This window comes from Suncus etruscus, chromosome 7 (assembly GCF_024139225.1).
Source record: "Suncus etruscus isolate mSunEtr1 chromosome 7, mSunEtr1.pri.cur, whole genome shotgun sequence".
NCBI classification, from domain to species: Eukaryota; Metazoa; Chordata; class Mammalia; order Eulipotyphla; family Soricidae; genus Suncus; species Suncus etruscus.
The window spans coordinates 95,578,534-95,722,712 of NC_064854.1; the positions used below are offsets into that span (position 1 = coordinate 95,578,534).

The 144,179-nt window shown below is 39.8% G+C and overlaps 2 protein-coding genes and 1 non-coding gene across 3 annotated transcripts; 2 read left to right on the forward strand and 1 right to left on the reverse strand.

Moving 5' to 3' along the window:
• The first annotated feature begins 24,358 nt into the window (after positions 1 to 24,358).
• Positions 24,359 to 120,503, forward strand: ULK2 (unc-51 like autophagy activating kinase 2). Its single transcript, XM_049776826.1, is given in 28 exon segments — positions 24,359 to 24,457; positions 25,781 to 25,873; positions 26,493 to 26,534; positions 33,447 to 33,479; positions 34,394 to 34,430; positions 41,602 to 41,775; positions 42,758 to 42,831; positions 48,961 to 49,062; positions 50,269 to 50,327; positions 54,421 to 54,503; positions 59,955 to 60,002; positions 60,330 to 60,418; positions 67,528 to 67,699; positions 82,297 to 82,357; positions 88,354 to 88,491; positions 90,140 to 90,285; positions 91,798 to 91,878; positions 96,908 to 97,194; positions 98,370 to 98,557; positions 99,158 to 99,258; positions 102,791 to 102,940; positions 105,067 to 105,272; positions 111,602 to 111,780; positions 112,645 to 112,729; positions 112,731 to 112,764; positions 114,184 to 114,341; positions 117,623 to 117,758; positions 118,850 to 120,503. Coding segments are annotated over 28 exon segments (3,108 nt in total). The 5' UTR covers positions 24,359 to 24,367; the 3' UTR covers positions 118,912 to 120,503.
• On the reverse strand, positions 58,081 to 58,610 carry LOC126013793 (NADH dehydrogenase [ubiquinone] 1 subunit C2-like). Its single transcript, XM_049776995.1, has one exon. The coding sequence runs from the start codon at positions 58,588 to 58,590 to the stop codon at positions 58,228 to 58,230; it is 363 nt and encodes a 120-aa protein (XP_049632952.1). The 5' UTR covers positions 58,591 to 58,610; the 3' UTR covers positions 58,081 to 58,227.
• LOC126014903 (U2 spliceosomal RNA) lies at positions 107,096 to 107,286 on the forward strand. Its single transcript, XR_007497852.1, has one exon. It is a non-coding gene; the product is annotated as a U2 spliceosomal RNA (small nuclear RNA).
• Positions 120,504 to 144,179: the final 23,676 nt, after the last annotated feature.

The window sequence follows — 144,179 nt, forward strand, 5'->3', positions numbered from 1 at the left end:
GTGAGAGACTTATACCACAAAAACTTCAAAAACACTTAAGACATTTAAGAGAACCTTAGAAAATGGAAACATTCCATGCTCACACATTGGAAGAATCAATATTGCCAAAATAACCACCCTACCTGTACTACTATGAAGATTCAATGTAATCCACATCCAAACTCATAAAACATTCTTTATGTATTTAGAACAGTCAATTATAAAATTTTTATTGAATCATATAAGACCACTGAAGAGCCAAAAGCATTCCGAAAAATGAAAATATTAGAAGCATCTCATTACCTAACTCGAAGCTGTACTACAAAGCCATAGTGATCAAAACATCATAGTATTGGAATAAAACTCGATCTATATTTGGTCAACTAATTTTGTTTTTTGGGTAACACCCAGCAGTGCTAGGGGTTACTCCTGGCTCTGCGCTCAGAAATCGCTCCTGGCTGGCTTGGGGGACCATATGGGATGCCGGGATTCCCGGGTGTCCTGGGTCAGCTGTGTGCAAGGCAAACATCCTACCACTGTGCTCTCTCCCCGGATCCTGGTCAGCTAAGTTTTGACAAAGGAGCTGACAGCATGAAATTGAATAAAGACAGCCTCTTCAACAGATCATTTGAAAATTGGATAGAGGGCCCGAAGAGATAGCACAGCGGCGTTTGCCTTGCAAGCAGCCGATCCAGGACCAAAGGCGGTTGGTTCGAATCCCGGTGTCCCATATGGTCCCCCGTGCCTGCCAGGAGCTATTTCTGAGCAGACAGCCAGGAGTAACCCCTGAGCACTGCCGGGTGTGGGCCCAAAAACAAAAAAAAAAAAAAAAAAAAAAAAAGAAAAAGAAAAAGAAAATTGGATAGCCAGGTGTAAAAAATTAAAAGTAGATCCATATCTCATACCTTATACAAAAATCAACTCAAAGTGGATCAAAAGACCTGAGTCTATAAAGTACACTGAGAAAAATATTAACAGAATGCTCTAAGACCTAACTCTTAAATGAGTTTCCAATGATGCAATGCCACTGGCAAAGGCTACAGAATCAAATCTAAATGAATGAAGGGGTAGGAGTTGTATTCCTTTGGGTAGGGCAGTTACCTTGCACTTGGCCAACCTGAGTTCAATACTGGCATCCTATATGGGTCCCTTGTATCCAGTCAGGAGTGATTCCTGAACTTAGAGGCAGAAGTAATCTCTGAGCACTTCTGGATGCTGCCCAAACACAAATAACAACAACAATAACAACAGGGCCCGGAGAGATAGCACAGCGGCGTTTGCCTTGCAAGCAGCCGATCCAGGACCAAAGGTGGTTGGTTCGAATCCCCGTGTCCCATATGGTCCCCCGTGCCTGCCAGGAGCTATTTCTGAGCAGACAGCCAGGAGGAACCCCTGAGCACTGCCGGGTGTGGCCCAAAAACCAAAACCAAAAAACAACAACAACAATAACAAAACTAAACAAATAGGACTACATTGAACTAAAAAAAAACTTCTGTATGGCAAAAATAAGAACAACAACAACAAAAATAAACATGGGCTAAAACTAAAAGACAGCTAACTGAAGTGAGAAGATATTTGTACTCAACACATCAGATAAGATAAAGTGTTGATATTCAAGATATATAAAGTACTCACAGAGATTAACCCTCCAAAATTTTAGAAACCTTATCAAATATGGGGAGAGGAAATGAATAGTTCATTCTCTGAGGATGACCAGTGAATGACTAACCCTAAAACACATGAAAAAGTACTCACCATCATTGGGGTCGGAGAGATAGCATGGAGGTAAGGCATTTGCCTTTCATGCAGAAGGTCATGGTTTCGAATCCTAGCACCCACTTATCATTAGGGAAATCTAAAGCAAGACAACAATGAAATTGGTTACATATAAAAAATTATGCTAGTGAGATTAGTACATATAAAAATACTGGGAACAATCTGTGTTGGCAAGGATGTGTTGGAAAGGAATTCTCATCTACTGCTGGTGGGAATGTTGACTGGTCCAACCCTATGTAAAAACAATATGGAGATTTCTCAGTAAATAATTGAACTGCCAGCAATTCCACTTTTGGGCATCTATATCCAGGGACAGAAAAAACATTCATTTAAAAAGAAAAAAGTACACTCATCAATTGCAGCACTCAGTATAATAGCTAATATTTGGAATCAACCTAAATGTTCAACCATAAATGATATAAACTATATAAATAATATATAAATGATATATAAACTATATCACAAAGATGTGGTATATATAATGGAATATTACATCGCTATGAGGAGTGATACTATTATGCAATTTTCTGCAACCGGATGAAGCTAGAAGATATCATGTTAAATGAAGTAATCCAGAAGAAGGAAAAACACAGGATCATATCACTTATTGTGGTATTTAGAGTAACATGATGAGTGAATGCGAGAGAAATGCCTAAATCACCCTGGCCTCAGAGTATATAGACTAGAAAGAAAGAAATAGAGTGAGGAGAGAAAGACAGATTTAGAGATAGTGAGGGAGGGGACCAAGAGCATTCAGGCACATTTTTGGTGTTGAGAAGACAGAACTAAATATCTACACCAGAGTCAACAACACTAAAACAATAAGACACAAACTATAAAAAACAAACTCAAAAAGGTACCTATCAAAATGCCAGGCTGGAAAGCAGAGTTAGGGAGGGAACTTGGAAACATTGATGGAAAGAAGTTGATGCTGATGGTGGGATTAGGACTGAATATATGTATTATTAAATTCAACTATAAATAACTTTGTAAGTCATAGTGCTTTAATTAAAATTAAAAATACTCTAGCATTCCAATTAAAAAAATTACTCCCCATTTTAAACCAAAGGTTTTTCCTTTCTATTTTCCCCAACTTGTGCTGTGCCTACGCAAAAAACTGCAACCTCATTTTTTTTTTATCTTTTAGATAGTGGCTCCCGCCTTTGTCATAGAACCTTGGGACATGAAATACTTTGTTTCACCACATATTTATGGATTTTTCTATAAAATTAAGAAAGAAAAAGAAAGTGGGGGCCAGGGGCCAAGTGATCAGGTGCTTTGGCAGAGAAATAAAACGGACAGAACTAAATATCCAAGCCAAAGTCAACAATAGAATCAAGAGACCTAAACTATAACAACCTAAAATGGACCTGTTATACTGGCAAGCCAGGGTTTCCATATATACTGGCAACCCTTTGGGTTCATTGGTGGTGGGAATGGTCCTGACTCACTGTGTATCTGAAATTCAATTATGATGGACTTTGTAGCTGACAATGATTTAAAAAAAAAAGTTAGTGAGGCCAGAGCCATAGTACAGCTGGTAGAACACTTGCCTTGCATTGGGGCTGACCCAGGTTCAATCTCTGGCATCCCATATAATTCTCCCTTCCCAACCCTCCAGGAGTGATTCCTGAATGTAGAGCCACGGAGTAACCCCTAAGCACGGTTGGGTGTGGCCTCCAAAAACAAAACAAAACAAAACAAAGTTAGTATTTCTCAGGACAGAGCAATAGGCACAGCAATAGACATGCAATAGGCACAAAATAGGACTTTTGCCTTGTACACTACAGACCTGAATTTAATCCTCAGCATCCTATATGGTTTCCCAAACCTTCCAGAAGTAATTTCTGAGTGGAGAGTCAGGAGTAACTCCTTACTACCACTAGATGAAGCCCCAAAGCAAAAAAATTAAAAAAATAAAAAGTTAATACTTCTTGGGCCCGGAGAGATAGCACAGCAGTGTTTGCCCTGCAAGCAGCCAATCCAGGACCAAAAGTGGTTGGTTCGAATCCCGGTGTTCCATATGGTCCCCCGTGCCTGCCAGGAGCTATTTCTGAGCAGACAGCCAGAAGTAACCCCTGACCGCCGGGTGTGGCCCAAAAACAAAAAAAAAAAAGTTAATACTTCTTGATTTATTGTTTCCTTAACCAATAATTATTTGCCATTCCTGTCGCTGTCTTCTCTTTCTTTCTTCTTTCTTTCTTTCTTTTCTTTCTTTCTTTCTTTTCTTCTTTCTTTCTTTCTTTCTTCTTTCTTTCTTTCTTTCTTTCTTCTTCTTTCTTTCTTTCTTTTCTTTTTTTTTCTTTTTTTTTCTTTTCTTTCTTTCTTCTTTCTTTCTTCTTTCTTTCTCTTTCTTTTCTTTTCTCTTTCTTTCTTTTCTTTCTTTTTTCTCTCTTTCTCTTTTCTTTCTTTCTTTCTCTTTTCTTTCTTTCTTTCTTTCTTTCTCTTTCTTTCTTTCTTTCTTCTTCTTCTTCCTTTCTCTTTCTTTTCTCTCTTTCTCTTTTCTTTCTTTCTTTCTTTCTTTCTTTTTCTTCTCTTCTTTCTTTCTTTCTTTCTTTTTTCTTTCTTTCTTCTCTTTCCTTTCTTTCTCTTTTTTTTTTTTTTTTTTTTTTTTTTTTTTTTTTTTTTTTTTTTTTTTTTTTTTTTTTTTTTTTCTTTCTTTCTTTTTTTTTTTTTTTTTTTTTTTTTTTTTTTTTTTTTTTTTTTTTTTTTTTTTTTTTTTTTTTTTTTTTTTTTTTTTTTTTTTTTTTTCTTTTTTTTTTTTTTTTTTTTTTTTTTTTTTTTTTTTTTTTTTTTTTCTTTTTTTTTCTTTTTTTTTTCTTTTCTTTCTCTTTCTTTCTTTCTTTCTTTCTTTCTTTCTTTCTTTCTTCCTTCATTCCTTCCTTCCTTCCTTCCTTCCTTCCTTCCTTCCTTCCTTCCTTCCTCCTTCCTTCCTTCCTTCCTTCCTTCCTTCCTTCCTTCCTTTCTTTCTTTCTTTCTTTCTTTCTTTCTTTCTTTCTTTTTCTTTCTTTTTTCTTTCTTTCTTTCTTTTTCTTTTTTTAAGTTTGAATCACACCCAGGATTGATCACACACACCCTGTCCTTAAGAACTATGCCTAGCTGAGCTCAGGAGAGCATATGGGATATCTGAGATTGATTCTGGGTTGGCCGAGTGCCAAGGCAAGTCCCCTAACTTGTACTATCTCACTGGCCCCATGTCTTGTTTTCTTAACTCTTCATGGTTACCTGATTTAACCCCTGTTCACTAGTGGCTGGTTTCTGGCAAGTTTGAGCAAACAGTTGCCAGGAGACTATGAGTCTTGGAGCCACAGCTCATGCTTCAGAAGGGAATAGGGAAAAGACATTCCATTTTCCTAAGTGCAGAAAGTAAATTACAATCTTATCTCTTTTCTTTTTATTTCTTTTTTTGTTTGTTTTGTTTTTGTTTTAGGGCCATACTCGGGGTTCACCCAGGAATCACTCCTGGCAGTACTCAGGGGACTATATAGGATGCCTGGGTTGGCCTTGTGCATAGCAAGTGCCTTATCTGATATACTATCTCTGAGCCTCACCAATATTTAAGGAGTGGAATTAGAACTGTCTTGTCACTGAACAGATTGTCTGCCAAATAAGACACTGCTGAGAATGCTGCTAGACATCTCCTACTTGACTGCTTACATTATCACTAGCTCCAGTCACTTGGAAACATTTTGTTTGTACCTGACACTTGCTGCTGCTGCTGACTATGCCTCACTGTCCTCTCACCAGTAATTTTGTTGCTAGGTGCAAACCAAAGAGAAATGTGTAATGTGTTCTCATCATAATTGAAGGCAACAAACCAGTTGGCCTGCACATACATAATGTGAAGCCAGATGCATGAAACAAATATAAATTGTGTGTCTATACTTTAAAAAACTAATACAAAGTTTAAAGTCCAGAGCCAGGATATGATTCAATTAGTGGAGTGCATGGCTAGTATGCACAAGGCCTTGAGCTTAACCCAGCATCACATGCCCCCAATATTGAAGGCTATAACTCTGATGACCCTGAGCACTAATGTGCTGAGCCTTGAATCATCCAGCCAGTAACCACCATTCTAAACATTGCCAGGTTTTATTATATGACACCATATAGTATATATAGATATTATATATATATAGTATACTAACACATACATATATATATGTATGTATAATATGATACCATATATATATAGCCAAAAAGGGGCTGGAGCGATAGCAAAGCAGTAAGGGGTGTTTGCTTGCATTCGGCCAACACAGGATGGACCCAGGGTTCGAATCCCGTCATCCCATATGGTTTCTCGTAGCCTGCCCAGGAGTGACTTCTGAGGCAAGAGGCAGGATTAACTCCTGAGTGCCGCTGGGTGTGACCCAAAAAAACAAAACAACAAAACAAGCCAAAAAATAATCTATAGGTACATTTGGTAGGGTGCTTGTTTTGCATGCATCAGACCTGGTTCAATCCCCAGCACCCTCTGAGCCTACCAGAAGTGAACCCTGAATATAGAGCTAGGAGTAGAGTCCTGAAAACATAATCTCTCTCTCATTTCATCTCTCTCTCACTCTCTCTCTCTCTCTCATCTCTCACTCTCCTCTCTCATCTCTCTCCTCCTCTATCTCCTCCTCTTCTCTCCTCTCTCTCTCTCTCTCTCTCCTCTCTCTCTCTCTCTTTCACACACACACACAAAGAAATCTTGAGATGGTATCATTTGGGGGGGGTAGGTTATCGGATAAGAGGAGGAGGTGCTCTGAGAAAATCCAGCGTAGATGCCTCACATAAAGCAACGAGGCTCCTCTTGAAACTGTCTTTCAAATAAGTTGCATCAATACAGCTGATATCATGTGGGAGCTGTATCTGGTTCCTATCTGAATTCATTTCCTTTTTATTTTATATTTTGGGTCACATCCAGGACAACTCCAAGTTATACTGAGGGGACCATAGATAAATCTAGGACTATCCACATGCAGGGCAAATACTCTACCACTGAGGAACAGTCTCAGACCAACCCAAATTCTTAATTACAGGAGAGTGAATTATTTTTTAAAATACCTTTGTACTGGAGGCCAGCGAGAATATTATAGTAGATTAGGCAGTTGCCTTGCACATAGCTAACCTGGGTTTGATCTTTGGCATCCCATATGGTACCCCCAAATACTATCAGGAATGATGCCTGAGTGCAGAACCAGGAGAAACTCCTGAGCACTGCAAGGTATGACCCAAAACAAAAACAAAAAGGCAAACTGTTGTCCCTAGTTTTTTCTCCTTTGCCCTTTTAGTTATTACTGTTATGAGTTGGGGGGTTGCTTGCGCTGGGCAAACTCTGGTGCAGGAGTCAGACAAAAGACAGACAGTACCATGGCAGAGTGCCTGGGATCTCCACAGCCTTGTTCCAGCAAGCTCTACCGAGGAACTATCCAGTCACCCCCTCCCACAACCAAATAATATTTAAAAATACTCAATGTTATACTACAGTACTAGATTACTAAAACTATCTTTGGGGAGCGGGGCCACACCCGGCAGCACTCAGGGGTTACTCCTGGCTCTGTGCTCTGAAATCACTCCTGGCTGGCATAGGGGACCATGGGATTCGAACCATGGGATTCAACACCATCGGTCTTGGGTCAGCCGCTTGCAAGGCAAACACTCTACCACTGTGATATCTTTCCCGGTCCCTACTAAAACTATTTTTTATCCTTGAGGGTAGGCACCAAATCTGTTTTGTATGCATGATGATGTTACACAAAGAACAGTGAAACTATGTCCAGCAATTGCAGTCACCATGTCTGCATTGGACCAGTTCCATAGATTCACTTTATTCTCAATAGAAATGAAAAAATTATGGTACATTGACCACATACCTGAAAATGGCAATCTCGGGAGGAAAGGGGAGGGCCAAGTCCCACCCTACCAAAGCCATACCACTTACACTCACCACCCACAACTGCTGCTTTGACAATAACCCAACTTAACCACAACCACTGCTTCAACAATGGAGCTCTGCAGACACTAAACAGACCAAAACTCTAGGTATAGCTGATATTTGGCTGACATCTCCAGGACTATTTTTTTTTTTTTTTTTTGGTTTTTGGGTCTCACCCGGCAGTGCTCAGGGGTTACTCCTGGCTCCAGGCTCAGAAGTCGCTCCTGGCAAGCATGGGGGACCATATGGGCCGCCGGGATTCGAACCGATGACCTTCTGCATGAGAGGCAAACGCCTTACCTCCATGCTATCTCTCCGGCCCCATCTCCAGGACTATTTTAGAGAAAGTGTGGGACCCTCCCCCTGTCTGCTCTTACTTTTGGATCTCCTGGTAATCAAAACCATGCCCCACAAAAGCCCCAATTGCACTGACAGAGCTTGGAAATTCCTGAATTGTGTGATTGCATATGTAGTCTTATGACAACTTCAATATATTTCAATTCTGTCATCCCCGTAGGAACACACCAATTTTAGACAACAACATGGAGTCAAAGCCACAGAATGTTCAGAAACAAAACAATAATAGAAAAAACAACCTAGCAATAAATATATCTTAGCACATCTCAAAAATTTCATTGTGAGATACATTAATTTTTCACAAAATTTTCTTTTCTTTTCTTTTTTTTTTTTTTTTGGCTACACCTCTTTGACGCTCAGGGTTACTCCTGGCTATGCACTTGGCAAGCCTTACCTCTAGCACCTCTCCGCCCCACAATTTTTTTTATTACTTTACTTTAAAAATAATTTTATTTCCACTTACCTGTAAACAAGCAATATAAAACATATTATTTTCAGGCCTGCCAATGGTTACTATAGTTTGGCTCTCATTCTTTCAATTTTGTTTGTTTCCTGTGGTTCAGGTATGTAGAGATGTGGTTTATATATATGAACCTTTATTCTTTTTTTAAACATCATCCTCAGATGTATAGTGGTGTGTATATATGGTATATATATGTGAAACCTTGTCATTTTATTAATTTGCCTTATTTAAAGACCATGTATTACATAGTTATACATAGTAAACATAGCATTACATAGTTATAATACATCTGTTCCAAGTCCAATCCCACTACCAATGTAAATTCTTTCTACCATTGTCCCGAGATTTCCACCCATTCTCAAACTATGAAAAATCATGGGTATATCTGCTACACAGCTAAAAGCTGGAAATCTCAGGAGGAAATGGTGGGCAAAGTTCCCCACTCTGCCTAAGTATCCATCACCCACAGTCACTACTTCAACAATGGCCCTGTGCCACCACTCCTCAATCGCTCTCTGCAGAGACACAAATCTGACCTATGCTCCAAGTATGCTTTATATGGGGCTTGATATCACCAGGACTTTTTGGAGTGAGTGTAGGGCACCCTCACCCCTCACCCTCCTCCTTCTTGTACTTCTGGAAGACCTGGGCAGCCTAAACAGACATCCTCACAAGAGCTGCAATATCAGCAATAGTGCTTAGAATGCCTGGACCATGCAGCCGTGTTGGACAACTCCATTGTTGTTTAATACTGTCATCCCTATAGGAAACACAGCAATTTAGAAGCCAATGTGTATCTGGTCAGAAACAAATGAAGTAGCAAAATGGTCAACGAAGAAACAAGAGTCTTACTAAATCTTCCTGACAATGACTTAATGACCTCACTGGAGATACAATAATTATCACAAATTTGCTAGTTGCTGTACTCTTTCTTTTCTCTTCCTTCTTTTCCCCTTGACTTTCTTTTAAAAATTTTTTTTTCTCTCCCAATTACTTAGAAACAAATATATAACGATCAACTATGTCAACTATGTGATAAAGGCTCTTTAAATAAAGTAAATTAAAATTTTAAAAAAGCTCCCAGTTGTGTACTCCATAGAAAGTTTTCTCATTTGTTAGGCAAGATGCTGCCTGGATCATTAATGTTTTTAATGAAGCTTTCTAAATTAATTCTGGAAGATTCAGCTTTTTAAAAACCATTGACTTCATTTTATGTGCTTATTACTATTAAGTTTATGCATGTGTTTAGTTTCCAAATTCTGCGTAGTTATTCACAAGACTCTCAAAGCAACAGTAGCATAAAATAGGAAAAATAGAAAGTGGAGATAGTCCCACCCAGCAGATCTGAGTAGGGCAGGCATCAAAGGGAGTAGACCATTGGAAGAAAAGAAAAAATAATAGAATCGAAATAGAAGCAACAACCATAATGTGACTTGAATAAAGTGATAGATACTTTCCTCACATTTACTTTCATAGGATAAAGTACTTTCATCTCCCTTTTTTTTTTATAGTGATGGGAGGGTATATGTGGGCTTTCTCCTAGCTAAGTAATTGGTGATTGCTCTCTTGGACACAGGGGTTTTACATTTCAGTGGCTGTTGCTGCTATTGAAGAGACAACCTGAAAAAAAAGTTCCTAAGTAAGAGGAGTAAATGAAATAACTATAAAATAAATGTGTTGGGGGCCCGGAGAGATAGCACAGTGGCGTTTTGCCTTGCAAGCAGCCAATCCAGGACCAAAGGTGCTTGGTTCGAATCCCGGTGTCCCATATGGTCCCCTGTGCCTGCCAGGAGCTATTTCTGAGCAGACAGCCAGGCGTAAATCCCTGAGCACTGCCGGGTGTGGCCCAAAAAACCAAAAAAAAAAAAAAAATGTGTTGGAGGGGCTGGAGTGATAGCACATTGGGTAGGGTGTTTTGCCTTGCACATGCTGACCCCAGTTTTGATTCCTGGTAACCCATATGGTCTGAGCCTACCAAAAGTAATTTCTGGGTGCAGAGCCAGGAGTAACCCCTGAGCACTGCCAGGTATGGCCCAAAAACCAAATAAATAAATAAAATGGTGTAGTACCACTAAAAAAATCTAATGAATTCATGTACTAACCTTGCATATGTTCATCAGTGAATCATGTGTATGGTAATCCAGACAGCACTAACCCTGTCAAAAGGGAAAAGAGGCAGACAGAGCTTGGAGATGATGTAAGGGAGTACCTAGGAGATAATTCACGTCATCATCATGATAAGGTTGTTTCTTGTGGCTCTTATCATGATTGAGGTGGGCAGACAATGTAAGGCAGACATCTCCTAGGCTTAGCTCACCTAGGGTATAGGGAAGGCATTCCATGCAGAACTAAGGTGGGGTCTGGTAGTGCAAGGTGTAGTTGCCAGCCTTGAGGTGGACCTCCTGTGTCTAGGGGTTAAAGCCTCTTAGAAACAGTGAACAGGGCTGGACCGATAGTACAGCAAGTAGTTTATTTGTCTTGCACAAGGCCAATGCAGGTTCAATCACAGCACTCCATATGCCCCCATATGTTCCCACCATGAATTTATTTCTGATTATATTACCTAGGAGTAGCCCCTGAGCACAGCAGGGAATGTAACACCCTCACTCTCAGATGAACTGCAGAGATAGCACAGTGGGTGGGGAGTTTTCCAATGCAATACTGCTAGCCACAGATCAAATTTAGGTGTGTGTGGTTACTCCAAGGCACACCCCCAGAGTGATCCGGAGCACAAGAGCCAGAGTAAACCCTGAGTATTGTTGAGTGTGGCTGGAAAAACAAACAAACAAACAACAATAAAAACAAACAAAAACCCACACAGCGAATGTCTCCATAAACTAAAAAGGCTAGTTCAGGTCCCAGTTGGAGAGACAGAGGCAGAATTTTTCGAACCTCTCTTTTTTTGTTTGTTTGGTTTTTTTTTTTGTTTGTTTTTGTTTTTTTTTGGGTCACACCCGGCAGTGCTCAGGGGTTATTTCTGGCTCCAGGCTCAGAAATTGCTCCTGGCAGGCACAGGGGACCATATGGGGTGCCGGGATTCGAACCCATGACCTCCTGCATGAAAGGCAAATGCCTTACCTTCATGCTATCTCTCCGGCCCCTCGAACCTCTCTTGACTGCAAATAGAAGTAGACTCCAAGTTCAAATTTTAGAGTCACTGAGTTTCCACACATTCCCTTTTCCAAAGACCTGTCCTTTTTGGAAGTCCAGGGCAAACTCTTGGGGAAATAGCCATGACCTTTTTGTTCTTTGGTCTGGCACTAACCACATGTGTGGGACCAATATTGCCACCTAGGAGCAGACAGGTTAGGACTATGGTTCCAGCATGAAAAGCAGCTCGGACTTGGCAGGCAGCCCTCATCTTCCATGACCCTCTACCCAGCATGACTCTACCCAGGTGGTTTCTAGCTCAAAGTTCCCAAGAATCAAAGTTAGTTCCCGGGCTTTTGGAGTTTTTTCTGGCACCAGTGATAGGAGAAAGATGGGAGACCAAAGTGATTGAGTTTTACAGGCCTGGTAGGAACTTTAAAATTCTCATCAACTTTCAAGATTTCTAATTAGAACCAAACCCAAATACTAGAGAGACTCACATGGGATACTAGAGAGGATCACATGGGATACTGAAGATTGGATCTGGGTTGGCTGCATGCAAGATTCAAGCCAGAAGGTAGATATTGACAGGTGAAGCATTAAGAGAGAGAGAGAGAGTTACATGCCAATGCAAATACAAAACATACTGAGCTGGCTTGGAGAATTTACATAATTTCGCTGACTAGAGGTCCAGAAGGTGCAGAGCTGATGAGAGATCTTTTGGACAAGGACTCCTTTATGTCGCCATTTGTTCACTCACTCCTACATGGTGCTCTGGCAGTCACTGACTCTTGCTCTATGTTGGGTGCCAATTCGTTGGCAGGATAATCTCTCAGCAAATAAATTCTTTCTTTGAACACAAAAACAAATGATGTGGGACAGGACTGATAGGATAGCCGGTAAGATGCTTATCTTGCATGTAGAAGACATGGTTTTGATACCAGAACCCCATATGATCTCCTGAGCCCATCAGGAGTGATCCGTGAGAGGAAGAGTCAGTCCTAAGTATTGCTAGTGTTACCCCAAAACAAAAACAAAAATAATAAAGAATGATGTGGCTGAGTTGAATTTGAAAACTGGTCTTTGTTTCTCTAGGCCAAGGGGACACAAATACCTGAATGGGACAGTTTGGATCTTTACTCCAAAGGCCATGGTAGAGTTCTGGAAAATGGCACCACTGCACCAGTGTTGGTCACCACTGTTCTGGGGCAGGGCCAGCAGTGACAAAAGGTTAATTATCTGATCTTCTGGAATGAGCAAAGGAATAAAGCAAATTAGGGTTTGACAAATGTTTGATGCTGAAAGGATAAAAAGATGTGTAATATAGAATATTACACAGAAAAAAGCAAAGGCTGAATCTTGCAGTTTGAGCTGTAGAAATAATATGGCAGGTAGGATATTTACTTTGCGCTCAGCTGCCTGGGTTTAATCTCTGGCATGCCAGGGGCAATTACTTAATGTAGATCCGAGAGTAACCCCTAAGCACTGTCAGCTGTTATTCAAAAACAAAAAAAGTTGGAGGAATAAAGACAAACCTGATGATTTCACTTATCTGTGATTTATCTTTATTTTTATTTTATTTTGGGGTTGTATCTAGGAATGGTCAGGAGTTACTCTTGGCTTTACAGTCAAGAATCACTCTAGGGGCCGGGCGGTGGCGCTAAAGGTAAGGTGCCTGCCTTGCCTGCGCTAGCCTTGGACGGACCGCGGTTCGATCCCCCGGTGTCCCATATGGTCCCCCAAGCCAGGAGCAACTTCTGAGCACATAGCCAGGAGTAACCCCTGAGCATTACTGGGTGTGGCCCAAAAATCAAAAAAAAAAAAAAAAGAATCACTCTAGGTGAGTTCAGAGGATCACACGGGATACTGATGATTGGATCTGGATTGACTGCATGCAAGACAAAAGTATCCACTGTGATTTGATTCCAGCTCCTGTGATTTGTAGAAAAAGTAAACAAAAAATAGTGTTGAGTGATGATAAACGCTAGGCTTTTGGTTAAAAGCAAGGATTACCAAACATTTGTTGGGAAGCAGGAGGACTACAGGTGGTATAGGGACAGTGATGGAGAGTCTGGGGAACAATTACTTTGGTGAAAGACCAGTAATTTTGTACCCCAATCAATAAACATCAACATTATTATAAACATATTACCTGAGTAACAATAAAGTAAATGAATTAATTTAATCAGATAAAGATTTGTTAGGATTTCCACACTCCCTACTAAGGTGGAGAGAGTTCAGTGGGCTGAGTAAGGAGGTCCTAAGCATGTCAGAAGTGACATCTTGAACACAGAATCAGAGTGAGCCCTCCTGGGGCCAAAAATAAATAAATAAATAAATAAATAAATAAATAAATAAATAAATAAATAAATAAAGGCAAAAAAATGCTCCTCAAAACAAAACCAAGAACATTTATTAAAAAGAAGGAAATTCGGGGCCGGGCGGTGGCGCTGGAGGTAAGGTGCCTGCCTTACCTGCGCTAGCCTAGGAGACGGACCGCGGTTCGATCCCCCGGCGTCCCATATGGTCCCCCAAGCCAGGAGCGACTTCTGAGCGCATAGCCAGGAGTAACCCCTGAGCGTTACCGGGTGTGGCCCAAAAACCAAAAAAAAAAAAAAAAAAGAAGGAAATTCCAAGTCGGAAGGAATAAAGCTACCAAGATCTTAAATGGTTCCTATTTTCTTTGGCCTGAGGACAGTGGTGGCAAAAGCAACTCTGTTGAAAAGAGCTCCTGGCCCTGACTGTAAGGGCTGTTAAAATATGTTAGCAACTGTCAGGGTCGGTACTGTACTATGGGCACTTGCCTTGCATGTGGCCAAAAGGAGATTGAGACCCTGTACCACATATGGTCCGCTGAACTCTTGGCTCTCTCAGAGTCAGAAGAAATCCCTAAGCACTACCAAACAAAACAAGCAAACTGACTATAATATTAACAAGAGGGACTCAAATTGGGGACAACATCTCATAATGGATGCTAATAAGTCCAGAAATTCCTGCACTAAAATCTGCCCTGACCAAAGGATTTGCATGCCACCAGGGCCAGATTGAACATTGTCACTGTCAAACTGTGACAACCCTGAAACCAAACACCCTTGACTGACTATAAATCACCAATCATGAGATAAAGTAGTCTCCTCTTGGTTTCTCTTGCCCACTCTCTTCTTGAGTACACTTTCCCCGAAAGTCTCTGGCTTTATCAGCCTGCAAGTCTCTGCAGATAAAACTTTTTTCAAGTGTTAGCAAGATTCCATCTTTGGACTATAGGAGGATTACCCCCACAGGGGTCTTAGGCCACAGTTTTCTATTCTTCTTTCATTCCCCATTTTTATTACCCCTGCAAAGTTTCTAGGAAATACATTCTCCAGATTTCTATAAAACCAAAGCATGTCTATAAAACCCTGCATAAATATAAAATGTTTTAAGTGGGGCCTGAGCAATTATACAGTGGGGAGAGTGGTTACCCTGCATGCAGCTAACCTGGGTTTAATCTATTGCCCCAAGCACTCCCAGGAGAGGTACCTTACAGAGCTGGGAGTAAATCCTGAATACCACTCAGTGTGATCACAAAACAAAGCAAAAAAAAATTAAGAGTATGTTTTTTGGGTGCATACCTCGAGGTGCTAAAGGATCACTCCTAGTGGTGCTTGAAGAGGGGCACCAAATCTGGTGTCAGGGATGGAACCAGGGTTGTCTGCATGCAAGACAAGCTTTTTTGTTGTTGTTTTGGTTTTTTTGGTCACACCCAGCAGTGCTCAGGGGTTACTCCTGACTCTACGCTCAGAAATCGCTCCTGGCAGGCTCGGGGGACCATATGGGATGCTGGGATTTGAACCAATGACCTTCTGCATGCAAAGCAAATGCCTTAACTCCATGCTATCTCTCCGACCCCAAGACAATCTTCTTAACTACTGTACTATGACTCTGCCTTTTTGCATTGGTGTAAGTGATTCTTCTATGGAATTGAAAACGAATGGGGACAGAGGAGAGAAGGGAGAAAGATGGCAACTGTCACAAATGAAAAAAAGTGTTGCCTAAAGTCAGTAAATAAAGTCCTTTATTTACCTAACAGATGATTGATGTATCTTTTTTATATATCCATAATGGTTATTATTCTTATTCTTACTACTACTTATTACTACCACTATTGCTACTAAGGCTTTACCAAATGACCTAATTTTTCTATTCTTTATTTTGAAACAATACATTTTGTTACTGACTCAATAGATTGCTTTTTATGTAAACAGGTTTGAGGGATATAGGCTCCATAAATAGACCGCTACAAATCTGAGAGAGTGACAAATCAAGTGCAAATCTCTTGCGGATTCGGCATCATAGGGAAAGTCTTTTTCTTGGGAGATCCTTGGTCTGGCATCAATCTGTTTCAGTCTTATTCCTAATGTTCTTGCTTGACTAAGGCCTCTTATTATGATGATGTCATCTGTAGCACACAACTTCCCCATGTAATGGCTTGGGTTACCCCCCTTGAATTGAGGAGGCTCTTATTACAGCAGTACCAGTCTCCATTCGACCCATTAGGAACTGACCAAGCTTGGATAGTGCCCTTTGCATATGCATTTTGAAGTTGTACCTGACCCTTCTGTTCTGAGAAAGAGCTCCCTGTGGAATTATGCTGTTTTGCTCTTTAGCCTGATGACGCTGAAAATTATTCCATTAGAAATGAGTGCATCTGTATACTTCGATGCTAGAGAGCAGCTTGTATCAATATTGGAAATTTAAAATTGTGTGTTTGTTGTTAACAGGGATATGGTCTGTGAAGGAGCATTTGTTTTCGTGTGTGAGATTCTAAATTTGAAAACCTTGGTACTTTTTCCTGCCCCCTTCTCCACCCAAATGAACGCAAATTGGTCGACTGCCCAATTTCCTTCTGGAAAAATATAAAAGGAGCAGGTTGTTTGGGGATTTCTGGTCAACAACAATAAAGACAATGGTATTTTCATCATTTAAGTATGTTGAGGGTGTGTCTCAATTCTCTATTGACTTAATGTTTTATTAACATGTCGCTAAGTGTTATCAAATTGATCACAACAAATTTGGAAAATAAAGGGACATTATGAAAATCTTTTTTTTTTTTTTTTTTGACCACACCAGCAGTGTTCAGGGCTTACTCCTGATTCTGTGTTCAGGGATCATTTGTAGCAGTGTTTGGGGACAATATGGGTGCCAGGGATTGAACTCGAGTTAGCAGTGCAAATGCCCTGCCTACTGTATCATCTCTTTAGTCCAAAGCTTTGACTTTCTCAAACTTGATTCTCTTTTCACTTGGTTTTGGTTTGAAGTTTCACACCTGACAGTGCTCAGGAGCTGCTCCAGGCTCAATGCTTGGAGGAGTAGGCAGCACTGCAATTGAACCTAAGCGCACAGAACTTGTACTCCAGCTCCTTGAGCCCTTGCCGGCCCCAAGTCGCTTTTCTTTGGACCAGAGAAATATAAATCAGGATTAGCATATGCTTTGCATGCAAGAAACCCAGTCTAGTTCCTAGTGCTTCATGGTTCCCTGAGTACTGCTGGGAGTAATACCCAGCACTGCTGAATATGGTTCAAAAATAATAATAACAACAATCTTGTTTGTGTGAAAACCGAATTAGGCAGTTATAGCTTTGAAACTGATGTTTTGTTTTTGTGTGGTGGCCACAACCAGCAATGCTTAGGTTTTACTCCTGGTTCTGTACTCAGGGATCACTCCTGGAGGGCTTGGGGAACCATTTGGAATCCTGGGGACTGAACCCAGGTTGGCCGTGTACAAAGCAAACTCCCTATTCACTGTACTATTTATTTCTCTGGCTTTAAAACTACAAACAAACACACACAAAAATATGAATAAAAATCCCACTTTAGTTGGCATTTGGAGGCTTCCAAATTTATTGAGGTGTTTTTTTTTTTTTTTTTTTTTTTGGTGAGAGACAGCTTAACAGTTCTAGTGGAAGATCTGGATTTGATCCTGAGCACCCCATGTGGTTCTTCCCCTGCACTATCAGGAGCAACTCCCATGCTGATAGCCAGGTATAGTCCCTGATCACTTTATGGCCAAATACCCCCCCCCCCCACTCCAAAAGCAAAGAGAGAAAATGCAGCTTCTCTCTCTTTCCACACCTACTTTAAGTCTTTGTAGACATATACATATGCATCTCAGTGCTTAAGTCAAGCCTCTGGCACCATCTTTCTCTTGTGATCATTTCTGTGCCTCCTCCCTTATCTCAGAGCAAGGGCAAAATACTTGCTCAAATGGCACCTCCAGGGCAGTCTTTACTTCTCCATTACTCCCCTTCCTTCTAGATCTCAATTTACATAGTCCACTATTGTTGAACTTATCTACTGCCTTTTCAAAGAGCCTTTCCAGAAACCAACTCCAGAGGAATTAAGATCTGTAATAAAAAAAAAAATCAAAACTGGAATACTCTTCTGGACTTGTGCTGTTGAGAATGTAAAGAACATCCCCCTTATATTGTCCTTCCCCTGAAAGCCTACAAGAGGAATAACAGTTCAGTTGACCCCTTAAACAGAAATCTTTCTGGCACTGGCCAGTCTGCAACCTGCCCTTCCTAAAACTAGACTTTCCCGTTCTCTTTCCTGCCTCTTACAGCCTTTCAGGTGAGATGATTTTCAACACTGTGAGCCAGTCATCTTCCAACTAGCTTGCTTGCTGCTAATGAAACTTCTCTGGTTCTGTCATCTTGTTCTGTCATTAACTAACTCCCTTAAATAGCAGGGGAATTGAACCTTCTTGGCTTAATTCTAAATTTATTAAAATCTATACTTTTTTTTTAATTTCCCAGAGGATATGGCTAGTGGTGTGCAAGGGTTATTTCTGGCTTGGTGCCAGTGATTGAATCGGGTTTCCAAATGAAAAATGAAAAAATCTGGGGTTCCCAAATGCAAAAGGTTCCCAAAGCCCAAATGCAAAGCACCTCTAGTGAGCTTCCTGGATTTTCCCTGCATAAAAACAAAACAAAACAGAAAAACCAAAAAATAAAATACTTTGTACATTTCAAATTAAGCCTAGGGGTTGGGGAGAGAATAAAGCCAGTAAGGAGTTTGCCTTGCATATGGCTGATTCAGGTATGACTTTTTAGTATCCCTATGGTCCCCTGAGCTTTGCTAGGAAGGATCCCTGAACAAGAGCCACGAGTAAATGCTAAACACTGGTGGGTGGTGTCCCAAATCAAAATAAATTTAACAAATAAAATTAAATCTATAATGGGTGCAGACAGACACTAGATTTCTTATTTTACTTGAACTAAGGTAAAATTGGGAGCCACAGTCAAAAAGATTCCCTAAAAAAAAAAAAAATTTCCTAAGTAACTGAGGATCACATAGATTGGTTGAAGAGTTTGAAATAGTTGTGTAAATATGCCAACTTTTTTTTTCTGACTAATACAAATAAATTCACATGCTTGTTTGTAGATTCAAGCTCAATAGTGGATGAAACTTGACAGGAAAATCCTGAAAATATTGGGACTGGAGCGATAGCACAGCAGTAGAGCGTTTGCCTTGCATGCGTTCAACCCTGGACTAGACCTTGGTTTGATTCCAGATTTCCTGCATCCCAGATGGTCCCTGGAACCTGCCAGGGGCAATTTCTTTCTTTCCTTTTTTTTTTTTTGGGGGGGGGGGGTCACACCTGGTGTTGTTCAGGGTTACTCCTGGCTCTGCGCTCAGAAATTACTCCTGTTTGGCTCATGGGACCATATGGGGTGCCAGCGTTTGAACTACCATCTGTCCTGTGTTGGTTGTGTGCAAGGCAAAAAGCCCTACCTCTAGGCTACCTCTCAGCCCCCAGGAGCGATTTCTGAGCGCAGAGCCAGGAATAACCTCTGAGCACCGCTGGGTGTGACCCAAACCCCTCCAAAAGAAAATACTGAAAAATATTTAGATAGACAAACTCTTAATTTTTAGTAATTGCTAAGAAACTTGTTGAAAACTTCATTTAATATATTCCTGTGGCTTCTCCTAAACCTCTTGATTAGAAGAAAATTTGTGCATGTACACAAAAGCTTAATAAATCTAGTTATGATTACTATAATTAACTTTTTTTTGTTTTTTTGGGCCACACCCGTTTGATGCTCAGGGGTTACTACTGGCTAAGTGCTCAGAAATTGCCCCTGGCTTGGGGGGGGACCATATGAGATGTGGGGGGATTGAACTGCGGTCCTTCCTTGGCTAGCGCTTGCAAGGCAGACACCTTGCAAGGAGCCACCTCACTGGCTCCAACTTCAAAGTTTTTTGAAGAAAATTCAGGTTTACCTTTTATGTCTGAGAAAGTGACTTGACTGTTACTGAATCTATTTTTAGTAAAAAAAAGAAAAAGAAGTAGAACAGGGCGCTGTGTTGACTTCCAATCTAAAAGATGCAGCATATTAGCTCATTTGCACAGATAAGACACTCAGAAGAAAGGTCTCAAAAATCCATAATTTGGAGGCCAAAGAGATAATAAAATGGGAAGGCACTTGCTTGCATGTGCCCAACCGTGGGTTTGATTCCCTGGCATCCCATATTGTCCCCTGTGCTCCACCAGGAGTGATTCCAGAGTGCAGAGCTAGAAGTAACCATTGAGCATTGCCAGGTGTGCTACCCCCTCCCATGCTTCAAATAATTAATTTTCATTCACACTAAATGAAGATCCATGCAGAGAACCTATGACCCCCTGAAAATGTAAAAGTTAGGATATCGGAAATGTTGTTGATATAAGTTTGATAATTTCAAATGTATGCAGTTCAAAGCAATTTTTCCAAAATCCTAATCCCAGTGATGGAACTTCTGGGAAATATACTGATCTCCCTTATTATTGAAAATAAATATTTGATTATTTTTGTTTGTTTGTTTGGGTCATTCCTGGAAATGCTCCTGGCTCTGCACTCAGAAATCACTCTTGGCAGGCATGGGCCACTATATGGCATGGTGGGATTCAAACCATCTGTCCTGGATTGACTGAGTGCAAGGCAAATGCCCTACCACTGTGCTCTATCTCTGATCCCAAATCTTTGATTTTAATGACACTACAATCATATACTTCCCTGGCCATAAGTTGTCCATAGCTCAAGTTCAAATAGTGGAATTATTTTTCTCTTTTCATTTCTTTTTTTAATATTAGGCACTGTAATTCACAATGCAACTAATGATAACACTTTTTTTTTTATTTTTGGGTCACACCCAGTGGCGCTCAGGGGTTACTCCTGGCTCTGCGCTGAGAAACTGCCCTTGGCAGGCTTGGGGGACCTTGTGGCGAGCCGTGCCGGGAATCATATCATTGTCTGTCCTGGATTGGCTTTGTGCAAGGCAAATACCCTACCGCTGTGATGATAGCACTTTCTTTTATGAAAATTCTTTTTCTTTATTTAAACATGGTACTTTACTAAGTTGCTCATAATATAGTCGTTTCTGGTATTCCATGTTCCAATACCAATCTTACCACCAGTTAACATTCCCTCTACCAATATCCTCAGGTTCCCACCCACACCCAAGTCTGCCCCAAGGGCAGACACAAAATTATTTATTTTATAGTGCTTGTTACAACTAAATGGTAATGGAATTATGAAAAAATAACTTTAGCAAAAGAAATTTTGTGGAAATTGTTATCTCTCACAATACTGGGTTCAGTAACTTGCTTAAATTCCTACGGTTAGAAATTGGTTAAGTCATTAAGTCATTGTCAGAAGATTTACTAAAATGTTAGTTGCTAGTTAAGCATTCAGGTTTTTGTTTGTTTGTTTTGTTTTTTGGTTTTTGGGCCACACCCGGTGACACTCAGGGGTTACTTGTGGCCATGCATATGGTTCCCACCCCCCCCCCCCACCCCCGTGCCAGCCAGGAGTGATTTCTGAGCATGGAACCAGGAGTAATCCCTGAGCACCGATGGGTGGCCCAAAAATAAACAAATAAACAAAAAGAAATTGCTCCTGGCTTGGGGGACCATATAAAACATGGGGGTTGGCGGTCCATCCTAGGTCAGCCAGGGCAAATGCCCTACCGCTGCACCACTGCTTCGTCCCCGAGCATTCAGTTTTATTGGTTTTGTTGACCTTGGGTGACATCTATGCTACTTCGCCATCTAATTTGATGCGTTCCTTTTGGGGTGCTAGTATTGAAAGATTTGGAGGTGTTACAGTGCTACTGTATATGTAGTAGCATACACTCCTGAAATTCCAGGATCTGGGCTGCCAAGATGGTGGCTGTGGGACATTTCTGTGGTTGCCAACACTTTCAAAAGAAGACCCCAGAGTCCTCAGCCCCAAATACTAGCATACCTGAAGTTTTTGGTTGGTTGGGCTCCTCTGCAGAAATTGGGCCACTGGCATGCTGGCAACTGTGATTGTGAATAAAGCTGCTAAGACTTTGGCATGGTAGGCAATTGGCCTGCCAAGTCTTGGCCGGCCCTTACATAGGGTGTCTCTACTACCACCAGGGGTGATTTTTCAACAGAGGCACCAGTAAGCCCTGGAGTACTGCAAGTGTGGCCCAAACAAACAAAAAGTTCCCAGTTTGTGCTCCTTCCTTTAAGGTCTAGAAAGTTCCTTGCTGGCACCAGGGACAAGAATTCAGGAGATATCAGTTGATCAGCAATAATTTCTTAGAAAGATCTTCATCTAAAGAGTAAAAGATCTTTATCAAAATGTGAAAAAAAAAAGGATCAAATCATCTTTAAACGGGACCAACAAGGTCAGGAGAGGTTGCCCACAGTATGTACCACAATCAAAGTTTAGGGCAGCCAACATTACATCTCCTGGTGGGGGTGGGGGTTGGGAAGTGATTAAGCTTTTATTTTTCTTCAGACCTTTGATTGGGGAAGTATATTCCGTTCTCATCATGAGATAGGCACTTTCCCAACTTTGAAGGTGCCAGATTTTCACAAGGTCATTTGGCCTAGATATTTCTCCTCTTTCTTCCATCAATCTCTCTTTTTTCTCTGTCTCTCCCTCCCTTTCTCTCTTCCCCATTCGCTGTACCCCTGGAAATGTACATTTTGTCGAGAGACCCTAGAGCAAACAAATGAAACAACTGCACATATGCAGTTGCAGTACGAGACCTAAGGCATTTTCAAGCACATTCTTTTAAAAAGTCATTTCATAAGACTTTCTTAAGGGTAAGTTCTTTCGTAAGGGTAAGTTGACAACCACCTCCTTATCACTAGAACTTAAGGCACATTAACTCCCTTAAGAAATCCAAAATAGGGCTAGAGAGATAGCATGGAGGTAGGGGTTTGCCTTGCTTGCAGAAGGACAGTGGTTCGAATCCCGGCATCCCATATGGTCCTCAGAGCCTGCCAGGAGCGATTTCGTGTGTGTGTGTGTGTGTGTGTGTGTGTGTGTGTGTGTGTGTGTGTGTGTGTGTGTGGTGTGTGTTTTGGGTCACACCTGGTGGCAGTGCTCAGTGCTCAGGGGTTATTCCTGGCGCCAGGCTCAGAAATTGCTCCTGGCAGGCACGGGGGACCATATGGGACACCGATTAGAACCGATGACCTCCTTTATGAAAGGCAAACACCTTTACCTCCATGCTATCTCTCCGGCCCCCGGGAGAGATTTCTGAGCTTAGAGCCAGGAGTAAATTCCTGAGCGCTGCCGGGTGTGGCCCAAAAACCAACCCCCCTCCAAAAAAAAAAAAAAAAAAAAAAACCCAAACAAACCAAAACAAGAATCCAAAGTAAGTCTCAAGTCAAACTGCCAAAGACCCCAGAGGGGTCTCATGAGAACTCTTGAAAAACATGAACATATGCACAACACAGATGCAAATAGTGTTGCCCTCCTCAACATTTCCCAGGGCAGAGGGCCCGGAGCTGTGCACCAGCTAGCTTCTCGCAAAATCCAAAAAAAAAAAAAAAAAGGACACCTCTTTGGGGGACTGTGGCAGTAAATGCAGAAGGGCGGAGCAGAGTTAGGCTGCCAGATCATGAGTTTTGCAGCCTTTTGCCCTCAGGGTTCCCCTGCCAAGGTGGTCTCTCTAGGTGCAGCCGGAAATCCACGAACGATTCCCACATCAAGTCCTACTTCCTTGAGAGCCCTATCTATCCCGGGGCTGGCCTGGCCTGGGTGTCGCAGTGCCGCATCCACTCAGTCCCCAGCGGCCCGCACCCTCCGCGCCCGGACCAGAGACTCCCCTCCCAATTAGGCCCGAGAAAGCAGGTCGCTGCCAGGTGCAGCTCGCGCACGCGCAGGCGCGCGCACTCTTTTCCGCGGCGGAGGGAGCGCGCGGCGCGGCGCGGCACGCGGCGTCCTACAAGACGCGCTGACGTCCGCGGCGCCGCCAGTCAGTCGGCTCGGAGTGGGCCGGCTGTGCGCGCGTGTGCGCGTGCGTGTGCGTGGGGCGCCGCCGCCGCCGCCGCCGGGCCGGCTCTCGCGCGAGCGAGCCCTCGGCTGTGGTGTGGAGCGTCTTGGGCGGCGGCCGCCGGACGCGCAGCTGGGGCCTGACTGTCTGACTGACGGACGCCCTGGGGATGGGGCGCGTCGGGCCCGGCCCCTCTGCGGAGCGCGCGCGCACCCCGGGGGCTGCTGCTCAGTGACCGCGGCGGCAGCCACCCACCCCCGAGGCCGTTTCGCCGGGGGCCGCGCGCGGGCCATGCCGAGGAGCCGGGGCCGGGCCGGGCCTCGCTGACCCCTGCCGCCCATTTCCTCCCCTTCTCCCCGGGCCCCTCGGGCATGAGCTCCCGGCCGGCTCCGGCTCCGGCTCCGGCCGCGGGGATGCGGCTGCCCCAGCGCGGTGGGCCGCGGGCGCGCTCCGGGCCGCTGGGCCCGCGGTGCTGATCGCGTCGCTGCCGCGGCCGGGGCGCGGCCATGGAGGTGGTGGGCGACTTCGAGTACAACAAGCGGGACCTCGTGGGACACGGGGCCTTCGCCGTGGTCTTCCGGGGGCGGCACCGCCAGGTGAGCCCCGCCGGCGGGGCTCGAGGCCCGGGCTGCGCAGACCTGGGGGCGGCGGGGGCCCTCGCCCCACCCATGGGCAGCTCGACAGCTCTGCACCCCTCTGCGCCCTCTCTCCCTTGCACCGGACTGAGCTCGTTTCTGGAGGGCGCTGGCGTTCCAAAGGGCTGCTTCGGTTTGGGGGTTCGGGGTGTCGCCTTTGCTTGGCCAGCACTGGTTCTTTGCACACCCCGGGAGCCCCCCCTCATCTCATCTTCCTTTTTGTTTCTTTGGTTTTTGGGTCCCACCCGCAGCGCTCTGGGGTTCCTTCTGGCTCTTCTAGGCTCAGAGATCGCTCCTGGCAGGCTTGGGGATTCGAACCACCCGTCCTTCTGCATGCAAAGCAAACTTCTGCATGCAAACGCCCTACCTCCATGCTATCTTTCCGGCCTCTTCTTTTTGTTTTGTTTTGTTTTGTTTTGTTTATGGGCCGCCTCCTCCTCCGAGGAGGACTTTTCCCAGACGGTTCCCCCCGAGCTTGCCAGGAGCGATTTCTGAGCGTGGAGCCGGGAGGAACCCCTGAACGCTGTCGGGTGGGACCCCCTAAATCAAAAACTCAAAACAAATCCAGAGGGGGGGACTCTGTGGGGGTGCTGGGGGGAATCGAACCCCCGGTTGGTTGCGTGCAAAGCGAGTTCCGTACGTGCTGTGCTGTACTGTACGATCGCTGCTTCTTCGGCCACTCCTCCTCCCTTGGCTCGGAAACGGGGTCACCCGAGGTTTTGGAGTCTGAAGAATTTTGGCAGTTTTGGGGAGAGACTGAACGATCAATCGTGAAGGGGTTTTGGTAGTTGGGATTGCTACCCAGGGAAAGGGCGGTGCGCACCGTCTTTGAAACGGGCTACTTCTCTGATCAGATGAAGTAATAAATACGACTTTCCCCCCATTTATTATTAAAATCGCTTAATACTCAAGAAAAAAAAAAGTAAATAAAACATGGCTTAATTCTGCCAAGCCGTCAGATCCTGTTTTCTGTTAATGATACCACCAGCCGGTTTATTATCCACATTTCTTGGTAACATTTTAACCGTTATAAACTTGTTTTTTTCCACTTGGCGCTAGTTACTTTGTGGATCTCATATTTGTTTTCATAATGGTGTTGTGGAATGTAAGCTTGTTACACTGAGATTTATTGAAATCTTCCTGTTTGGAATGGAGAAGTCTCCCATCCTATTAAATTTACTAAAGTTTGTATCTTTATCTTTAAAGATTATTTTCCCGATGAATTATTTCTGTGGAAAACTATATGGGAGTAACACTTTTTTTTAAACATAATTTTCTTTTCAGAAAACGGATTGGGAAGTAGCTATTAAAAGTATTAATAAAAAGAACTTGTCAAAATCACAATTACTGCTTGGGAAGGAAATAAAAATCTTAAAGGTATGTTACGATATGTAATATTTTTATATTCGCTTGGAATATGTTTATTGCATGATGGCATCCCCAATTTTGGTAGTTGGACCAACGTTTGAGATTATTCACCTGTTGCTCTCATTTTTGCATGTTTAATCTTTCAAAACATCGAGCCATGGGAAACTTAAGAACAGATGTTTGTGACTCTTAGCCAACTTGGAAAAGTTTTATAAAAGTGGTTTGGTTAATTAAAGTTGTATTTATCTATTTAAGAAAAGACTTTTCCATATCTGGCAGCTCTCAGGGTTTCTTTCTGACTGCATTCAGGGCTCACTCCTGGCTAGATTTGGGGGTTGATATTATATAGTACTGGGCATTGAATCCAGGTTGGCCTGTGTAAGGCAAGTGCCCCTACCTGCTATACTGTCTTTCTAGTCCCAACTCATCTATAAAAAATTTTAAAAACATGGTAGTTAAAAGATATTTAAGTCCCATGTAAAGTCTGATAAGGCATATTTCTTACTCTTGTTTACTAAATTGTGGAATTATGTGTTTGTGGCTATAAGAATTACTTTATTTGCATATGAATTATATTAAAATTATAAGAACAGATATGAACATTTTATATTCTCAATTTCCTTGACAGGAACTTCAGCATGAAAATATTGTAGCACTCTATGATGTCCAGGTATCTTACTTTGATTTTTTTTTAAAAGTACATGTGTATTAGGGACTAATTGTACAAATTTAAATGAGTCTGATAGAAGTAGGATGTCACCCTTTGAAAAGATATTTCTTAAGTAATATGTTTAAAATAGCACAGTGCAATAGAGTAAAACAATAAAATGTAGTTTGAGTAGCTTGTTAACGATAGGTAACAGGAATAATACAATTTTAGATCTAGTAGATAAACCTTGATATATTTTTGATAAATATAGAAAGGATAAATATTGTGCACTATTAAAATTAGAGCTCTAGTTTTAATTGTAGTGATACTAGATGTGAAGCTAATCAAAACAAAGAAATTGCATATCTATTATTCTTATATGTGATATACCTTGTCATACAGTAGTGTTGTATTTATTTGTGGTGCGTAGAATGGATTCTGAGTAATTTTCTTTCTTTCTTGTTTTGGACCATTGTTTGGTGATGCCTAGGTAGTGCTTAGGGGCTATTTCTGCTCAGTCAGTGGTCATAGGTTGCTCCTAGTGCATTAGGGCCCATGGTGTGTACCTAAGATTGAACCTGGTATTCTGCATTCAGCTCATTGAGCTCTCTCTTCAGCCCTGAGTTATTTTCTCTTTCTCTTAATTTGAAAAATTTCCCCCAAAGTCTTTTCTTTCCTTTGCGATTTCTTTTTTTTTCTTTTTAAAATGCTATTTACTTTTAGGGGCTGGCGAGATAGCATGGAGGTAAGTCTTTTGCCTTCCATGCAGAAGGACGGTGGCTCAAATTCTGGCATCCTGTGTGGTCCCCTGTGCCTGCCGGGGCGATTTCTGAGTGTGGAGCCAGGAGTAACCCCTGAGCACTGCTGGGTGTGATCCAAAAACAAAAACCAAAAAAAAAATATTATTTACTTTTGGGCCATAGCAGACAATGCTCAGGGTTGATTTCTGGCTCTGTGTTCAGGAATCACTCCTGTTCTTGCTTCAGAGACTACATGGGATACTGGGGTTGAAACTTGGTTGGCTTTGCAAGGCAAGTGCCTCCCACTGTACTATTGTTCCCTGTATTTTCTTTGTGTTTTTGTTTTGTTTGTTTTAAGGCCACACCTGGTGGTGCTAAGAAATCACTCCCAGTAGGCCTGGATGCAGGGGATCAATCCTGGGTCAGCTGTGTGCAAGGCATACACCTATCTGATGTACTATCACTCTATGCCTGTGCACCATCTTTTTAAAGATTTACCTGTTGCTTTTATTTTTGCATGCTTGATCTTTCAAGTCATCGAGTCATGGGATACTTAAGGTGTTTGTGACTCTTAGACAACTTGGAAAAGTTATATAAAAGTGATTAATTTTTAAGCTGTGATATTTATTTGAGAAAAGACTTATTTTACATATGGCAGCTCTCAGGGCTTCTTCTTGGCTGCATTCAGGGATCACTCCTGACTAGATTTGGGGGTTCATATGTAGTACTGGGCATCGAACCCACATTAGCCCTGTGTAAGGCAAGAACACACCTGCTATACTGTCTTTCTAGTCCTAACTCATCTGTTAAAAATCTAAAAAACATGGTAGTTAAAAGATATTTAAGCCTCATATGAAGTCTGATGAGGCACATTTATTATTTTTTTTTGTGTGTGTGGTTTTTTGGGTCACACCCGGCAGTGCTCAGGGGTTACTCCTGGCTCCATGCTCAGAAATTGCTCCTGGCAGGCACGGGGGACCATATGGGACGCTGGGATTCAAACTGATGACCTCCTGCATGAAAGGCAAACGCCTTACCTCCATGCTATCTCTCCAGCCCCACATTTATTATTTTTGTATTTTTTTTTGACCACATCTGGTCATATTCAGCGCTTACTCCTGGCTTTGAGCTCAGGGGACCATATGAGGTACTAGGGTTCAAATTCTAGTTAGCTCTGTATAAGACCAATGCCCTCACCTGCTGTACTATATTTTTCCAGCCCCAGAATTTGTATTCTTTGAATAGTCACATTTAGGACTTGGATTTCTGGATTTTTTTTTTTTATAGAGGGTAGACTAATTTATTTATACACAGTGAAAGAAGTTCTTTATTTAGGGTTGGGGGCTACTCAGTTTGCATGCAGATCACACTGGTCACATGCTTGACCATCTGCCTTAACCTACGCACGGTCTTTCCAGCCAGGAGGGTTTCTTTATTATGACATACCTAATGGCACTTATTTATGATTGTTTTTACATAGACCATTCTTACAGATATTGTTTTGATTTACATTTCTCGATAAGTGCATTATTTTTGATGAAGTATCTGTTGAGCTCTTCTAATTCTTTGAATTTATTTTTTAAGTATTTTGAGGTCATACCCAGTGATGTTCAGGGGTTCCTGCTGGTTCTACACTCAGGAATTATGCCTGGCGGTGCTTGGGACCATATGGGTTGCCAGGGATCAAACTTGATTGGCTGCATGCAAGGCAAATGCCCTGCCTGCTGTTCTGTCACTCCATCCCCTTGTTCTTCTTTTTATATATTGGATATTAACTCTGTCAGATGTATGTTGTACAAATACTTCCAAATATTTAGAAGGACATATTTCATTTTAATGTTGCTGTGGAAAGCTGTAGTTAGATAAAATCCCATTTGTTTTTGCTTTTATTGAGGGAGAAGTTTGGGCCAATTCTGGCACTAATTAGGGACTACTACTTGCTCTAGTTGGGGGTTGCTCCCATTGGTGCATCTATTGATTGCTCCCATGTGGTCTCAGGAATTATACCTATACCTGGTCGTCTTCCATTGCTGAGTATGGGCTGCAGCCCACTCTATTTTTCCTCAACATAGAATTTTGCTTCTGTTTTCTTTGCCACTAGAGGAGAAAGTGCCACTGAAGCCAATAACTTGGGATGTTTTGCCTGAATTTCCTTTTATATATTTTATGACATTGGGTCTAACATAAAAAATCTGTAATTTATCTTGATTTAGCTTTTGTGCATGGTATGGGATAGTGACCCAATTCCATTTTTTTTTTGTTTGTTTTATTTTGGGGCCATACTTGGTGGTGCTCAGGGATTACCCGGGCTGGCTCAGATAACCATATTATAACCCATATTAACCATATTATAACCCAGGGATTGAACCTGGGTTGGCTACATGTAAGGAAAATGCCCTCCCCACTGTGCTACCACTCCAGCCCCCCCCCCCTTTTTTTGGTTATTGGTTATTCAGGCCACACCCATTTGATGCTCAGGGGTTACTCCTGGCTAAGTGTTCAGAAATTGCCCCTGGCTTGGGGGGGATCATATGGGATGCCGGGGGATCGAAACCGTGGTCCTTCCTTGGCTAGCGCTTGCAAGGCAGACACCTTACTTCTAGCGCCACCTCGCCGGCCCCCCAATTCCATTTTTTTTGTAAGTATCTCTTTAGTTTTCCTAGTGTCATTTGTTGAGATTTTCCTTTCTCCTTTTTAAGCTTTTTTTTTTTTTTACTTTTCTCCTTCCTCCCTCCATCCATCCCTTCATCCACAGATGTATATAATGGGCTCCACATCAAGACATGCTCTACCATTAAACTATATCTCTCATTTCTACAACTCTTTCTTTGCCCTATGTCTTCTCAAAACTCCCAGTTATTTGTATTTGACTTTGGGGGTTGGAGGAGATCCATCGGTGTTGTTCAGGACTTACTTCTGGCTCTGTGCTCAGGAGTCAATTCTGGAAGTGCTCAGGAGACCATATACAATCATGGTTTTTTTTTTTTTTTTCTGTATTCAACTATATTCATTGGGTAGTTTTGTTTCTTTGTATCATGTTCATGTTTGTTTTAGGTAATAGGGTAATGATTGTTTCGTAAAAAGTGTTTGATGAGGACCTGGAGAGATAGCACAGCAGTTTTTGCCTTGCAAGCAGCCGATCCAGGACCTAAGGTGGTTGGTTCGAATCCCGGTATCCAATATGGTTCCCCGTGCCTGCCAGGAGCTATTTCTGAGCAGACAGCCAGGAGTAACCCCTGAGCACCACCGGGTGTGGCCTAAAAACCAAAATAAATAAATAAATAAAAAAGTGTTTGATGGTTATGGAAGTAGCTCAAAAGGGTAGACCACACACATTTTATGCAGAAAGTCTGAGTTTGATCTCTGGGACTACATGATCTCCTAGGAATTCTGAGGTATAACCCCTGAGTAGTGTTGGGAGTAGCCTTTGAACACTGATGTGTGTGCCCTCAATCCACCACTATTGCAACAACAAAGTGCTTAGAAGTGTTTTGTTTTCTTCTTATTTTTTGAATAGTGTGAATGATAGATAATAATATTTTCTTTAAAAAATCATATATATATTTTAGTGATTCTAGGACTTGAATCCACTAAAACCCTCTCACACAGGCAGGGCAAATGTTCTACTACTGAAACAGACCTCCAGCTCTGAATAGGTCATTTTTGATGGTTTGGTAGTACTCATTAGTAAAACCATCTGAAACTAGGATTTTGTTTGGGATTTTGATATGTCAGTTTCCTATTGATTTTTTTTTTATAAAATATGTTCTGTTCAGGGCTGGAGAGATAGCATGGAGGTAAGGCGTTTGCCTTTCATGCAAGAGGTCATCGGTTCGAATCCCAGCGTCCCATATGGTCCCCCGTGCCTGCCAGGAGCAATTTCTGAGCATGGAGCCAGGAGTAACCCCTGAGCACTGCCGGGTGTGACCCAAAAACCACAAAAAAAAAAAAAAAAAAAAAAAAAAAAAAAAAAAAAAAAAATATGTTCTGTTCTAATTTAATCTGTTTCTAAAAATGCGCTAAATTCTTTAGATTCTCCAACAGTGGTGTAAAGTTGATTTTTTTTTTTTTTACATTTCTGTGGTACATGTTGGACCAGAGGGGTCCTCAAACTTTTTTTTTTTTTTTTTGTAGTTTTTTTTTTTTTGAGTCACACCCGGCAGTGCTCAGGGGTTACTCCTGGCTCCATGCTCAGAAATTGCTCCTGGCAGGCACGGGGGACCATATGGGACGCTGGGATTCGAACCGATGACCTCCTGCATGAAAGGCAAACACCTTACCTCCATGCTATCTCTCCAGCCCCTTCCTCAAACTTTTTAAACAGGGGTCCAGTTCACTGTCCTTCAGACCATTGGAGGGCTGGACTATAGTTTAAAAAAACTATGAACAAATTCCTTTGCACACTGTATATTCCTATGCACACTGCACATAGCTTATTTTGAAATAAAAAACAATGGGGACAAAATACTTAAAATGAAGAACAAATAAACTTGAATCCACACTATCCTAGTATATCAATGGGAACTATGGTCCTGCTTTTGGCCAGCCATACTTTAAGGACTTTTGCCTGACACTGAGAGGAAGAGTTAAGAGACAGAAAAAAGGAGGGGAGTTGGAGAATGCAGAGTACATTCCACATAGCCGCACTGTGACCTGGGCAAGTAAGCTGCTAAGCAGGACAGGCAGCGCTGCAAAAACCTGGCAGACCAGATAAATGTCCTCTGCTTGGCAGGCCACATGGCCCACAGGGTATAGTTGAGGACCCCTGTGATGGACCTTTTCCCCTTTTATTTCTGGTTAGAGAGATAGTGGAGTGGATAGGGCACTTGCCTTGTACAAAGCTGACCTAGGTTTGATTTTCTGGCACCCTATATGGTCCCCTGAGCCTGCCAGGATTGATCCCTGAATGCAGAGCCAGGAGTAAATCCTTAGTGTAGCTGGGTATGATTCAGAAACAACAAAAATATTTTTGGTAAGCTGTGTGAACCGATAACTTTTTTTTAATTTTGGTTTTTGGGTCACACCTGGCAGTACTCAAGGGTTACTCCTTCACCCCTGGCAGGCACGGGGGACCATATGGGATGGGATGCTGGGATTTGAACCACCATCCTTCTGCATGCAAGGCAAACACTCTACCTCCATGCTATCTCTCCGGCCCCAATGAACCGATAACTTTTATTAAATTCAATTCAGTTTTAAATAGTAAAAATGAAATAAAAAATAATCTACAAAAATGTTTAGAGTTTTATTATTGGGTACAGTTGTCATAAAATGTTGCAAAATTGCCTTATACATTTTTAATTTTTACTCTTAATTTCTGTAATTATCTACTTTTGTGCCAGTAGCAAACAGTACATTGACTGGTGCTCTGGTCTTAAAACTCTAATCCGGAATACTGTGCTAGTCATGTTCCCATTCTGTTCTACTGCTCTCCTTTTGCTTATGAAAAACCTTATTCTAAAGCACTTTATTCTGAATTTAAGATGTTGGTATATTTGCTAGAATGTTGCTATTTGCAAGGTATATTTGAAGTAATATTTTAGCAGTAGGCTCAAGTTAAACCAAATGGGACCCCAATTTAAAATTAGCACCAAAAATTTTGTTATTGGCTGGGATCTTAGTTAGTGATAAATAGGCCCCTGATTCAATCTCAAGCTTCCACTAAAAAGTTTTTTTTAAAGAATTTGTTAGTCATTGAATGATTTATTCAAGAATCAGATCTGCTATATAAATCACTGATACTAAAAACATAACTAGGGGAGGGAGAGAGGGAGGAAGAGAGAGAAGAGAGAGAGAAAGAGAGAAAAAGAGAGATTAGGGGTTAAGGCATGTCTTGCACAAGGCTCATCCCAGCTCTTGATCCCTGACACTACCACTTATGGTCGGTCCTCTTGAGTAACAGAAGTGATACCTGAGCACCACTAAGTGTAGCCCAAAAAGTGAAGTGAAAAAAGTGACTATTGTGATACAGTTTTATGTATTTTTGGTCCCAGGTATTGTACATAGGCCCTCATATATGAAAGAATGCACTCTACTATGAGCTATATCCTTGTCTCACTTTATTAGTAATGAAAATATTAATAGAAAATGTGCAGAAAGATAATAAAAGCTAATCATTTAATCTGTAACTATAATTAAAGTTTTGCAAAGAATTTTTCCTGTGATTTAAGTGATATTAAATGCTTCCTTTTAGGAATTACCCAACTCTGTCTTCCTGGTGATGGAGGTAGGTCTGATTATACAAATGTCTTTTATTTCTTGTTTTATTTATATATATATATATATTTTGTTTGTTTGTTTGTTTGTTTGCTTGTTTTTGGGTTATACCTCGTAGTGCTCATATTGACTCTTCACTCAGGAATCACTTATGGTGATGGGGTGTTGGGATCAAACCCAGGTCAGCTGTGTGAAAAGCACTTACTATCTCTCTGGCTTATTTTATTTTTGTTTGTTTTGGGGCCACACTCAGTGAAACTCAGTAGTTAATCCTGGCTCTGTGCTCAGAAGTCACTTCTGGTGATACTTGGGTTCCATGCTGGGGATCAAACATGCTATGGCTATGTGCAAGGAAAGAGCCACACCTGCTGTGCTATCGCTCTGGCCCCTATTTTAATATTTTTATGTTAAGGATAAACCCTAGGCTTCACATGGATGAATTATGTGTTCTTTTACTGAGCTGTAACCCTGGTTTGCAAGTTTCTATTTTATTTAAAATTAACTTTTCATGTGTGTTTTAAAATGGACATACTGTTAATTATAGTTTTGAGTTAATAAAGTTTATTCAGTGATTTCCTTCTTTACAAGAAATAAAATTAAAACTTTTTTTTATTTAATCATGTTTTCCACACTAGATTTACATTATGTGCTTTTTTACAAGTGCTGTTTTATAAATTAACTGATAATGAATTATACTGTTTTTGTTTTTGTTTTGGGGGGAGGGGCATACCTGGTGTTACTCAGGGCTTACTCCTAGCTCTGAACTCAGGGATTACTCCTGGTGGGGATTGGAGGACCTTATAGGAGACTGGGAATTGAACCCAGATCTGCTACATGCAAGACCTGCTGTACTATCTTTCTGCCCGCAAGGTTGGATTAATCTTAATTAATTTCCTTATTATAATTACTTTTTCTTTTCTGTAGTATTGCAATGGTGGAGACCTGGCAGATTATTTGCAAGGTAATGTGCATGTGTGTTTAAGAAAACTAGTACTGTAGATTTTTAAATCATGAGTAACTTCAGAAATGTTACCCTCTGTTCTATACATATATGCTAAAGAAATATTTGTATTTTTATTTAGCCATGGTCACTAGATTGCCTTATATACTTTCAACATTTAAAAAATGAAAAAGTTCCCCCAGCATCCCATATGGTCCCCCGAGCCAGGAGCGATTTTTGAGCGGATAGACAGGAGTAACCCCTGATCGTCACCGGGTATGGCCCAAAAAAACAAAACAAAACAAAACAAAAGTCAAGAATATATTTATGAGCAGGCTTGATTTTTTGTAAATTAATAGAGAGTTTTCAGTCTCTCAACTACCACACTGAAAGTAGCCCCTGAGCACTTTTAGATATGACCCCCCCCAGACCAAAGAGAAAAAGACATCCCCCCAACACAAATAAGCTTTTTTTTGGGATTATAAATAACACAACTTATTTTGAGTCATTGGTAAGATTTTTAATACTATAGTTACTTGAAATTCAGCATCTAAAATGTATACATGTGGGACATAAAGCATTCAAATCAAATCTGTTTAGTCCTTCAAAAAACTTTTTGGTGAGGGTGGGTGTTGGGTCATAACTAGCAATGCTTATGGCTTACTTTTGGCTTTGTGTTCAGGGATCACTTTTGGTGTTATTTGGGGTACCATATGACCTGGGAATAAAACCAGGGTTGGCTGTGTGCAAGGCCTTAATCTCTAGTCAATACCCACCCCAAAGTATTTGAAAAAATGTTAATGAGACTCTAATTTACTTGTCATTACTAAAAAATGTTGAAATGCACAGAAAGATAATGAAGGTTAAAAATTTATGATGTAGATGTTGGCAGTAAAAATACTGGTAAGATATACACATAGTAGAGGCATCTATAGCTTATAGAAGAGAAGCAGAACACAAGTGTTAAATTTCACCTAGTAATCAAGGAATAAAATTTAAAATGAATTATCAAAATCTTAAAACATTGGGACCCTTCCAAGTGAAGGAGTGGTGGTAGAGGGGCCACTGATAGCAATTCTCGATTGCTATTAAATTCTATTAAATTGCTATTGCTATTAAATTTAGTCGAGGACTCTTAAGATGTGGGTCCTGCAGTACTGAATACTGGAGAGCCCATTTCAGTACTGCTTGGGGACCTCTAGGGCTATTTCCAGTGAAGCTTGGTGTAGTAGAGCATATGGTACTGGGAACTGAACCCAAGTCAGATATATCCTTGCCTTGTTACAGTCTTAACACCTGGTCCTTCTTGTTTAAAGAATTCTGTAAAAATAATTCTATTTAGGGGATGGAGCAGTGGTACAGCTCTAGGGCGTTTGCCTTGCACATGGCAGACCTAGGACGGACTGTGGTTCGATCCCCAGCATCCCATATGGTCGGTCCTCCAAGCCACGAGCGATTTCTGAGCACATAGCCAGGAGTAACCCCTGAGCATCTCTGGGTGTGGCCCAAAAACCAAAAAAAAAAAAAAAATTCTGTTTGTTTTTCCCCTTCCTTTTGCTGCTGTTTTGATGACAAGCAGTCATACAAACATGCCTAGATCATTTGATTGTGCTTGTTGGGGATCACACATCTTGCTGTGGTGCCAAGAGCCTCAACTAGCAGAGTTGTTAGGACCATGCTCATTTGTGGTGTAATTTGCTTCTAAATCATTCTGAATCACCCAGGACATCAAGATATCAAAAATATTTACTATGTAAAATAATACTTACATTTAAGAGATATGTAAAAATAATATAATACCTGCTCTCATTTTTAATAAAAATATAGTATAAATACAGTTGAAATTCCCTGTAAGCCTTTCTGAAGTCTCACTCATTCCTTTTCTTTGTTTTTCTGTTTGTGTGTGGTGAGGGAAGAGGGAAAAATACCTACCCATGTCTGTTCTCAGGGCTTAATCCTAGCTCCGTGCTCAGGTATTACTTCTGGCTAGATTGAGGAGCCCCATGTAGTACCAGGGATTGAAATCGTATAGGCCATATGCATGACTTCTACTACTGCCCTACCCAGTATACTATCTTTCTGGCCCCACCACTTCTATTCTTTTTTTGGCGCCACTGAGAGGTTACCCCTAGTTCTGAGCTCAGAAATTACTCTTGGCAGACTCGAGGGACTATATGGGATGTGGGGATCGAATCCAGATCTGTCCCAGGTCAGCCGCATGCAAGGCAAACACCCTACTGCTGTGCTATCACTCCAGCCCCACCACTTCTATTCTTAACAGCTATAATCCTGAATTTGATACTTTAATGAGGTTTTTTTTTTTTTTTTTTTTTTTGCCTTGTTTTATGGCCGCACCTGGTTATGCTTCAGAGCTACTCTTGCCTCTGCATTCAGGTCATTTCTGACTATTTGAGGAAGAATTTGTGGTATCAGTGATGAACTGGGGTGAGCTGTTTTCAAGACCAGGGCCTTAAAACTCTTACACTCTGGCACCCTGAGTTTTTTTTTTTTTGGGGGGGGGGAGGGTTGGACCACACCTGGCAGTGCTCAGGGATTACTCCTGGCTCTGCACTCAGAAATCACTCCTGGTGGGTTTGGGGGACCACATGGAATGCCAGGAATTGAACCACCATCTGTCCTGGGTTGATTGCGTGCAAGGCAAATGCCCTACCACTGTGCTATCTCTCTGCCCCTTGAGTGTTTATGTATTTATTCCCAACTGAGATTTTATTTTTAACACTGAGTATTTGGCAAATATGTAGTATTTATTTAGTTTCAGGTATATAATATAATTCAGTATTTTTATTTATTGTGATATGATCACTACACTCAGTCTAGTTAATATCCAGTCCTGAGATTATTTAGTAGAGGGCACTTTTAAATAGCCATCAGATGACAAAGGGACCATCAGAGCTATAGTAGTGTTCAGGAACCCACGAAGTTCCAAGGATGGAACTCAAGAATTTACACTTGGAAAGTAAGTATTATATTGCTAAACTACATATCAACCCTCTGAATGAGGTTCCTTTAAAAAAACATAGTCTGCTAAGGCTGGGAATAAGTTCAGTGATAGAGCCTTGCAAGTGTGAAGTCTGAGACCTTAGGTTTGATCCTTGCTACCACAGGGATGGAATAAATGATCTTTAACATGCCTTATTCACTGTAGACAGAATGCAGTACTTGTGGAAAGAGTTAAGCTAGAAGACACCCTGCTTCTGCTTTCTTGCCAGTCTCTCTGAATCTTGGGTTTCTTGGCATGCATAGTGATCCAATTAAAACACCCATCCTCTGGGGTCAGATTGAGTGGCACCTTATCACTTTATATCCCTCATTGAGTATCAGTTTCATTTATTAACAGAAGTCTATTTACTTGTTATGGGCACTACTGTTGGTTTCATAACTATAAGTTACAGTCATTTTGTCTATGATGTTGAGCTCTGTATTCTATATTCCAGAACAATAATGTTAGGAAACTAGAATGAGCAGATAAGCTTAAATGTTAGAGGGAGTCAAGAATAGTACAGTTAACAGCGAGTGGCTACTGTTTACATCATTTGCAGTGTGACATTATTTAACTTCTCTCTGGTCCCTGCTCTGCCACAATCCTTAGGGTATGTCTTGTAGTTTGAAAGCTTTTATAAAGAATTTAAGAAAATTAATTTGGTCCTCAAGGATTTGTCTAGCTATTCTACCTAATATGGTAAGTACTGACCATACAATGGAGTTATTAGTTCTTGAAAAGTTAGTTTGACTTGAAATGTGGTAAATAGGGGCCGGGTGGTGGCGCTAGAGGTAAGGTGCCTGCCTTGCCTGCGCTAGCCTAGGACGGACCGTGGTTCGATCCCCCGGCGTCCCATATGGTCCCCCAAGCCAGGAGCGACTTCTGAGCGCATAGCCAGGAGTAACCCCTGAGCGTCAAATGGGTGTGGCCCAAAAACCAAAAAAAAAAAAAAAAAAAGAAATGTGGTAAATAAAAGATATGTATGGCTTTTAAACACTTCATAGGAAGAAATATCTCCTTAAGTTTTTAATGTGATTACAAGTTGAAATGATGGTATTTTAAGTATAATTTCACCTGTGTGTTTTCACTTTTTTTTTTTTGTTTGTTTTTGTTTTTGTTTTGGGGCCACACCCGGCAGTACTCACGGGTTACTCCTGGCTATCTGCTCAGAAATAGCTCCTGGCAGGGATGGGGGACCATATGGGATGCTGGGATTCAAACCAACCACCTTAGGTCCTGGGTCGTATGCTTGCAAGGCAAACGCCGCTATGCTATCTCTCCGGCCCTGTGTTTTCACTTTTTAAAATGTATCTATTAGCAAAGTTAAGTGAATGAGGGAGATAGCTCAAAGGGTAGGAATGCATGCTTTCATGATCGACTCCTAGGTTCAGTCTCCTGCACTGCTTGGTTCCCTCCTGAGCAGCTCCTTTAAACACAGGGCACTTTTAGTTGTCACCCACAAAACAAATGACATAATATATATGGCTCACATAACATTTACATTGGAGAGCCTGATCTATAAAGTATGAAATATTTAAATAATACCAGGGTGATATGGTGCATTTTATAACAGTAGTTGTTTGTTTATTCTTTTATTTGCTTTGATGAATAAAGTACCTTTCACGTTTTAAAAAACAAAACAAATTTCTTCAATTGCAAGTTTAAAATAAATCAAACTCTGAATTATTAAGTTATACTTTGATATATTTTGCAAATTTCTTTATGTGTGACAGCTTGCTATATGGCTAGATCTAGAGAGCATCTTGCTGACTAAGAAGAGAGACTTCATATTGCAGGATATACAGAAATTAGGGGAATAACATGCCCAATGACAACCACCACGAGAACTATTCTTCAGTAGCAAGTATTCCAAAGGCAGGGGGACTCTGGGATGGTAGTGTGCAAGTGGTCATTCTTAATGGGAGGGTATGGCACAGAAATGCGTTATGTATGAAGTACCATTAATAACAGTATTGTAAACCATGGTACCTAAAATTAAAAAAGGCTTACTCTTGGGATGGCTCAAGTTTTTATTCATTCAGAAGATTTTTGATAATTGACAGTACCTTTAAAACATTTTTAACATTGATATTTTCATTTATGGTATTGTGTTGAGAAGTACAAGTGCTTTATTTGTAGAAATTGTGACTATTTACTATAGATTGCACCTCAAATAGCTGAAACTAGACCCCCTCAATATGGGAATTGGGATTTGAACTCAATAAAAATTTTAAGTATATTCAAAGTATGGTATTGGGCAGAGGTACAAGTTAAAAGCAGCTACAATCAATAAACGTTTTTAGCTCTAGAATGAAATACTCATTTAAAATGTTGATGTTGCGGCCCGAGAAATAGCATGGAGATAGGGATTTGCCTTGCATGCAGAAGGACGGTGGTTTGAATCCCAACATCCCATATGGTCTTCCGAGCCTTCCAGGAGTGATTTCTGAGCGTAGAGCCAGGAGTAACCCCTGAGTACTGTTGGGTGTGACCCAAACCCCCCCCCCCAAAATTAATATTTTGGAGCTGGAGAGATAGCACAATGGTAGGGTGTTTGCCTTGCTGCGGCGAATCCAGAACAGATGGTTCGAATCCTGGCATCCCAGGCACCCTGTGCCTGCCAGGAGGGATTTCTGAGTGCAGAGCCAGGAGTGACACCTGAGTGCTGCTGGGTGTGACTCAAAAACCTAAATAAATAAATAAAGTTGATGTTTTTTATTTGTACAGCTTAAGATTCTAAACAGATTCTAGAGCCATATGCAAAAATATGTAAGGGATATAATAGACTCATGGATATTAAATCCCTATTGTAGATTGAAGAAATTACACTTGTAAATTTTAGATCCATTGTAACAAAAAGTACATAATAAAAACTTTCTTTTCCTTTTGGGTCATACTTGGAAGGGCTCAGGGGTTACTCCTGGCTCTACATTCGGGAATTATTCCTGGTGGTGCTTGGGGGACTGTATGGGGATGTGAGGATTCAACCTGCATTGGGCATGTGCAAGCCAAGAGCCTTACACACCGTACTATCACTCTGGTCCCAACTACTTACTCAATTTGGGTACATATTATATATCAGATTTTAAAAATATCCTGCATTGGGTCCAAATGGATATTTATATCTTTCCTGAGCACAGAGCCAGGAGTAACTCCTGATCCTCCTTGGGTATATTCCCTTAATGGATATCCTTTGTTATTAAATTAAAATAATTTTTCATCATTATTAATGTGCTCTCTTATTTGGCCATCATAGCAATCCAATGTGGTTAGTTTTTTTTTAGCTTTGTATAGATGAGTCTCATTCATGGCCCTTATATCATACTTTTGCAGTAGTGAAAACAAGTTAGACATTTCCTTATATAGATACATTTAGTTATGAATGATGCTGTGGTGGGTCAGAGGTATTAGGGACATGGGAGAGATTAAAGTAGAGAAATGTAGTTGGCATATATGCCTGAGAAATAGTGCTAATGTTTAGGGTTCTCCAAAGACTTTAGTTGTTTTTAATTTCTGCTCATGTAATGGTTGAAATTAAGTAATTTACCCCAGATATTTGACTAATATGAAACGGCATTTGTTCAAGATATTATACTTATATCAACTTTTATTTAGTTTGTTGAGGGACCCTTATATTTGTTTAGTATTTTTTTATATTTAGAGTAATCTGAATATCTTTATCAATAAAAGCGGAACACTAATGAAAGCAAAAGGCACAAATACAAATCAGTTTTCTTTGCAGCAGCTTAAAAGTTTTGAGATGTAAGGGGCCAGAAAGCAAGTGAGTAAAGTGCTTGCCTTGCACACAGCTGACCTTAGTTGGATTCCTGACACCCCATGACACTCTTAGCTCTTCAGGAGTAATCGTCAAGAAAAGAGTCAGGAATAATCCTCAAGAAAAGAGCCAGGAGTAAGTGCTGAGTATAGTCAGGTATGAACCCCAAACAAAAAACAAAACAAATAAGATTTATTCTAAAATTTTTGAGATATCTCCCACTTCATAGACTTACTTTATTACTGTGCTCAGAATCCCCCCTCCCTTCCCAGAAATCAAGAATTTAAGTTACTAAAGTAAAATAATGAGGAAAAAGGGGCCAATTCTAGTTCCTATTCTTTCCATGTTGATAAGAGTATATAGATGATATCTTGATCTTGGATGCTAAATATTTATGTGGCTCCTTTTTTAACTAGCTAAAGGAACTCTCAGTGAAGATACTATCAGAGTGTTTCTGCATCAGATCGCAGCTGCCATGCGAATTCTACACAGCAAAGGAATAATCCATAGGGATCTCAAGCCACAGAATATATTGCTATCTTACGCTAATCGCAGAAAGTCAAGTATCAGTGGTATTCGCATCAAAATAGGTAAGTGAGGGGCTGGAATGATAGCACAGTGATAGAGCATTTGTCTTACGTGTGGTGGACCCAGGATGGACCCAGGTTTGATTCCTGCTATCCATGTGATCCCCGGAACCTGCCAGGAATGATTTCTGAGCTCAGAGTCAGGAGTAACCCCTGAGCACTGCCGGTGTGGCCCATTAAAAAAAAAAAAAAAAAAGGTATGATAATGATTTGTTTCAAGAAAATAACTTTTTTAAATTTATTATTTAAAAATTTCAGTTCAACTTTATAAGTATAGTGGATTTTAGTGATACACTTTGAGTTCTGTAAGGTATACTTAGATATATGAGCAGCTCTTTATATATTGACAGCATGTGCTAACTCAGCATTAAAGGAGTCATAAATCCCAATAGCCAAGATTTCATCAGAGATAGGCTGATGTATTATGGTTACTGGCAGCCAACCCTGGTTCCTCATAGATCTAACAGGCTCTAAGAAGCATTGTGTAGTTTTGCCTTTATAGTTGGTAATATTTTAGTGTTCTTATATTTCAGAATTTGAAAAACTTTATAAAGCTTGATTTAAAAAGATTTTCTCATGGTTATTAGAAAAATAATTTTTTAAATCAGCATTTTAAGAGATTCCTGGTACTACATAGATTATACTTGTTATCTGAAAAAGGAAACAACAATGAGTTTATGTACTTGGTATAGATGGCTAGATAATTATATTAATAAATTATGTATTATAATCAGCATGTTTTTGACAAAGGTTGGTGCCCCTTGGTTAGGAAACTAGTAGATTAATGATTTGTACAATCAGAGATCACTCTCTTAGCTTATTAAAATTGTAGTAATTGCTTTTTCTTTGGAGGATAGTCTTATTCAATAAGCTGTTAAGGTCTTATTATTCTTTTGTGACCTCTTGTGTCTTGAGGAATCATATTATCAATGTTAGTGTGAGCAAAGCTATCATTTGTTTTTCTCCTTTTTATTTTTTGAAATAGCGGATTTTGGGTTTGCTCGTTACCTACATAGTAACATGATGGCTGCAACACTCTGTGGGTCCCCGATGTACATGGTGAGTGTTTGTGTTTTTAAAGTGGTTTTAATGCACAAGCCATAAGCATTTGATTTGAAGTACAATGTTGCTGTTTCCAAGTAAGGCATGGTTTTATATAAGTATGACTTGAGAGTTAAATTACTATGTTAATTATTATAAATATATATTAAAAATTCTTTGCTTTAACATACTAGTGGAGTGTAAAAGAAAATTGTTCATTGTGTTTTTCTAAAAAGATTAGTTATTATAGTAGAAATCCCCACTGTAATTGAAAACAGAAACTTATGGTGCCAGAGAGATAGCTCAATGGGCTAAATAAATAAACACATGCTTTATTTTGCAGGAGGCCTGGGTTTGATCCCTGGCATTGCATGGTCCCCCAGCATTGTTAGGAGCTATCCCAAAGCACAGAGTCTGGAGTAGCCCTAACACTGTCTCAGGTGTGGTCCCTCCCAAATAAACAAAAGGCAAATAAAAACAGGCTAAGTACAGTTATTTTATACTTGATGAGCATGTTAGAAATATTTAAAAAAAATTATATGTGGGTACCTCTTTAGCTTTAAGATAAGTTGTCTCTTGAAAAGATACTTTAGTGTAGAAGTTTTTCAATTAGTGTCATACTAAAAATCGAAGAATCTTATATTATTCTTTCCTATGTCATATCTGATAGAGTGAAGTTATGAAATTTCTGCTTTATTTGGTTTGTGATGGTGCCATGCCTATAGTTGTCCTCAGGGACTATTGACTTGTATTCAGGGATCTCTCACAGCAATTTTTGGGAAAGCACATGTCATGCTGGGGATCAAATCTAGATCTCTTGACCCCTCACCCAAGGGAAAAAAAATTTTATCAAGTAGTGTGACTAGAAAATATAGAAGGAATAAGAAAGTGGTATGTTGGGCCCGGAGAGATAGCACAGTGGCGTTTGCCTTGCAAGCAGCCGTCGATCCAGCACCAAAGGTGGTTGGTTCGAATACCGGTGTCCCATATAGTCCCCCGTGCCTGCCAGGAGCTATTTCTGAGCAGACAGCCAGGAGTAACCCCTGAGCACTGCTGGGTGTGGCCCAAAAACCAAAAAAAAAAAAAAAAAAAAAAAAAAAGTGGTATGCCGGGGTCGGAGAGATAGCATGGAGGTAAGGTGTTTGCCTTTCATGCAGGAGGTCATCAGTTCGAATCCCGGAGTCCCATATGGTCCCCCGTGCCTGCCAGGAGCAATTTCTGAGCGTGAAGCCAGGAATAACCCCTGAGCACTGCCGGGTGTGACCCAAAAACACACACACACACACACACACACACACACACACACAAAAAAAAAAAAAAAAAAAAAGAAAGTGGTATGCCTGGAAAATACTGTTCCACAATCTTTAAATTTATCTGACATTTTTATATAATGTTTTTTTTTTTTATTCAGTATATGTGTGTGTATGAGGTGGAGAGATGCATGAGAGAGTGAGAGTATTCTATTGTGTAGATGTACCATAGTTATTTCATTTTAATTTTTTAATTGACTTTATTTAAAGAATGCATTACATAGTTGACTGCAATATGTTTATTTCAGTTTCTTATGTGTAGCTGACCAGTTTTCTCAGTACTTTTGGAAGATTTTTCTTGCTCCATGTCAATTTTTTTTGCTCCTTTAAAAAAAAGGAGTTGGGCCCGGGGAGATAGCACAGTGGCGTTTGCCTTGCAAGCAGCCGCCGATCCAGCACCAAAGGTGGTTGGTTCGAATCCCGGTGTCCCATATGTTCCCCGGTGCCTGCCAGGAGCTATTTCTGAGCAGACAGCCAGGAGTAACCCCTGAGCAACGCCGGGTATGGCCCAAAAACAACAACAACAACAAAAAAAACCCAAAAAAAAAAAAACAAATAAAAAAAAGGAATTAAAAGTTAATTTGTCATATAACTGGGTATCTGTCTCAGGATATTCAATTTAGTTTCACTGATTGGAGAGCCTCTTTTTCCAATCATGCCATTTTAATTACTACCACTTTGTAGTACATTTTAAAGTTGGGAAGGTGATGCCCCATTTTCTTTTTTCCAAGGATTGCTTTAATTATTTGTGGAGGTTTATTGTCACACATGAATTTTAAGGAATGTTTGCTGTATTTCTTTGAAAAACATTATGGATGTTCTTATAGGAACTGCATTAAATCTGTACAATGCTTTGGGGGAATATTGCCATTTTAATGTCAATCCTCCCAATCTATGAGCAAGGGGATGTGTTTCCATTTTCTTATGTTTTCTTTTAATCTCAAAGTAGCATTTTGTAGTTTGTATATATCTTTCACTTCTTTAGTTAAGTTGATTCCTAGGAACTTGATTTTCTGAGGAACAATTGTGAATGGGTTGTTGTCTTTAATCTTTCTTCTCTTTCATTATTTGTATAAAAGAAAGTCATAGACTTTTGTGTGTTAATTTTGTAGGCTGCCACTTTACTGCAAAAATCTTTTCATTTCTAGAAATTTTTTTGAAGAGCTTTTAGGATTTTCTATATATAACATTATTAGATTTTCTAAATATAGTATCAATTTTTAAAATATGGTATCATTTGCTGTATCATCTGCAAATAGTGAGAATTTGACTTCTTCCCTTCTTATCTAGATGCCCTTGATATCTTTTTCTTGCCTAATTGTGATGGCAAGTACTTCCAGTACTATATTGAATAGAACTGATGAGAATATCTTTTGCCTGATCTTAGAGGGAAAGCTTTTAGATTTTATCCACCAAGTATAATTAATGTATGCTATGGGCTTGTGGTAATTGGATTTGACTATTTTGAGCAAAGTTCCTTCTGTTCTCTTTTTTTTTTTTTGGGGGGGGGGCACACCCAGTGGTGCTCAGGGGTTACTCCTGGCTCTGCACTCAGAAATAGCTCCTGGCAGGCTCTGGGGACCATATGGGATGCCGGGAATCAAACCCGGGTCTATCCTGGGTCTGCCATGTGCAAGGGAAATGTGTGGTATTTCTGAATGTCAGTCTGTTTTAGTTGTGGTCATAAAAGATTGCAGTAAGAAAACCTTACTTCCTCTGTCAGTCATCTTTCAATGACTGACTTTTCAGTACTTTTCAGAAACATCTAGCTTGTGATACTCTAGAATGTCTTCTGTAATTCCACCATCAAAATATATTTTTTCAAAAAAATTTTAATGGTGTTAATGGTTGTTAAGGATCTTGAAATAACCTTCTTTGATTCCACAACTCCTCCATCTTGTCTGGCCTTGTACTCATGTGATATCTTCCTCTTTCATTGGCATATGTAACAGTCAAAGTCTTGAAAGTTTTTGGTGTTGGGATTTGTTTTTATGGGGGGATAGTTTGGTGACTCAAGCAGTTCTCTGGAATATAGGGGCCACTCTCAGCAATAGTTACCTGGGATCTCAGGGCTCAGTGCTCAAAAACTTCAGAGCTTCTTGGACTCAGTGGTTGGGGATCACAGTGCCTAGATCATGTAAAACACTTTAACCTATCTTTTTAGCTCTATTAGTTGGATATTTTACTATCACCTAGCCCTTGAGCATTTCCTATTGCCCCAAATAACTCTTTTCATTTGTTGTTTCAAACCTCTGATGAAGAGTAGTAGTTAGGGCTCTTTGGCTGACTCTTAGACATGGTGGAAGGAAAGACTTTATTTTGGAGGGTATGAGGTTGTTATATCCAGAAGTGCTCAAGACTTATTCCTGGGGGCCAGAGAGATAGCACAGTGATAGGGTGGTTTGCCTTGCATGCAGCCAATCCATGACGGATGGTGGTTCAAATCCCGGCATCCCATAGGGTCCCCCCAAACCTGCCAGGAGCACTTTCTGAGCACAGAGCCAGGAGAAACCCTTGAGCACCACCGGGTGTGACCCAAAAAGGGGGGTGGGAGGGAGATGGAGGACATTGGTGATGGGAATGTTGCACTGGTGAAGAAGGTGTTCTTTTTATGACTTAAATCCAACACAATCATGTTTGTAATCATGGTGCTTAAATAAAAATATTATTAAACTCTTAAAAACAAACAAACAAACAAACAAAAAGACTTCTGCTCTGAGCCGGGGTCACCCATGGTGGGGCTGGGGGAGCCCTCTTGAATCCCAAGGATCCAAACTGGGTTGGATGTTGCAAAAGCTAACACTCTACCCGTAGTACTATCACTCCAGCCCCATATAAACTTAAGAAGAAGCTTACCCAACAGCAACTATGGATAGCAAGGTAAAATGCTTTTTGTTTTTCGACTACACTCAGTTATTCTCAGAAATTACTCCTGATAGGGCCTGGGGAACCATATCAGGTGCCACTTTTGAACCCTGGTCAACTGCATGCAAGGCAAGCACCCTGTGTGCTCTATTACATCTCCTGCCTCAAATGCTTTTACTTTTCTTGTCTGTTTTGATTGTTTTTTTTTTTTTTTTTTTTTTTTTTTTTTTTTTTTTTTGGGAGGGCACCGTTGGTGCTCAGGGTTTTGTCTGACTACACTTGGAATTACTCATGGTGAATGCCTTTACTTTTAATACAGCTTTTATTGTTACGCTTTGTGTCAGTCTTTTTTTTTGTTTGTTTGTTTAAATCAGTGGTGGGCAACCTTTTTTTTTTCAACTGAGCCAAATCTCGCCAAAACCACAATTGAAATTTATTTTGAGAGCCACACAGACAGAGGCTAGGAGCAGAGTCCTGACTCCTGGAGCTACAGCCCGGCACACAGAAGAGCTGCATTAAAAAGTGTAAAGAGCCGTATGTGGCTTGCGAGCCACAGCTTGCCAACCACTGATTTAAATAGTTAAATTTTATTATAATTAAAACTTTTTTAAGGGCAGGCATACCTGGCAATGCTCAGGAGTTACTTTTGGTTTTGAACTAAGGAATTATACCTGGCAGTGTTTTCCAGCCCACCTAGGAAGCTGGAAATTGAACCCAGGGTGGGCATGTGCAAGCAAGTGCCTTACTTGGTATACAGTCTCTTTAGCCCCTAAATTAACATTTCTTTTCAAAAAAAATTGTACATAATATTTCACTTCTCAGCAGGGGTTGGGGGAGGAGGAGGGTACTGGTGAAGGGGGGTATTCTTTTTATGACTCAAACCCAACTACACACGTGTTTGTAATCATGGTGCTTAAAGATATTATTTTAAAATTTTCATTTCTCAGTTTCTTATGTGCTAGCATTTTCATTAATATATTTAATCTTCAAGTTAAATAGTCTCATCAAATAAGGCCAAAACATAGAAAGGATAATAAACACCTTGTTTGCATGAGAGTGCAGCTAGCAGACTTGTGACCATGGCATTTACACTTTCTTCAAGATGGACCTTTTAAGTCTTTTTTCCCCCAAACATTTTTGGGGGTGCCCGCAACCAACCTTGCTCATAGGTTACTTCTGGCTCTGTACTGAGGAATTACTCCTGGGCAGACTTGCCACCATAGACCAAATTGGATGCCATGGATCAAACTGGGTCAGCCTCATGAAAGGCAGGCGCCATAAATGCTGTCCTCTCTTTTAAGTTTTAATCCTGAAATGAAGAATCTCAAAAGATTTAAAAAATAACTAAAAGGAACTGCTTGCTTTTTTACTGTAAGTGAAGCACTGGAAAATAAGTCCCAAACAAGAATCTTTCAGTTATTGGACAATGGTAGATGAATCTGGCCTTGCACAGTGAGGGGAAAAGGTACAGGGAGGAAAAAAAAAGTAAAAACAAAGCAAAAGCAAAGATCAATCACTGTACCTAGGTACATGATGACGTGGCAGCACCTTGAAGCAGTCTGAACAGTATGTTCATTATCCACTTAAAAAGAATTACATTCATTTGTTTCTTTAGGGTAGGCCATAGCAAGTGGTTCATGGGAGTTACTACTGGCTCTGTACTTAAGGGTTTGACTGTATGTGCTGGAGATGGAATGTGGACCTTTCAAATACAAAGCATGTGTTTAGGAATTGAACTATTTCTGTGACCCATATGGAAATTTTTAAAATAGTAGCCACCCCAGCTATGCTTAGGCCAGGACAACATCTGGTGGTCATAAGGGTAAATGGTGGCCTTGTACATGTTAGACATATGTTCTACCCCATAACCATCTCTGTGACTCAGAATGTGCAATTTAATAGTTTAGTTAGGAGTATATGTCTATTATGTAAATGGCATATAATAAATGTGTCTTGAATGTTTTGTCCCCAGGCTCCTGAAGTTATTATGTCTCAACATTATGATGCTAAGGCAGATTTATGGAGCATAGGGACAGTAATATATCAATGCCTAGTTGGAAAACCACCCTTTCAGGTATTCTGGCTTTTTTCTTATGTATTCAATATTGACATCTACATTTTCAGTTGTCTTGCACTTACAAAATATTCAATACTTTGAAATCTGTGATTTTGCTTTTCTTTTTTAAATCTACCCTCCTTTTATAATCAAGTGACACAAAGTCTCTATGTTTTCCAGATAGTAGTATTTCACCTTTCAGGGCCAGGGCCCCACAGTTTGGTGGAAATACGTAATGAATAATGGTAACAACTTTTTCCTGCTGAACCTTGGGATTCCTGGAATCTAAGCAAAGAGAAAGGCTAGTCTGGGATGATCAGTGGAACTCTTGCTCAATCTCTCTGTTTTTTTGTTAGACTGGATTAGAGTCAATTGTTTAGGTTTTATGGAAATTAGCTTGGGTCTTTCTCTTCTCTCCCTTAAAATTTTGTAAGAAGAGAATATGGTCATCATGATTCTCTGTGAGTTCATGTTGCACTGTTACAAAGAATTCTTTTGACTCTAAAAACAGGAATATTTTTTAACCCAAGAACGGTTTTTGAGAATCAGTGACACATCTAGGTTAAACATTTACTTTTCCAGTATAGTTTACATACTTGATGAACACAGCACCTTTTACTGCTCTTTGTTAAGCACAAGGTGCTGCTTGTTGTTTTGGAGAGACTATAAAGTAGCAAGAAATAGGTTTAGTTTTTCTTTTTGAGTCTTTTGAAGGTCCCAATTTTATACAATGAAAAAAATAATGTACCTGTTATATAATGGAGCTCAAGTAAATCCTGAATAATGGTCTTATTTAACCTTTTATAAGTTTGAAGACTCTAGAATCTGACCTCAGAAAAGACATATCATGGCTAGATTTATCAAATTTGCACATAATTTCAGAAGTTTTTATAAGTTTTTTAGTATTCACAGCTTTAGCAATACATGACTTTTAAGTTCAGAATCTGCATTCTTTAGTAAGAATATGAATGTTGGACGGGAGAGATAGTTTGGAGGTAAGGTGTTTGCCTTTCATGCAGAAGGTCATTGGTTAGAATCCTGGCATCCAATATGGTCCCCTGAACCTGCCAGGAGTGATTTCTGAGCATAGAGCCAGGAGTAAACCCCTGAGCACTGCCAAAAAAAAAAAAAAAAAAAAAAAAAGAATATGAATGTTGATAATATGATTTGATTTTCTACATGCCTTTTTGGAAATTAAATCTTTTTTTTTTTTTTTTTAAATAGGCCAGTAGTCCTCAAGATTTACGGATGTTTTATGAGAAAAACAGGAGCCTGATGCCTAGGTATGTGTTTATACTATACAATAGAATAGAGTGCTATTTATTTAAACTCCATATAGTTTATAGTTTTTATTTATTTACAATTTTCTTTTAATTTCTTTTTTTACATTGACAGCAAAGTGAGAACTATATGAGTTGTAAGAATTATAAGAGGAATTTGAAAATTCCTTGTGCATCATTGGTATCTCTGAATCCTATGCTATCTTTTTCCTTTTTTAAAACAGTATTTATTGAGGGCTGGAGCATTGGTGCATCAGTAGGGCATTTGCCTTGCACACTGCTGACCTAGGACAGATTGTGTGGTTTGATCCCCCGGCTTCCCATATGATCCCCCAAGCCAGGAGCGGTTTCAGTTTGTTTGTTTTTGTTATGGGGCCACACCTGTTGATGCTCAGGGGTTGCTCCTGGCTATGCACTCAGAAATTGTTTCTGGCTTGGGGGGTCCATATGAAATGCTGGTGGATTGAACCGAGGTCCGTCCAAGGCAGACGCCTTACCTCTAATGCCACTGCTCCGGCCCTGCCAGGAGCAATTTCTGAGTGCATAGCTAGGAGTAACCTCTGAGCATCACCAGGTGTGGTCCAACCCCCTGCCCCCCCCAAAAAAAAAACTAAAAAAAAATCCTACACATAGTATATATTGAACTGGAGAGATAGTATAGTATGTAGGTGCTTGCCTTACAGGTGTCCAACCCAGTTTTGATACCTGACATCCCAGATGGTTCTCTGACACTGTCAGGAAGTGCAGAGCCATGAGTAACCCAAGCATTGCCAGGTCTGAACTCAAAACAGCAACCAAAAAGCACAAAAAATAATAACATAAAAGTCCCCTGGAATATATTTAAATGAAGGGTTGAAGATGTAACTCAAAGGTGGGAGCATATGCTTAATATGCTTAAGGTCTAGAGTTTGGTCCCCAGTATCACATGGCCTTTTTAGCACTGCAGATTACAGTGTTGATGACTTCTAGCATCTCTGGCCATGTTTGTGGGCCCTACAAGGCCCTTTAGAGTGTTGCCTGGAGTGGCCTTGGGCTACCAAGGAGGGCTTCTCTACCAGTGGTCCTCAAAATTTATAAACGGGGCCAGTTCACTGACCCTCAGACCATTAGAGGGCCAGATTATAGTAAAAACAAAACTGCATAAATTTCTATGCATACTGCATGCATATATCTTATTTTGAAGTGAAGAAACAATGGGAACAAATACAGTATGTGGCCTATGGGCCATAGTTTGAGGCTCACAGCCTAAACAAACAAACAAACAAACAAACAAACAAATAGAGAGTTGTATTTAAAAGAATGAAAAGCTGCAGACAGCTTTTCAGTGCCCCACCTTGGGTAGGGCATTTGCCTTGCATGTGCCTGATCTGGGTTTTATATTCCCGGCACCTTTATGGTTCCTTGAGCCCACCAGGAGTATCCTGAATGCAGAGCTAGGATTGCCTGTGAGTACTGTGGGATGTAGGCTCAGTTGATGTTGAAGTTACATTTCTTTTTAGAGGGGAAGGAAATACATAAAGTACTTTTTCCCCTACTCTGAAAAAAAACGAGTTTGCTATATCTTTTTAAATCTTTTTGTTTTTGTTTTGTTTTTGGCCCACACTTGCTGGCACTCAGGGTTACTCTTGGTTCTGTGCTCAGAAATCACTCCTGGCAGGCACAGGGGATATAGGATGCCAGGATTCGAACCACCGTTTGTCCTAAATTGACTGTGTGCAAGCCAAATGCCCTACTGCTTTGCTATCTCTCCGGCCTCTTTCCAAATCTTTTGTGTAGAATTATTATTTTACATATTTAAGTATTTGTGAATATATTTACATATCCATTCAAAGTTCAGTCTAAATTATGTCACATTTTGTAAATTGTTCTACATCTTAAAAAATTTTTGGTGAAGCAAAATTTTTAATTAAAACTTAATAAAGATGTGAAAGTAGAGGAAAATGTGCATATTTGAGAGAGAACAAAGACTTCTCCAAAGTGAAAATAAACAAGCAAAGAAACAGGGACAAGCAAATAAGTTATGCTTTCAAGGGAAAATAGTCTTTTTTTTTTTTGTTTTTTTTGGGCCACACCTGGTGATGCTCAGAGGTTACTCCTGCCTTTGCGTTCAGAAATTCTGGCTTGGGGGACCATATGCGACACCGGGAATTGAACCGTGGTTCTTCCTATGTTAGTGCTTGCAAGGCAGACACCCCATTGCTTGTGTCACGGCTCCGGCCTCGGGGGTTGGTGGGGAACAGTCTTGAAGAGCAAACCCTATATCTCTAAATATTTTTTCCTCTGTAGTATTATCATAGGTTTTCTTCAGTGACTGTGTAATAGCAACAATATGTATCATAGACAATTGCTATATAGAGTCCATTTTCAGATGTGTCACAATGTTTACAATTAGATCCCTGTCTTTTGCTGTGCTAGGAATTCAATCCAGGGCTTCACATGTGTAAGGCATGCTGTCTACTACTGAATCTATTACCTGGTCTTCAGATCCTATTTTTAATTTTTGGGTTACTACAAATAGGATTTAGTGAACTGTGATGTGTACACACATGCACATTGTATTTTGTTTGGAAGAAATGTAGTTACACATCCAAAATAAGTTCTCAAAATTTATTGAGATTTTAAATCCCAATTTATTTAGCAGTATGAGCATGCTTCTTTGTAGCAAATAATAAAAAAGAGACTTTCTTTATCATTTTTTAATGATTCTCATGGATAGAAAAATATTAATTTGTATTATTTTACTACTAAGATTGATTCTTTTATTTGATGTTCATTTCTAGCTTCTATTCTGTGAACTGTGTCCCTTTTATTTATATCTCCATTACTTTAACTTTTTCTTATCTGGAATTTTAGGGAACTGTACTATTTCTCAATTTTTTTTTTTGGGCCACACCCGGTGGTGCTCAGGGGTTACTCCTGGCTGTCTGCTCAGAAATAGCTCCTGGCAGGCACGGGGGACCATATGGGACACCGGGATTCGAACCAACCACCTTTGGTCCTGGATCGGCTACTTGCAAGGCAAACACCGCTGTGCTATCTCTCTGGGCCCCCTATTTTTCAATTTTATTTGCTAAAGTCTTGTTCTTTTCTGACAGAATTGACTCAGCACTTTGTCTAAGAAAGAAAAGAAAAAGATAAAACTATTAGTGCAAGGTTGAATTACTAAAAGTTAAAATTGCCTGTTCTTAAACATACAATAATAAACATAATGAAGACATACTCCTAAATTTTTTTTGGGGGGAGCACATTCAGCGATGCTCAGGGATTGCTCGTGGGTATGCACTCAGGAATTTATTTCATTCCTTTTAATGCTCAGGGGACCATGTGGGATGCTCGGGGTTAAACCCAGGTCTGCTGTGTACAAGGCAAAAGGCTGTACCTGTTGTATTTAACTTTTTTTTTGTGTATGTGGTGCTGGTGATTGAATCCAGTTCTAACACTGACCTATACCCCAGCTCTAATGATATTTTTTGCTATGTTGGTTTTTTGTTATTGTATGTTTTTTCTTGTTACTATTGTTTTTGATTTTGCTGTTGTTTGCTGTACTCAGAAGTGCTCAGGGTGTAATCCTGGCTCTGCGATCAAAGGATTCTTAGCAGTGCTTAGGGGACTGCATGGGGACAGGGATTCAGACCTGTGGTGTTTTTCTTCATGGCAAGCTTCCTAGCTACCTGCTGTATTATCTCTGATCCTTGATATTTCTTCAGGGCAGCTATATAGTTTCCACCTTTTTCTGTACCTCTAGTGAAGAAATGGAAGGTTTTTCTTAGTTTTATTTTTATTTTTTTTGACTTTTGGGCCACATCTGGTAGTACTCAGAGCTAAGTTTTGTCTCTCTATGCTCAATAATTTCTCCTGATGGGCTCTGGGGACAATATGAGGTGCAAGGAATCGAACCTGGGTCTGACAGATACAAGGCAAATGACCTACCTCTACTGTACTATGACTCAGACCCAAGGAATATGTGTCTTATCATGTTACTTGTATAGAAATGTAGTTAATATTTATGAAACAGCATATAATTTTATTTTTGTCATAATGAAGACAAAAGTTTTATATAAATTCATCATTTTTGTTGTCTTATTTTCTCTCTCAGTATTCCCAGAGAAACATCACCTTATTTGACTAATCTTCTTTTGGGTTTGCTTCAGAGAAACCAAAAAGATAGAATGGATTTTGGTAAGTAATCATTTCAAATTTTGTTTTATGTTTCCTGATTTTGTCATTGTATATTAATTATACTTAGTTTGGTTTTTGGGCCACATTCTGAGTGCTCAGGGATTATTCTTGACTCTGCACTTGGGAATTACTCAGGGCAGGGCTCACGGGACCATATGAGGTGTTGGGGATTGAACCTGGGTTGGCCATGTGCAAAGCAAACATGTTAACTGCTTTACTATCTCCCCCACTTCCCCATTGGAGTGTTTTGAGTGGAAGAATACTATCTGGTGACTGCTTTATAAAATGAATCTTGTTGAAATCAGAGTGAATGGACATGTAGGAGATGAGGGCAGAGGTAGGAAGGAGAAACTGGGAAACTAATTAAGACACTATACTACCTAGGTGATAGACATAGTAGCTTAGATTGATGTAATAGCAATAGAGTTGGTGAGAAATATTTTTTTTTGTGTGTAGAGGCAAATGTATTTTTGGATGAATTGGATGGCAGAGTATGAGTGAGAGAAAGGAGATTGAAGAGATAGATTCAAGGTGTTTGGTCTGATTAACTGGAAGAATGAACCATCAATAGATAAGAAAGGCTATTGATAATTGATAAAGAAACTATGGAACCAAGATATGTTCATGTATTTGTTTTGTTTTTTTTTGGCTCACATCCATCCATGCTCAGGGCTTATTTCTGGTTGAGCATTCAGGGATCACTGCTCGGAGGAAATCTTAGGCAGTGCCGGATTAAACCTGAGTTGAATGCATGCAGGGCAAGTAAGGTTGCCTTTCTAGCTATACTATCTCTCTGGCCCATGAGTTTAGTTCTGCCATATTGAAGATCCTTTTGACATCTATTTTTGTTTTTTTTTGGGGGGGGGGGCCACACCCAGTGACGCTTAGGGGTTACTCCTGGATCTGCGCTGAGAAATTGCTCCTGGTTTGGGGGACAATATGAGATGCAATATGGGATGCCGGGGAATCGAATCATGGTCTGTCCTAGGCTAGTGCTGGCAAGGCAGACGCCCTACCACTCCACGCCAATGCTTAGGCCCCTTGACATCTTTTTTTTTTTTTTTTAACTTTATTTATTTATTGCTTGATTTTTGGGCCACACCCAGCAGTGCTCAAGGGTTACTCCTGACTCTTTGCTCAGAGATGTCCCCTGGCATACTGGGGGCCCATATGGGATGCCGGGAATCGAGTCTGATCCCTCCTGGGTCAGCCACATGCTAGACAAATGCCCTTTCTGGCTATCTTTCTGGATTCTCTTTTTGACATCTGAGTCCTGATGTCAAGGCCACTTTTTAGAGAAAAGGCCCAAGGAGGGAGGGAGGTAGAAATAGGGAGAGGAGAGAGACATAAAAACAGAGAGAGAAGGAAAGAGAGGAGAGAGAGGAGAGAAAGAATATATATGAAAAGATTTGTGAGGAAAGAAAGGAAAAGAAATGGTAGAACATTCTTGGGGGGGGGGTCACAACCAGCAGCGCTCAGGGGTTACTCCTGGCTCTGCACTCAGGAATCGTCCTGGCAGGCTCAGGACCAGATGGGATGCCAGAATTCGAACTAACATGCAAGGCAAACCCTGGTAGAACATTCTTAACCTTAAAGATAAGGTAGAAGAGACTGGAAGTTCAACCCTTTTGAACATGTATTTGATAGAAGTGTATGTCTCACCATGACTTTAGGAGAGCAGGAAGGTCATAGAGACTTCTAGCCATTATTTTAGATTTTTCTATTCTTCACCCCACTTCATTTTTCTTTCTTTTTTTTTTTTTGTTATTGTTGTTATAGTGACTGGGGCTCACACATTTGGTTGTGATTCATGTTAGTGGACACACCACTTTAGCAGTGGTACTTTTTTTTGGGGGTGGGGTTTGGGTCACACACGGTAGCGCTCAGGGTTTACTCCTGACTCTATGCACAGAAATTTCTCCTGGCAGGCTCAGGGGACCATATGGGATGCCAGGATTTGAACCACTGTCCTTCTGTATACAAGGCAAATGCCCTACCTCCATACTATCTCTCCGGCTCCCAGTAGTGGTACTTTTATATGCTGGGTCAGAATGTGCCAGAGATCACACTTTTTTTTTTTTTTTTTTTTTTTTGGTTTTTCGGGCCACACCCGTTTGATGCTCAGGGGTTACTCCTGGCTAAGTGCTCAGAAATTGCCCCTGGCTTGGGGGGACCATATGGGACGCTGGGGCATCGAACCGCGGTCCTTCCTTGGCTAGCACTTGCAAGGCAGACACCTTACCTCTAGTGCCACCTCACCGGCCCCAGAGATCACACATTTTAATTGTTGTTGTGCAGTGCTATAGGGATCAAATCAAGGCAGGCACTCTACCACTGAGTTATCTTGAAAGGTTATTCTTCTTAATCTTATCCTTGTCAAACTTATATTAAGACATCAGAACTTGAAAATGACAGACCATAAAAAAACATAAAGTATTGGGGCTGGAGAGGAAACTAGTGGGAGGATATTTGCCTTGCAACCAGTACACTGGGTTTGATTCCCAGCACCTTATATCATCTCCCAAACCCTCCAGAAATAATCTCTGAGGGCAAATCCAGAAGTAATCTCTGAGCACAAGCAGGTGTGGCTTCCAGACAAAACCAAATGTAGAAAATCATATTTATTGAAATGTTTATCAAATTAATTCTACTCTTGAAATTTTTAGGAAATAAGATTTTTCTAATATGTTATAATAATAATGGAGATTTATAGTAATTTATCCCATAGTTTTTCATATCATTTTAATTAAGATACTGATTTACTAAGTTTGTTGATAATAGAGTTTTTTCAGACATACAATGTTCCAAAACGAATTCCACTACCAGTGTCCCTCTTCCTCCACCAATAACCCCATGTTTCTTCCCACCCCACAGCCTGCCTACTTGGCAGACATATAGCATATTTATTTCATATTACTCCTGAAAAATGGCAAATCTGAAAATAAATCTGTAAGTCAATTTGTGGTGATTGATTGCTAAGTGATTTTAGCCAATAGAAATTAAATGTTAATCCATTATTGAAAATGTTTATTATCCTTTAGCAAGATAGGAATAAATGTACCTTTCTTAATTTAGTAGAAGGCATATCGTCATAGTTATATGCACCTTTAATAAGTACTATATTCAGTGCTTTTGTTGGAAACTTTGTACTGTCTTTTAGAGAAACTCTTTTAATGGCTTCTATAAAAACTGGTTTCAAGGCTATGAAGTTAATAAGCTGTTGCCTGTCCATTAAATTCTGTCTTATTCCTTGAAATCTGAATGATAATCTAACTGGACAGAGTATTCTTGGTGAGGTGTTCATTTCATTGAGTTTTTGTACTATATACCTTCATTCTCTTCTGGCTCACACAGTTTTCATTTGATAGATATGTACATTTTATGGGATTTCTTTTTTTATGTAAATTTCTTTTTATATAAGTTTACATAAGTTTCTTCTTTGATCTTGCTGCTTTTACTATTTTGTCTCCATCTTTGGACTTAGTAATTTTGAGTACAATGTTTTAGACTTTTCTTAGTCTCTATTTTTGCTGGGACCCTTCAGGCCTCTTGGATTACTCTGTCCTTGTGCCTGTAATTCTTTTTTTTTTTTTTTTCATGGTTACCACTTTAATTTCGGTGTGTCAATATACAAATTCGCATAGACTTCAGATGTCACAGGCATGTGTTCCAGAAGATTTGGAAACAAACTTTCCAAGAAACCAGAGCAAGCATTTCAGGGTCTTCAACGTACTGGGTAGAACTCTTCATAGATTTCTCCATACATTTTCTTATCCTTTTTAGGGAAATCCTCTGGATGGGCATCTATATAGGCGAACATGTCATGGTCCCTCACAGCATACAGATAGTCTTGCCGTTTCAAAAGATAATAACCAATAAACATGAAGGAAGTGACATACAGGAGCTGGCGGTGTAGACCTGCCTTCAGCACGGGCCTCCGGCGGATGGCGTTGTCCATCAGCCCAGAACAGTAGCCCATAAAGCCCATGTAGAGGAGCCGAGGGTCGTTGAGCTTGGGCGGCGGCAGATTCCGGGCCTCGTCGGGCAGGAATGTCAAGGGCAACCAGCCCGGCCTCCAGGTCAACATGGTGGCGCCCTGTTCCGCAGACTTCTCTGCCTGTAATTCTTATTGATGATTTCTTTATTGTTTATCACACTTGCTTGTCTGTTCTTTAGGGACTCTGATGGTTCTTATGTTGTTGTTCTTTAACTCATACCATAGTTTTCTGGTATGCTGATGCTCAGGGTTTATTCCTGATTGCACTCAGGAGTCACTTCTAGTGGTGCAGCAGGACCATATAGGATGCCAGGGATTGAACCAGGCTTAGTTGCATGCAAGACAAAAATATCCTACTCTCTATGCTATCGCTTGCATTTGCTCAATTCTTTTTAGACAATTTTCCATCTTCTGCTGTTTTTCAGTTGTTTCTTCCTTCTCCTCATGGAGCTCTTTTTTTTGGAGGGGGGGAGGTTCAGCTTCTCTTCTTCTATTCAGAGCTTCTGTTGACTTTTTTGTATATCCCCTACTCTGCTCTTCATTTATGATTGTAGTTTTTTTTTTTTTTTTGGTTTTTGGGCCACACCCGGTGACGCTCAGGGGTTACTCCTGGCTATGCGCTCAGAAGTCGCTCCTGGCTTGTGGGACCATATGGGATGCCGGGGGATCGAACCGCGGTCCGTCCTAGGCTAGCGCAGGTAAGGCAGGCACCTTACCTTTAGCGCCACCGCCCGGCCCCTGTTTTTTTTTTTTTTTTTTTTTAAATTTTGACTCATACTTTCTTGTGTTTTGCTGACCATGCTATTGTTTCTTTGAACTTATTGAACATACTCTGCATAGTGTCACTAAAGACGTTGAGAATTTAGTGGAATTATTTTCAGTGATATTGCTTTCTTTCATTGAAGTTGGTGGGTTCCTATTTGTTTCCCCACTGGTTTTCTAGTGTTCTTTCTGTGCTGCTGGATCTTTATAGTTAACCCCCCTGGAGAGTGTTGAAGGATTAAGGTAAAGTTTTTTTCTTTCTTCCCCAAATGTCAGGAAGGATAACTGTGAGCAGTATATAATTTGTTGAAAATATCTCTTGCTTCAGAAGCTATGGTGTGGGCCTGTATATATGGCTGAGGTTGTGGAGGCTGCTGGGACCTAGCTGGAAGAGAGGGACTCTGCTTCTAGTTCCAGATTGGTCCCTGATATATCAGGGGGAGACAAGCCTCACCTAGAATGGTGGAGCAGTTTGCAGAAATACAACATAAGTAAGACAGAAGCACCACCGGGTGTGACCCAAACCACCATCTCCTAAAAGAAAATTCCAAAACCACCAGAAACAAACTGGAGCCTCTATAAAAAGTTAATAATATTTACTGTCTCAAAGGTAGTCTATTGATTATATTTAGAAATTTAACCTAACTTTAAGCATATCAGTTTAAATGCTTTTTTCTTAATTTTCATTACAGAAGCCTTTTTTAACCATCCTTTTCTTGAGCAAGTTCCAGTAAAAAAATGTAAGTATATCCATCTCCACCCTCTTCTTTATAAGGATGCTTGTGAACTTACGGGAATATTAGTATCTTGCATCACAAATGTTTTTGGGTACCACTTAAATTTTCATTGTATTTCTTTAAAAGTTTATATATATATGTATGTGTGATTAATAGAAGTTTTATATTACAAATCTAAATTGAAATACTAATTGTATTTTTTTGTTTTATTTGAGGAGCTATAATAAGTAGGAATAAATATGGTCAACAAAGAGATGTAGTAGATTTTTTATAGATTTTTGTTTTTATAGTTGCACCAAAAGAGGTTTATCTTTACTTGTGTCTTCTCAGCTTGCCCAGTCCCAGTGCCTGTGTATACTGGCTCTGTCTCTGGAAGCTCCTGTGGCAGCTCTCCATCTTGTCGTTTTGCCTCACCACCAGTAAGTTCTGGTTTTAATTAAAATTACTTCAGTTAGTAGCATTGCAAATGTTCATAAATAGGGCCTATAAATTTGTTGTGAGTATTCTTTTTCTTCCTTTATTCTTGTAGGGGATTCTCTTAGTGATGTTTGGATTTGAATGGGTTCAGAAGACTATCAGGGCCACACCTATGGTAACTGGGGCCACTAGGGTCATACTGTACTGCAGGATCTTTGCGGTACCTGAAATTTAACCCAGGAACTCGCACTTGGAAGGCTTGTGCTGTATCACTTGACCTACAGTCCCAGTCCTACTTCCTTTTAAAGTTTAGTATTAGTGCAGCTGATGCTTCAGAAAAGAGCTTTATTATTTTTTTTTTTTTACTTTTTAATGAGACCAATGTGAATTACAAGTCTTGCACTGTTGTATTTAAGGTATATAGTGAAAGTGAATTAGGACCATTCCCACTACCAGTGTTGACCTTTCTCCACTAGAGTTCCCAGCATGCATCCCATACGTCCCCACCCTTAACTCCCTGGACTGCTAGTTTAACAGGTCTCTTTTGTGTATAGTTTATTGTAGTTTGGGTGTCTTGATTCTGTTGTCGTCGAATTTGGGTTGGGTAATTAGGTCTGACTCTTTTTTATTTCCACTCATTGCTCCTGAGACTGCTTGGCCCTATGTCCCATCCACTTTTTTTTTTTTTCTCAATTTGTAGGACATAAATATGAGGCGAACAAGATTACTCATGTTCTCTGGTCTGTAAAAAGAAAGTGGGCGTGAGACCTTGTCTAGAAGCTATAAATATAAATACAATTAAAAGAAAGAAAAAGAAAAAAGAAAGGGACCGGAGAGATAGCACAGTGGTAAGGCATTTGCCTTAGACGCAGAAGGATGGTGGTTCGAATCCCGGCATCCCATATGGTCCCCAGTGCCTGCCAGGATCGATTTCTGAGCATGGATCCAGGAGTAACCCCTGAGTACTGCGGGGTGTGACCTAAAAACCAAAAACCAAAAAAAAAAAAAAAAAATTAAAAAGTGGGGGACTGATATGGCAAGTTATTTTATTTTTTGCATAGGTGTAGTAGATATTGGGGAAATTAGAAAGGAAATTCCCTTGGCCTAAGAAATACAGAGTAGCTCTACCCTTGAAGCATACTGTCATGAGACTGACTACAGGCTCAGGACATGTCAGTTGTCTAACCCCAGGTCTTTCTTAATGGTACCAGGAAACTGCTCAGTCGAGGTTGTCAAAGTTAGTCCTCTGTAATTAGAGATCTTGGTTTTTGCACAGATCCTAGGACGAAGCCTAGGATAGAATAGAAAAAAGAGCATTTCTGTTGGGTCAACTCAGCTTGGAGTTGAACCATTGCTCTTATTTAACTGTGTAAATTCAAGAAATGTTGCCTCTCTGGGGCTGGAGAGATAGCATAGTGGGTAGGGCATTTGCCTTGCATACAGCCAACCTGACTTTGATCCCTCACATCCCATATAGTTACCTGAGCACTGCCCAAAACAATTCCTGAGTACAGAGTCAGCACCATATCAGGTATTGCTAAAAAAAAAAAAAAAAAGTTACCTCTCTGAGCCATTTCCCTCTAAACACAAGAGTGACAACAATATTCTCAACTTGTCAAGTCTTTTGGCTGACTTGGGATATTTGCAAACAAAAAGTATTCATTAGAGGAGGAAAGATACTATTATTTCTGATCTGAATGTAATGAATAATAGTTTTGGGTATTTATTTTGCATAGATTGTTAATGAATAGCTGTGAACTCTAAGCCAAATTTCATTGATTTAGAGTCCTTAGTTGTGATTACTGATTATTTTAGGTTGGTGTATTCAGACATCTTCCTTCCCTTGATGTTCCCAAGCTATTTGTTTTGATTCTGTTTTACTTCCATTCTAAGTGCTTCTTTCTGATCTTGAGACATTCTGGCTGTTTCTTCTTTCTACTTTGTTATACACCTGGTTTATCTTTATATATAGCTTAATTACCTGTGTGATATTGGGACTGAAGGCAAGAAATCAGACCAAGAGGTCAGGAAAATTGCTATAGAAGGTGAATGTACTGGGTTTTGAAGAAAGAGTAGTGATAATAAAATCTGGGATTACAGGGAAAGAAGGGTGCTTGCCTTGCATGTGGTCGACCCAGATTCAATCTTGGGAATATCCTCTGGTTCTCCAAGTACCTCCAGGAAAGATTTCTGATTAAGTCAGGAATAAATCCCCCTCCCCTGAGCATTGCCAGATGTGGACCAGAAACCATAAATATATATAGGCAAGGGAATCCTCAGTGATTAAATCATGGAAGTATGATTCATTGAGGGAACTTTTTTTTTTTTTTTTTTGGTTTTTGGGTCACAACCAGCGGTGCTCAGGGGTTACTCCTGATTGTCTGCTCAGAAATAGCTCCTGGCAGGCACAGGGGACCATATGGGACGTCGGGATTCAAACCAACCACCTTGGTCCTGGATCGGCTGCTTGCAAGGCAAACACCGCTGTGCTATCTCTCCGGGCCCCATTGAGGGAATTTTTTAGTGAAATTTAAACTTGTTACTCACTATGTGCTCAATATCCATATATATATTAAGTGCCTACCATATTGGACAACTTAGATATAAAAGTTTTGTGTATTTTTCAGGAGATTGGTAGATGCATCTAGATGGATGTTGAAAGCGTTAGTTATGTGATGAGGGTAAATAAAATTAGAGGAGGCAGATGCTGTATCTTAATAGAATTTAGGCACATTGAACAAAGGAGTTAATTTGATTTTAAGTAGTGTGAGGTGAGATTCACTCTAGCTTTCTAGCTTTAGTTTGATTCTGCTAAAAGCACTTTAGAATATAAGTGTGGAAACAAGGTGAGTCTCTTCATCTCTACTAGAGGAAAGAGAATACCCTAAGACGATTATAGATATTTTTTGTTTTGTTTTGAGTGTGAAGGTCAGGAAGGGAGGACTAAGTAGGAGAAAGAATTTGCAGATTGGAAGCTATTTGAGTTTGGGACCTAAAGAAAAGGAAGATTTAGGTTAAAGTGATAGCACAGTAGGTAGAGTACTTGCCAGGCACATAGCTAACCCAGTTTCTTTTTTCTTTTTGGCTTTTATTGGGGAGGGCACACCTAATGATGCTCAGGGGTTACCCCTGGCTCTGGCTCTCAGAAATTGCTCCTGGCAGGCTTGGGGGACCATATGGGATGCCCAGGGATCAAACCTGCATCCATCCCGGGTTGGCTGTGTGCAAGGCAAATGCCATAAGACTGTGCTATATCTGGCCCCCTAACCCAATTTCAATCCTGGGCACCACATATGGTTCCTGAAGCCCCTAGGGGTGATCTCTGAATGCAGAAAGCACTGTATCCTCCCGCCCCCAATAAATAAAACAAGACGAGGAAGGAGGAAGACCTTGATGGAATGACCTTGAAGTCATTTCATAAGGTAACTGGAGGGTATGCTTTGGAGTATAAAGACGATGACTTAGGCCTGAAGGAGTATAGATAAGTGAACAGAGTGCTTGAGATTATAGGAGTCATCATCAGATAAATTGTAATTGAATAAGGCAGTGTGTGAGTGGATATTAAGCATGAAAAATGTGAAAAAAGACTGGAGATAGCTCAAAGGGCAGGTACACTTATTTTGCAAGTGGGAGCCCCAGATTGATCCCTGGTACTGCATGGTCTCTAGAGCGCTCCCTGGAGCATCATGTCAGGTGTAGCACTACTCTCCTGAGCACCACTGGTGGTGGCTTCAAAACAAAAACACATATACACACAAAAAGTATGAGTAGGGGCCACAAGGTGGCACCTGGGCAATTATATGAACAAGCTAAAACCTGGTGTCCATAGGCTCATAGAGAAGAACCCTTTAAGAAGAGGAAAAGCTAGACAGAGCAGATCACTGAATGAAGAGGTAGATTTTGAGAGAAAATGTGCAGGCATAGTAGTGCAGGTGTAGCAGAAAATACAATTTAAGGAATGGAAAATGCAGGAAGTAGGTTATGGTGGGTATAGGGACTTGAGTCAGTGAAGATACGATTTCAAGAAACATTTTAATTTTTTTTTTGTTTTGTTTTTTCGGGCCACACCCGTTGGATGCTCAGGGGTTATTTCTGGCTAAGCACTCAGAAATTGCCCCTGGCTTGAGGGGACCATATGGGATGCCGGGGGATCGAACTGCAGCTTCCTTGGCTAGTGCTTGCAAAGCAGACACCTTACCTCTAGCACCATCTTTCTGCCCCCGATTTCAAGAAACATTTTAAGAGGCAAAAATGTTAGGACTGGAGTGATAGTACGGTGCTTGTCTTGCATGAAACTGTCCTGAATTTGACATGTGGCACTGCATATGGTCCCCCAGACCTAGCAGGAGTGATCCCTGAATGCAGAGCCAGGAGTAAGCATAGATATTAAGCATATGCTATCCCTGAGCTAGAGCCAAGGAGTGATCACTGAGCATGGCTGGGTGTGGTCCCCAAACCAAAACAAACAAACAAATCTATAAAAACACCAACCCCAGGCCCGGAGAGATAGCACAGTGGTGTTTGCCTTGCAAGCAGCCGATCCAGGACCAAAGGTGGTTGGTTCGAATCCCGGTGTCCCATATGGTCCCCCGTGCCTGCCAGGAGCTATTTCTGAGCAGACAGCAGGAGTAACCCCTGAGCATCGCCAGGTGTGGCCCAAAAACCAAAAAACAAACAAACAAAAAAAAAACAAAAAAAACACACCAACCCCAGAGGACTGTTGAGTGCAGAATAAGAGACTAGTTTTTAATGTGAGAATATTCAAGAGATACATTAAGGGTATCTTCTTCCTCCATAGTTGTTGATATTCATCATTTTATAGAGAAAAACTTAGATTTTTTTTTTGCCACACTCTATATACTATTTCTTTACTCCAGAAACCAAGAGTTCTTGCTTAAACTAATGGGAAGATATTGTGGCATAAGATAGTTTAAATATCTTGACTTGATTGCTTTTAGTTATGTGATTGCAGGCATATTTTCTTTTTTTCAATGAATTCTTTATTTAAACACCATGATTACAAACATAATTGTAGTTGAGTTTCAGTCATAACAAGAACACTCCCTTCACCCATACAACCTTTCCATCACCAATGCCCCCATCTCTTCCCTTCCTCCCACCCCCCGCCTGAATTCGAGACACACTTTATACAACCCTCACTCACTGACATTGTTATATAGTTCTCAGCATCCAGGCATATTTTTTTAATCTGAGTTTTGTTACTTATATATGACATTTATTTAAGAATGGGGCTGAAATTAGATAATTCATGGAATATTTTTCTTGTTTTGTATTTGGGTACTCTTGGTGGACTTGGGGGGACCATATGGGATGCTAGAGACTGGGGACGCACAAGGCAAATGCCTTCCTCACTGTACTGTTGCTGTAGCCCTCATGGAAGACTCTTAGTGTCTATTTCATCCTCCCTGTTTCTTTACCAGAAACATAAAATATTTTCAAAAAGTGATATTCCTGGGGCTGGAGCGATGGCGCAGTGGTAGGGCATTAGCCTTGCATGTGGCTGACCCAGGATGGACTGCTGTTCGATTCCCTAGCATCCTATATGGTCCTCCAAGCTAGGAGTGATTTTTAGCACATAGCCAGGAGTAACCCCTGAACATCACTGGATGTGCCCCCCCCCCAAAAAAAAAAAGTGACATTCTTTTCATGTGTAGACAGATGCACAAAGAAATAGCAATAATTTAAGGCTTGTTAGTGATGTTTAAGCTAGAGTTAAAAGAATAAGTATTAGGGGTCTGCCTGAGTGATAGCACAGCAGTAGGGCATTTGTTTTGCAGGCAGCCAATCCAGACGGATCTTGGTTTAATTCCTGCAACTCATATGGTCCCCCGAGCCTGCCAGGGGCGATTTCTGAGTGTAGAGCCAGGAGTAACCCCTAAGTACAGCAAGGTTTAACCCAAAACAAAACAAAACAAAACAAAAGAAAAAAAAGAGTATGCATTAGTGACCCTTTAGAAAGTAAAGGTTAAAAAAAAAAAAAAAGAAAGTAAAGGTTAAGCGTGGTAATATATGACACAGTGAAGAAATGACTTATTTAGAAAATCATTGTAAATCAGTACATTCATTTAGAATTATCAGTAGGGCATTGATTTAACCAAATATCAAGTCATTTATTCCTAAGTATTTTTTAAAAATACCTGTATGCTGTTCTTCCCTTTGTAGTCCTGGACTCTCAGACAAGCTACATTTCTGTCATAAAAAACAAACAAACAAACAAACAAAAACCCCCACATTCACATCTGTAAGGTTTTCCAAATCTTTCTAAGTATGAATACATTTCTGGACTTAAATGCAGTTTTTACAAATTTTTCTATTTTTTCAATTGAACATGGATCATTTTTTCTCATTTTTTCTTCAACAGTGATTTAAAACATTTTGTGCAAGATGTCATAATTTAGAGTCTCCAGAGGTTTTGTTTTCATCAGTAAGTGAACATTATTGAACACCCTTTCTTTGTTGAACTCTAAGCACTGAAATAAAGCTGGAGATAGATTTTTTTAGGAACACAGCCTCTGGTGCTCAACTCTACTACTCCTGTCACTTGGCTTAAGGAACATATAGTGATAGGTCTTGAACCTGGGTCTTTTAAATGTAACGCATTTGTTCAGCTCATGGAACTATATTTCTTTCTCTTGAAATAGAGGATGTTGAGATGATAAAATTAACCTAAAATATTTTGAGAGGTAGGCATGTACATATAAATGATATATTTAATATTATAAGTAAAAGATTATATTTGGAAAACATTTTGAAGTTTTTAATGCAGAGACACTTTTCTCAGATCTCTCTCTCATTTTTTTTTTATTTTGGGCCACACCCAGTTGATGTTCAGGGTAATTCCTGGCTCTGCACTCAGGAATTACTCCTGGCAGTGCTTGAGAAACCATTTCTGATGCTGGGGGATTGGCACTTGCAAATGCCTTACCTGCTGTACTATCTCTTTAGTCCTGGTAAAATCTTTTTTTCTTTTAAATTTTGAGTGGAATTAAACTTTCTGCCCACTTTTATGAGAAAATAAAATTTCTTAGTCTAATAAATATTCTTATTTGCATTTAATTATTAGTCAGTTTTAATTTTGTGTCAATTTTAGTCCCTTCCAGATATGCAGCATATTCAGGAAGAAAACTTGTCGTCCCCACCATTGGGTCCTCCAAACTATCTACAAGTATCAAAAGATTCTGCCAGTACTAGTAGCAAGAACTCTTCTTGTGACACGGATGACTTTGTTTTGGTTCCACACAACATCTCGTCCGACCACTCATGTGAGAATCTCTTCTAATTATACACATTATATTTATTTACTAGATTAGTATTTTTTTAAATTTATATCATGCTCTCTTGTATAGGTACCTTTTCAAATGAGCATTTCATTTAGTTGCTTGAATTTCTAGAATTATATTTATACCTTTGTAAATTTATTCAATTATTTTCCAGAAAATAGTAATTTGTGATTCTGAAGGTAGATGAAATTTTATAGGAAATGTTCTCAAACTCTGTATCCAAACAGAAAGTAGTAGAGAAGCTAGCAGAAAATAGAATTAATTAAAAAAAAAATAACTAAAGGAAAAATTTATTTGGGAAAAAGCTAAGAGTAAAGGAGGCATGAAAGTATTTTGTATATCCTTCAAAAGATAATTGCTTAAGTTTAGAATTGTAACTAAAGTATATTGAAAGAATGCTTATAAGGAGAGCAAAATCCAAGTTAACTAAATTCATTTTGCTTTCTTTGAAACAGTGATGAGTGGTAACAGAGGCCCTCTCCCTACAAAAAACACCCAGTTAGATAAACTACTCATAACAGAATTTTGCAGTGCTGAGGAGGATGTCCTTTTATATAACTGAAACCCAACCACAAACATGTTTGCAACTATGGTGCTTAAATAAAGATATTAATTGAAAAAAGAAGGAATCAACTTATTTGTAAAGGAATAATATTTTATATAAAAGTAGAAAATTGGTTATAGTTTTATAACCAATTTAAAATAATTGGTTATAATAATATTTTCTACAAAAGTAGAAAATTGGTTACTTTTTGTATTGTTGGCAGTGTTGGAAAAGCATTGCTGGTGATCAAAGCCATGTACTGGAAATCGGTTATTTTAGCAATATCAAGTTGATCCTGTGTGAGTACAGTTAAACAATTTGTATTTCTCCATTGCCTGGAGAAGTTTGTGTCCAAGGCCTATGTAATTGTCAAATATTTATTTAATAGGTGCTTATTCTAGGTACTATCCTCCTAGTTATGTGAAGGACTGAGGCCACAATAGCCAGACCAAATGCTTCATGATTTATTGACTACTGACTACGTTAAATACATGAATACCACAGCAATAATAGGTGACAATTTATAATTAGTGTGGTGAAAATGGAGACTTAACTTAGAAAATTATCTGGTACAGTTGTTTTAATTTTGTTTGAAAAAGTAATTAAAGTTATAAATATTTTGGGCCCGAAGAGATAGCACAGCGGCGTTTGCCTTGCAAGCAGCCGATCCAGGACCAAAGGTGGTTGGTTAAAATCCCGGTGTCCCATATGGTCCCCCGTGCCTGCCAGGAGCTATTTCTGAGCAGACAGCCAGGAGTAACCCCTGAGCACCACCGGGTGTGGCCCAAAAACCAAAAAAAAAAAAAAAGTTATAAATATTTTAAATAGGAAACAATACATCATTACTTAACTCATCTGTCATGCTAATTTTATATCAATATTTAGTGGGTTTTAATTTTATTTTGTTTTCTAGTGCCAGGGATTGTCCCCTGTCATAAAAGCATGGCAAGTGCTTGACCACTGAGCCACATCCCTAATACCATATTTGTGTAGATGTAGTTTTAAAATACAGAGAAAATGCTGGAGACATAATTAAGTTTGTACAACTTTATCTCTATAAAATATTAGTACATATAATTTGGTAGGCAACTAATAGTCTTCTGACATGCTGCTCAAATATTATGACAACTTTTGTTGTGGTCTTTGTGTTGCCCTATCCCGGGTGTTAATTCTTTTCAGTAAGGCAAACACCTTACTCTACATACTGCACCATTTCTCCTACCTCCATCTCCTGCCAGTGTTAATTCTTAGATCTCATCTTTTTGAAATATTTTCAGCAGTTCCTAGTTGACCACACCCTTGTTTTTAATTATTAAAAATACTTTTGTAAAATACATCATAAATGTAAAATATATTTTTACTCCTGTTAAATTTTGTTACAGTATCAGGGTGAGCCAGGCCCTCACACATGCAAGGCAAGTGCTATACCAGTGAGATACATACTTTGTGTTTGTTTTGGGGCCACACCTAGCAGTGCTTAGGACTTTACTTGTGGCTTTGAGCTCAGGGATCTCCCATGGTGAGCTTAGGGGACCTTATTGGGTGTTTGTTGGGGATTAAATTTGGGTTCTGTACATGGCTGTGTCTATTCACTCTTGGCAGAGTATTTTCACTGTCCTAAATATCCTGTTTTCTACTATTTCTCCATACTTACTAACTCCTGGAAATCACATCATTTTATTGTCTTTATTATTTTGCTTTTCCCAGAATATCCTGTGGTTTGAATTTCATAGTTTATAGTCCCTTCTTCCCTCCTTCCTTCCTTCCTTCCTTCCTTCCTTCCTTCCTTCCTTCCTTCCTTCCTTCCTTCCTTCCTTCCTTCCTTCCTTCCTTCCTTCCTTCCTTCCTTCCTCCCTCCCTCCCTCCCTCCCTCCCTCCCTCCCTCCCTCCCTCCCTCCCTCCCTCCCTCCCTTCCTTCCTCCCTCCCTCCCTCCCTCCCTCCCTCCCTCCCTCCCTCCCTCCCTTCCTTCCTTCCTTCCTTCCTTCCCTCCCTTTCTCCCTCCCTCCCTCTCTCCCTCCCTCCCTCCCTCCCTCCCTCCCTCCCTCCCTCCCTCCCTCCCTCCCTCCCTCCCTCCCTTCCTTTCTTTTCATCTAGCTCAGGGCTTACTTCATGCTCTGCAATCAGGAATCACTCCTGGTGGTTCTAGGGGCCATATGGAATGCTGGGGATCAAGCTCTGCCTGGTCAGTTATGTGCAAAGATGTAATCTATTACTGTACTATCTCTTTTCTCCAAAGTTTGTTAATTTGGCTTATTTTATAGAGTACTATGCAGTTACAGTTCCTCCATAACATTTTATGGTTTATCTTTCATTTCTTTTAGTGCTGAATAATACTTTATTGCTTGAATGTATCAGTTAATTTATCTCCACACCAACCAAAGGACATTGTTTTGCTACTTTTCTTAGTTTTGGAAGTTAAAAGAAAAGCTACTATAAACAGCCAGGTGCAGCATTTTGTGTAGGTATAGATTTTTTTTTTCTTTTTAAAGGAAGTAAACTTTACTTTTATTTATTGATTGATTCATTGATTGGTTGTTGGACCACACCCAGTGGTGCTCAAGGGTTTCTCCTGACTCTGCACTCAGAAATCGCCCCTGGCAGACTGGGAGACCATATGGGATGCCGGGAATCAAACTGAGTCCGTTCCAGATTGGCTGCATGCAAGGCTAACACCCTACCACTGTGCTATTTCTCCAATTTCTAAATTCTAATTCTATTTCTAAATTCCTATTTCTAATTCTATTTCTATCCTATTTCTAATTCTATTTCTAAATTCTAATTCTATTTCTAAATTCCCAGTAGGTATGAATTTTCTTTTTTCTTTAGGTATGGATTTTTAACTGAGGTTTATGCTTGGCATATGAAAGCTCTCCAGGTTATTCCCTAGCACCATATGGCTTCTCTTGCACCACAGGGTATATTCCTCTATGGGCATACAGTACCTCTTCTCAGAAAGAGAAATTAGACATTTTTGCACAATTGTCAAATGGTATGATTATGCTTAGATTAGTAAGAAATCTACCAAACTGTCTTCCAAAGTGATTAATTTGCAGTCCCATTAACAAGTAATGTCCATTTGCTTGATAACATATAAAACATATAGATTTTTGGGGGGTTGTGTCTTTAAAGCAGAGATCAGAGGGTTCAGGGGCTCCTCATTTTGATTCTCAGCTAAACCAAGCCTGTCGTTCAGTGCCAGGACTTGAGAATGAAGCACTGTTCTTATCCTGCAGTGTCAATTACCTGGACCACACTTGGTGGTGTGTGGGACCTCTAGGGCTATACCTGGTGATTCTAGGGGTGCAAGTAGTACTAGGATTGAAAAAAGTGCAACACAAAGCATCGCTTTAACTCTTGTGCTATTTTGTTGAACCCCTGTTTAAAGTAACATTTATATACTGTTTTTTATCCATATATCTCTTTGGAAATGTTTCTTTAATCATCAGTTTCTAATTTAATTTTTAAAACTCCCTCCCTCTACTTCCTTTCTTTTTATTGATGCTTTGATGTCTGAAGGTTGCTGCACACACATTTGATTGTGGTGCTCAAATATTTAGTTGTGTTGCTCACACTTCTTTAGTCGTGGTGCATATGCATGCTCTCTCCAGGGTTGTATTTTTTTAGTAGTTCTCATGCATACCAAGCTATATAAAGTGTATCAGCAAGTTCCTGTGGAACCAGATATTAGAGACAGTGAAGTTACCAGGATAACATATGGTGCACACTGGTGGTACTGGGACTGAACTCTTTGAGTTCATTTTTACATGATAGGTACTTAAGTTCCAGAGCATCTCCTAAACCTTAAAGGCCCATTTTAAATACCAGACTATTAGAGTTGAGGTTTATGGGTTCTTCTGAATAATTGGATTCTAGTTCTTTATTAGATGTGACTTTTACAAATATTTTTCTCAGTCTGTAACTTGTCTACTAATTCATTTGCAGTTGTCTTTCTCAGACTAAAACCTTTTAAATTTTAATGTAATTTCAATGAGGTTCAGTTTATGGTTCAATTTACTTATTTTATGGCTATTGTGTGTATTTGGTTTTGGAGTCATGGCACCCAATAAGTTTGTGTTAATAAAAATAGGATATTTGGAGGCTGTATCGATAGCACAACCAGTAGGGTATTTGCCTTGCACATGGCTGACCTGGGTTCAATCCCCAATATCCCATATGGTATCCTAGGCCTACCAGGACTAATTTATGTGTATAGAGCCAGGAATAAGTACTCTACCCACTGTACTATCTCCCCCAGAATTTGGGCCACTGGATGTGACTCAAAAACAAAAAGTATTTATAGCTCTGATTATTATTAATAATTTAATTGGTGTTGCATTGAATCTGTAGTTCAAGATGGGAATATCTGGCATTGATAATATTGAGTCTTATTAACTGTGGATATGGGCTATTTCATTAGTTTTCTAATAACTTTCTTGCTATATATCTTGTAAGTTTTTTTTTTCATTTCTCAAAATACGTTATTTTCATCTCAATCTGGCATTTATTCTACTATTATTTATTATTTAAGACTCATTTATTAGACTATCATCTAGGTTTCTTGATGGGTCAGCACCTGGAATATTTAACCTATAACTGCAAAGGAGCATTATATAGCTTTAAAATTTTTAATATGTTTTATATGTAAATATAAATTCTTATAGCTATTTTTTATATCAAAAAGTTTTTCTTTTGGAGTTGCTAATGTAAATGATAATGTATTTTTAATAATTTCTAATTCTAATAGTTTATTATTCTTTAATAACTTATTAGTTCCAGAAGTAATTTTGTCGAAATAAATGGTAATGCCTTTTGTGAACAAAAAAAATTCTGTTTTTCTTTCCAATCTGTATGTCTTTAATTTCCTTTTCTTGTCTTATTGCCTTAGCAGGGGCTTCCAGTATGATGTTGAAAAGGATATCCTTGCTTTTTACTGATTTTAATGTGAGAGCTTCTAGCATCTCACTTAAATGTGATATTAATTACAGACTTTTGTTGTTGCAATGATTGGGTAACCCAGACTTGGTTGAGGTACTAGCTGGGGTCTGCACACTTGGTTGCAGTATGCTGTAGATTGCATACCAGGGATCACAAAATGGCAATGCCAGTGATTGCATTAAATGATAGGGGTTGTAGCAAAGATCAAACTTGAGACTTTTTTGCATGCATGACAGATGATCTTCTATTACTGAATTGTATCTTTGCCCCACGCATAACGTTTTTGTTTGTGTGTGTGTGGTTTTTGGGTCACACCCGGCAGTGCTCGGGTTATTCCTGGCTCCAGGCTCAGAAATTGCTCCTGGCAGGCACGGGGGACCATATGGGACGCTGGGATTCGAGCCGATGACCTCCTGCATGAAAGGCAAACGCCTTACCTCCATGCTATCTCTCCGGCCCCACCCCACGCATAACTTTTATCGGAGAGATTTGTTTTACCTAGTTGAGAAAGTTCCCTTTTATTCATTCGTTGTGTTTATGTGTGTTAGAATTTTGTCAAATGCTTTTTTTTGAGGGGGGTATACCCAGCGGTGCTCAGGGGTTACTCCTGGCTTTGCGCTTAGAAATCGCTTCTGGCTCAGGAGACCATACGGGATGCCAGGGATTGAGCCCCTGTCCATCCTGGGTCAGCTGCATGCTAGGCAAATGCCCTACCACTGTGCTACCACTTCGGCCACAAATATTTTTTAAATGAGTTTTTCTTTTGTCTATTTATGTGTTCGATTATATGAAAATAGACTATATTAATTTTCTAACGTTGAGCAAGCTTAGTGTAGTGTGTATAAATCTTACTTGGTTATGGTGTTATTATATATTTTTAAATACACTGTTAGATTCAATTTGTTGATATTTTGTTCAAGGTTTTTTTGGGGGGGCAGGGCAACAGTGTTGGTATCAAACCCAAGAAACATGTTTTACCACTGAGCTATCAGCTTTTGTGTATGTGTGTATGTGAATCCAAATGTGCCCAGCATGCGCGTGCATGTATGCATGTATGTGTGTGTGTGTGTGTGAATCCAAATTTTGCCTCTTGCTGTGGTTTCCCATTCTTGATTTAGGGTGCCTTTAAGTGTTGCTTCCATTTGAAAGACCATCCTTCCATAAGCCTTCCCTTTCTCCAGGCTGACAGAGGACAGTGGAGCAGCCAACACAAAACTGCTATTTGTTGGGCCAGGGAGATGGCTCAAAGGGCAGGAGCGCTTGGTGAGTAGTTTCCCTCTCATCCCTCCCAGCACTGCCAGGTGTGACCAAAAAGCAAAATGAGAACAAAAAGCAAAGCTACTCTTTATATAGGGCTAAAAGTGGTTGTTTTATAGCATCATGAACATTTCACATCCATGAAGTAGCAATTATGGCTCTATAGTAGAGAATTTTTGTGCTTTTTCTTTTGTTCTAAAAGGGATGAAGGAGATATTTTGCACAAGACATAGTCTCATGGGGAGGTTATTTATAAGAAATGGCTAAGGAGTTTTATAGCTATATTTGGAAAGATACTGGTCTCTAGATTTTTTACATGGTATTTTCTGCTTTTTGTATTTGAGTAATTTGATCTCACAGGATGAGTTAGGAAATTCTGTGTATCTGTTAGTTTTTCCCCTTCCCATTCTGTTGTTGGTGTGATACTGAAAGTGTATCGAAGGTTGCACTATAGTGTTCAAATACACTTGATTGTCCATGCACATTTTTTTTTTTTATCTCACTGGGGATTGCAAATGGTAGTGCACTGGGACAGCATGTGGGACAGTGCCAAGACTTCATGCCTGCAAGGAAGATATTACCACTGCCACAGAGCTAATCATAAGTCCTTTTTGTGTGTTCTTGGTAATAAATTGTAGATTGAAGTTTGTTAGAATTTCTTCTCCTTTTTTTATTTGAGTGAAGTAAGATAGTTTTTATTCAAAGAAATTTACTAAAAAAAAAAAAAGAAAGAAATTTACTCAGGGACCAGAGAGATAGCACAGTGGTAGGGTATTTGCCTTGCATGCGGTTGACCCAGGAGGGACCCCATTCAATTTCTGGCATCCCATATGGTCCCTCAGCCTGCCAGGGGCGATTTCTGAGAGTGCACAGCCAGGAATAATCCCAGAGCGTCTCTGGGTGTGGCCCAAAAACCAATCAAACAATAAATAAATAAAGTTGAAAAAACAACAAAGAAATTTACTTAGAAATAGATAAGGGGAGAGGAAAAGAGGAATACTTGTTCAAAGAGAACAAGATCAAGCAATCAATCCTGGCATTTAATTTATTTTATAAATGTTTGTTAGATCACTGAAATTTGTGGGGCTAGAATTGTTCAGAAAATTTTCCGTATTGTGCTATAACTTCAATGTAATCTATAGAAAATTTTATTGTATCATCTTTTGTTACTCTTTCTAGAACTAGCTTTTTGTTTATCCTAGTCATTGAAAAGATTTTAGTTTTATTGATTTTTCTAGGTTTTGGGAGAGTGTTTCAGGACCATACCCAACAATGTTGAGAGATTAGTCAGGGATTACTCAGGAATTCCTACTCATGAGCACTGAGAACCATATGGGATGTTGGGGATCGAACCTGGGCCATCTACTTTCCAGGCAAACTCCCTACCCAGTACTATTGCTCTGGTCCTTGATTTTCTGTTTTTGAGTTCCTTTTTGTTCCATTTCTTTTCTTTTAAAACAAAAAGTGGTAAGGAAAAGAAAGGTATTTAGGAAAGGTAAGCAAAGCATTAAGGACCCTGAGCTAAGATATAGATGACTCAATTAAAAAAAGTTATTTTGAGGGTGCCAACCCTGGCAGTGCCCAGATCTCCACTCAGGAATTGCCGCTGGCCATTTTTGGGAGCCATCTGGGATGCTGGGGATCAAACCCAGGTCAGCTGTGTGCAAGGTAAACACCTTACCCACTGTGTATCACTGGCCCTTAAATTTCTTTGGATTTTTTTTCTTTCACTTACCTCCTATAGAAGTGTGGTTTTACAGTAAAAATGATGTCAAGAAACAGAATATTCTGTTGACATCATATGACCTTCAGATTAAACTCTTTTTATTAACTTTTCAGTATTATGAGTTATTAATCTTTCTTTTCTTTTTCTCTTTCAAGACATTTTTTTTAAAAAAGCAGTTTATTTATTAATTGATTGATTTTTGGGCCACACCCGGCAATGTTCAAGGCTTACTCCTGGCTCTGCACTCAGAAATCACCCTTGGCAAGCTGGGGACCATATGGGATGCCGGGAATTGAACCGGGTCCGCCCCAGGTCAGTTGCATGCAAGGCAAATGCCCTACCACTGTGCTATCTCTCCAGCCCTCTTTCAACACATTTTGAGTGAGAATTGCTGTCACTTAAAAAGAATCTTAAGGGCCCGGAGAGATAGCACAGCGGCGTTTGCCTTGCAAGCAGCCGATCCGGGACCAAAGGTGGTTGGTTCGAATCCCGGTGTCCCATAGGGTCCCCCGTGCCTGCCAGGAGCTATTTCTGAGCAGACAGCCAGGAGTAACCCCTGAGCACCGCCGGATGTGGCCCAAAAACCACAAAAAAAAAAAAAAAAAAAAAGAATCTTAAGTAAAATACAAAATAACCATATAAAACAAATAGTGTGGTTTTAGGATTAATGTACTTTAGAATTATTCTATTACTTCTCTGTATTATTTATGTTCTTTTAAAGTTATGGTATTTTTATGCCCCTATTTTGGTGACTGTTCCTTGTGAGAAATACACATCAAGAAAAATGTGTATTCTGTTGTGAATGGATGAATAAGCAAATATATATCAATTACACCTTTTATGGTGATATTGAATTCAACTCTACCCTTACTCGTTTTGTTAGATTTATCTACTATTTCATTTATTACTATGTAATGTCCTTTACATAAAATAATCTCTTCATTACTTTGAAATACTCTCTGTTAGAGGTATAGCTATTCTTGCTTCTTCTTTTGGTGTCTCAACAACTTGTAGTGTTAGGGGGTGGAGGGCCACACTGTGTCAGGTATCAATCTGGGTTTTTGCATGAAAAGTGTGAGCTCCAGTACTCTGAGCCATCTTTTGCTTTCTTTTGCATAGTGGTAGTATATTCTATCAATTTAACTTTAATCCTTTTGTATATATAAATTAGAACTTCTATAGGCAACACTTATTAACCCACTCTAAAATATAGTCTAATACATTTAGATCATTGATATCTAGATTGATTATTAATATAGTTAACGTCAGACACATTCATTACTGATTTCTATTCAATGACTATGTTCTTTTTTGAATGAGGGACCACACCCAGAAATGCTCAGTGGTAATTCCTGGTTCTGTGCTCAGGGATCTTTCCTGGCAGAAGTAGGACAACATATGGGATTACTGGTGATTGGATCTACATCAACTTTGTGCAAGGCAAACACCCTATTTGCTACTAACTGCTTCAACTCCCTATATTATTGCTTCCATTATTATTTTGTCTTTTATGCATTTAATGGCATATATAACTGTGATTCCATTTTTTCTTCTTAGCATATCATTTGTACTCTTTTTCTTTAAAATGTATATTAGCAATTGCCCTAGAGTTGGCAGTTTACATTTATAATCCAAATCCATTTTTAGATAGCTATACTATTGCATGGGGTAGTTTGAGTAACCTTAATTAAAAAAACTTGAATTTTTTTTCCTGTCTGCTATGCTATTACTGTCATTTATTCATTTATCATATATATGTGTGCATATATAAAATATATACATGGGGGCTGGAGTAATATCACAGCAGTAGGGCATTTGCTTTGTACGCTACTGACGTGGGGCTGACCTGGGTTCAATCTCTGGCATCCCAAATATGGTCTCCTGAGCCTGCCAGAACAATTTCTGAGCTCAGAGCCAAGAGTAACCCCTGAGTAACACCGAGATGGCCCCAAAACAAAAACAAGATATATACATAAACATATATAATGAATTATTGTTATTAATGATTTTATATTTATTGACTCTGATATTTAATAAGTATGATATTTAAAATGAATACAAAGTTATTTAGTCCTCATTTGTTCCTTTTTGAGTGATACATTTCAATATTGATCTAATTCTTTCAAGAACCTTTTGTATTTTTTGTAATGCAGATACTGGAAATGTAAAAATTTTTGTCTCCCCTCATCCTTTTTTATTTTAAGAAAAAAAAACTTTGGTTAATTGGTACCAAGCAATATTCAGGTGACCAGGGATCACACAAATTTATTACCCTGCCCTTTACACTACCTTTCTCCCAGACCCCACCCTTTACCTTTTTTTGGCTTATGGGCCACAGCTAACTGTACTTAGTGATCACTCTTGGGCTAGTGCCTTACCCACTGTACTATCTAGACCTCTTATTTCATTTTTGAAAAATATTTTGCTGTGATTGGATTCTATATTTGTAGTTTATTTTTTCTCAACCCTTTAAATATTCTCTTCTTGCATGATATCTGAGAAGTTAAATAATGTTCATTATATTTGTTTTATTTTCTCAAGATTGTTTTTTTGGGGGGGGCCTCAGCCGTTTGATGCTCAGGGGTTACTCCTTGGCTAAGTGCTCAGAAATTGCCCCTTGCTTGGGTGGACCATATGGGATGCCGGGGGATTGAACCGTATTCAGGGCACAGGCTGTTTTCCTCAGTCCACCAACTTGAGTTTAAAATAATCCCATTTGATTCCTGTGATCATTTTGAAAGTCACTTTGAAAAGTGTCTAGTTTTGCTACACAGCCTTTTTGAAATTTGTAATTTGAATTGGTTTATGGACTTTTCGTCTTCTGGCTATGAATTCTGTCTTATATTTTGTATCAAATATCACTTGAATCAACTTTTTAGCTTCTAAATGTTTGTTGACTTTTTTGTTTTGATGAGTTTATGCTTTGCTTTCCTTTCTTTTCCTTCATAGTTCATATGACATGGTGGCAAAATAATAAATTACTAAAAATCATTTAAGTCCTATTAGTGGATATAACAGTAATTCTACTTCTTGGCATCCCCAAAGAACAGAAATTTTTTTTTCAAATATAGAAACTACTTTATTCTTTTTTTTATTTAATATATTTTAATACCTTGATTACAAACATAATTGTGGTTGAGTTTTAGTCATGTAAAGAACATTCTCCTTTACCAGTGTAACATTCCCGTCACCAATATCCCAAATCTCCCTCCTCCCACCCCACCCCCGCCTGTGCTCTGGACAGGCTTCTATTTCCCTCATTCATTCACATTGTTATGATAGTTCTTAATGTAGTTATTTCTCTAACTGCACTCACCACTCTTTGTGGTGAGCTTCATGTAGTGGTCTGGAACTTCTAGCCCTCCTCTCTTTTGTCTCTGAAAATTATTGCAAGGATGTCTTTTATTTTTCTTAAAACCCAAGAACAGAAAAATTAAAAAAAATTATGCACCCCTGTGTTTATTGCAGCACTTAGTACAATAGCCAGGATATGTAAACATCCCAAAAGCCTAGCAATAGATGAGTGGATAAATAAATTCTAATATATAGGGGCTGGAAAGATAGTTAATACAGTGGGTCAGGTACTTTGTCTTGCATGTAACATCCCCTAGTTCAACCCCTGGCATCCCACATGGCTTCCTGAGAGCTTCCAAGAGGAATTCCTCATTGTGTAGCCAGGAATGACCCCTAAACATCATCATCCCCCCCAGAAAGTTCTGATATATAAATACAATGAAATTATATATATTATAGAATGAAATCATAGGGCCAGAAAGATAGTATAACAGACCAGGGCACTTGCATTGCAAGTTTAATCCCTGGCACCCTAAATAGTTCCCTGAGTGCTGCCAGGAGTCAAGAATAAGACCTGAGCATTGTTAGGAGTGATCCCAAAGCAAGGAGTAAGCCCTGAGTACCACAGCATGTTGCCCCAACCAGCATAAAGTTTACTGTCATAAACAGCAAAGTTTACTGCCACATGGATAGAACTGGAGAGTATCATGTTATATGAAGTTGAAGGGAGAAAAACAGACACATCTGATGATCTTACTTATATGTAGAAACAAAACAAGGAAATCATATTGAACAGTATATTAGACCTTGAACCTGTATTAGAAAACTTAGATTACACGGTGGGCTTGAAGTAGTACAAGTTCATTGATGAGGGTATTGGACACTGGTGGCATGGGGTCTGGTGACTTTGTATATCAATATGATAGACATTAATACTATTATATTTAATCAAGTTATCTAAACTGCATAAAAAATTAAAAATATTATTGGGTGAATCTTTTTGTCTTAAAGCTAGTCAAATCACTGTTTTATTTTATTTTATAATAATGTCTTTATTTAAACACCATGATTACAAACATGATTGTAGTTGGGTTTCAGTCGTACAAAGAACACCCCTCTTCACCATTGCAACATTCCCATCACCAATACCCCCAATCTCTCTCCTCTCCCACCTCCAAATCACTGAGTTTTAAAGAATTATCCTCTGATAGATTGTGCTACAAGTGCAACTATTTGCCTCTAAAATAGATTCCTTCCTTCCAAAATTTATTTATTTATTTATTTATTTATTTATTTATTTATTTATTTATTTATTTATTTATTTATTTATTGGTTTTTGGGTCACACCCGGCAGCGCTCAGGTGTTACTCCTGGCTCTATGCTCAGAAATTGCTCCTTGCAGACTAGAGGGACCATATGGGATGCCGAGATTCGAACCACAGTCTTTCTGCATGCAAGGCAAACTCCCTACCTCCATGCTATCTCTCTGGCCCCCAGATTTATTTTTTATACTTATAATATTCTCTGACATTTTACCTTCTTTCCCTAGAGTTGTGCTTCATCAGAATTAGGGACATAGGATTTGCCAGTTGAATTTCTCTGTTCATTAAATGGGCCATTCGAAGATATATGTGATTTTTTTCTTTATGACTATAGTTTAACAGCAGGATAATTATAATCGTGTGTGCGCGCTTATGTGTGTGTACTTTAATAGGATTAAATCCAGGACTTCACACAGGCAGAGCATGTGCTGTGCCACTGAGCTATATTTCCGTTTCAAAATAAATTTTTTTCTTTGGTTTTTGGACCATACCTGGAGATGCTTAGGGCTTGCTCCTGGCTTTGCACTCAGCAACCATTCCTGATAGTTTTTTAAGGGACCATATGGGATGCTGGAGATTGAACTGGGTTTGCCATACAAGTACCCTATTCATTGTACTCTCTCTCTGGCCCTTATACCCATGATTAAAATAAATTATATTATCAACTGCTATTTCACACCAATTCACATTTTACTCTTGTAGCCATTTAATCATGTAAGTCAAAGTCAGATAGTGGATATAAGTGAAGATAGGAGATAACATTTTGAGTTGTTCTCTGTTCTCATTACTAATGAGGTAGGATTGGGGCTGGAGCTATAGTATTGTGATTAGGTACTTGCCTTGCATGCAGTTGACCTGGGTTTGATTCCCAGCATCCCATATGGTCCCTTGAGCACCATAAGGAGTAACGTCTGAGTATCGTCAGGTATGGCCAACTCCCATCCACCCAAAAAACCAAACAAAAATAAATATTGAAGGATAGATGAGGATGGCCTGTGGCATCTGTTACTGTAGCTGAAAGGCCTCAGCTTCCATTATATCTTAATAAGAGACCACTATAGGATTCAAGAGAATGCTATATATGGGAATGGGAATAACTTAACATTGGATTGACCTAAACTTTATTGTACAGTAATGCCGTTTAATGAAAATGAAATAATTGATTAGGACATAATATTCTAATCTTTTGTAAGTGTCATGTTAAGGGAAACCTGATATATTTTTTGTATATGGTGAAGAACTGTACAAAAAAAATCAGTAAATAAGTATTTTATCTTGAAAATGATGAGGTTTGCTTAAAGAAGAGGATACTGACAGTTGCAGTATATGAATTCAACTGATTCCATTGTCCATGTACCTGCTTTGATAAAATCACAACACAAATATGATAATTTGCATTGTTTTAAAATTGTTTTTTTATTAATCATGTTGAACCAGATTCATGTTTTTCTGAGCAGATGGTAAAAAAGAACTGGTAATCTTTTTTTCTTTCTCCTTTAGATGATATGCCAATGGGAACTGCTGGCAGACGTGCTTCAAATGAGTTCTTGGTGCTTGGAGGGTATGTTTATAAATAAAACATTTTTATGTGTTTTGAGTAAGGTTATAATAATACATCAAGAATATTGTTATTCTTGATTCCAAAATTCATTTTGTTGCACTCTTAACTTTAAAAAGTATTAGGGGACCAGTGTGATAGCACAGTGGTAGGGTGTTTGCCTTGTGCATGGCTGACCTGGGACAGATCTAGGTTTGATCCCGGAATCCTATATGGTTGCCCTGAGCCTGATGGGAGCACTTTCTGTGTGCAGACCCAGGAGTAACCCCTGAGCACTGCTGGGTATGGCCCCAAAACCAAAATAAACAAATAAAAAAGAATAAAATTTGTTTTAGACACTGTGGTTTATTGATTTCTTCATAATACAATTGCTTCTGGCATTCAGCTCAAGGCCAGTACACTCTCTCTCCTCTCTCTCTCTCTCTCTCTCTCTCTCTCTCTCTCTCTCTCTCTCTCTCTCTCTCTCTCTCTCTCTCTCTCTCTCTCTCTCTCTCCCCCTCTCTCTCTCCCTCTCCCCCTCCCCCTCTCCCCCTCCCCCTCCCCCCTCCCCCTCCCCCTCCCCCTCCCCCTCCCCCTCCCCCTCTCCCTCTCCCTCTCCCTCTCCCTCTCCCTCTCCCTCTCTCCCTCCCCACCCCCTCTTTTTTGGCCACACCAGGGGACCATATGGAATGCCAGGGTATCGAACTGCAGACCGTCCTAGATCAGCTGCTTGCAAGGCAAATGCCCCACCACTGTGCTACCGCTCTGGCCCCTAATTTTGCTTCTCTTTTGAGAGTTAGATGAGTCTATGGCATTTGTCACTTGCGCAGACATAGTGGGAGGCCCAGTCTGTCCCTAAAACATCCCTGGAGATGTCAGCCACAAAACTGGCTTGGAGTTTTTTGGAGGGTAGGAGTTTGCAGAGGTTAGTGGATTCACAGACAAGAGATATATTTCCATTTTCTTCTTTTGATAGTGATTTTTTTTTTTTTTTTTTTTTGGTTTTTGGGCCACACACGGCGGTGCTCAGGGGTTACTCCTGGCTGTCTGCTCAGAAATAGCTCCTGGCAGGCACGGGGGACCATGTGGGACACCGGGATTCGAACCAACCACCTTTGGTCCTGGATCGGCTGCTTGCAAGGCAAACGCCTCTGTGCTATCTCTCCGGGCCCTTGAAAGTGATTTTTATTTATTATTATTAATTTTTGATTTTTGGGTTATACCTGGCTCTGTGCTCAGAAGTTGCTCCTTACACGCTTTGGGCACTGTATGGGATTCTGGGATTCAAACCACCATCTGTCCTATGTTGGCTGTGTGCAAGGCAAATGCCTTACCACTGTGCTATGCTCTGGCCCCTTTGGTAGTGATTTTTAGGTTTTTTTTTTTTAATATGCATTTCATGTCATTTGTTAAGCTGCTTATCATTTGATTTTTTTGGTTTGTTTTTGGGACCTGGTGGTACTCAAGGGTTATTCCTCCCTCTGCTCTCACTGCTAACTCTTGGCAGGCTCAAGGGACCATATGGGATATTGCTCTGGCTCCATCACTTGATTTTTTTTTGAGGCATAATTGTGCTGTGAATAGGATTTAAAAACAAAATTCTCTCTCTTTTATTGTTTGCAAAAGAGATGCCATGGTTTTCAGTATGTTGTTTTAGTAGCCTGCCACATTACTATATAAACTTATTGTTACTAAGAATATTTTTGTAGAATCTTTAGGGTTTTCTACACGTTATCTATAAATATTGTGGTCAGTTAATTTCTTTTCCAATCTGTATGCCTTTAATATTTTTTCTTGCCTAACTGCTATTGTGAGAATTTCTAATACTACATTGAATAATAGTGGTGAGAGTGGACAACTTTTTATAAGTATCTTATCTTAGTAAAAACCTTTGGTTTTCACCATTGATTATGATATTAACTGTGGGTTCATGGTAAATGGCTTTAACTATATATATATATATATATATATATATATATATTTTTTTTTTTTTTTTTTTTTTTTTTTTTTGGGGGCCATACCCGGCGGTGCTCAGGGGTTACTCCTGGCTGTCTGCTCAGAAATAGCTCCTGGCAGGCACGGGGGACCATATGGGACACCAGGATTCCAACCAACCACCTTTGGTCCTGGATCGGCTGCTTGCAAGGCAAACACCGCTGTGCTATCTCTCCGGGCCCGGCTTTAACTATATTGAGAAAAGTTTCTTTTATCCTGATTTTGCGCACACACGCGCATGTGATTTTGCACCACACCCAGCAGTGCTTACTGCGTGCTTCTGGCTCTGTGCTCAGGAATCACTCCTGGCAGACTTGGGGACCACGTGAAGTTCTAGGGATTGAACCCAGGTTCCTTACATACAAGGCAAATGCCCATTGTATTACTAATTCATCCCCTACTGAGATTTTTTTTTAATCATGAATGGATATTGAATCTTTTCAAATGCTTTATTTCTATGACCATATGGTTTTTATATTTATTTGTACTGATATATAGTGCATCATGTTGATTTATTTGCTTATATTAAACCATCCTTGCATACATCTTGGTCACGGTATATAATCTTTTGATGTATTGGATTTGGTTTGCTAATACTGAGTTAAGGATCTTTGCATCCATATTCATTCAGAAGATAGGTCTTACAGTTTTTATTTTAGCGACATCTCTGTTTTTGGCATCAGTAATGTTTGCCCCATAGAAGTATGGAATAGGATTTTTATCTAGTTACACCTTGGAAGAATATGAAGAAGATTGAGAGTAGGCATTTTTTTTTTATTTTTTTGTGCCACACTTAGTGATGTTCAGGGATTATTTCTGGTTCTGCACTCAACAATTACTTCTGATGGTACTTGGGTAATCATATGAGATGCAAGGGATCAAACCTAAGTCGTCCACATACACTGTGCTATTGCTCTGCATCTAGAAAGTAGATAATTTTCAAAGGTTTGGAAGATTTTTATCTTTTTGATTTTGTGCAGGTATGTGTTGTATCCTAACATGTGGTCTCTCTTGGAGATTGTCCCATGTGCATTTGAAAAGAATATGTATTTGACCTTTTCAGGATGAAAAACCCTATATGTATTTTTTTCTCCTAAACATTTCTCTTCTGTTTCTTTATTCACAGCAAGCAAGTATTTTTTTCTTTTTTTTATTTTTATTTTTTTGTTTTTGTTTTGGTTTTGGTTTTCTGGGCCACACCCAGCGGTGCTCAGGGGTTACTCCTGGCTGTCTGCTCAGAAATAGCTCCTGGCAGGCACGGGGGACCATACGGGACACCGGGATTCGAACCAACCACCTTTGGTCCTGGATCAGCTGCTTGCAAGGCAAACGCCGCTGTGCTATCTCTCCGGGCCCTATTTTTATTATTTTTTAAGCAAGTATTTTCTTACTGAGCATTTTTGTCTAGTTTATTTATTTATTTATTTTGACTTTAGGGCCACACCCGGCAGTGCTCAGGGATTACTCCTGGCTCTGCGCTCAGAAATTGCTCCTGGCAGGCATGGGAGACCATATGGGATGCTGGGATTTGAACCACCATCTGTCCTGGGTCATCTGCAAGGCATATACCCCACTGCTGTGCTATCTCTCTGGCCCCTTGCCTAGTTTATTGATCAACAGGTGTGATGGAGCAGTATTCAAGTCTTTAGCTAGTTTTGTGCTGCTATCCATGTCTATATCTTGAAGTCTGTTAGCAGTTGTTTTAAATATTTTGCTGGTCCCTCATTAGGTGCATATATATGTTTAGGAATGTGAGCCCTTCCTGATGTACCTATCTTTTGATCATTAAGAAATGACCTTCTTGGGGCCAGAGAGATAGCATGGAAGTAGGGTGCTTGCCTTGCATGCAGGACAGTGGTTCGAATCCCAGCATCCCATATGGTCCCCCGAGCCTGCCAGGAATGATTTCTGAGTGTAGAGCCAGGAGTAACCCCCGTGCGCTGCCAGGGATGACGCACCCCCACCCCAAAAAAAAAAGAAATACCTTCTTAAAGATTTTTCAATCTGAAGTTGATTTCTGATAATGGTATTTCCACCCTGATCTTTTTTGAGAGTTATTCACTTGAAGAATTTTCCTCCAGCTGTTGACTTTGAGTCTTTGTTCTGACTATTCAAGTGTGTTTCTTGCTGGCAGCAAAACACAGGATTCAATTTTATTTTTGTTTATCAGCCACACCCAGTGATGCTCAGAGGTTGCTCCTAGCTATGCACTCAAAAATTGCTCCTGGCTTGGGAGACCATATGCGATGCAGGGGGATCAAACTGCTGTCTGTCCTAGGTTAACACATGCAAGGCAGATGTCTTATTGCTTGTGCCACCACTCCAGCCCAGGATTCATTTTTCTAATTCATCTTACCACTTTTTGTTTCTTAAGTGGTGGTGCATTTAACTCATTGATATTGAGAGAGATTGTTGTCATGAGCTTTTGTGTCATTTCTGCAGGAGTTTGGTGTGTTGTAGGATTCTTCATGTCTTAAAATAACCCTTTAGTTTTTGTAAAAATGATTTGAGTCTGTGAAATTCCTGATCTATGTTTATCCATAAAATTGTGTATCATTCCTTTAGCTCTGAATGAAAAATCTAGCTGTATCAAGTATTCTTAATGAGGTGTTCATTTTGTTTTTTCACTCTGTCTCACTGTTGTCTTTGTGCCCAGGTGGTTTCCTTTGGTAAATCTTAAGATGCTCCTATGTATGTGATTTTCTTCTTTGATCTTGCTGCTTTTAGTACTTTATCTCTATCCATGGTTTCTGTTATTCTGGTTATGTCTTGAGGCATATTTGGATCTCTTTTAGCTGGTACCCTTCGGGCCTCCAGGATGTGCTGAGTAACCACTCTCCAGATAAGGGGATTTCTCAGAGATGATATATTTGAATATTGCTTCTTTTGGGGGAGGGGCAGCAGGACACACTGGGCAGTGCTCAGGGGTTACTTCTGGTTCTGCACTTAGGAATTACTTCTGGTGGGCTCAGGCAACTATATGGGATGCTGGGGATTGAAATCAAGTCGGCTGTGTGCAAGGTGTCTTACCCACTGTAATATTGCTCTGTCCCCAGACTTGCTACTTCTTAAGGGCTGACTTCCTGGCCCACTGGGACTCCTATGATACATAAGTTGTTCATCTTGAATTCATCCTAAAGTTTTCTTGTAGCTATTTAAAGATAATGTGATTATCTAAGTGAAAAATATGGAAAGTTCCCAAATAGTGTGTTTGTGAAGAATTATATTTCTCTGCAAACAGCAGTATCTTGACTAGTGTTGTTTTTTTTTTTATAAAGTGAGGTTGAGAATGATAGTTGTTGCCTTTATTATGTGATACAAAGAAGTTAAAGTGTTGTGGGCCAGAGCAATAATAGTACAGTGGGTAAATTATTTGCCTTGCATGTATCTGACCTGGTTTCAGTCCCCAGCATCCTTTTGTCTACCAACTCCCCCCAGGAGTAAGCACTAAGCACAGAACCAGAAGTAAGCCCTGAGCACAGTTGAGTGGGTTGCCTCCATCCCCCTCCCACTAAAAGAGAAAGAAGTATTCTAATTCTTTTTTTTTTGGTTTTTGGGCCACACCCATTTGACGCTCAGGGGTTACTCCTGGCTATGCGCTCAGAAGTCGCTCCTGGCTTGGGGGACCATATGGGACGCCGGGGATCGAACCGCGGTCCGTCCTAGGCTAGCGCAGGCAAGGCAGGCACCTTACCTCTAGCGCCACCGCCCGGCCCCAGAAGTATTCTAATTCTGCTGTAGATGAGTTTGTGTTAAGTCTATGGTCCAGGTGATCAATGTAGTTTAAAAGTGATTTATTAGAAATGTATCATAGATGCCAGCTTGGAGATTAATTTCTTCTGGAAGGATGGGAAACAAGCAGTGGTTCAGGAGATAAAGAGATAGACAGTTTGATATAGGATCATTTCTTGTTCATTACAGAAGTGATTATTTGCTGTATTCCAGTGTGTTCTCTAAATATTACCAGATGATCAAATGAAATCAAGTTATCTTACTGTTACTTTTCCCTGTAAACATGATTGCAGGCAGTGTCAGCCTTCTGTGTCACCTTACAGTGAAACAGCACCAATTCCAGTTCCCACTCAGATAAGGAATTACCAGCGCATCGAGCAGAATCTTACGTCTACTGCCAACTCTGGCACAAACGTACATGGTTCTCCAAGGTAAGATAATTTTTAATCTCTTTAAATATTTGTATTTAAATTATTTTGTTAATGATACTTACTATTGAAAGATGTTACTTGCCATAGTTGACTTGTAACATGAGTATATGAAACTGTACATACTAAATATCAAAAATAACTTGTAATGTCCTTAAGAAGATATTTAAATTTGGTAGGGTACAATCAATATTTATACATACATATATACATTTATATGTCAATAAGTATAATTAGTTCTTGGTTTGATCCTTGGTTCTGGATATGTTCCCTGGAGCACCACCAGGAGTGATCCTGAGTTTAAGATTAGTACCTGTGCACTGCTAGTTATAGCTTCAAAACAAGGCAAAAATTTAATAATAATGACAAGTAGTACTATTACATATTTAAGGAGCGAGACAGAATTTGTTAAAAAATGAAGTCCTGGAGTTTAGAGGTTAGGTCATTGGCTTAGACTCCCTGCCTTGCATGAATAAGGCCAAGAGTTTAATTCCTGTGCCTCTGCCTGTACCATACATAGTCTTGGAGGTTCTGCTGTTATGCTGCTATTGGCCTCTATGCTATTCGTGATCCCTGCTGCCACAACATATTTCAGACTGCCTCAGCCATATTGTGCAAGCAGTGCAATTAAAAGGATGTAACTTCCATTCAAGACTGCAGCTAAAAAAGATGTGTGAGGATTATGGTCAATAAGTACTATCCCTGGGAAACAGTACAAATAGACTGTGCCCAACTACCAGCTCTACAGCAAATACCATAGCTGAGTATGCAAGCATCACAACTAGATGTGTCAGTATTTTAACTCAGCTAGATGTTTGTGTGTATATATGCATATTTGACCTTTCCAAAAGCTATCATCATAATAATAGTGGACAGAACAAATATGAAGTCCCATAGTGTAGCATTTTATTTGCTCTTGACTTCAATGGGTTTATAGTCTATTAATTTTAATAAATTAAAATTTTTATAAGTCAGAAATGCATTCAAGTGATCTACAGTAGATTAGCACCTGCCTTACCAAGAGTAAGGTTAATGAGACCTCAAGTTTGATCTCTGGCACTCCCTCACATGCCCAAGTGAGATCTCAGCAACTCTGTTATTTGGGATTCCTAGTGCCACAATAAAATGTCTGATCCTTGCTGAGTACGGCAAGGAAGGAGGTGTATGAGCACTATAACTAAGTATGTATGAATAACTTTTCTCCCTGTCATTGTAGAAACAACAACAGCTGAAAGAATTTTAAAACATTTAAAAAATGTTTAAAATCAATTACATTTTTGGTGGGGAGGTAGCCAGGCAGGAGGCCTGGGAATCCCACTGTGATTCATGGCAATGGACTGGTTTGTAATTTAGTGCAAAGGCCTAAGGATGTGATACCAGCTTGGACTTTGTGGTGCTGGGGACCTCCAGAACCATACCTAGTGGTTCTAAGGGGTGTCCAGGGTTACACTTGGTGATGTTCAACAGGTGTGAGATTTTGTATAATCCAAGATGGAATTTTATATAATTGTGTTTGATATATGTGATTGTGGCTTTTTTTAAGTTCATTCTAAAATAAAAATAAAAAAGTTCACTCTGCGGCAATATTGTTATGAAATCTGAGAGAGTTCTAGATTCCTCTGAAGAGAGTAATCTTATTATTTTTTTCCAGATCTGCAATGGTACGAAGGTCTAACACCAGCCCTATGGGCTTTCTCCGGTTGGGCTCCTGCTCTCCGGCACCAGCAGACACGGTACAGACTGTTGGACGAAGACTCTCAACAGGATCTTCCAGGCCTTATTCACCTTCTCCTTTGGGTAAGGAGAGAGTAAGCAGTTTTCTGTCTTATTTTTTCATTATGTGAAATCTGATACAACATTTTCTTTAAGAGTATTGGGGCGGAGCGATGGCACAGCAGTAGGGCATTTGCCTTGTATGAGGCTGACCTAGGATGGACTGAGGTTCTATCTCCTGGTGTCCCATATGGTCCCCAAAACAAGAAGCAATTTCTGAGCACAGAGCCAGGAGTAACCCCTGAACATCACCAGGTGTGGTCCAAAAAACAAAAACAAAAAAAAAATGGAATATTGACTTACTGGGGCAAGTGAGTCTCAATTGATCAAGTCACATTCCACCATTCCAACTATATGCTATTTTCAAATTCTCCTGATAAGCTCTGTATAAATCTCTTAGAACCTCTAATGGAAATAATCACATAACTGGATTTTTTGAATTAAGAACATGGAAATTGGACATGAAGTCTAAATTCAAACTCAAAAATCCTTGATTAAAATACACAAAATGCCAACTCTACTTAGCACTGAGGTTTATGAGGACAAAAAAGACAATAGTTTTTGTAATAGTTCCAGTGATAGTCCCAGTGACCTTTACTTCCAGGAAGAACACAGTGGCAGCTCTTCTACAGACCTTTTCACCTTGTCTGAGAAAATGTGAACACAAATCATACTAAAAGTAAACAAAGAAACGACAGTAACCGAAACAACAAAACACTCTAGTTAAACAGCAAAATACAAAAACAAATTTTCAGAGAAACTAAGAGACAAAAAATATTCTTGAACTTCACATGAATTTAGGGGAAAAAACAATAAAACTGAGATTGTAGAATCTGTGAGAAATAGAGGTAGTGGTGAAGATCAGGTGCTACAGAAATGACCAAGTGTGGTATATCTCAGGGTATAACAGTGACATCTTAAAATCGCAATATATTTATACTAATATATATTAGCATAATATATAATAAATTATATATTTATATAAATATATATAATATATATTTATATATATAAAGAGAGTCTCTCTGCCCAATCCCACCCTCAATCAAAACTGCTTCCTAGACTTGCTAGGAATCAGAGGGATATCTCAGTGGGAAGGGCAAGGTTTCTTGAACCACCCTTAATTTGCCTTCGCTTTCTGTGGTTGTGGGGACCAGTGAGGAATATAGGCCTTAACAGGAAGTGGTGAATACAAATGAATGGCAACTGGGCTATCGGTCACCTAGCTCCTGAAGTTCCACAACCCTGAAACTTTTACAGACAGTATTTCTCAGTTTCAAAGACATATATGGAGTATAGACATTGTTTTGTTTATGTGACTTTTCTAGTTACTTTGTTTCAAGGGAGACCATAAGGTTATTTGGTACTTTTAATTTTAGTATGCTCAGTGCCAACATGTTTGTTTTTCACTGTTAAGAGAACTAGTTCTTCACTAATTAAAATTTGTAAATGATAATTGTGAAGTTTGTGCTTGTGTTGCCTGTTTTTGTTACAGATTTTTAATTTTCCTTTCCTTTCCCCTTTTATGTTTTACAGTTGGTACCATTCCTGAACAATTTACTCAGTGTTGCTGTGGGCATCCTCAGGGCCATGAATCCAGGAGTAGAAACTCATCAGGTGGGAGATAGATCTGTTACATTAGTAATTTTAATGCTAGATGTGTGTTTGAGTTAATTTTCTAGACTTGTCAAAGGACAGAATTAGTGTATTTTTTGCTCTGTAAGATACACCTGACCATAAGATGCACATTGTTTTTAGATGAGGAAAACAAGGAAAAAGCAAATGGTCCAACAAATGTTGCCGTCAGGAGACAATGGCTGGGAACAACCAGCCTGCAAGGCCAAAGTATATTTACAATACTCCGGTCCACAGTTGGTCCACATTTGCCTAACTTTTTATTTTTACATCAGAAATTAAGAAAAAAAATTAAATACTTTTCATTAATATAAAAAAGTCGTTGCAGCAGCGATCAGATAGTCTTAAATGAAAGCTCTATATGTGACGGTCAAAGTACATTAACCTGATTGCTCTTACTATGTGGTATGTCTGCGCAATAAAGGGGGTGTAGTACTGTGAATGTCAAGTATATGCTCTCCTCCCCTGTACTCAGACTTCAGCTGCAGGTGGCATTTGCTCCATAAGACGCACATGCATTTCCCCCCATCTTTTTTTTGGGGGGGGGAGTGCATCTTATAGAGTGAAAAATATAATAAAATAGTTTTCTTTGATATACAGTATTTCAGAATCTTGGTCTATTTTAGCATAGAATATGCTAAAATATCTCCTTTTGGGTATATATTCCTTTTATGGAAATACTTATTGGAATTCAGCAACTTAGCAAATATTGGTCATTGTCACATACATAATTAAAACCAATCTGGAAAATAAAATTTTATTTCTTTAATTATTTTCTTAAGAGCTACTGGTAAAAAGAACTGGGCTTTTGAGGTAACTCAAAGAACTTGAGCACCTGATTTCCAGATAAAAGCTCTGGATTTGATTAATTTGATTCCCAACAGGAGCACAGTACTCCTAAACACTTCTGAGAGCAAACCCTGAACCTACATAGAGCTGAGAGTAGTACAGAGCTCCCGTCTTCCCCCCACTAACAGCAACACTGGATGTGATTCCAAACAGCAACAAGAAAGATGTTTATTAGGTATGAATTTATGATCAGAGTATATATGTATATATACACATCTGTATGTATATATATTCACACATACTTAAAAATATAGTTATAAATCACACTTTAAAAATATAAATAAATATATGTATACATACATATATATACATACATATATATATATATATATATATATATATATATATATATATATATATATATATATATATATATATATGAGAAACTGACCAGTTAAAGGAATCTTGTTACTTAGAAAAAATACTTTTCTAATTTCTTAAAAATAAAAGCCTGTTTGGCCAGAGAGATTGTACAGTGAATAAGGCACTTAATTGCCTGAATGTAGCTAACCTTTGGTTTAGTCCCTAGTTGCTAGGAGTGATCACTGAGCATAGAAGTCAATTCTGAGCACCATAGGGTATGGCCCCTAAACAGATAAACAGAAAAATTGTGCAGGTAGGTGATAGGAATGGATTTTTGGCCAACGTTAAACCTCAAATTTGATCCCTGACACTATATAACTTCCCTTAAGCACCACCAGGCCTGACACTGAACCATCAGGTCTACATTACCTAAAGTTGAATATTTCTAGGAGAGGCATCACCAGCACAGTTTGGGGGAGCCCCCACCCAATAAAAGCTTTAAAGGCTTTCTCTTGATAACAAAATTTTACCATAATTTTACTTATTTTAAAAAATTTATTTAAGCATCATGGCTATAACTATGTTTGTAGTTGGGTTTTAGTCATAAAATGCACACCCCCTTCACCAGTACAACTTTCCCACCACCAATGTCCATCATTTTCCTCTTTCCTTACCCCCGCCTGTCTTTGAGACAGGCATTCTATTTCTCTCTCACTATTATTGTCATGGTAGTTATTAGTGTAGTAACTTCTCTAACTGCCCTCGCCACTCTTCGTTGTAAGCTTCATATCGGGCTGGTCCTTCCGGTCCTCATCTCTATTGTCTTTGGATATTATTACTATACTGCCTTATTTTTCTTAAGTCCCACAGATGTGTCTGTCTCTCTCCCTCTGATGTATTTCACTCAGCATAATAGTCTCCATGTCCATCATGTATAGGAAAATTTCATGACTTCATTTTTTCTAACAGCTATAAAGTATTTCATTGTGTATATGTACCATAGTACTTTTTAGCCAATCATCTGTTGTCAGGCACCTGGATTATTTTCAGATTCTGGGTCTCAATGATTCTTAGGTTCTTTCTGTTGAGTTTATCAAAGACTTGTATTTTTGTCCACATTCTTTGAGGATTATTTTCCATGTTCTGATAATTTGTTTAAGACTCTTTTCCAGTCTCTTCTCTTGTATGGAGTTGTTATGCATCTCATATTCCAGCTCACTGATTCTGTATGGAGGGGCTTTCCAGTGAAGTTTTCATTTAATCTATCAAGTTTTTCAGTCCTGTTATTTTAGTTTGAAGTTTTTTTCATTTCTACCTCATATCCTCTTCAGTATTTGTGGCATGTTCAGTTTGTTCCATTCTTGCTTTGAGTTCTATGTGGATCCTCCATATTTCTTTTCTAAGGTTCTTATATGAGAGGCTAAATATAGGTGGTTGATATTTTTGGTTCTTCATAGCTACCATCTTCATTCTCTTAAGTATGGTGGAGGCCCACATTGTTTCCCCATTTTTAATCTTGTAGTGTGGTACTTTCTACTTGTTGTGCTAGGGTTCATTGCCTAGGAGAAGCGCAGGTACAAGGCCGTCCTTTGGCTCTGCCCTTTGGGACGGGGTCTCATGACATGTTTTGACATGTGCGCCGCTGGTGGGGGCAAGCTTCACTCTTTGGGGCGATATGTTGTGCTGCTGGGCGCTGCTGTTGGGTCTGGGATGGATAGGATGGGGCGGGGTTCGCTCATCTGCTTTGATATGTGTATATCTGGTGGTGGAGCAGACTCTCCCCTTGGGGTGCTGTCAGCTCACTCACATTGACTTGTGGATGCTGGCAGGGGAGCAGGCTCTGTTCTTTGGGGCTCTGTGCATCCAAGGTCACTGGGGGTGCAGGGCAGGATCTCTAATTTTGCTGAATTTTGTGTATTATGTTGGCAAAAAGATTTGAAGGAGTTTTTTCTCTTTGATTTTAGCTGTTCCTGATATTAAGACTATCTCCCAGGTTCTTCATAAAGGATCCCCTAGAGGAAAAAATATTTGAAAACACTGACAAATTTTGTTTTATAAAGAATGTAGATGCTTTAGATTTTAAATGAATGTTGTAGCATTAAATAATTAACGATGGAGAAGGATGGAGGTGGATGGAGATGGAGGGATTTTTCTCTGCCATCCCAGGCCACGTGGCTCCACATTCCCCATTCAGCTGGCGGGTCCCAGGTTTTGGTGAACGGTGGAATCAGACTCATCCAGAGACAGGCATCAGGAAGCATCAACTTTATTCATGCCCTATTCACCACATGTGTCGCCTATATCATAACCTTTTAAACATTTGCTATTCTTAGCTAACCCTGCTTCTTAACTCCTTTCAGCCATCTTCCCTTTGACCTCCATGCTGGCCAAAGACCAAAAGGGAGCAAAGGGGTAATCCCCTGGGTCAAAGGCCTTATATAGCCTTTTAAGACCACTCCCTGGAATCTTCCATTTGACCTCCATCCTGGCCAAAGACCAGAAGCCAAAAGCCCCTAATCCCCTGGGTCAAAGGCCTTATATAACCTTTCAAGACCACTCCCTGGAATGGGAGGGTCTCAGGTAGGTACACCTAAATCCAGGGTGGAGTTACAAATGTCATTAATGAAACTGATAAAATATATGTATGCTCATTATTTATTTACTTTTGGTTTGGGGACACACCTAGTGGGTCTCAGGGATTACTCTTGCATCTCTCAGACTCATGGCTCATTGCTGGTGGTGCTTGAGAAATCATGTAAGGTGCCTGTGATTAAACTCAGGTCCATAGCATACAAGGCAAGTGCTCTGCCTGCTATAATGTCTCTCCAGTTCCTATGCTTCTTATTATTTAAATAAAATAAACTTTTAGGAAAAATGTTTCCTTTCCTATATTTTATCATTTTCTTTTCTACATGTTGTATATAATATCTATTTAAAAATTTTGGTTTGGAACCACATTCAGTGATACGCAGGGATTACTCCTGGATTGCTCTTTGGGTGGGACCATAGGAATGCTGAGGAATCAAACCTGGGTTGGCTGCTCGCAAAGCAAATACTCTCCCTGTTTTACTGTTCTGACTTTAGTATTTCTTTTTAATCATGACTTATTTTGTGTTAATTTAAAATGTTTCTTTTAGTTGCTATGTGAGAAAAGATAATAATTGTATAACATTGAATAACATTGAAATTGAATAACAATAACAATAATAAATATTATAAACTCAGTATATTTATTATAAATAATAACAATAAATACATAACAACAATAAATTCAATAAATTGAACTGAATACATTGTAATTTCAAAGCTACAATGTGTGGAAGTCTTCTTGTTTGATGTAGTTTTTCAATTTAACCATTAACATTACAGATCTATTTGGAACTTCTTAGACCTTGCATAACTCCATTGGTTTAGAGTTCTAAATACCAACAACAATGTACCTGTCACTGCTTTGTAAAGAGTTCCAAACAATAGTTTCTTACCACGTAAACTTTTGGACATCTTAGAAAAAGCAAAGTTTTTATTAGCATTCTCATTTTATAAAAATTTTTTTTTTTCTTTTTCTGGTTGGGTTTTGGGGATTCCAGTTTTCAGAGAGTTCTGGGGGCTGCTCCCATTGGTGTTTAGCCCTGTTATATGGGCCTGAAGGTCTCAGACCTGGGCTCGGGAATGCTCGGGCCACCAGAGTACTTGGAGAATCAGACAGTGCTGGGCATCAGGCTCAAGGCCTTTCCATGAGGCCTGTTCTCCCTGGCCCTCTTCTTAGTTTTTAATCTGAATTTGTGAGTTTTTGAATGTTAAAGTTTTCCTTGTACTTTTTTTTCACTTTGGGTAATTGTTGCCTCCATTTCCTTGGTAGGTTCTCCGGTGCCTAGGGCTCCATCACCACAGTCTCACTTATTGGGTGCTAGACTGCAGAGTGCCCCCACACTCACCGACATCTACCAGAACAAACAGAAGCTTAGAAAGCAGCATTCTGACCCTGTGTGCCCATCTTACACTGGGGCAGGATATAGCTACTCACCTCAGCCCAGTAGACCTGGAAGCCTTGGAACCTCCCCCACCAAACACTTGGGGTCATCTCCGCGGAGTTCTGACTGGTTCTTTAAAACTCCTTTACCAACAATCATAGGCTCTCCAACTAAGGTGTGTTTGTTAACCTTTTGTGGATATATGACTTTGTTAAATTAACATTTGTAAAGAAGTGTACCGAATGTGGAAATTGGGTTGTAGTTTTTTTTTTGGGGGGGGGCCACACCCAGTGACGCTCAGGGGTTACTCCTGGCTATGCGCTCAGAAGTCGCTCCTGGCTTGGGGGACCATATGGGACACCGAGGGATTGAACCACGGTCTGTCCTAGGCTAGCGCAGGCAAGGCAGGCACCTTACCTCTAGCGCCACCGCCCGGCTGGTTGTAGTTTTATAACAGACTGAGAGAGAAATGGAAACAGAGAAGACTCAGCATAGATTTATTCTGGGCCACAGGAAAAGATCAAGCAGAGTGCAGACCAAAAATTGGGCCAAACTTGGGGCATATGCCTTTATTAAGCTCTGTAGTTACAGTGCTCTGAATTTCCTGCAGGAAAGCTAATTCAAACAAAAAGAGTAGATTATGCTATTCATAGGTGGTTTATCCTAAAGATGTATGTGAGGAAAGCTCCTGAATGTGGGCGAGATAGTTAATTACAGTATCTGTTTAAAAAGTTGTATCGGGGTCCGGAGTGATAGCACAGCGGTCCCAGGTTCGATTCCCAGCATCCCATATGGTCCCATGAACCTGCTAGCAGTGATTTCTGAGTGTAGAGCCAAGAGCAGCCCCTAAGCACCACCAGGTATGGCCAAAAAAAAAATGCAAACAAAAAATAAAGTTGTATCAGGTACTTTGCGTGTAACTTTTGGGGTACTGATAAATAGGACATGAGCTTGCATGATGGGACTGTTAAAGTCTCTGTAGGCCACTTGTTCTAACATAGCTATATCATGTTAGAGCTTTGGACAGTGTATTATGAGCAAGTAAAACTAAGTAAATGTTATATAGAAAAGATGTATGGTAAGAATAACTACAATTGAATGTCAGTTTTTCACTGTTATGCACAATGTAAATTTACTTGTCCTTGTTTTCTGTTGCTATTCTTGAAATAACAATAAGAGAAAATGGATGCATAGAAAGCTTAAAAGAACATTTAAATGTTACAATGGCAATGATAAAGAAGCAGTGTTTGAAGCGGCGTCTAACTGACTCCAGTCACTGCCCCTGACTTCTATGCCTGGCAAATCTAACTGCTTCAAACATGCTAGTAATTTGCTCACATGTTTCTTTAGACCACAGCTCCTTTCAAAATCCCTAAAACACAAGCATCTTCAAACCTACTAGCCTTGGTTACTCATCATGGACCTTCTGAAGGACAATCTAAAGATGGGAGTGACCTTCAGGAATGTTCTCATTGTCTCTTAGTGCAAGGAAGTGAGAGACAGAAGTCTGAACAGCAGAATAAGGGAGTGTTTGGCAGGTAAAATACTTTTTCTTTCAATGTTATACATAAAAACCATTTTTATTATAACTAATAAGAGTATTTATATTTCTATTTTAATATAAGGGCAAATTTTAATATCTGGCATGTGCCAAAGCATAACTGATGCTATGAACTGTACATTTAGAATCTTCAATGGTTTTTATTTATTTCCTATTACTTAAATACAGAATTCTTCTTGAATTTTTCAAATACTTTATTTTTATTATTTATTTATTTTGGTTTTGGTGCTACACCCAATGGTGCTCAGGGGTTACTCTTGACTCTGCACTCAGAAATCATTCCTGGCAGACTCGGGATCATATGGGATGCCGAGAATTGAACCCAGTTTGTCCTGGGTCAGTGGCGTGCAAGGCAAAACGCCCTACTGCCATGCTGTTTCTCCAGCCCCCAAATACTTTATTTTTGTGATGTTTTGTTTTGGTTATTGAAATTTATTTCTTCCTTGAATTGCTTTACATATTTTTCTTTTCTCATTTACCATGAATAGTTTATGACTTGAATAACCATCCTTTTTATTTAAAGGATTGGAGTTTGTACAATTTTCTTTTCTACTAATAATATCACTCTTCTTTTTAGATCTGTTAGTACTGGAAAATTATCAGATCAGCAAGTGAAGGGACCTTTAGGACATCAGGGCAGCACTGATAGTTTAAATACAGAGCGACCAATGGATATAGGTAAGAGACACCTGTATGGCTAGGTTGTAAAAAAAAAATTAGTTTCTTTTTACTGATATGTACCATTAGTTTCTTTAACAAATTGCCAAAACTTGGTGCTTAAATGAACAATAATGCATTATCTAACAGGTCTGGAGGTTAGAAGTGGATTGAAATAGTTCTCATTGAGCCAAAATAAAGACATTGGTTGGGCTCTATCTATTCCTTTTGGAGACTTAAGGGGAGAATTTCTTTGCCTTTAGTTTTAGTTTATTTTTTGGGGGGTAGGGGGTTGCCTGTTGATATTCAGGGGCTGCTCCTGACTGAGTGTTCAGGGTCTCTACTGCTCAGGAGAGCAGTAATGCAAGGATCAAACCTGGGCTCCCTACACATGCAAAGCATGCCTTCCTGCCCTTTGATCTGTCTTTCTAGCCTGTATATCTTTGCCTTTTCCAAATTCTAAAATATTGACCTCATTCCTTTTTTGTTGGTCACATCCAATGATGCTCAGGGGTTACTCCTGATTTTGCACTCAGGAATTACTCCTAATGGTGCTCAGGGGACCATATGGGATGCCAGATATCGAACTTGGGTTGTCTGCATGCAGGGAAAAAAATCTCATCCACAAGTGCTATCTCTCTATCCCCTCATTTCTACTTATGGTCTTTAAGTATGGTTTCCTTAAGTAATTAGAGCACCTTTAGGATTGAGAAGTAGCTCAATAGGATGAATATATACTTGTCATGCGGAAGACCCAGATTCAATCCCAGTACCATATGGTCCTCCAGGGGCCACCAGAAGTGACACCTAAGTACTCACTGGGAATGACCCTTGAGTCCAGAACAGGAACCCCTGAACATCACTGGTATTCTCCCCAATACCCCTTCCAGAAAACCCCCAAAAATGAAATACCTATTTTGAGGCCTGAGATGTTGCTCACTAATGAAATGTATGCTTTGCAAATGTGAGGCCATTGGTTTTATCCTGGCTTTGAAAAATAAGCATATAAAGTATATAAAATTTATGTAAAAATCACTGTTTAAAAAATCTGCTATATTTGACAAAGCCTTCTCAAGGACAAGTTTCTTTTTTCTTTTTCCATGAATGCTTTTTATTTGCATTTGTCAGTTTTTTTTTTTTTTTTTTTTTGGGTTTTTGGGTCACACCCGGCAGTGCTCAGGGGTTATTCCTGGCTCCAGGCTCAGAAATTGCTCCTGGCAGGCACGGGGGACCATATGGGACGCCGGGATTCGAACCGATGACCTCCTGCATGAAAGGCAAACGCCTTACCTCCATGCTATCTCTCCGGCCCCACATTTGTCAGTTTTTTTTAAAGAATATTTTATATAATGATAGTTTATATCATATTAATATGACAGCTGGTCCTCAGAATCCCTTACTCTTTTGTTAGTTTATTGGACCTGATTGGGCTCTTTCAGTGAAGTCTGTATGCATCTAGTGTGAAGTCTCTCATATCACTTAAGAAGACACAGACTTGAGCATGTGAAAAGTCACCCTGCCATGACTGTTTTTGAAGACTTCCTTTGTTTTTATTTTCCTCTGATAATGCAAGCTCCCTGCCTCAGTTGATTTTATATCAAACATTTATTGATTGCCAGCTATTTTATTATTTTTGTCAATAAATAGATGGTGAATAAATTATTTCACAATCTCATCTAGCTAAATTCTAGCCCTTTTACAGAAATAATTATTGAGGCCAGATTACTTGTTCCCACCACAGGGTGGGCTTGGGAAGATGGGTACTCTTTTCAGCTGTTTCTTTTCTTTCTGTTAGTTTATTGTTCTCAAGTCTGCTAGTTTCCTTATTTACTTACCATCTATATCTATATTCATTTATTTTTATTATTATTTCTTTTTACATTTTGAGTTTTGGGCCACACCCAGATGTACCCTGGACTTCTGATTCTATGCTCAGGACTCAATCCTGGCTTTGCACTCAGGGATCCTTTCTGGCAGGACACTGGGGATTAAACTTGGGTTGTGCAAAGCAAGAGCCCTACCCACTTTTCTATCGCTCCAGCCCTCATTATCTTCATTGTTTCTGATTGTGCCTTAATATTTGAACTTCTCCATGATCTGTTTCAAAAAGTATAACATGAGCTTCAGACTTTTTGTTTCTGCTCCTCCACCCATTAGGGAAATCTTCTACACAATTTTGCTGGAACTCTTAGAGTAATGCCCCTGCCTTTCGAGCTGGATATTTGTTGGAGTTAGAAGCTTCTGATCTGCTTGGTCTATCTCTACTGACATGGAAAGTCTGCCAGACTATTGAGCTGGGGTGAGAGCAATAAAGGCTCTGAGATTTGCTCTACTGGCCTAGGTTAGAATTTCATTCTATAATTAGAGGCTATGTGATGAAAGGGTTCTTACTGAGATTTAGTAGAAATTCTTGAATAAATCCTTCACTTCCTATATGATCTCAGGACAATTTTGAGAAACCTTTATGTGTTTTTGTTGTGGTGGGACCAGTTGAGCCTATGTATTCACATGTGTTAAGTAAGTGTTCTACTGCTGAATTACATTCCTGACCCACTATTTCTAGACACTAAAATATTATGCTTTTATTTTGAGGTGTTTTTTTTGTTGAGTTTTGGTGAACCAAGTTTTGATTCACCACCTGGTTGGGATTTGGGTGGGTAGTCATTTCTGCAGTGCGTGGGGACCATGTGCTGATAGGAATGGAGCCTAGACTTCTTGCATGCAAAGCATGCACTTAACTTGTTGAGTTTAACCTGGAGTTTCTGTTGGTTGTTTTTTAAGTGCTATAATATGAAGATGATTTCTATCTTTGAAGAAGTTACTAAAAATATAAAATTTAAACATGGGGGGGTTTGTTCTTTTTTTTAGCCAAATCTGGTAGTGCTTAGGTCTTACTCCTACATTTTCTGATTTTAGAGGTACTTTTTGACTAAATAATTAATGAATGGGCCAGAGAGAGAGCACTGCAGTTGGCCATCTGTCTTGCATGCAGCCAATCCAGGATATACGATGGTTCAAATCCTGGCATCCCATATGGTTCCTGGTGCCTACGAAGAGCAATTTCTGAGCGCAGAGTCAGGAATAACCCTTGAGTACTGCCGGGTGTGACCCAAAAACCAATAAAATAAAATGGATAAAAATTAATACAAAAATCAAAATGGAGGCTAGGAAGTTGTACAGCAGTTAGTACAGAAGCAATTTGACTTTAATTCCTCACACTATGTGGCCTTCAAACGTTGTGAGGTGTATTCCTGGAGGCCTCTGTATCATCTCTGGGTATGACTTCAGAAGTTCCCAGCATTTCAGAGTGATTCTGGGTATGAATTTATAGTCTCTCAGCATTTTGGAGTGACCCAGGTTTCCCTAAAACTATAGGTATGCTCGAGCAGCATCATGTTCAGGCCATTGTCCTGAAGTCGGTTGCTCAATTGGCCAAGAATAGCTAGTGATCACTCCTCAGACCTTCTAAATGTTGCCTGGGAACTCCCAAGTGTCCCTAAACTATCAGGTCCAGATATAAACAGAGCTAAAGTAACATAATATTTTATTGTAGCCCCTGCAGGAGTCTCTGGTGTTGTTGTAGCACCTCCTGTAGGAACAGGGATGAGTTCCAGGGCTGTTTTGTTCACTGTAGGATCTCCTCCACATTGTGCCACAGGCCCAACTTGTACTCATATGGTCCTTCGAACAAGAGCAACCTCAGGTGAGGAATGCTTATTTTACTACAGTCTTTAGCAAGTATTTACAGTGTAATATATTGATAAAGACTTAATAAAACTTCAAGGTCAAGTCCTGTAATCTGTTTGGATTTTGGTTTCTTTAATGAAATAGAGATAACGATTTTCTTATAAGGAATAAATGGGGCAATAATTATTTTTTAAGCTTTACAAAAGTAAATGATTTGATAGTATTAAAACATAAATGTGGCTTCTCTGGGATAAAGCATTTCTGCATCTGTATGATACGTCTTAGCTTTTATTAAAGGCTTATTTTTACTTAAAAATACTTTAAGGTCTCCATATTTTTACTTAATCTAATATAGTTAAACTGGCTAAAAGGTTATATCACCCATATACTGTAAGTAGATTAACCAAAAATTAAGAGAATATTAATATTGGACTTGAAATGAGATATTATTTGGCATCTTATAGTGTTGGGGTCTGAGACTAGTCCCCCTCTCTCGAGCGGCGTCTCGAGCGTTTCAAGAAGATACGGAGCCACGCAAATGTGTAAAAATGATGATTTATTTCTTTCTGGTGCCAGGGTGACACCAGGGCCAGTGCTAAGGGATGAACCCCAGAGCAAAGATATTGAAACAATTCTCACAAGTTTTTATACAGCAAAGGTACAGCGTCACCATTCCTTATTTTACAGCTGGTCTTTATTTTAGAAAAACATTTTTACTCAGGCATCCTAACTCAGTTAGGAGAAAGGAACATTTATCACAACAGAGAGACAACCATAAAAACCTAAGGGAAGTTACATATCAATAAAACCTAGGGAAGGTGGTTACATCCTTTATTATGCAGGGTAAGCTTTACATCTAGGGCTGCATTCCTACCCTAAAGGATGGGGGTGGCTAGCTTATCGGGATCTTAAAGAAAAACAGACCTTGAGTGAGTTGGGGGTATATGGCCCTCCCTTGAGCAGGGCCAGTCCCTTATCTTTCTCTTTCTGAGAGCTGACCTGAGGGTCTGAAGGCCAGGAGGCAGGAGGGCTTTTTCTGCTTGAGACTACTTGTCTTTGGCTTGAAACAGCCTTATACAGGGTCACTGAGTTTTTATGAAGAACTTAAAACTTAAAGCAAAGCTGCACTTAAAAAAAAGAACTCCTGGGCCTGGAGAGATAGCACAGTGGCATTTGCCTTGCAAGCAGCCTATTTAGGACCAAAGGTGGTTGGTTCGAATCCCGGTGTCCCATGTGGTCCCCAGTGCCTGCCAGGAGCTATTTCTGAGCAGACAGCCAGGAGTAACCCCTGAGCATTGTTGGGTGTGGCCCCAAAACCAAAAACTTAAAAAAAAAAAAAAAAAAAAACTTCTTATAGGAAAAACACCTTTCCTTTTCAAGTTTTTACCTTGTATAATTTAAGTTCTATTATGCTAAATATATTATTAATAAAGGTGTTATAAGTAAATTATGTAAGTGGATATTTAAAATGGAAGTATAATAGAAAATAACATTTTGAGAAAGTAACAAAGTTACTATTAAAAATAAATGCAGTGCCTGTATTTGTTGTTTCAGTTGTTTGTTTTAGGCTGTTGAGGATTGAATTCATGATTTCTTACATGTATTTAACATTGAATTCAGCCCTAGTACCAACTGTTTTTGAAGTTTAATAGATACTTTATGCTAAACTCAAGACTGCTATAGAATGTAATAAAATAGGGTCTTTATACTTACTCCTGGCTGCATTAGGAAGTTGTGCTTTGAATACTGTATAATTTACTTTATCTATTACCATTCATAATGTCTTTCTGGAATATTTAATCCGAGGAAAAAACTTTGAATTTCATTGTAATGTAAGCGCCCAATAAATAATAAGCAAAAGTAGTGTAAATATTTCAAGGTGTTAGATATATAGATTTAGTGAGTATCCATTGAGTTTTATAATAATGAAATTGTAGAGTACAAAGGAGACATATATGTGATATACTTGTTGAAAACAGAGTATTCAAAGACTAGCCATGATGATTTACAATACATAAACAATCAGGATATAAGTGAAAAATGTTTTCATTCTTCCAATATTAGGAGTATATTTAGATGCTATGCAGATACCTTTAATACTGAATTCACTTTGGACACTTCTTATCTTGTCCTTTCTTGTAGTGGGCTCCAGTAGCTCCGGAGGTTCCCTGTGCTCTGCAAGTGGCCGTGTATATGTGGGCTCCCCGCCTGCACAATGCTTAGGGTCTTCTCCAGGAGCAGAGGCAGCTCCTGGTCTGAGATACATACCTTATGGTGCTTCACCTCCCAGCTTGGAGGGGCTTATCACCTTCGAAGCCCCTGAACTGCCAGAGGAGACACTCATGGAGGTAGAAAAGAGACTCATGTGTTAATGTAATATTGATACCAATCAGAGTTATTGTGATGATGAAAGAACAAACTACTGGAATTTTTCATTTTAACTTCTTTTTCCTTTGATTTGGGGGGGGGGGGTTGGGGCCACACCTTGTGATGCTCAGGGGTTACACCTGGCTATGCACTCAGAAATTGCACCTGGATTGGGAAACCATATGGAACACCAGGGATCCAATTCAGGTCTGTCCTGGGTCAGCTGAGTGAAAGGCAGATGCCCTACCGCTGTGCTATTGCTCCAGTCCCTCCTTTGCTTTTTAATTTTTAATTTAACACTGCTTAGTTCTTCTTACTTAATAAGATATATTGATAAGGACTTCTGCATTTAAACATTGCATATAAATAGCTTTTCAAAGTGAGGAGCTAGGAGACAGTCTTGAGAAAAGAGTGCTTTCATCTCTCTGCTTGACCCACCCCTTGACCCACCTGGGGGACATGCTTGCATTAGATCAAGACTGGTAAAGTCTACATACATGCAGCCACCTGGGGGACATGCTTGCATTAGATCAAGACTGGTAAAGTCTACATACATGCAGCCACCTGGGGGACATGCTTGCATTAGATCAAGACTGGTAAAGTCTACATACATGCACAGCATGAGAGATTATATCCTTCCAGTCCCATGAGAAAAGTATCAAACTGGACCTGAAGTCCACTGCTCTGTATATCACAAGATGACCCCTGCCACTCACAGACTTGGAGAGCCTTGGACTAAGGTTGGATCGAGGAATTTCTCTTTGCAGTCCTAACTTCAGCACATATTCTGAAGCTGTCACCTTCTCTCACAGAAAAGAATTTCAGAAGGTGAAACAGTGAACTATGATAGTTCTTATTGAACAAAATTTATGTAGAAAAATGTGAGATAAGAGAAAGGGAGGAATACATCTTTCAGAGTGAACACAGCTTTTTCAAAGTGAGGAAAAACTAAAAAATATACACATTCAGGGAGAACACAGGTTTGAGAGAGAAGCTGAGATACATATCTTGTATTCTAGAGGGAACACAGACTTGAAAGAGTACACCTGTCTTTTTTATTTTTCTATTTGTAAACCAGTACTGATATATTTTTAAAATGTGGACAAAATGTTCATAGAAAATATTCATAAGAAATGAAATATTTTACTCTTTGTCTTTAACTGAAGTTAATTTACCATTCCTATTTTATCATAAAAAATAATAGCTTTTGTCCTTAGCTAAAGTTATCTTATTCTACTTTCTATTTTATACATTAAAAATATTGGGCTTTGGGGCCGGAGAGATAGCATGAAGGTAAGGCGTTTGCCTTGGATGCAGGACGGTGGTTCGAATCCCGGTATTCCATGTGGTCCCCTGAGCCTGCCAGGAGCAATTTCTGAGCATAGAGACAGGAGTGCTGGGCTTTTTTCTTTTCTTTTTTTTTTGGGGGGGGGGTTGGCCACACCCGTTTGATGCTCAGGGGTTACTCCTGGGTAAGCGCTCAGAAATTGCCCCTGGAGTTTTAAGAAAAATAAAAGTCATTTTTGCAACAATCCTTAGAGACAATGAGAGGAGGGCTTCACTTCATGAAGCTCACCACAAAGAGTGGTGAGTGCAGTTATAGAAATAACTATATTGAGAACTACCATAACCATGTGAATGAATGAGGGAACTGGAAAGCCTGTCTAGAGTACAGGAGGTGGGTGGGGTAGGATGGAGGGAGATTTGGGACATTGGTGGTGGGAATGTTGCACTGTGAAGGGGGGTGTTCTTTACATGACTGAAACCTAATCACAATCATATTTGTAATCAAGATGTTTAAATAATCGCTTCTCGGCCTTTTGGCTAAGATCAAGTGTAGTATCTGTTCTTATCAGTTTAATATCTGATACGTCGTCTATCCGACGACAATATATTAAATGGATTTTTGGCACTAGGAACTGGAATAGGAGCTTGCTCCGTCCATTCCACGCATCGACCTGGTATTGCAGTACCTCCAGGACCGGTGCACACACACAAAAAAAAAAAAAAAAAAAGATGTTTAAATAAGGAAAAAAAAAACCAAAAATAAGAGAATAAAACAGATATTTGTAGAAAAAAAAAATTGCCCCTGGCTTGGGGGACCATATGGGACATTGGGGGATTGAAAAGTGCTCCTTCCTTGGCTAGCCCTTGCAAGGTGAGCCCCAGGCTTTTTTCTTAATACCTCCCATTTTGGTTTTTTTGTTTGTTTGTTTTTGGGTCACACCCAGCAGTGCTCCGGGGTTAATCCTGGCTCCACACTCAGAAATCGCTCCTGGCAGGCACGGGGAACCATACCGGATGCTGGGATTTGAACCAATGACCTTCTGCATGAAAGGCAAACGCCTTACCTTTATGCTATCTCTTTGGCCCCTTCTTCATGCTATCTCTCCAGCCCCTAGTTTTAAAGCTTACTTTACTTAATAAGATTTTTAAAAATAGGGCCGGGAAGGTGGCGCTAGAGGTAAGGTGTCTGCCTTACAAGCGCTAGCCAAGGAACGGACCGCGGTTCGATTCCCCGGCGTCCCATATGGTCCCCCCCAAGCCAGGGGCGATTTCTGAGCACATAGCCAGGAGTAACCCCTGAGCATCAAACGGGTGTGGCCCAAAAACCAAAAAAAAAAAAAAAAAAGATTTTTAAAAATAATAAATTTAGGCTTTAAAAAGGTAGTAAATCAGAGGTTAGAGAGACAGTGTAGCAGGTAATGGCTTTGCCTTGCACTCATCCAACCAGGTTTGATCCCAGCACTTTATATGGTCTCTGGGCCTGCCAGGATTGATACCTGAGCAGAGAGAGGAATAAACTCTGAGCACTACTGATTGTGGCCCCAAAACAAAAACAAAAGTAAGTGATATTGCCAGTGTAGTCACTGCCACTGAAAAAATCTAAAAGCACATGGGATATTCACATTTGGGATACTCAACATTTCTAGAATTAGTATTATTCTAAAAACCAACTCTATAAGAAATACAGCTATCTGAAGCATGCATGCTAAGCACATCTTGAAGAAAAGCTAATTTTTTAAAATTTCTCAGGCCTCTGATATTCTACCTTTTAAAAAGGTCTTTCTCCAATATTTCTATTTTGTTCAAATGATAATTTAATATTTTTTAATTTAATATTCCTAATAAATTATTTTGCAAGACGTCAGTAATGATTTTGCAGCAAATTTAATATAATTAAAAAATTGTGATCCAATCTCAGATTAAAAAAACATTGTGTAGAGTGTTTCCCAATTCCCATTAAATTAGACAGAAATTATATTCCATAATCTGTAACAGTGTTCCCGGAGTTATAGTATCGCAGGTAAGGCACTTGTCTTCTACTTGACTGACAAAGGTTCAGTCCTTGGCACCCCATCGGCCTCCTGAGAACCTGAGTGTAGAGCAAGGAGTAATGCTTAATCATTGCCAGATGTAGTTCAAAAACAAACAACAAAAAAAAGAAATCAGAGCTCCAGCATACAAAGCATGTGCTCATCCCTTTGAGCTATTTTTCTGCTCTCCCCTTTTAACCATAAACAAAGAGTAACTTTGTTTTTATTGAAATTTCAAAGTATGTTATAGCTAAAGACAATTCTTGTTACACTTTTAATTGTAGAATGGTTTTTGGGTAATTTTGGAGAGGGGAACACACCTGGTTGTACTCAGGGTTGTAGAGTCACAGGCTGTAGAGTACTCAAGGCTTATTCTTTTCATTTTCTTTTTTGATTTTTGGATCACATCTGGCTGTGTTCAGGGATTATTCCTGGCTCTGCACTTAGGATAATAACTCCTGGCAGGCTCAGGGAACCATATGGGATGTCAGGGATCAAACTCGAGTTGGCCAGGTGCTAGGCACATGCCTTCTCTGCTGTACTATTGTTGGCTATTCTTTTTTGTTTGTTTGTTTGTGCTTAGTTTTGGTTTTTGGGCCACACAAAGCGATGTTCAAGGATTAGTCCTGGCTCTGCACTCAGGAATTATTTCTGGCAGTGCTCAGGGGACCATATAGGATATGAGGGATCAAACCTGGGTCAGCTCTGTGCAAGGCAAACACTCTTCCATTTTACCTTCCACTCCCATGGGTCTTACTTTTTTTTTTTTTTTTTGGTTTTTGGGTCACACCCAGCAGCACTTGGTTTACTCCTGGCTCCATGCTCAGAAATCGCTCCTGGCAGGCACAGAGGACCATATGGGATGCTGGGATTTGAACCAATGACCTTCTGCATGAAAGGCAAACACTTTACCTCCATGCTATCTCTTCGGGCCCCAAGGTCTTACTCTTTTTTTAAAAAAATATTTTATGATAATACCAGGCTAAACAAGTTCATAATATACTCATTTTTTCTATTAAATGTTTAAATACTAATCCTACCACCAGTATGACTTCCCTTTCATCAACTTCCCACCCACTACACTAGCTTATTTTTCCCTTGGAGGCACAAACAAATTTACTTCAAATTGTTTGTTACAACACAAGGCAAATGGAATTATAAAATTTAGATCAACATGGGCCAAATTTGAAATAATAGTTATATAACTCTCTGGTGTTACTAAAGTCAGTGTTTAAGGAATTACTGGGCTGTGGTTGGTGCTGGTTGAGTCTTCTGTGTTACTGTTTAAGCTCACTGAGGTTGGTATTTCTATATATCTTTCCCATCAGATTTCCTGTGATAATACTGGATTGACACCACTATGAAATTTTGATATATTTTGGTACTGGACAAGTGACCTTGTAGTCCAGAATCTATAGATCTGAAACAAATATGGGGAGGGCCCGGAGAGATAGCGCATCGGCTCTTGCCTTGCAAGCAGCCAATCCAGGACCAAAGGTGGTTGGTTCGAATCCCGGTGTCCCATATGGTCCCCCGTGCCTGCCAGGAGCTATTTCTGAGCAGACAGCCAGGAGTAACCCGTGAGCACCGCCGGGTGTGGCCCCAAAACCAAAAAAACCAAAACCAAAACCAAAACAAATATGGGGAGTTGGCAGTTTGATAAAGTTCAGTTGTGGAGCTGGACCATTTTTTGTTTTGTTTTTTTCGGGCCACACCCATTTGCTGCTCAGGGGTTACTCCTGGCTAAGCGCTCAGAAATTGTCCCTGGCTTGGGGGACCATATGGGACGCCATGGGATCGAACCGGGGTCCTTCCTTGGCTAGAGCTTGCAAGGCAGACACCTTACCTCTAACGCCACCTCGCAGGCCCCTGGACCATTTTTTTTCAAGTCAAGGGTGTTGAATGTTAGTGGCTGCTATGGCTTCAGGCAGAAAGGAAATTTTAGACATTCAGAAAATGCCCTAGAGGGATCAGCAGGGCTTACACTTGTCCAGGTACTCTGGCCTCACTTCTGATTAGGGATGGGAGAACCACATGCAATACTGAGAATTGAGTTTGGGTTAATGGCTAAAGTGCTTTAAAACCCTTGTCCTCTCTGGCTCAGAATGTTCTTTTCTTATAGTTTTTTTGTTTTGTTTTGTTTTTGGGCCACACCCGGTAACGCTCAGGGGTTACTCCTGGCTATGCGCTCAGAAGTCGCTCCTGGCTTGGGGGACCATATGGGACGCCAGGGGATCGAACTGTGGTTCGTCCAAGGCTAGCGCAGGCAAGGCAGGCACCTTACCTCTTGCGCCACCGCCCGGCCCCTTCTTATAGTTTTTGAGCCACACCTGGTTACTCCTGGTTCTGTGCTCAGGATTCATTCCAGGTGGGCTCAGGGGATCATATGGGATGCCAGGAATCAAAGTTGGGTGGGCTTACATACAAGGCAAATGCCCTACCCATTGTACTATCACTTCATCCCCAGAATGTTCATTTGTAATATGTATTGTTATGTCTACATATACTAATATCTTAAATAAAAATATTAGAGCAATGGTAGGAGGAATTACTGTTAGCTGAAAATTTGTCAGACATTAAAGCATTTCTGAAATTTAAGTAGAATTCACTAAACTCCCCCAAAGTACGTAGGTTTTGTGTGTAGAATATCTTGATGCTTATTTTGTCATAGTTTTGACAAAATTTTATTTTTCTGGTATTAGGACAATGATCTCATCCTTTCGAAGTATAGTTCTATGTCCGTACATAACATATTCACATTTGGTTTCATTTGTGTTTGTTTTCATTTGTGATTTCAAAATTATCCAGATTTTGAGAACCCCAGTCTTCTTTGAATCATTCTGATATTCCCAAGAATAGGAAAGTGTTTTTTAAAAAAATTATGATCATAACCATAGAAACCATGACTGTAAAAATGTCATGGTTTTATATAGAAATATTTATGTAGTTGTTTTGACCCTGAAAGTTTCTAAGACAGATTGTCATTACTGCAGCGAGAACATACAGACACCTTGCGCCACCTGAATGTGATGCTTATGTTCACTGAGTGTGTCCTGGACTTGACAGCCGTGCGGGGAGGAAACCCGGAACTGTGCACATCTGCTGTCTCCCTGTACCAGATTCAGGAAAGTGTGATTGTGGACCAAATCAGTCAGCTGAGCAAAGACTGGGGGTAGGTACTTTTTCCTTCCAGGTCCTGTAAACTTTCTGTAAGCTTGTGTCTGAATTGCAGATCTTGCAATTTCCTGAAGATCCTATCTCCTGATGAAAGCTTCAAGGGAGTACATTTCTTTAAGCTATCTTCCTGCACACTCCCACAACCCACACCATCACTACCCTTTTTTTTCTCTTCCTAATGCTGGAGATGGAACCCAAGACCTCACCCAAGAATGGTAATAGGATACTCTACCACTGATCCATATCTCCAGTTGCCTGAGCAATGCAAGAATGTGTGTGATTTCTTTCTGTTTAGAGAAAATAGCCAGAGGAATGGAGAGCATGCCTAGCATGTGTGAGGTGTAGGTTTGATCCCAGCAATACTGAGTATGGTCCTTGAGTTGAGATACCTGTGCACTACCAGGGTGTCCTAATGGCCCCCAGCATTCTCGGTCTAAGAAATACAGACCTGAACTGTACCTGAACCATCTAGACTGCACAGCAGACTGCACACTGAGTATCACTACAAGTGATCTCCCAAGTTTCCTTTAATTTTGTGCATTAAAGAATGTCAAGGAGAATAAAATATACCTAAACGGCTTCACTCTTTCCACCTCCCTTCACCCCCACTCTTTCCTTTCTGCCTTCTTTCCCTGCCCTTCCATATTTCCTTCCTTTCTTTGTAGCACCCAGTGGTGCTCAGGGAGCATATGTGGTGGACTCGGGATTATTTGGACTGCCAAGGATTTAACTATTGAACCTGGTTTGGCCATATGCAAAGCAAGCACTGTACTCACATAAAGGCTATTTCAGTGGTAACATGATGTGTAGAAGTTCTGGCATATTGATAAACAATTCTGGTTCTGTCTTCTGGGTGCAGTCGAGTGGGAGCAGCTGGTATATATATGAAAGCAGCACAGCTGCTGGCAGCATCTCTGCATCTCGCCAAAGCCCAGATCAAGTCCGGGAAAACTGAGCCCATCCACAGCTGTGAAACAAGGTATGGATGAACCAGGATAATAGGTGACTTCTAGGGTACCTGAGTTGCTTCTTTCCCATTTCATTGAGAATAAAGTTTTTGAGAGGAATCTATTATTAAATATTCTCTTGGGTTTTTATTAGTTACAGGGGCCAGAGCGATAGCACAGCAGGTAGGGTGTTTGCCTTGCACACGGCTGACCCAGGTTTGATCCCAGCATCCCAGAGCACTGCAAGAATGACCCCCTGAGCTTGCTGGGTGTGGCCCCAAAACCATAAACATTGTTTTTTATTAAGGTACTATACTTACAGTTATATTCATATTGAGTTTCAAGTATAGTGTTATTAAGTAAAGATTTTGGAGTGTTGGGGGGGGGCAATTTACTTGAGTGCTCAGGTTCAATCCTAGCTCTGTGTTCTAGGATTCCTCTAGCAGAGTTTGGAGAACCAGATAGGGGTGTTAGGGACTGAATAGCCTGTTATATAAATATTCTTAAGATGAGTATGTCTTGAAAGATGCTGAAGTTCCTGCTTTTTCCCCATGTAATTTATTCATAGTGCCTTATTCCGGTGTTTTTTTGTTCGTTTTGTTTTTTGGGCCACACCCAGTGACACTCAGGGGTTACTCCTGGCTATGAGTTCAGAAATTGCTTCTGGCTTGGTGGGCATCATGGGATGCCAGGGATCGAACTCAGGTCCGACCTGGGCAGCCCTGCATGCAAGGCAAACACCCTGTACCTATCCACATGGCCCCCCACTTAGTGCCTTATTCTCTCTTTTTTTATCTGTCTGTTTTTGTTTTTGGGTCACACCTAGTGACGCTCAGGGGTTACTTCTGGCTATGCGCTCAGAAATCGCTCCTAGCTCAGGGGACCATATGGGACACGGGATTGAACCTAGGTGATTGAACCTAGGGATTGAACCTACGAACCATGTGCAAGGCAAATGCTTTACTGCTGTACTATTGCTCTGGCCCCTGAGTTCCAGTTCTTTTAAAAAATGGTGTGAGTGGGGCCGGGAAGGTGGTGCTAGAGGTAAGGTGTCTGCCTTGCAAGCACTAGCGTAGAACGGACCACAGTTCGATCCCCCGGCGTTCCATATGGTCCCCCCAAGCCAGGAGCCATTTCTGAGCGTATAACCAGGAGTAACCCCTGAGCGTCAAATGGGTATGGCCCAAAAACCAAAAAAAAAAAAAAAAAAAAATTTGATGTGTGTGTGTGTGTGTTTCTAAGGGTTACTAGGCCTGATGATCCTGGTGATATTTGGGAGAACCATGAGGTTTTAGACATCAAACCCTTGTTCCTGAATTTGCTAGTTTACATGTTTATTCCTATCTCCATAGCCCATTTATCATTTCCTTTAATCAACTGGAAAGGTGCATTATAATTGTGACTTTATTTTGGAGAAAAATTAAAAGTAATTCATATCTCAATTCTTTTAGTTGTCAAAAATCTGAATGAAAGATATAAATACTGCATTACCATGTGCAAGAAACTTACAGAAAAGCTGAATCGCTTCTTCTCTGACAAGCAAAGATTTATTGATGAAATCAACAGTGTAACTGCAGAGAAGCTCATCTATAACTGTGCTGTAGAAATGGTAATTCATAAGGTTTAATGTTTTTGGTGCAGTGATCTTTAATAGTTAGATTGAAAACCCATTTTTTAATTTATTTTTTAAATAGAGATCCTTTCTAGGGGAGGGTTCAGGGTCACTCATGCTAGGGTCTTACAGGTTGGTGCTCAGCTAGGATCTGCCATGATTACCCAGGCAGTACTCAGGGTCGTCAGGGAAGCACCTGCAATGCTTTAGGAGTTGGTGGTATAGGGGTTGAACTTGAGGTTGGCATGTGAGGCAGGCAAATGATTCATCTGACTTTTCAGTATCTAGCTAGAGGTTCTCAAATTATTTTTGTCTACTGCTTCTTTTCAGGAAAATAAAATTAGTGCTCACCTCCACCCCCTCCCAAAATCTGCCTTTAAAGGACAAAAAGAAACTGTCCCTCAGTAGCACTTGAGACTAACACACCCTTCCTCATGCATCTTTCCAGGACATCCTGGATGATTAAGTCACCCCAAACTGGGAGGTGCTCTCACCCACTTTTGGAGACAATAATATAGATTTTGGGTTGGTTTGTTTCTGTGCCATCCCGGTGGTCCTCAGGGGACAGTACTGTACCAGGAATTGGATGTAGGGCTTCTTCTGCCTGCAAAAAACTGTTGTCCAGCCCTTTGAGCTATCCACCTAATCCTCATTATTTTTTTAAAGATGAAAGAGCCTATTCTCAAGTTCTCAAGTACTAATATTAACTGTTAGTAAAAAAAATTTAATGATCAGTTCCATATTTGACAAAAAAATATTATGGTTCTTAAGACAGACTGGTAGTCATGACTTACCTTTTAATATATTTTACATTTAAAATTTTTGTGGGTTTTTTTTTTCAAAATATTCTACCTTTTAAAGTATTTTGGCATGAGAGGGGATGGAAAGATAATACAGCAGGTATTGCCTTGCATGCAGCCAACTCTGGTTCAATGCCCAACACTTCAGCATAGCCAGAAGTAAATCTTAAGCACTGCTGTGTGACCCAAAAAAGCAAAACAAAAAACTGCAATTTTGGCTTGATAAAGACATTTGAAAAAGTACTGTTGTATTAAAACAACTTGTGTGCTCAGATTTCCACTTGAATATAAAGTAAAGTGAAATCTACTTTTTTAGTTGTTATACTTTGGAAATAATTTGTTTTTGTTTCCTGAGGAAGAAATTACACTGAAGTATAGACGAAAGTAAGAGATGATTAAGTAAATATTAATGGGAGACTAATAACTATTTTACCAATCAGTTTTCATGAGAGCCTCATGAAAATAATTTGGAAAGATAAACAATTACCAAGAGTTGCTGGACGTGGTGGTGGGCACCTATAGTCCCAGCTACTTGGGAGACTGAGGCCGGAGGATCGATTGAGTCCAGGAATTCTGGGCTGTTTGTTGTGTCCTATGCCGATCGGGTGTCCACACTAAGTTCGGAATCAACATGGTGACACCCCCCGCTCCCCCGCCTCGGGAACAGGGGACCACCAGGTTGCTTAAGGAGGGTTGAACTGGCCCAGGTCCGAAACTGAGCAGGTCAACAATTACCAAGAATGATATGTATTTATTTGTTCTAAACTTTTGATATAAATCATAAGCATTATACACTATACTGAATTAAAATACTATATGATTTTTTTAGTGGTGCCAGGAGTCAAACCTAGGCCCACACTATAAAAATAGTTATGGGGGTGGGGGCTGGAGAGATAGCATAAAGGTAAGGCATTTGCCTTTCATGCAGAAGATCGTTGGTTCGAATCCCATCATTCCATATGGTCCCCCTGAGCCTGCCAGGAGTGATTTCTGAGCGTGGAGCCAGGAGTAACCCCTGAGCACTGCCAGGTGTGACCCAAAAACCAATATATAATTATTGGGGTTGGGGTGAGGGGTGCTTTGGGCCATATCTAGCAGGGCTCAGGAGTAACCTCAGTTCTCAGGGACCAGTACTGGTGATTCAAACCAGGATAGGCAACATGCAAGACAAGTGCCTTACCTCCTGTACTATCTAGCCAAATAAAGATAATATTTCTAAAATAATTCTTGTTAGGGAAATATCCTATCATAAGATTTAATGATGTCCCTTTCTTTTCTAGTAAAATCATATAACATTAATAAATTCTACCTTTTGCCTAAACTGCTAGCAGGATTGAAGACAGTAGAACTTCATTCAGTTTATTTTTTTTCTTTTCATGATTCTCATTATCTGTAGTTTAATTTATCTCATTAAAAGTACCTTTTAGGGGCCGGGCGGTGGCGCTGGAGGTAAGGTGCCTGCCTTGCCTGCGCTAGTCTAGGACGGACCGCGGTTCGATCCCCCGGCGTCCCATATGGTCCCCCAAGAAGCCAGGAGCAACTTCTGAGCGCATAGCCAGGAGTAACCCCTGAGCGTCACAGGGTGTGGCCCAAAAACCAAAAAAAAAAAAAAAAAAAAAAAAGCACCTTTTAAAGCGCATATTGACAAGTTAGGATACTGAGTTATTGAAAACGTGGCAGTTAATGATTTAATCTACTAGGCAGACTCCTCATGCTCTTAGAACCCTGTGAGTATTATTTTCATCCCTCCTAGAAAGCTCCCCATCTACTTTTTCTTGCTTTGCCTTGCTTTTCACTTCTTTAATACCTAGCCAAAGTATCCCTTCTTGAAGGATACTTTCCTGGTCTTTTTTGTTTCCACAATAGGTTACATTTATCTCATTAGCATACCAGCATTTAGGGCTTCTTCCTATAATCCATATCCCTTGGGAGCAGAATGGCATGTTTTCAGGCCTTTGTCTCCCTCTATTCTGTGACCCTTTTCTTTTTTGTTTGCTCAGTGCCTGGCACTCGGAGATGCTTAGTCAGCATCTATAATTACATCTGGAAATTCTCCAGCTAAGGGGGAAAAAAGCCAACAAGTTATTTTTAAGGTCATATGACTAATTTGTTGTTATAGTATCGGCTTTAATTAAATGCTGATACTTTAATATGAGAGCATATGTTTAAAAATAAAAAAATTAAATTAGTTTAACATTAGTGAAGCCATAAAAGATCCATTTTATAAATATAAAGTTTTTGAATCATAAAACTAAATATAAATTTGAAGATATATTAAGGATATAATTTTATTATGAAACTCCTTAGTATTGTTTATTCTGATGGATTTTTATATTTCAGTTTTACAGTTACATAGATTACTTCCATCAAAACCTGTTAATTTTAGGTAGATTGCATTTAAAGTTGCATGCTCAAATAGATCTTTATTTTCTTGGAAAAATTGAGAACCTTGTGATTTTTTTTTTAAAAACTATCCAGGTTCAGTCTGCAGCCCTAGATGAGATGTTTCAGCAAACTGAAGATATTGTTTATCGCTATCATAAGGCAGCCCTTCTTTTGGAAGGCCTAACTAAGATTCTCCAGGACCCTGTGGATATTGAAAATGTACATAAATGTAAGCTGATTTGAAAAATAGTGCACATATTGATTACAGTTAAGTTGTCTCCTACAATTTAGAGTTTTGAATCATACTGCCTGGGCTTGAACCTTAACTTTTCCAGCCTTGAGTAAGTCATTTACCCTTTCTTTAGTCCCAGTTTCTTTCTCTAAGCTATGGGGATAGTGCTGGAGTTATGGTCCAGTAGGTAAGGCGCTTGTCTTGCACACAGCCAACCCATGCAAGGTTCCAGCACCTCATATTGTCCCCCTGAGCTCTGCTGGTGTGATTCCTGAGCACAGAGCCAAAAATTAGCCCTGAGTATTGTCAGGTGTGGCCCCAAAACCAAATAAAATAAAATGTGGGAGAACATTATCTTCCTTGCAAATTTGTGATAATGACTATAAAGTACATCATCACATAAGCTTTGGTGTAGATAACAGAGTGGAGAAAGGATAGCAAGATGATAATTAAACTGAACAAATATAAGCTTAGAGATCTTATTTTTTAAAATTTTGGAGTTTCATTGGCCACATCCAGCATTGTTCAGGTATTATTCCTGGCTGTGCTCAGGGGACCATATGGGATGCTGGGGATCAAACGCAGGTTGTTTTCATTTTTGCAAGGAAGTTTTCTATTCACTATATGATCTTTTTGGCCCTTGTTTTTACTTTGGGTGTTTGTAGTCTTCCTACATTCTGAATAGTCTAAAGGGGGTAGGCAGTCCTAAAATTATTTAGGTATGGCCACAGTAGTTATTAAAACCATATTCTTTTGAGGGAACAGATGGGGTACCATACACTAGGCACAGTGCTTGGAGTCCTTCTAGAGCCAGGAATTGAACCCTGGATCCTATGTGCAGATTATATACTCCAGCTCTGAGCATCACCCTGACCTTAAAAGTATCTTTTTTACTTGACATGTTGATATATTATCACTGTGCAGCACAAAACTAAGAATTTAAACAGTTACTAAGCAGGGAGAAAAACAGGTTTAACTTTTTAACTTTAGATCAAAGGTAAAATAGGATATAGTTACTGATATTTTTCATTTTTTCTCGGTTTTGAAGATGTCTTTGTTATCAAAATTATTTGTCATTTTATTTCTAGATAAGTCTAGTATTGAAAGAAGATTATCAGCCCTCTGCTACAGCACCTCCTCAGCTATGTGAGCAGCAGCAGGTGTGTCCCAGGAACCATTGGTAGAATGAGAGGTGATATGTTTGGAAATACAACTTGGAGTCTTTCATCCTATTGCCAAAAAAATGGCAGTTTCTTCACTGATGACTACCAAAGAAAAAGCAGTGATTTAAGAAAAAAAAAAATCCCCAAACTACATATACATAGTGGGAGCCTGCCTTATTGGAGAAGTTACCCCTCCCCTTATTCTTTATAGAAGCCAAAATAAGAGTTTTCCACTTGTCTTTCAGTTTGAACTTGGTAAATATCTATATCGTAAAACTAGAACTATCAATACAATTATTCCTAAGTATAGTTAAGAATGAAGCAAAGTGACTCACCAGAGCATGTTTCTACATGTTTGTTGAAGGTTAAAAAAAAAAAAAAAAACTCTCATCTAGGCAGTTTAACATTTGGAGTAATTTTTTCTAATTCTGAGCACACACCTTAAGCAGCTCAGGAAGAAATTAGCTTAAGAAGTGGAAGGTGACTCTTGGAAGAAATTGTGAAATCTTCGATTTGATCAGAAATGGACACAGATTAATCTTCCAAAATCTTTCATATTGCACTAATTTATTAAAACAACTGTGTATTGGATTTTGCAACTTAATACTAACTGAGGCACAATGGACTTGTTTCAAATATTTTACTTGATTACATACGTATATCCTTTCCAGAATTCACATATAATCTCTAGTGGACTTTTAAATGGTAAAATCTTGTGTTTATGTGACCTTTTCATTTTTTTTAACCTGTTCATATCTACCTACAGATTTTCTCAGTGATATGTTGAATTGCTTGTTGTTTGATTTTGGTTGCATTTTTATTGTGCATGCAGAATGTGCATTGATGCCTGTGACTTCTAGGTTTATTAAAGACTAGGTTTATTTGGGCAGTATTAGAAAGAATATTAATCAAGAGATAAACTCAAGAATTTTATAAGGTCCAAAACAAAGTTGGTGATGGTTTGTTAGTGATGTGAAGTTTCTACATGAAAGTGAAAATGAAGTTTGTTTCCTCCTAGGGAAATAGGCAGCCCACTCTAGCCTATTGTGTATTTCATAATTCTGACAGTTGACCAAATAGCAAGCTAGTCATGGAGAATGCAGGCAGTTGTCATCCCTCCAGAAATAGTATCTTTATTACATACTATTTGGTTTCTTTTACTTACCTGCTTGAATACTTGAATAAACCATTCCCCAGTTTTATTTTTTAACTTTATCCTCTTAGAGAAATATATAATCTGAACTCTGACAAATTGCACAGAAACTTGTTGACAGTAATCTAATTTTAGTCTACTTAATGATACAAACAAAATGTTTTCCTTTACTTTGACAAAATAATGTAATTTTTACCTTATTTATCTGTATGAAATTTTAGCAATTAATTTGAACATTTATTTATATAATGTTTGTAATTTTAGGTCTTTAATACAGTGTTTCTACCTCTCATTTGTAACTTGCATGCATTATTCTTGAAACTAGTAAAACTCACCAACTTGTTGTTTAATAATAGCTTTTTTATTATTGCCTGTACAGATGTATATTAAGGTAAAATAAAACTGACAAAGTGTTTTTAGGGTGAAGCTGGGTCCATATTAAGTGGTTTGTCAAACCAGATCCTTCCTCAACTGAGTTTGAAGGCATGGCCATTAAAACCCTTTTTTCTACCCCAGGGATTTAGATTCTTGGTGACTGTCATGCAGACTGCCAGGAATATAGATTGTAGTGATGATTCCTGCCCTTCTAGATAAGGGTTATAAGCACTGTTGTTATTAAATCTTTCTGGGTTTTATTTGTGCGGTTTTTTTACTCAAGTTCACAGGGCAGTTTCATTTATAAGTTCTCTCAGTAGCCTCTATTTTATCTCAGTTGGTTCACTGAGGGGATAAGTTCCTTGTACCCCCCTTTCCCCACAACCTTGAGACAGGTTGCTTACAGTTGTAAAGTGATTGATCTGAAATCAGGTAACTAGACAAGTGGTGACACCATGCTTTGTGACTTCTACATTAATTTTTCTTTTTCATAATTAAAGTCTGTTGTGGATGGTTGATGACATACTGTAAATTTATGAATTCTGATTATACTTTGATTATCAAGGCCAATTGTTTAAGAGGCTTTTTTGCCTTGATTGTAGCAATAATAAACAAATGCTTTATGTTTCTACAAGTTTTTTTTTTAATTTTGTATTTGTTTCATAAGATGAAAATGTCCACTTGGGCTGACACTTTTATTCAAGCCATAGTCTACAGTTATTGGCTTGCGACTGTTAGTAGAGGTGAATTTCCTAATTGGCTATATCTGCTAAACTGTTCTTCATAATGCCTGTATTTGAATGCTCCTCCAGAGAAATATCAGAGCAGGCTTAGCTTTGCCCTTCCTAGGTTGAAGAGAGAAACATGAATAGAGATTGATATTAGGGCTAAATGGCCTTAGTGCCCTCCATAGGGTATTAAGAATGAGATTGAGCATAGTGCTCATAAAGCCATTGACTCAGGCACCTGAAAAAAATCCTTGAGGTAATAGAAGTGATGTGAGAGCAGAGGCCTTGAAGGAATACTAGTCCCTCATTACAGTTTGTGTAAGCATTTTTAAATCATCCTGAAATAAACAAGGTTGTATTACTCTGGGACAATTGCCTATTGACATTTACTAATGTTGGTTTTGATTTTTGTATTTTGGTTATACCTGCACCTGGTGGTCCTTGGGGGGAAACTCCTGGCTCATTTCTTAGAGGGGTCACTCCTGCTGGTTCTTGGAGATCAAATGTGGGCCTCCCAAATGCAAAACATACATTGTGACTCTGGGATGTTTCCCCGGGCTGTACTGGCATATTAGTCAGTAGATCACTACTATTAAATTATTTAATGTCATCCTTCCACAGATAGGTACATCTCAGTACCACCTATACCACGTCTAGCTAGCCTTGAGGCAATTTATTTTTGGATCCTGATCCTTGAATCTATAGCCATGGAAGCTCTAGGACCTACTCAAATCTATTTTGTCACAGCGCTTGTGAGAATACTCTCTTTGAGAGAGAAATCAAGATAACCTTTTGTCCACCTGAATTAGAGCAGACAGTATGAGAATTATTCACCTAGAAAAGCATTGATAGACAGAAAACTGACCATCAAAACTCAGCTTTGATGGAAGAAGCATGGTCCCACAGGTGAAAGAATCCCTGTGAGTCAGTAACCTAACTAAAAAGGGAGAGGAACAGATGCTGAGTGCCTGCTACCTGCAGGTAGCATGGCCTCTTAGGAGTGACTGGAGAGCAGGCAGCACATGGTCTCAATGAAGCCTCATCTGCTCTGTGCAGGCAAAGGCAACTTGGAGATACCTCCCTTTTACAGAGGGCCACCCAGCCCAGGTTATAATGCATCACGAAGGCCTATTTTACCTCCTGGGAGTGAATCTGAGCTAGGAAACTTTAGAGCGGGGCTCTCAAACTCAATTTACCTAGGGGCCGCAGGAGGCAAAGTCGGGGTGAGGCAGGGCTGCATAAGGGATTTCACACACAAAAAAAAGTCCTCAGACATCATTATTAACAGTTTAAATTATTTCTTCTGAACATGAATAGAACATTGAGTGAAGCTCATGAACAGTTCTTCTGAACATGGCATCTTTTGCCTAATCCTTGCTGCCAGAGACTTGACAGCACTTCTTCTCACAAATCTGAACCACATTTGACTTTAGAGAGGAAGCATTTGAAACCCTCAGTATGGCTTGAAGATGATCATCATTAAGTCTAGACCTGTACTTTGACTTATTGAAGTTCAATGTGGAGAATAACTTTTCACACAAATATGTGCTCCCAAAAAGGCACATGGTGCGCTTGAACATTCGGGAAAGTTCAGGGAAGCTGGGGGGCAATTCTCTCAAAAATTGCCCATGCATGTCTGCTTTTCCACTAATCTCCCTGAACTTGGCTTTGAGATCAGAGTTGCATTGCAGGTCAATGAGCTCCATTTGAAGCACAGGAGGGGCATTTTGCACATCAAAGGAAAAGGGGTCCACTAAAATTTGGAAAGTGGCTCTGTGCTTTTTGAAGTCTGCAAATCTGTGATCAAATTCCTTCTTTAGCTTAAAAATAGCATCAATATATTTCTCACCACTGAATGGTATGCCTGCACCCACAAGTTCCTTGCATGCTGGGAAATGGCAAAGGTTTGTCTGAGAGCTGGGATTTCCATAACACAAGTTTTGTGGAGAATGCTCTCATGTTGTCATAGGCAGCACTGATAAGCTGCCCTGGGCCTTGTAACATCTTGTTTAGTACATTCAGCTTATGTGTGATGTCAACAAGAAAAGCTAAGTCCATGAGCCATTTGATCAGTCAACTCAGAAACAGCATTCCCATCCTTCTCCATAAAGGCTTTTACTTCTCTCAACTCAAAATAATCTTTTCAGAACATTTCCCCTGCTGAGCCAACGTACCTTGGTAAAATAGAGCACATCTCCATATTCTGACTCCATTTCCTCTAAAAAAAAGCACGGAACCTCCTGTGCTTTAAGCCCCTGGATCTGATTTGGTTGATGCATTTCACAACAACAGACATCACATTGTCACACGGCAGGCATTTACTGCAAAGGGCCTGCTGATGGATAATGCAGTGAAGAGCAATGGCCTTCTCTTCACCCTCCTCAAGTTTTTTTTGAACAAGTGCCACCAGTCCATTTTTCCTCCCTGTCATCTATGGCGCTCCATCGGTTGTTATTCCAACAAACCTCTTCCATGACAAACCTGCATTCTCAATGGCATCACACAGATGCCGAAATATCTCATTAGCGGTGGTCTGGCCATGCATTGGAATTATTGTGAGCAGCTCCTCTGTCAATTCAAAATTGCAATTAATACCACGGACATAAATTGTGAGCTGCACAGGTCTGTTATATCTGTGCCTTCGCCAAGAGCAACTGAGTATGCATCAAAACATTTGGCTTTCTCACACAGTTGATGATAAACGTCACTTGACATGTCAGAAATGCACTCTGCCATAGTGTTGGCAGAAAAGCTGATTTTGCTAAACTGACCTTTCTTTTCTGGACAGATAATACTTGCAGCCTGTAACGTGCATTTTTTTTTTTTGTGGTTTTTTTTTTTTTTTTTGGGTCACACCCGGCAGTGCTCAGGGGTTACTCCTGGCTCCATGCTCAGAAATTGCTCCTGGCAGGCACGGGGGACCATATGGGACGCTGGGATTTGAACCGATGACCTCTTGCATGAAAGGCAAACGCCTTACCTCCATGCTATCTCTCCAGCCCCACGTGCATTTTTTTTTAAACAAACTCTCCTTCTGTGAATCGTTTCCCTGCCTTAGCAATCATCTCACTAACCATGTAACTAGCTTTGACTGATGCAACATTCTCTTTGGTTGCTTTCTTGAAGAAATCTTGTTGCCTCATTATTAAATTATTATTATTATTATTAAATTATTAAATTAAAGCATTATTAAAATGCTTTAAGACTGCAACCCGCTTGGCTCTCTCATTTCTTCTCATTGCTTTCTTGAAGAAATCTTGTTGCCTCATTATTAAATTATTATTATTATTATTAAATTATTAAATTAAAGCATTATTAAAATGCTTTAAGACTGCAACCCGCTTGGCTCTCTCATTTCCTTAATATTTTGCACATTCCTCAGCATGTTTAGTTGAATAATGGCATTTCAAGTTGTATTCTTTGTGCACTGCAACTTTCTCTGAGCAAATAAGACATGTGGGGATGCCCCTGTGCTCAACAAAGAAATACTCTCCCACTTTTCCTGAAATTGTCCGTGCTCGTCATCAATCTTTCTCTTCACTGCAGGCTTTGACGAAGTCATGATGAAGGTATGACAAAATCTAATTCTGTAATAAACTTCTCTCTCTTAGGCCTCCGATAATGCAAGGGACAGCGGGCAGGAGCAGCGAAAATGATGTCTGCGCTAGGTGCGAAGTATTTGCGATTATTCGCTTAAAATCACATAAGAAAAAAAATAGCAAAAAATCGCATTAAATATTTGCATACCCCAAACGGAACTGCTCGGGGTATGCGGATGTTTAATGCAATTTTTTCTTACTAATGTGATTTTTATTGCGATTATTCGGTAAGTGAATAATCGCCAATACTGTGATATTTGAAGGCCGGCTGTGGGCCACAAAATGTTGTACGGAGGGCCACAAAGGGCCGTGGGCCGCAAGTTTGAGACCCCTGCTTTAGAAGGACTGAGCATTTTTGCTAACTGCCCTGTTCCCAGATGTCCAGGCTCCCCTGAGTCCACACCTGTGCTGGTGTGAGGTGGGCTCTCCTAGCAAAACCCCCCCTGGGTTTTTTACTTTGCACTTTTTATGCTGAGCTCCCTCCTACTTTGTGACCACCCTGCTCTTTGAGACTTTGTTTCCTTCACTTACTGAGAACTTACTGGATAAGGTGGTACTCTGTAGCTATGTCTCTGAGAACAAAGATTGTAGAGCAATAATGGGAATGGGAAATAAACAAGTTATTAAATGTGAAATTCTTGATGCTGACACTTCAGTTTGTGTTAAGCCAAATTCACCTCCCAAGTGTGACCCACTGATAGTACGTACAACATGTTACCCCCAAACCTCAGTAATATTGGCTGCTCTATTTGTTGGTTTGTAGCTCCTTACTATTTTATTTTGAGAGGGGTGAAGAATAATTTGTGTTTGGCTACAAGTGGAAGCAGAGGTAAACAAATAGGATAACATCAAACTGAGAAGCTTCTGCACTCCAAAGGAAACAGCAACTAGGGTAAAAAGTTCACCTATGGAATGGGAAAAACTTTTAACTCAATACCCATCAGTTATAATATCTAAGATAAACAAGGTACTGACAGAACTTAACAAGAAAAAAATCTAACCCCATCAAAAATCAGGAGAATAGGGGCCGGCGTGGTGGTGCTAGAGGTAAGGTGTCTGCCTTGCCAGCGCTAGCCTACAACGGACCATGGTTTGATCCCCCGGGTTCCATATGATCCCCCAAGCCAGGAGCGACTTCTGAGCGCATAGCCAGGAGTAACCCCTGAGCATCACCGGGTGTGGCCCAATAACCAAATAAATAAATAAATAAAAATGGGGAGAATAAATGAAGAGACATTTCCTCAAAGAAGAAATACAAATGGCCAGAAGGCACATGAAAAAATGCTTTACACCACTACTCATCAGGGAGATGCAAATCAAAACAATGAGGTACCATCTCAGGCCACAGAGACTGGCACACATCACAACAAACAAGAACAGTCAGTGCTGGCGGGGATGTGGGGAGAAAGGAACTCTCATTCACTGTTGGGAATGCTGTCTAGTCCAGCCTTTCTAGAAAACAATATGGAGATTACTTAAAAAAACTGGAAATTGAGTTCCCGTATAATACAGCAATAACATTATTAGAGATATATCCCAAGACCACAAAAACAATAAAATAATACCCTTTGCACTCCTATGTTCATGGCAGCACTTTACAATAGCCAACATCTAGAAATAACCCAGATGCCCAACAACAGATGAGTGGCTAAAGAAAGTGTGGTACCACTAAGAAATGTTATAATGTATATCTGGAGACTTGAGGGACAAAGTAATTGTACATGGGTTCTGTTTTATTTCTTGTTAATGTTCCTTGACTTTATGTTCAAAATTAAGGTGTCAGCAAGGGGATTTCTTATGAGAACTCTGTTTATTGGTGATTGTCCTTCCACGGTAACTTTACCTTGTCCTCTTTCTTTGCATAATTGTTCTCATAAATAAAATTAAAAAAAAAAAAGAAACTGGTACATCTATACAATGGAATTCTATGCAGCTGTTAGAAAAAAAATGTCACGAAATTTGCCTGTACATGGATGGGTATGGAGACTATTATGTTGAGTGAAATAAGAGAGACTGATAAACAGAATAGTCTCACTTATCTGTGGTATTTAAGAAAAATAAAAGACAGTATAGTAATAATACCCAAAGATAATAGAGATAAGGGCTAGAAGGACCAGCTCCTGATATGAAGCTTACCACAAAGAGTAGTGAGTGCAGTTAGAGAAATTACTACAGTAATAACTACTACAACAGTGATAGAAATATAACACCTGTCTCAAATACAGGCAGGGGCTAGGGAAGGAGGGAAATGGGGAACATTGGTGGTGAGAAAGTTATACTGGTGAAGGGAATATGTGCATTTATGAATATGTTTGTAACCATGGTGCTTAAATTATTTAAAAATATATCAACAGTTGGGCCGAAGAGAGATGGCACAGCGTTCGGGCATTTTTGCCTTGCATGCAATTAATCTCCCCCACTACATGAACCAAACAACACCCCATCTTCGGACCCTAGTACTGAACCACCAACAAGGTTAGCTGGGTTTTGCCAGAAGTGGCCCCCAGATCTCCTGAGTACTGTTTGGGAGCCCCCAAGAAAGAGATTTGGAAACTCTGCGGCCTGATTTTTTTTTTTTGTTTGTTTGTTTCATTTAGGGCATATTGAAACATTTTTCGGGATATACTTGGCATATAAGACGACCCCCGATTTTCAGTTGGCCTTTTTTTTTTTGTTTCAAAAATCGTCTTATATGCCAGAAAATACAGTATATTAAACTCCAGGGGCCGGAGCGATAGCACAGCATTAAGGCATTTGCCTGGCACACAACCAACACAGGATGGACTCAGGTTAAAAATCCTGGCATCCCATATGTTCCCCTGAGCCTGCCAGAAGCGACATCTGAGCACACAGAGCCAGGAGTAACTCCTGAGTGCCTCCGGGTATAACCCCAAAACCAAAATAAATAAACTCAAGTTTATATAGGTGTTTGATTGACGTACTTTGCAGTGCTAACTGTTTATTTTTACCTTGCCAATGTGACTAAGCAGTGGAGTAATTGGTCTAGTCCTTGCTAACCCCCAATTAGGTTTGCAAAGGATTTCCCCTTAGGCCGTCACCCTGCCCTGGAATTAGTTCCTCTGTTGATACAGACCCCTTCCCAAGACTAAAAGTGAACTTAAGAATTCTCCTAAGGATCAAAATACAGGTAGCATTATAGAATGCCTTGTTGAGGGTAGAAGATCAGCTTACAGTTACTTGTGGAAACTCAAAATATTCTGAACATGAAGTGGGCAGGGGGAATTTTTAATTTTGTACTGAATTAGGTACTCTGGGCTTCATTTGCCCTGTCTGTAAAGTGTAGATGATAATTGAACTTGAATCTCAAGTTTATTGTGAAGATAAAATGAAGTAGTTCATGGGATATACTGATTCCTGATGGGTAGGTGTCTGCAGCAATGGCCTCATGGTGAGAGTCCAAAACCTTCACTTGACACTGGCTGGAGGTCTATCTACTTGTCACTGGACACCTCTGTTGGTCACAGAGATTGCTTTTATCAGTCATGTACTGCTCTCTTTTTGTCACTTCTTAGGGGATATGAATCTTCTTTTACACTAAAAATGTGCTAAAATAACTGCAGGACAAACCAGAGGATGAGCAAAGTATATGAAGAATATGGATATATTTATACAATGGGTATTTATTAAAGAAACAACTTAATGGTAAAGCCTACCCTTTAAATGAACATAAAAATACTGTTCTGGGGCCGGAGAGATAGCATGGAGGTAAGGCGTTTGCCTTTCATGCAGGAGGTCATCAGTTCTAATCCCGGCGCCCCATATGGTCCCCTGTGCCTGCCAGGAGCAATTTCTGAGCCTGGAGCCAGAAATAACCCCTGAGCACTGCCGGGTGTGACCCAAAAACCACACACAAAAAAAAAAATACTGTTCTGTTTGCTTAGAGGTCACACCTCTAAGCTCAGGGCTTGCTTCTGGCTCTGTACTTGGGGTCCACTCCTGGTGGATTTCCGGAATCATAAGGGGAATTAAACCCAGATTGGGCAGGTGTAAGAACAGTATCCACTGCTGTACTATCTCTCCAATCCCTAAATGGAAAATTAATTTTGTCTCTGAGAACCAAGAGATGTTTCATAAATAGTCAGTTTTGCTATTATACTTCGAAATGCTGTCTAGACAGTGAATATGGCTGTGTTTATGTACAGAGCCAATAAAACTTTATACAAGTGAAACTTGTATTTTTATTCATTTTCATGTGTCATGAAATATTATTTATCATGTTTTCAGACATTAAAAATGTAAAGACCATTCTTTTTTTTTTTTTTTTTTGGGCCACACCTGGCGGTGCTCAGGGGTTACTCCTGGCTGTCTGCTCAGAAATAGCTCCTGGCAGGCACGGGGGACCCTATGGGACACCGGGATTCGAACCAACCACCTTTGGTCCTGGATCGGCTGCTTGCAAGGCAAACGCCGCTGTGCTATCTCTCCGGGCCCGTAAAGACCATTCTTAATTTGAAAAATGTGGCGTGGGCTGTCCTGCAAGCTGCAGTTTATGATGTCCTGTGTATAGCTTAATAAAAAGCCATCCATAGACCAGCGTTAGGAAATCTGTTCTTGGGCCCTTGCCCCACCTCTCAGCAGACCTACACTAGTGTGTGAACTTTGCATCCAAGGCCTGATCCTTCTTAAATTCCTTTAAAAGCCACAAAGTAAACACAGGGCCTCATACTGGAAGCATGCCCTCTTATTACTAAGCTGGCCGCCCCAGTCCCTTAACATTTAACAATAAATCACTGTGGAGATACTGGTTTGCAACACATATCAATTTCATATGTACAGCTTCTCACCTCGGAAACTGGCCTCACTTTAGAAACATGGCCCTGAAAAATTCACCTTCAGCCTATTCCATCCTCTCTGTTCTGCTCCTATCCCTTCTTGCTAACAAGCACTCTCTCTTTTAATTGATACTTTATTTAAATCATGGTTTCAAGGTTGTTCATAATATTTTGGGGCTCCTATGATAGATTCCTAGGAATGATATTGCCTAATCAGTTGGTGTTTTTTCCCACAATCAAAAAGTTGTTCATGATTGAGGGATGTCAGGATAGGAGAATTGTGGGCCGATAGCCTTGAATTTCAGTCATAACAGTGTATATTGCCCCTCACTAGTGCATATTCTCTATGACCAATACTCTGTTTCCTTCCCCCTCCCTCCTGCCAGCCTCTGAGGCAGACATCTCTCTCTGTCTCTCTGTGTGTCTCTCTCTTTGTTCTCTTTTCTTTTTCTTTTTTCTTTTAGAACTGTGCTTTGAATATTGTTGTTAAAGGGGTATCATACCTATCACCTTATCTTCTTTCAGCATTCAGTTTGTATCCAGAGTGATCATTTTTGACAATCACTGTCATACTGGTCCCTTCTATACCATAACTGCAACTCCTGCTATTTGTGGCAAGCTTCTACCATAGACTGGGCCTCCTGGCCCTAGTATCTATTGTCTCTGAATATTATTGCCATACTATCTTATTATTTTTATATCCCACAAATGAATCATTCTTTGTCTATCCTCCTCCCCTGATTCATTTTATTAAGCATAATACACTCCATATCCATTCATGTATAAGCAAATATTATGACTATTTTCCATAATAGCTGCATAGTATTCCATTGTATAGATGTACTACAGTTTCTTTGGCCACTCATCTGTTCTCAGGCAGATGGGTTATTTTCAGATCCTGGCTGAATATTGAATAGTGCTGCAATGAGCATAGGAATGCAGAGGGCTTTTCTGCCTTATGTTTTGGGGCTCCTAGGATATATTCCTAGGAATGGTATTGCCTAACCAGCATTCTCTTATCCCAGTCTGAGTTTTGTTTGTTCATTTGCTTTGTTTCTTTATACTGAGATAAATTGACATTTGTCTTTCTTTTTGTGATTTATTTCACTTAGCCCGATTCTCTCTAATTATATTCATATTATCACAGATAGAAATATTCCACATTTGAGGAGGAGAGCACACCCAGTGGTGCTCTATATTCTACTCCTAGCCTACACTCAAGGATAACTCCTGGGATGTCAGGATTAAACCTAGATTTACTGCATGCAAGTTAAGTGCCCTACTTGCTGTACTATCATTCTAGTCCCAGCAAGATTATATTTTTAAAAGTTTTCTGAGTCCATTAGGTCCATTGGGTGTATATTCAAATTCAGGGCTTTACATATGACTTTGATAATAGTAATTCTCAGAAGTGTGGTGAATTTTACTGTGTTTTATTCTTAGGTGTTTAGACCTCACAGTGCTCAGAGGGCTACTCCTAGCAATACTTATGGCTCAGTGCTTAGGCCCTGCATTTCTGGGGACTACCAGGATCACTCTAGTAGTTCTTTGGAGAACATGTGCAAAGATTGTGCCAGCTCCTCGCCTTTGCTGTGGTCCTAATTTGCATTTCCTTCGTAAGAGATGGCAAAGACAGTAAACACTCTACATAGATCTATGACCATTTGTGTCTTCTTGATGAAATGAGGTCATATGAGATTCTGTGCTCAATGCCCAAGGTCACCACTATCAGTAGCACTCTGGGTCTCATGCCTCCACCTCAGTGACGTTGAAGACTTTGAAGAAGGAACTTGTGTCAGAACAAAGCCCACCCATGTTCCCCCCAACCCACATTCCCCCGATAGCTCTGCTCCAGGACAGCTCGTCCAGCTTACAGGGTAACACTCCTAAGGGAATAATTTTTTAACATTCCTAAGGGAATAATTTTTTCTCAGTGCCAAAAAGGACTCTGAAACAGGCCTAGATTTCTGTACTGTGCCCTAAAGGAGAGGTGTGGTGAGGAGAATAATGGGAATTTGGTGACTGAGTAGATAAGTCAAATCTTCCCACCGGGTCATCATTATGTACCCATTTGAGAGTCTGAGGAAATGCTTAGGATAGAAAACTCTCTTCCTAAAGGACTCTAGAAGTAAGTTCTTTTCTCCCAAGGAAACTACTGCCCCAAAGAATTTCCAAACCATCTTGGGGCACTGCACACTTCCCTTTCCTTGATAAGGAAGTAGGTAGAAGGTGGGACTGGGACAAGGTATTGGTAGAGACCAGGAGATCAGAGTGCTTGGGATTGAACCCAGGTTGGCTATATGCAAGGTATATACCCTAACCACTATGCTATCTTTCCAATCCCAAAGGTAATTAGTTTGTTTTAAAAACAAAATAAAACTAAACAAGACTAGTGGAGATCTGAAGAACTGAGAGTCAGAAAGCTCAGAACTGGTAGAGAAAGAGCACACTACCTGCTGCTAAGGCACTACCTCCTGCATCCACAACTACACTAGCAGACTTTGCTGGGTCAGTGAAAAGACCCCAGAAACCCACTTTTTGTTTGTTTGTTTTGGGTCACACCTGGCGGTGCTCAGGTGTTACTCCTGGATCTGCACTCAGAAATCGCTCCTGGCAGATGTGGGGACCATATGGAATGCCGGGAATTGAACCCGGGTCCTTCCCGGGTCAGCGATGAGCAAGGCAAACACCCTATCACTGTGCTGTCGCTTGGGCATCATGACAGCCACTTCTATGCTGTTACTCTAAATTCTAGATTATTCTGGATTTGTGGAGCTAGCCATAGGCAAGACCCCATTTGCATGATAGGCAGAGCTTTGGGCAGTGACCATGTCATCTTTGCACAGAGGAGGAAGAAGCCTGAGTGAAGATACATAAATCCTCTGCAAGGGAGGAGGGGTGTCAGGCCAAGTGGTCAGTGCCTAGAAACAGCAAGATTGAAAAATTGACATTGAGATCTGGATTACCTTAATGTTGGCACAATTCTGTAAGTCATGGCATTGGCCACTAGAGAGCGCACTAAACTAGCCGGCTAGGCACAATAGTTTGTACAGTCACTGGTTAGTGAGCCTTGGCTAGCTTGTATTGATACAAGGTGGTGTCCTTGAGAGTTGGAAGCTAACAGCTTGAGGAAACACTGCAGGGGATGAGAGGGTGGAGCGATAGTATAAATTGTAGAGAATTTGCAGCCAATCCAAGTTCAGTCCCCAGCACCCCATATGATTTTTAGAGCCCTGCCAGAGTGATCGCTGACTGCAGAGTAAGCCTTGAGCACAGCCAGATTTGGCCCCAAAACCAAAAGAAAAAAAGGAAGAGAAAGAACACAGCAGGAGCAACTTGTCTTTTTGAAAGAGGGCAACAAATGGAGACCATGATTGTTTCTGTTGTTGGCAGGTTGGGCGTTAGTGAAACTGGCCAGCAATCAAACCTGAGTCTCCTACATGGCAAAATATGTGCTTAGGCTTAGAGGATTTACTTCTGACTTGTCATGAAATATACTGGTTTAGTATAGTGAGTAAATTATTTGCTTGTAAAATTAGTGTTGACAAAGGAGTGAAGATAAAAAAAAAACTTTCATTGCTCATGACAAAATGAAATGGTATAGCCTCTAAGGAAAATAATATGGTGGTTCCACAGAATATTAGACACACAGTCACCAGTGGTCCAAAAATTATACTTCTGAATAAACGCCACAAAGAATTGAAAACTAGTGCTCAGATAATGTACATTCAGTTTACAGCAGCATTATACACCATAACTAGAAACAAGAAACCAGTCCATGTGATTGATACCATTAGATGAGTCCATGTGATGGATACATGGGCATATAAATGTGGTGTCTGCAAACCAAATACCCAATTGTAACAACAACAACAACCCTACACAATATAATGGTACAACAGCCCTTTCTGTCAATAATTTCCTTAAATGTCAATGGACTAAATTCTCCCATCAAAAGGCACAGAGGGTTGAATCAGGAAACAAAACCCAGATATCTACTGCCTGCAGAAAACACACTTAAAAGTTTAGGATAGACACAGGCCCAGAGTAAAAGGATGGAAAACAATTATACAGCCTCTAGAGAAAAAAAAATTAGCTGGGACAGCTATACTTATATCAGATTAAATTATATTCAATCTCAACAGAGTGCTCAGAGACAAAGATGGACACAACTTATTGATCAGGGGAACATTAGACCATGAAATACTAACTCTGATCAACATTTATGCACCAAGTGTAGAGCCAGCAAAATATGTAAGGTCATATGCGCTCAAATCTAGAGAAATATGTGGAAGAAAATGTGATAATAGGAGACTTTAACACTCCATTTTCACCACTAGACAGATCCACCAGGCAGAACACTAGCAAAGACATACGAGTTCTAAATGAGAAACTAGGAGAACTAAGACTAATGGACTTATATGGGGTCCTCCATCCTCAGAAAGTGGCATACACATTCTTCTCAAGTGCACATGAAACTTTCTTTAGAATAGACCATGCCTGGGGCCGGAGAGAGAGCATGGAGGTAGGACATTTGCCTTGCATGTGGAAGAACAGTGGTTTGAATCCCGGCATCCCCCAAGCCTGCCAGGAGTGATTTCTGAGTGTAGAGCCAGGAGTAACCCCTGAGTGCTGCCCAGTGTGACCCCAAAAAATCCCAAAACCCAACCCCCCCAAAAAAAAGAATAGACCATGCCTTAAGGACACAAATCTAACTTACATAAAATCACAAATATAAGAATTATACCAAGCACTCTATCAGATCACAATGCAACAGACATCAAGATTGGCTGTAAAAAAAATGTGGAGAAAATCCAACACGTGGAGACTAAACAACAACACACTGCTCAACAGCAACTGGATCAAAGAGGAAATCAAGGAAGAACTAAAAAGATTCCTTGAGAAGAATGACAATGAAGAAACAAATTGCCAAAATCTATGGGACACAGCAAAAGCAGTAAGTAGGGAGAAACTTATAGCAGTACAGGCCTACATTAGAAAAGAAGAAAACGACAAAATCAGCAACCTAAAGGGAAAACCAATAGCAAAGGAACCCAACATAAGTATAAGTAAGGAAAATAATAAAACTAGAGCAAAAAATAACAACATAGAAACAACAACAACAACAAAGCCCAAAGAATTAATGAGACCAGGAGCTGGATTTTTGAAAGAAAAAACAAAATAGGCAAACCACTGGCAAGATTCACAAGGCAAAAATGTCAAAACACTCAAATCAGATCAGAAATGAAAGGGGAGAGATTACACCAGAACCCCAAGAAATCCAAGACTTCTTGAGGGTTTATTATGAACAACTGTTTTCAATTCAACTAGAGAACCTACAAGAAATAGACACATTTCTGGTAAAATATCTCCTGATACTTAATAAGGAGAAAGTAAAAAGCCTAAACAGACCAATCACAAGTAAGGAAATTGAAACAGTAATTAAGAAACCCCAAGAATAGAAGTCCAGATCCAGACAGGTTTATAGGTGAAATCTATTAAATATCAGAGAAGAATTACTACCAATTCTTCCAAATCATTGAAAAGACAGAAATCCTCCCTAATTTCTTTTATGAAGCTAATATTATGCTCATTCCCAAAACTGACAAATATACCACCAAGAAAGAGAACTGCAGACCAATTTCACTAATGAACACGATGCAAAAATCCTTAACAAAATCTTAGCAAACAACACATCAAACCAACAACACGTCAAAAAGATTATACATCATGACCAAGTGGGCTTCATCACCAGTTTTGCCAGAGTATGATTAAAATATGGGATCTTTGCCTCTGCTTTTATCTATCAGGTCAGGTTTTCCTCTGTGATTAAGTTTGTTAATTTTTGTAGTATTTCCAAGGAACATATAAGATGTATATCTCTTTAGAATCTAAGAATCTCTATCTATCAAGTTAGACATCTAACAATCTTCACCTATCAAATCAAATGCATTAATCTTTTCCTTCTACATAACTTTTTTCATTGCTTGAGAAATTCCTGAGATATGTGAATTGAAATTTTGCACCATACATACATTTTGTCCAGTTATCTTTATAGCTCAACCACTTTGTGCTAAGTAACTAACCATGGTTTATGCCCCACATTTTAATCATACTCTGGCAAAACTGGTAATAAGTAATAAAGATGTGACAGAGCTAATATAAACTTTATAGATATTAGAAAACACAGATGGCAAAGGATATCTTGACAGACTGGGCATAGGTTTTGCCTGCAGCAGGTGGAGTTTAAGCTGAAACAAAAAAAAAAAAAAAAAAGGAAAACAGGTGGGGCCAGAGAGATAGTACAGTGGTAGGGCATTTTGCCTTGCATGAGGCCAACCTGGGAGATGGTGTTTCTATTTCTGGAATCCCATATGGTCCCAGGGGTCATTTCTGAGAGCAGAGGCAGAAGTAACCTCTGAGTGATGCTGGGTGTGACCCAAAAACAACAGCAACAGAAAGGAAGAAAGAAAAGGAAGAAAGAAAGAAAGAAAGAAGAAAGAAAAGAAAGAAAGAAAGAAGAAAGAAAGAAAGAAAGAAAGAAGAAAGAAAGAAAGAAAGAAAGAAAGAGAAGAAAGAAAGAAAGAAAGAAAGAAGAAAGAAAGAAAAGAAAAAAAAAAAAAAAAAAAAAAAAAAAAAAAAAAAGAAAGAAAGGAAGAAAGAAAGAGAAAGAAAAAGAGAAAGAAAGAAAGGAGAAAGAAAGGAGAAAGAAAGAAAGAAAAAAGAAAGAGGAAGAAAGAAAAGAGAAAGAGAGGAAAGAAGGAAGAGAAAGAGGAAGGAAGAAAGAAAGAGAAAGAAAAGAAAGAAAGAAAGAAAGAAAGGAGAAAGAAAGAAAAGAGAAAGAGGAAGAAAGAAAAGAGAAAGAGAGGAAAGAAGGAAGAAAAGAGAAAGAGAGGAAGGAAGGAAGGAAGGAAGAAAGAAGAAAGAAAAATGAAAAAGGGAAAAAGACATCAAAAAGGAAATTAAGCTTAAAACTATTGGAAGCAGCTGCTGGAGCAGTAGTATAGCAGATAGAATATTCATATTTTCTTGCATGCATGCAACATGGGTTTGATCCCCAACATCCCAAATGGAACTTTGAGCACTTCCCGGAGTAATTCCTGAGTATAGAGCCGTACTCAGAGCTATACTCCTGAGCGTAGTTGGGTGTGGTCCAACCCCTCCCCAAACCCATCGTCAAAAAACAAAGAAACACTTATTGGATACATGAAAATAAGAATACTTGCCACTCCTCAGAGGCATGGGGAAACCACCATCTGTGGAAAAGTAAAGACCAAGGTATTTGGGAGACAAAACTTAAAGGACTATTGTACTTATTTTATGTATTACAAAGAAAGAAGGAGGACACGCCCAGAAAGGGAGGAGCTGGATCTCAGATGCCAGCACCCTTCTGCCTCTCTACTCTGCTGTCCTGCATTTTCGGCCTGATTTCACCCTTGGTGCGGCTCATCAGCCAGCCTGCTTTCCTGTGAGCTTTCCGGGGAGTCTGCCTTCCCGTGAGCCTTCCGTGGAGGTGAGTCGACACGCCCAGAAAGGGAGGAGCCACTGAACTTCGCTGGATCTCAGATGCCAGCACCCTTCTGCCTCTCTACTCTGCTGTCCTGCATTTTTGGCCTGATTTCATCCTGGGTGCGGCCCATCTGCCAGCCTGCCTTCCTGTGAGCCTTCCGTGGAGGTGAGTCGACACGCCCAGAAAGGGAGAAGCCAGAGGAGCACGGTTGCTCCGCTCCCCTTCGCGACGGTGCACAGCATTTAGCCAATGAATACAATCACAACATGTAGAAAAACACGCAGTACTAGTGTGACAATGGGGAAACAACATGGGCCAGTGCCAGACATAGAGAATGAAGATGGCAACTCTGATGACTTGAACATGATCTACCACCTAGTCAGTCTCTCAGATAAGGAGTTTAGAGTTGCAATATGGAACATGTTCAAAGAACTCAAACAAAGTATAGAAGAGAAAACTAAAAAGAATCAGGAGAATATGAAGATAGAAATGAGAAAACTCCAAACGGAAGTTTCAGATCAAATAACAGGTCTGAGAAACTCAGTAGATGAATTGAAGAAAAACATGTTTGAGGTTTCCCACAGGTTAACAGCAGCTGAGGATAGAATCAGTACACTGGAAGATGAGATACATAACAATTACATACAGCAGAAGAAATTGTAAAAAAGCCTCAAAGCAAATGATCAAACAATGGAAAAATTACTCAAAGAATGGGAACAGATGAAAATAGAAGTCTATGATAAGCTCAACAGAAACAACTTAAGAATCATTGGAGTCCCAGAGACTCAGGAAGAAAATCTCCGGGAAGAATCAACAGTCAAGAACATCATTAAAGAGAAACTACCAGAGCTAATGAATACATGTGATCAAATCCTGCATGCCCGAAGAGTGCCAACTAAAAGAGACCCCAGAAAAAACACCCCAAGACACATCCTAGTCACAATGACGAATCCCATAGATAGAGACAGAATTCTGAAAGCAGCAAGATCGAAAAGAGAAATTACATTTAAGGGAACATCCTTGAGATTTACTGCAGACCTGTCACCAGAAACACTCAAGGCCAGAAGGCAGTGGTGGGACATAGTGACAAAACTCAATGAAATAAATACTTCGCCTAGAATACTGCACCCAGCAAAACTCACTTTTAGGTTTGAAGGAACAATACATAGTTTCACAGACAAACAACAGCTCAAAAACTTCACAGACTCAAAACCATTCTTAAAAGAAAAACTGAACGGACAATACTTTAAGACAAGGCTACCAACAGACACACCAAACTTTAATATAAAAGATGGCACTAACTCCCAGGACAATTCTTTCTCTCAATGTCAATGGGACTAAATGCACCAGTTAAGAGACACAGAGTGGCTAATGGATCAAAAAAACTCAATCCAATCTTTCTGCTGCCTACAAGAAACGCACTCCTGAATAGTCAGAACAAAACATAGACTCAAAATAAAAGGCTGGAGGAAAATCATCCAAGCAAACAACACCCAAAAAAAAAGCAGGAGTGGCCATATTAATATCAGATGATGCAAACTTATACTTAGGAAAGTAGTAAGGGACAAAGATGGACATTTTGTATTAATCAAGGGATATGTACAGCAGGAAGAAATCAACCCTCCTAAACATATATGCACCGAATGAGGGGCCAGCAAAATATTTAATACAACTGTTGACAAATCTGAAAAATAATATCAATAACAAACACAATAATTGTGGGAGACCTCAACACGGGCATTGTCAACACTAGACAGGTCAACCAGACTGAAACCCAACAAGAATATACTAGACCTGAGGACGAGAAATAGAAGTAAGAGGCCTAGTAGATATATACAGGACACTCCACCCCCAGATGCCTGGATACACATTTTTCTCTAATGTACATGGGACATTCTCTAGGATAGACTAACATGTTAGCACACAAAACATATCTCCATAATATCAAGAGGATAGAAATTTTTGCAGGCTGCCTTTGCTGACCACAAAGCCCTGAAATTATATATAAACTACAAAGGGACACAGAAGAAAAATTTTAACACCTGGAAGTTAAATAGCCTCATACTGAATAATCAGTGGGTCCGAGATGAAATCAAAGAGGAAATCAAAACCTTCCTGAAAACAAATGACAATGGAGACACAATTTATCAGAACCTATGGGACACAGCAAAAGCAGTACTGAGAGGAAAATTTATAGCTTTGCAAGCACACATCAGGAAAGAAGAGGGGCATAACCTGAATAGCTTAATGACGCAGCTCATAGAATTAGAAAGTGCTCAACAAAAGGATCCAAAAACAGGGAGGCAGAAGGAAATAACAAAGCTGAGAGCAGAAATCAATGAAGTGGAAACCAGAAAAACCATCCAAAAGATCAACGAAAGCAGAAGTTGGTTCTTTGAAAAAATAAACAAGATTGATAGACCCACTGGCAAAACTAACAAAGAAAGAAAGAGAGAGAAACTTGATAACTCGTATTAGGAATGAAAAAGGAGAGATCACTACTGATATGTAGAGATTCAAAGGGTAATCAGAACTACTTTGAGAAACTCTATGCCACTAAAAATGAAAACCTGGAAGAAATGGATAAATTTTTGGAATCTTATAATCTTCCACGATTGAATGAAGAGGATGTAGCATATCTAAACCACACCCATTACTATTGAGGAAATTAAGAAAAGTAATCAAATGTTCTGCCCAAAAACAAAAGCCCAGGCCCAGATGGATTTACTAATGAATTCTTTCAAACCTTTCAAGAGGAACTACTACCAATCTGGCAAGACTCTTTCATGAAATTGAAAAAAACAGGAAAAACTTCCAAATAGCTTTTATGAAGCCAACATTACCTTGATACCTAAACCAGACAGAGATGCTACGAAAAAAAGAAAATTACAGACCAATATCGCTGATGAATGCAGATGCCAAAGATCTTCAACAAAATCCTGGCAAATAGGATTCAATGCCTCATTAAGAAGATCATCCACTAAGATCAAGTAGGTTTCATTCCAGGAATGCAAGGCTGGTTTAACATCCGTAAATCTATCAACATAATACACAACATCAACAGCAAGAAAAAATAAAAATCACATGATCATATCAATCGATGCAGAGAAAGCATTTTGACAAGGGTCCAACACCCATTCTAGATCAAAACTCTCAGCAGAAGGGGAATGGAGGGAACCTTTCTCAATATAGTTAACGGCCATCTACCACAATCCAGAGGCAAATATTGGTCCTCAATGGAGAAAAACTGAAAGCCTTTCTCTAAATTCTGGCACAAGACAAGGCTGTCCTCTCTCACCACTCCTATTCAACATAGCACTGGAAGTACTCGCTATAGCGATTAGGCAAGAAAAGGATATCAAGGGAATCCCAGATAGGAAAGAAGAAGTCAAGCTCTCACTGTTTGCAGATGACATGATACTCTACTTAGAAAACCCCAAAGACTCTATCAAAAGCTTCTAGAACACAATAGACTCATATAGCAAGGTGGCAGGCTACAAAATTAACACACAAAAATCAATGGCCTTCCTATACACCAATACTAATAAGGAAGCAAATGGACATTAAGAAAACAACTCCAATCACTATAGTGTCACACAAACTCAAATATCTTGGAATCAATTTGACTAAAAAGTGTGAAGGACCTATACAAGGAAAACTATAAAACTCTGCTCCAAGAAATAAGAGAGGACACGCGGAAATGGAAGCATATACCCTGCTCATGGATTGGCAGGATTAACATCATTAAAAATGGCAATACTCCCCAAAAGCACTGTACAGATTTAATGCGAACCCCCTAAAGATACCCATGACATTCTTCAAAGAAGTGGACCAGGCACTTTTGAAATTTATTGGAACAATAAACACCCTCGAATAGCTAAAGCAATCATTGGGGAAAAAGAATATGGGAGGAATTACTTTCCCCCAACTTTAAACTTTACTACAAAAGCAATAGTTATCAAAACAGCATGGTATTGGAATAAAGACAGGGCCCTCAGATCAGTGGAATAAGCTTGAATACTCAGAGAATGTTCCCCCCAGACATACAATCATCTAATTTTTGATAAAGGAGCAAAAAATCCTAAATGGAACAAAGAAAGCCTCTTCAACAAGTGGTGTTGGCAAAAACTGGGTAGCCACTTGCAAAAAATTGAACATAGACCCCCCAGCTAACATCATGTACGAAGTAAAAATCCAAATGGATTAAAGACCTCGATATCAGCCCCAAAACCATAAGATAATATAGAACAATACGTAGGTAAACACTCTAGGACATTGAGGCTAAAGGCATCTTCAAGGAAGAAAACCTGCACTCTCCAAGCCAAGTGAAAGCAGAAATTAACAGATGGGAATATATTAGCTGAGAAGCTTCTGCACCTCAAAGGAAATAGTGCCCAAGATACAAGAGCCACCCCACTGAGTGGGAGAAAACTATTCACCCAATACCCATCAGATAAGGGGCTAATCTCCAAAATCATACAAGGCACTGACAGAACTTTACAAGAAAAAACACATCTAATCCCATCAAAAAATGGGTGGAGAAGAAATGACAGACACTTTGACAAAGAAGAAATACAGATGGCCAAAAGACACATGAAAAAGTGCTCCACATCACTAATCATCAGGGAGATGCAAATCAAAACAACGATGAGATACCACCTCACACCACAGAGAATGGCACACATCACAAAGAATGAGAATAAACAGTGTTGGCGGGGATGTGGGGAGAAAGGAACTCTTATCCACTGCTGGTGGGAATGCCGTCTAGTTCAACCTTTATGGAAAGCGATATGGAGATTCCTCCAAAAAACTGGAAATCGAGCTCCCATACGATCCAGCTATACCACTCCTAGGAATATACCCTAGGAACACAAAAATACAATACAAAAACCCCTTCCTTACACCTATATTCATTGCAGCACAAGATGCCCTTCAACAGACGAATGGCTAAAGAAACTGTGGTACATATACACAATGGAATATTATGCAGCTGTCAGGAGAGATGAAGTCATGAAATTTTTCTATACATGGATGTACACGGAATCTATTATGCTGAGTGAAATAAGTCAGAGAGAGAGAGAAAAACGCAGAATGGTCTCACACATTTATGGGTTTTAAGAAAAGTGAAAGACATTCTTGCAATAATAACTTTCAGACACAAAAGAGAAAAGAGCTGGAAGTTCCAGCTCACCTCAGGAAGCTCATCACAAAGAGTGATGAGTTTAGTTGGATAAATAACTACATTTTGACTGTCCTAATAATGAGAATGTATGAGGGAAATTGAGAACCTGTTTAGAGTACAGGCGGGGGTCGGGTGGGGAGGAGGGAGACTTGGGACATTGGTGATGGGAATGTTGCACTGGTGATGGGTGGTGTTAAAAAAAAAAAAGAAAGAAGGAGTTGATTAAAATGAAAAATGACAATCAACTAGAAACCCAAGCTTGCCTTTCCATTTCCATTTTAGTCTTGAATGTTCAGAACAGCAGGGCAGGCTGGCCTGAGCTCATCATGACTCTGCTTTGTCTGGGGAGGCAGCAGGAACTGACAGAGATACACAGACAAGGAACGAGAAAGGAGGCATAGTTCTAATTCAAGCATGGTGACAAAAATTCCAAAGGAATAATAATCAAATCCATAGTCACAGAACACCTGGAGGGCTTGGAGGAGGCAAATTGTGTGTTGGGAATTGAAATGGGAAGGGAGGGAAAGGAAGGGAGCAAGTGGCAAAGTGGCTGTGAGCCTGGCTTCACCGTTCTAGCTATGACCAAAGGCTGGACTTTGGCCCCTGGGCCCCAGTGTCCTCCTCTCCCAGATGTAGAGAAAAATAGTCACTGCCTCCTGAAGTGGGGGATAAAAGGAGGGCTAACGGAGGGAAAACAGTGTGGATGCAGTGAGCCCTGTTGCTTCTGGTAGTGGGTTTGTACCAAATGGAGTCAACAGGACAGATGACTCACCTAAAAGAAAAAATGCAGACTCCTGACTTACATGTTAGATGATTCCCAAAGGATTTAGCATGTCATGAAGACAGCATAAAGTATCCAGGAGCCGCTGGAGAATTCCATGAGCCATCTCATGAAATGAGATGAGCTTCCCTGCTGCAAATTGAAATAGTAGCATACTATTGGGTCAGAGAGAGACGTCTATCGAACACAAGAGCCCAAAAAGGAAGGCCACAGGAAAATGATAGACTGAAGAAAATACTAGCTTGTGATACAAAGAGCCCTTAAACACAGGAAAGGAAAACCAACAGATGTGGGTGAGGAGGATGGGTCCCGCACTCAAATTCCTCCACCTCCACATTCAGGCCATCATATTTGAAAATCCTGCAGTTCACCCAAGAATACTTTGTTCCCCTTAGTCCAGTGCTTCTCAAATAGTGGGGTGCGCCCCCCAGGGTGGGTACAAGGCTCTGTAAAGGGGGCGCGTTTGACCTCGGCAAACACTGTCATAACAAGCTAAACCCCTCTTGTTTAAGTCTGTATGTCTCTGGAGCTGAGAGTTGCTGTGTCCTGCTTCAAACTCCGCTTCGAAAAGCTATGCATTGCAAAAATATGCTCATTGTAGCCATTAATCCAGACATCACCTCTGATTAAAAAATCAGCTCAAATTATTTTATATATTTTTGTTTTGTAGGTTAAAAAAATTTTAATACATTATTTACAGTCACACAGCGGGTGCGAAAAATGTTTTCTTCTTCCTAGGGGGGAATAACAGAAAATAATTGAGAAGCACTGCCTTAGTCTAATGGATCCCTAGAGGGTTCTGACAGTCCGGTGGCCTGAACAACCCATTGCAGACATTCATTTAGCAATACTTAGGAAATTAAAAATGCCAACACTCTGAGAGTCTCTGACATGGACATCAGGGCAGTTAGATCAAGGACACTCCCAGAGCGTTTGTCAGAATTTGTAAAGTCAAGCAGTTTCCCATTAACAAATAGGGAGCTTTAGAGCCTTGGGCATGTCAAGGGTTCTTTTTCCTCTAAAGCAGCTCTGAAACTGGCACCGGGGATTCCTGTTATCTCCCCTGCCTTGGCAGGAGCGTGTCCAAACACCACTGTGTGGGAGCAGCAGATATCAAGTGTGTGTTTGATCGGT

Bases quoted from the DNA above. Each gene is read 5' to 3' on its own strand.
- LOC126013793 (XM_049776995.1), bottom strand. From the start codon at position 58,590: ATGTTGACCTGGAGGCCGGGCTGGTTGCCCTTGACATTCCTGCCCGAC.